This window comes from Thunnus albacares, chromosome 15, assembly GCF_914725855.1.
Source record: "Thunnus albacares chromosome 15, fThuAlb1.1, whole genome shotgun sequence".
NCBI lineage: Eukaryota > Metazoa > Chordata > Actinopteri > Scombriformes > Scombridae > Thunnus > Thunnus albacares.
Window position 1 is genome coordinate 2,281,542 of NC_058120.1, and position 144,179 is coordinate 2,425,720.

Here is a 144,179-nt window from a genome sequence, read left to right on the forward strand (position 1 = left end):
AAGGGTTAGTGGACTGTTAACTGGACGTTCTTATTGTGGCTGTCGGTATCTGTGCAGATATCTACTGTACATAGGTGTGTGTGGGTATGATGCATGTATGAAGTATATATACTATATACTATGTATACAGTTAAAGCAAAAGCAGCACTGATCATCCTAACCGTTATCAACATCACACTTGTATCTGTTGCTATGGGATACAATAGACGATGTGCTCCAAAGATGGGATGTAAATAGCAGTTGAGTAATGCAGATTTGAAATAGCTCTGTCTCTCTCACACACTCTGTTATTATAAATACTGGGATATTCCATTTCATATCCTCCAGGGCTATAACTAATGAATAATCTGTGGATTCTCTTCTCAAATAAAATGTCAGAAAATACTGAGAAAGTTCTCAGAGCCAGAGATGATTTCTTCAAACTGTCAAACAGTGAAAACCCCAAAGATATTTTTTATTTAAAAGGATATAAAACAGAAATAAGCAGAAAATCCTCACATCTGGAACTAGAGAAAGTTTGACATTTTTTGCTTGAGAAATAAATAATTCATCAATTATAAAAAAGGCTGCAACGAATTTCTCTCAATCAGCTAATCAATTCATCATTTAATCAACTAATCAATACCTCATATAATACTATAATGCTGTATTGGTTTCTCCTTCAAAAGGATGCCTTGGAAATGATTTGTTTCAAACTATAATGCCTTTAGGAATAGTTTATACTTCTGGATGTCATTTATGTATAATTAGCTGGCAAACAAAATGACTATATTCATTCTTTTGATCAGTTTTCAAATGTTTTTCAGTTGGTCTTCAAGATTCACAATCTGGGTTTTTACTGTATGTACACATTCTAGAGCTAAAGTTGACTCCACATGTGATGCCCCCTCCCATGAACATCTGGATCCTGCTGGAGGACACACCACAATACATCAGTCTGCAATGGTTTGATTTACAGAAAAAATATATACCAGCTTTTGTATTCAAAGCTGCATTACCAAAATGGGCAAATCAGACAACTGATCCGTTGCCCGGGAACTCCCAATTCCAGGTGGTATGAAAGCTCCGCTTCACTGTGGAACAACTGGTTTGAGGTCATTTCATTAACTGTTGCTTTGTTATCTGGAAGCTGAATATGCAGGACAAAGACACAACATCAATATCCCAATTCATTAAGTGATGTTGGCCTTTAAAAGGGTATCCTTCTAAAAAATCTGGTCCAAAAAACCTTTTTCTTGCCTAATCTTATTTCACTTTTGTGCTTTTATGTTCTGTATTCCTTCAAATGACCAGACAGTAAACATGGGGTGCTGCAGCAGAGGAATTATTACCTCATGTCCATATGTGTCCATAGCAACGAGTATAGAAAACAGCTGCCACTGAATGTCCAGTCAGATTTATGATCTCATACTTTCATCAGTAAGTTTCTGTTTGAATTTTCCCAATTTTAGACTGTACTTTATTTAGGTAAAGTTCTTCATAAATCTATAAATGGATTATCAGAATAGTTGGAACTTGAATACATTGTTAGATTTTTCAAAATAAGATAATAAAAAAGCAGTGTTAGTATTGGAAGGCTATCTACACTCAGGTATTGCATGACCACTGATATGAAATGATTTGAAAGGATGCCAGGCCACACCAAAGTTATACAAAGACGTCTTCTGTCATCTTTAAAATAGATCATTAAACACACAACAGGCTAAACACAAGGCTACTTAAACACACAGCCTCTTCCTTGCTGATTACTGGTGTGTGTGTGTGTGTGTGAGAGAGAGAGAGAGAGATAGAGAGAGAGAGAGAGAGAGAGAGAGAGAGAGAGAGAGAGAGAAAATTGTTGCAGAGTTCTCTCTTATTTGTATCTATTTTTATTTACATTTTTCTATTTTTATTTTAAGTTAAAGTTATCTATCTATCTATCTATCTATCTATCTATCTATCTATCTATCTATCTATCTATCTATCTGTCTGTCTTAGAGGCGAAATCATAATTCTTCTGTTTATGCACATTTTATGTTGTTTTTATTTCACACTTGCTTTGGTTTTGTAAACATACAGTATGTTTCCCACGCCAATAAAGCCCCTTTGAATTAAACTGAATGGGACTGAGAGAGAGAGAGAGAGAGAGAGAGAGAGAGAGAGAGAGAGAGAGAGAGAGAGAGAGAGAGAGAGAGAGGTGGGCGGGGTCTGGATCAGCTCCATCCCACCTCGGAAATACCAACCAGGTGCTGCAGCTCCTTCCTCCCCCTGCTCTCCAGTCATCTCCGCGGGCTCTCCTCACACAGCTCCATCGCTACCAGCGCAGCGCTGTGAAGGAGAGAAGTCCGCAGCAAACACCAGCCATGTCCGGCCACTGAGTCACCGCTCCCCGTCATCTCAGCCTTGTGTGCCCGGCTTGCATGGGTCCCGGTCGGCCGGCAGGACAATAAGACAGCCCGCCTGCCCGCTGCAGCAGCAGCAGCAGCTTCGCCTCCTCCAGCCGGGGAGCTTTCTGAGTGTTCCTGCCCGGGATCCCTGCAGCACTCTCCGCGGGTCCAGATGGCTGGACACGAGTGGGAGGACTGGTTCGAGCGGGAGGAATTTATCGGACAGATCAGCGACATCCGAGTACAGAACCTGCAAGGTAGGAGCATCCTGCTGTTTTGACTGTTTGATAACAGAGCGGAGCTGTGGGAGCGCGGTGAGTGGCCTGGCCACGCATGCACGACCTCAGTGCAAAACTGTGTGCATGCTGCGACTCACGCACAGAATGGGGTTGGTATGTTGGGAACTTTTGAGACTATGATTTTCATCACATCACAGCAGCCCGCAGAGTCCCAAACTTTCCAGATCTGCCTCAAACAGGTCTGCACTGTGTCCCAGTGTGAGCTCTGAGTCCTTTTATAACCGCGCTGTTTGCAGAGGACTTTACACACAACAGTAGAACTGGCCGCTCTGGTCTGGAGGTATTTAATTCATGAAGAGCACAGAGTGAGAAAACAGTTGTAGTGTAAAGTTCATGTAGAAGCATTACTACAAGCAGACACACTTTAAATATGTGCGGAAGATTCATTTTAGAAGGTATTAACCATTTCACTGATTAGTCGACAGTTGAACAGCCTATGAATTGTTCTCCATCATGTAGAAATCAATGGATTCATAGAGATATTCAGGGTTGCAACTAATGATTATTTTCATTATTGATTAATCGATTAGTTGTTTGGTTTATAAAATGAAGCTGTAGATAAAATGTCAGAATAGTGAAAAATGCCAATCACATTTTCTTTAAAGTCCAAGCTGATGTCCTCAAATGTCTTGTTTGTCCTGACCAACAGTCCACAACTACAATATTCAGTTTACGGTCATAGAGGACTAAAGAAATCATTCACTTATGAGAAGGTGGAATCAGAGTATGTGGAGAGATGATTCACAACTTTTCCAATATTGATTTTACTCTATATACCTGGCAGATTATGTAATTGGCATTGTGTGTGTGTCTGTGTGTGGTGTGTTTATGGGTGTCTGTCAAATGTCAGATCAGCAAATGTCTAACAACGTCAAATCAGCAGCAGAATGAGAGTATCATGGTCATTATAAACATGTACAGTCAGAGTAGATGTCATGGTCTTTGCAAAAAGTCAGTTAGCACTGCACTACCATACAGTTGGGGGACTTAATGAATGGTAATAGAAGCTGAGATATCTGAGGATTTTAGTAGATGGATGAAACTCCAAAAACACTGGATTCTACATTTCCCATAATGCAACTGCATCCTTCATTGGACCGTCTCTGCCTGGTAAATTCCCATGTCTGTCAAACTCCACACTCCTAGTTTTAAGGCAAACTTTTTGTTATCTCCACACCCAAAGCTGAGATGATCCTGATGACATCATCAGGGCCGTACAGTCTGAAAATAATGCACCTTATCTGGCCAATCAGAATCCGGCTCTGACCAGTAATTTTAACTTGACTGTTTACAGAGAAACTGTCATCTGAACGAGGTAGGAAGCAGTGCGTGGTTGTGTATTTGATATTTTTCTCCAGAGCCACAGAAAGCGTTATACAACAGTACAACTGACTTTGAGGTTTTAAATTCAGTGGAATACCCCTTAAAGTCTCTTTTAGAGTGGTAAAGCAGAACCTGTTTGAACCTGTATTTGTACTTGGGTGTACCTGGGTGGCAAAGCAGAGATATTGGGTGTGATATTAGGTCTAAAATATCTCCTTCTGTGTTTAATAGTAATCCTACAGATCCCAGAATTCCTCTAAACAACCTCTAGAGATGGGGGGTGGAGGGGGACATTGTTGTATTCAATGAAGAATTGATGTGGGAACAAAATGTGAATCTGGTAATCCAAGCAGCTACTGAGTGATGGAAACCTTCCCTCTCATGTAGCTGCATTGCATTCTGGTCTATTTTCTGCTCCTGTGGGTGTAGAACTTGTTCTCTCTTTTTCTCTCCTCCACTAGATTTATTCCTGTACGACTGTTGGGGATTGCAGCAGGTTGAAAGAAGTTACTTTTGATATTGATGGACGGACAGTGAAACCTGTTGTTCATGGCTGATATTATTTTAGATATCAAATTTCACTGATGCCACAGGAAGTTTGTGGAATGATGTCACACCAGATATTCACACAAATAAGATCCAGCAAGTTACATCACATGAGCACGGAAGTTCATTTTGACCTGGGAAACATTTATTTTAATAACTTAAGTGTTATCATATGACTGTACTCAGGTCATATCATTTTTCAATTTTCTGCTGAACAAGGTTTTTGTCATGAGGGAGTTTTTCCTTTATTGCCATTAGTTTGAAAAGTAAAGTTTATTTATCTATTGGTTCATTTAGCAAGACATTACTATAAATGCACCAGAGATAATATACTATTTTGGTACATGTTGCAGACCACACTGGAACACTAACATACAGGCCAACATGTCTTTGTTCAGCTGTTGAACTGGAGTGATCCTGTAAATCTTGTGGGAATATCTAATATACTGTATGTGTTGCCAGTGTGCCAAACAGGGCTTAACAAGGACTAGAGGAGCAGACTAACAATAATTGCTCTTTAAAGTGGAAGTAATTGATTTAATGAGTGTGGTGAGAATGAAAGCTTTGTTTGGCTCTAACCCAGTTCATCCCAAAGCCTGTAACAAGTAGGCCTCTAAAAACACCAGACTACATTCACACCATCTCTGCATATCATGTGTTGATGCAGAGTAGTGTAACAGTAGGCTGAGATGGAGTATTAAATGATAGGACTGTTAGTGATAGATCATAGATGATGATATCTCATTAACTTGTGTTGTTTGGTGCTGGGCAGGTAGTGTACAGAGCGTTTTCAATGAAAAACAGGTTGTTGAGAACACTGAGACTGAACCAAAAACAGTCAGCTGCATGTATGAAACCAAGACAACGAGCTGAAAGTCACTAATACGCCTCCTGGTACTGACGGGAACTGAAGAGTAAAGACAAGAGCCTTTAAAGAGAGACTATACAACAGCAGCCACTGTGATTACAGTGATAATTATGGGATAATGCTAATGCTAAAACATAAGGCAGTGGTAGGCAAATAGCATCCCGTGAGCCAAATCTGTCCCTCCTGCAAAAATACTTGGCCCGTATATGAAAGCTAGCTTACATCAAAACTTTTGCATCATTTTCCAAAAGTCTTCTGTAGACAACAAAATAAACACAAGGCTCATGTGAATCCCGGTGAATACAGTATCACCTTGTTGCATCTTTTTCTTAAAACTATGACTACCAGGAATTATATTTTAATGTGTCAATTCTAACACTGATTTAATTCCACAACTGTAATCTATTGGAGAACAGGTTTATTTTTCAAAAACAGATAGTTGGCTGTCTAATAGAGTACGTGTATTGATGTCATGTTTTTTTTAAGGCAACAAAAACAGAATTTTCAATCAACCATAAATGAAGCAGGCTTATCATGTGTAGATCATCAATAAGGAAGTGCAACACAAGAACATTCACATATGAGTCATTGTTAGCCAAATGCGTTTTAAATGAGCTGTAACTTACTAATGTGAAACTTGACATCTGATACAATCCAAAACAGTGTTATAAAAAGAAATAAATAAAACATCTAGTCCTGAGTTTCATATGCACAAGACCCCCAGTGAAAAATCCTGGAAAAACTGGCTAACTGGCTAAAAACTAACTGCTGACATAGAGTAACAGTAGCACAAAAAGAGAAGAGTCAGCAAACTGACTCAATAATGTTATACAGTAAAATCTATCTTAAGCTAGCTAACATTTGCTAAAATTAGCCACCATAAGCTACAGGTATACCAGACAAAGTAAAGCTGTAGCAGTAAAACTGCTGACTATAAACTGAGCAAAGACGTGTTTTAATCGTTATAAGTTCAACTTTTCATTTTTAAGATGAAGAATGTATTATTTCTTCTTTCAAAAGTTGCATAGTCTCACTTTAAATATCCAAACCTTATGCAGAAGATTAGCGTGATGCTCCTCACTACCATGACTGTATGTGATGAAGGCTTCCTTCCTCCTAATGGGCTTGAAACATGATAGATGCTGGATGGAGATGGATGGATAAAGTGGTCCGCCCCCACGTGTGCCAGTGACAACACACACACAAGTAGATTAAAGTGAACTGTGTATCTTATTGCACCTGGTGAGCAACTGTTGCCCTGGAAACACACAACCGTGAGTCACAATCTGAAGTCAGGGACGATACAAAGAAGACAGAAATGTATTAGAATGGAATACTGCTGATACTTCTTATATTTGTCATAGGCTTGTGTGTCTATTCAGGGTAAATTCAGTTGGCTGTTCTATGCAAACCCTGGATTTGGTTCAGGCACCGGCGTGAAATTACATAGTTCACACATCGTGAGTCACTTTTCAGGCAGAAGACTTGTTAGTGTCGCATTTTTGGTTACAATGCATTGGATTTGGCATCAGCTACTGAGTGTCAAACCCATAAGAATGTGCTAAACATATTACAACAGCCCACAACCTGTGCTGTCTCTGCTGGATATGCGCACTAATGACTAGGTTGCATATTCACTACATGTCAGTTGCACGAGGGCTTCAGCTCTCTACATTGGTCCTGGCAATAAACGGAGCTGTTTTCCTTTGTGAACTTGGACATTTTCCAGCCTCTTGAAAAGATGCAGAAGTTTTCTACTTTTTGTCCATATTCTCTGCAACGCTGCCATATGAGCCCGAGCCATCTGATGAGAGGCTGGAGTGTGTGTGTGTGTGTGTGATTCTCAGCATGAAAGCTGGAAGAGCAGCTAGCGCTTTAAAACAATGGCCCGGAGGCTCTTACATAACACATGATGAGATGGTGAGAGAGGGAGAGCAGTTCCCTCTGCAGTACAGTGCTGGAGTCCCTGAACTGAACATTCCCACATCACACATCCCACACAGCTCTCTCTCTCTCTCTCTCTCTCCCCCTCACACACACACACACACACACACACACACACACACACACACACACACACACACACACACACACACAAACACTGCCTCCCACCTCATTCGGATGCAGTTTTCTCTCTCTGAGAACAGTTAACATTACTGGTCTGAGCTCTGGCACAAGATTATGCTAGTAGAAAACTGGATTCTGATTGGCTGGAGAACATGCATTATTTTCAGATAACTGTAAAGCTTTGATGATGTCATCAGGGATTATCTCAGCTTGCACTTGGAGACTTCAAATTGTTAATAGAAAGCCTGCATTAAAAAACATGGTGCATGGGGTTTTAAACAGGCAGCGAGGGTCTAATGAAAGATGACATTAAGTTGCATTATGGGAAATGTAGGATCTATAGTTTTTGAGGTTTAACTCTAAATCTAGAGATTAAAAGTCTTGTCTTGTCCTTTTTGAGCGTTCATCTTTTTAAATCCCAACTTTCTGGACGTGTAATTCCAACTCACTTGTGTGGCCCCTTGAAGTTCAGCCTGTGGAAACATGAAATGTGTCAGCAGTAGATAGCGGAGGGAAACAATATGGAGATGGAAAATAGGGTAACAAGGTTTTGATTGGAGAGAAACTGACCAAAATAGAACAGAATAATATGAAGTCTTAGAGGACTCCTCCTATGTGTTGTGGTTGTTACTAGGCTGCAGCTTCTCCCACTTAGTTAGTAAAGTAACGTTTATCCAAAGGTTCACAAAAACAGTGCCAACACAAAGTTTCTATTTAAAGAATGTTCTGACCTGTATTTAGGGGCAGAACACGTTTAATCTTTGGAAAGTATCGTCAGGTGTTTGATAAGAGCATGACTCATGCTGTACTGCCCCCAAATGCCCCAGTAAACATAGTGTGTATTTTCAGGAGAAAAGAAAAAGAAAAGAATAGTAAGAAACAAACATTCCAAAACATGCTGGGTGGTATACTGATTCATCTGCTATACTGGTTTTAATTTCCCTTACAGTATGAATTTTTCAGATACCACCATACTGGTGCATAGCTGAAATCATTGCTGTAACTCTTCAATAGGCGACAGATTATACAATATAATCGCTGCAAAGAGCGCTACAGTCAGGACAAGCTGTGTAGATAATATTGAGAGCCTTCAGCCAGTCGTATTAGAGTATTCTCTACGGTCATGATATAAGGTTAAATTATATACCACTGCTATAAATGAAGCCTCAGAGAAGCAAGTTAATACCAGATATATTAGCAGGGAATTAAAGCAGCTGAGATAATGGGATTTAATAGAAGCTTCTTGTTATTAAAAAGGTTTAAGGCTCAGTTTAAACAGAACATTTAGCTGATGTAGATGTTGTTGAGAGACACATTTGAAGTAAATGATGATACAGATTGAACATGATCATGGTTCATTGCCTTTTCTTCAGTGCATATGCTAATTATTCCAGAAAGACTGGAAATGAAATTGCGTCTCTCTATGGAATTGTGTCTCAATCCTGTGTGTGATGGGAATCATTTTTATCACATAAATAACAATATGATGTGTCTCTCCGGTCTGCTGCTTGAAAAATGGACTCCCGATTGAAATGTGTGTGTGTGTGAGTGAGTGTGTGTGTGTGTGGTGTTTGAGACTGTGCGAAGGTGTGTGCGGTACACCATCTGTCAGCGTGTCCATGTGCAGTCCTGTGCAGCACAGAGGTCAAACCTGTATCTATTGTGAGAGGCAGAAACATGTGTAAAGGATTCCCCCCCGTAAACCAGCGTGCTGAACAACAAACTACAGCGGGTCAAGGAGAGTTCAGACAAGCCAAACACTGAGGGCTTCTCTCACTGTGCTCTGTTGACTCTCCGCGTCTGAGCGAGACGGTCAGACAGCAAACAACAGTGACAGCGCAGCCTCTTGCTGCTCACATTGGGCTGAATGTGTCGGTTCTTGAACGTGCGCCCAGTCCCCCCCCTACATCCAGGAGCAGAGTGGATGGCACGGAGCCTCGGCCTTCACAAACTCTCTGCTATGAGTTATTCGGAGGTTAGAAGGGGGGCGGTGGTGGCAACAAAGGTCCCTTTTCTTCAATTCATCCCCTCATTCTTTTTGAATTTCCTCTTCCATATTGTTCCTGCAGCAAAGCCTCTGTAAACAGTTTCAGATGTCCGCTTTGTTCACAGCAAATAGGCTCTCTCTACCCAAACCCTCAGGCTGATATTTACTGTGTAACAGCAGCGTTTTTCATGAGGCAGCACATGTTAAACACACACATTAAGGCTGCATGATATTTGAAAAAACTGACATGGGGATATTTTTTTTTCCTATTGAAAATTGTGGAGGGGGGGGGGGGGGGACTCAGCAGCCAGACATTTCTCCAGTCTCTGTTTAAAAGTGGCTGATATTGTCACTCGAGTGAGAATTGCTGGTCCACCTTAAAAGGTCAGTCCACCTTAAGTGAGACTGGTCGGGTTAGGCTAACCCGTTGTGGCTAACTTCGGGGCTAATAATCTAGATCTAGAGCTGGATTCATGATGAAGATTAGAAGACAAGCTTGATTATTGAATGGATTTATTTGATTGTGAAAGCTGTTTCAGTTTCTTCTCTATTATTTGGATTTAGAAATGTGTACGCAGCACTCTGGTCCCGGCTTGAATTCATTTAGTAAAACTTCCCCTTCAAATAGTTTTTTGTGATTGGGCAACAGATTTTTGACCCAGCCCTGGAATTTTCTTTTTAATGTCGTGAGATGAAGATAAGATGGAAACTAAAACGTGTGTATTTCCATGGAAGTAAAGCAAAAATACACTGTGAGAAAGCAGGCGTGACACTGTCGAGCAGATGCTAGTGATGATGTATTGGGTGAGTTCTGCTGGCTGACTTAAAGCAAAGTGCATTAAAAGCAGTGATTGAAGCCAAATGTGGCAACTATTTCTGTTCACGAGCCTGCCTAATTTGATTTGGTCGTAGAGAGTACTGTGACCTTAAGGGCACGACTCCTTACAAATAAATGTTAAGAGTAGCAGTCTCAGTGGCTCCAGCCATGAGGTCCAGCTGCCTGCTCTGGAGTATCCATTTTTCTTAGATTTGGGGGAACCTTAAAAACCTCGTCACTCACTCTGACATGCTTGTTTTTGTTTAGTTGTGATCAATTTAGTTAATAGATGACAGCATTTTCTGTGTGCTCTTTCTCCCTACTTAATGACTAGTGATGATGATAGTAATGATGATAGTGATTCCTATCTTACTAGAGTGGATTAAAGCAGTTGTATTGGTATAATGTGTACAGAGGAGCCTGTTCCCACTGAATTCCCCTCTGACAGGACTGAAAGACGTATGACGTAATTCAACCGATGATGTCATGATAACATAAGATGACAGATCATATGATTAAGCTCTATATTCATTACATAATTACTTAGGAATATACTACCCCATTGAAGTTTGTTATGGAAAAGGTGTGTTGTCATTTCTATGTGTTAACAGGTGTTATTATGGGATGAGTTGCAACAAAGCTGTGCAAACAGGATTTCCAAAGAGGAATTCAGAGGATTTTATGCAAATACTACTGCAGCAGCCTGTACAGCATGTCTTCTTTCCAGTTCCAGACTTTGCATGTAATATTCATTTGCTTAGACAAAGTTGCTGTGCTTCTCTCTGTTGATGTTTCAGTACAGAGAATAAGAGCCTCTGCTCCAGCTCTCTTGTTAACAGAGGACTGCCTCCACAGGTTGAGAGGGTGGAAACAACAGCAGAGCTCTATGGACCAATACTGTAGTTGAGCGGTTTTTACCAATATGCCAAATAGTTTTTGATTTATTATGCTTTTGGATTACAAATGTCCCACCCTCTATCCCCATGCAGTGGCTGAAAGCTAATCCAACAGGCTTTGATCAAGAGATTGTTTCTGGGTTTGATCCTTCCAAGGGTCATTCTGTCCCTTGTATCCATTCATCAACTGTTTGGCACACACTTTCAGCCACCCAGCCTTCACAAGCAAAGCTACTGATTCACAATCATTCAGTCACACTCTCTTATTTCCACAGATTAGCTTCAAATTCAGTAAATTCAACAGATGGAGGAGGTTTTTATTATTAGCCATGCAAGCAGTGTAGCTGTAGGGGTGTTGGTCTGTCAGTCTGTCACTTTGCTCCAGACTGAAATGTCAACAGCTATCAGATGGCTTGCCATGAAACTCCTACTGACTTTCTATCTCTATTTGATCTCCTGACTTTTCCTGTGGTGTCACCATGAGGTTCACATTAGTGGTTTTTAGTGAAATGTCTGACAGCTATTGGTTGGATTGCCATGACATTTGGTACAGACATTCATGTTCCCCTCTTGATGAATTATGATGACACTCCCATCAGCCTCTGTTGTATTTTGTCTTTATTGTGCTTATTAGCATGTAATAAAATAACATGCAACTATAGCAATTTAAGCTGGTTTGACTTTGAGCTGATGCTTAAGTAGCAAAGCCACATTCACACACTGTATTCCAATTCTATAACATAACAGCAAGTATGGACTGAAACTCTGAGGGTACTCAGCATGTGTGGGCTGATGGGCCACTTGATGAATAAGCACCTGGTTTCTGTGGAGGAGGTGTTGAGAGATCAGCAGTGTCACCCAACTGGAAGGGCTCCAGAGTTTGTACTGAAGGTATCCTCATTTCATAAAGTCTTTTCTTCACTTACAAGAAACAGGATCTTCCAACAGATATTCACTTCAGCTAAGACTGAGCTATGCTTTTCCCCTTTCTTGTAGTGACTGGATGGTTTAATGACTGATTTTAATATGCAACATAGTCTTTTATTAATTACAAACTGACAAAAATAACATACATAAGCCATTTCTGTACTCTACAGGTATGCTGCCTCTATAATACTGCAAAGCAGGGAGCACATCTGTCAGGTTACATAACTGACAAACAGCTGTGATGTCTTACCTGCTGTCATCTGAGTTACACTTTGACCATATTTGATTTATGTGTTGGTGGATAATTGAAGGCAGAGTTGGGCAGCACGTATATCAAGTATACACATACTGTACTGTACATCACTGAGAACTGAGCAGAGCTGGACATGATCCAAGTCCAAGACTACAATAGTTAACGGTAGCAAATAAACAGCTAGCTATAATAAGGTCAAACAGACTGATCTTAAAACTATTTAAGGCTGTTAAGTAAATATTACGGTTGAACCATTTCACAGATAAATATCATGGTGTAATCTGTATATACTGGTAAAAAGTCTCTAAATATAAAAATGTTTATATTTCCCACCCTCAATTACAATGCCTTATTTGGGAACAGCAACAATATCCCAGCAATACTAGTGACTTCCCTCCTGTTTCATCTGAATTTAAAGAACATGCTTTAAGACAATAAAACTACTCTTAAAAAGACATCTGCTCCTCCTTCCTCACTGAAACATCCACAATCTATGAATATGCAAGTATGCATACTGGACAATGATTGGCTACAAACAAGTAGCCTAGTTGTTTGGATGCATTCTGACATACATTCCTCTTGCCTAGTAGAGCTTAAACTCACTCCCAGTGTCTCCACCAAGCAATTACCTGTAAAGCCACGGCCCGGTAAGTGCCCTGAAAGAGCCGAAAGAAGTCTGGAAAGTGCTTCTATTATAAAGCTACACCCATTTTACCCCCTCTAAAAATACCTCAGCTCTTTTTTAAAAGGTCAGTGGTTATATTGTGAGATAAACCTCCAGCGAGGGGTGATGTAAGCCCGGGTTAGCTCACTCTTTGTGTGCAGTCTGCGATTGGTCCGGAAGGCAGGTTTTTATGAGATGCAGGTGGCTTTTTGCGCGGCCGGGGTAAGAGAAATGGCTCGGCACTAACACACTCTACTGAAGCAGAGCTGCCTTTGAAGGGTTAACAGAGATGCTAACAGAGAGCCTTGTGCCTCACCACGCAGTGTTTCTAAGAGACGACGCTCTCAGGTTGACCTGCGGCCCCCGGGGGTGTTCGCTGAGCAGGTATGAGCGGCACAGAAAAACACCCACCCACCAGGGATTGCTTTTCAATTTTCCACTGATTCAACCTGAGCTGCTATCTCTCTCTCCTGGTCTTTCACTTCGTTTTCCCCTTGCAGTCAGAAAAGGTTTTATGCCATCTTTGTTTATGTGAACTGAAAATGCTCAGTTTATCTTGTAAACCTGCTTTTTTTTTTTTTTACCCAGATCTGTCCTCCTTTTTTTAACTCAATGCTTAGTTTTTTTGTTCTTAGGATTGCAGTTGCTCTTTATTCTCAGGTGTGTGAGCTTATCATTTTAATCTTACCCATGAGCTTCTTTTCAGATGCGGCTGCTTTGTGTAATCTGTTTGGAATGTTGAAGATGGTTGATGCAGGATGACATCAGTCAGTTTGCCGTGTGTTGAGCTCTCAGCAGCATAGTTGAACATTTCAGACAGGAGCTTCCTCAAAGACACTTTCTCTGATTTGATCTAAGAGATCAAAGACTCATTATCACCTTGGCTGTCTTATGTCTGTCTGTCTGCAGTCAGGTAGAAAGTACGGTGGCCCTGAGAGCTCAACGTACTGCAGCTTAAAAAAACACATGCAAATAGATAAAATGCAAATGAAGAAAACACCAATTTTACAACACATGGAGCATTTCTTTTATTGAAATGATTCATATGTGTTGTCAAACTGGTGTAGATGTTCTCTTCATTTGCTTTTGTTTCATCTATTTGCATGTGTTTTCTAAGTTGCAGTGTGTTGAGCTCTCAGGGCCACTGTAATATAGAGCTTAATGGTTCCAGTCTGTTTCTAACATGTCTCTAGCCTTCATATATTTATTTTATTTGCTCTGAACTACAGTCTGCAGAGACAGAGAGCTGAATGTCGGTGGTGTCTGGATACAGCTGAAGAGGAGAGACAAACAAGTAGCCTCCGCCTGGACTGACTCATGTCAGACAAACACACATGCTCCTATACATTTACCTCTTTTTTAAGAATGTGTATATTGTCAGTCAAACTGAATTACCCTCACTTTTTCTGTGAGAAACAGCCTCAAGCTTCTGAGTGGGGGTTTCCCATGTGGTCGGCTGACTGACAGCTGAGAGCCAGCCTTGCTAGAAGACACCCTTACACCCTTATCCTGATGCTCTGCTGACTGCAGAACTTACTGTGGCCTAGAAACGTTGATAGAATATTAGCATTAATCCATAAATCATCTTTTGTGGTGTCATATCCATACTGTTGATTAAATTCTTACCCTTCCTGAGCCCCATCTTTATTGCCTTGCAGTAAGACAGCTGTCTATTTTCAGGTGTCTTTGTGGTTATAAAGTGTCTCTACGTGTTTCTTGAGTCTGACAAGGCATGAAAAGAAACAGAAAACGACTGGTCTTCCTTACGCTGCATTACCTAATATATAAACAGTTCTTTGATGCTGCAGTGGAGATGTCCAATAATGTTCTAAGGCTAAACTAAAGCTTTCTGCTGTATATTCTGATGGAGTTTGAAACCAGTCACTGATGGAATTCAATGAAGTGTAGCGGGGGAGTTAAACCACTGCCTTGTAGGGGTGTAACCATTACTCACTTACCTTGAATGACTGCGAAACAAGATGTAATTCCCCGACCCCAATACAACTGGTCTCATTACCTACATCTGTAAGTATGTTTTTACCTACCCTGGTATGCAGTGTTATTAATGTTAACACTATTAAGTATGTCAAAGTGGGCTCCAGAACCCCCTCCTAACACGGGAGCTACCTGGAGTGTAAGTGTGCACTAGCCTGTTAACTCAAGCTAACTTCAGCACAAACCCTCCCCCCCCTTTCTATATCTGGCAGGGAAGGTGAGACACCTCTACTCCAAAGTAAGTCCTTAACCAACAACATGAACCAGTATACTGAGCAACAATGAAATAATGAATGAATGAATATGAAAGTTGTAATTCAATCTTTTCTTACACCAGAGTTTTTCTAACAAAACCAGTGAATGTTCAACAGTTCACATAGGAAATCAAATATTCCACTTATATTCCTGTATGAAACACAATGTCTCAACTTAAATCTTTGTCTCAGTCTATAAAGTGTCCATGTTTATGAATTTCCATGAGTAATTTCCCATACACAGTAGCAGATAATCATCCACTAACAGATTGGACTGGATTACTTTAACAGTCACACATTCACCATTCAGTTCAAGAAGACAAGTCAATATACGTCGGTCCTTGGTATAATAGTAGAAACAAGAACAATATATCAGTGTGCAGAGACGAGCAGGGATGGATGAGATGAGTCACTGGGGGAGTTTAGTCTAGATGGCAGGGAAACCGTTGGTTCAAATTCCCTTAGAATCCCTCACGACATGCTGTCTACCTGAACAACCACCACCATCTCAATGTACAACTCGATCCCGATCCCAAATGAACTCCATTCAACTCCTGACACAACCAATGTCTGCGCTGTCTGTCCTCAGACGCAACTTTCCTAGGTCTTCTCACTGATGACTCCCTGGCCGGAAACACACCAAACACTTAATTGGCTAATGGCCAATACATGAATCAGTTTGAAACATGTATTTCTTATTCTTCAACCAATTCTGTCTCCCGTCACTCTCAGTTCACGACCACCTCAGAGACACAAACCTGGTCCGTTTCCATGTGGAAATGTCCGAAGCTAAAGCAGTTATCTTTCACTTGTACTCGCCAGTAAAGTGCTACAGCCTGTAAAGCTTCAGCTTAAACTCCCATTTTGACGTCTGGCCCCTTTTTTCCAAGAGTATGCCTCGCTGGAAGCAGCAAATAAATGGCTTCACCATGACACAGGCAAAACATTGCTTCTACTCATTTTGGCATTTTCTCATCTTCTCCCATCTAGATGCACACCTCTCCACACGAACAGAGAACTCTGATAGGTCAACGCAAACATACAATTTATATACCTGACAGGACAAAACATCTTCCATCATCTGACTATGAAGAAATAATGTTCTTGTGTGCAAAGAACCACTTAGTTGCTCTTTAATTGAGCTGCTGTTAAAGGACGTTTTCAAGGTCAAGGGCCCACTGTGGATTTTGGTTTCCATCACTCACATTGAAATCACATTTGAAGGATCTTTTAATATCCAGTATGAACAGGAGGAATGATTACAGTGAGGAAAACCTCTCTCACTGTTCATATGGACACCTGACTGTTGTTTTAAGACAGACTTGAAAATGTGTGAACCTCTCCTTTAATAGACCCCTTGTCACTTTAAATGCTTTCAAAACAGAAAAAGCAGAAAGCAGGGAAAAAAAGGCACGTTCAGTTTCAGTTGTGACAGTGTGCTAAGCAGACAGTGTTTGGTCCAGGGGCAATGACACAAGGGCGAGCGCTTGCCTCCGGCCATTGACCAGTGATCACACAAACATGCTGACTAGATTAGAGGGAAGGATCGTGTTTCTGTTGTGCAACTAAAAAAAGATGGTTCAGAGGAAGAAGCGTTCTGCTGACTCTGTAGTATTCTCTACTGGCTGTAGAAAAATTAGTCTCTGAGACAAAACAGATAGGTGTTCAGACAAAAAACAGCACTGTAGTAACAATAAATCAAACTCAACTTTACTACTTACAGAAGCTCTTATTAATTATTTGTCTTGAAAAATGAACAGAAAATCGTGTCATATTTATTTACCATATTCTGTAGTTAAGAACACTTTAAGGTATTTGTTTTAATTTCCTGGAAATTCAAAGTAAAATGTGGCTCTTTTCACATCTTGCAACTACCAAAATAAGTAATATTATAGATTTGAATAGCACTTTTTTTTTCTTATAACTCCTGTTATCACAGTATGCCACCAGTCAGATCTTTTAGAGAACAGAGACATCATTTTAACAAACAGTTGTCGGTCAACTCAGCTGCTGAGATGTGAGAATGTAACATCACTGAAGAGAAGTCAGACAGGGCAAGAAACAAGATCAGACAGTTTAGTGGGTGCAGTTATTATAACTGACAGAAATGATAATGATGATGATGATGAAGACTACGCAAAAACCTACACAAGACCTGAGTTGAAATAAACCAGAATTTTCCTTCAACCCATTTGAGTTTAAATAAGTGCTCATATCTGGATAAGTTTCATCTTGTCATTGTTTTAGTTCAGGAGAGTGAATATAAACATAGAAGAAGCAGCACAGACTGTCACTGGGACTGTTTGGAAGTTGCATCATACCTGCTTATTATCCAAGTTTGTGATTTAAGCATAAAAATAATCCTCAAAGTAGACTGTTTGGATACGTAAAGCAAACTCAGTCTCATTCTGTTTAAACTGCCTTGCTCCATGACTTATTAACCCTTTCCAACAGATAAGCTTGGTGAGTAACTGAAATGTACAGATGGTGATTGGCCCACGTCTTATCTGTTTTCATTCCATCCAATCATTTATAGATATTAGCTCCTGCAGTGCTTTCTTTTACAGTTTTATTACAGTTTATAGACATCTTTATAAGGTGAACATGATGTTAGTCATGTGTCAGCGTTAACGATTACTCATAAAAAATAACCTCTCTGTTCCAAGTTGAGGTTATTTAAAAATAACTTTATTGATCGTACTATTGTGAGTGAAAAGTGTGGACAGTTACTGTATATGTTTAGTTTATTCCTATAATGAATGAATTGGTGAGTGAGAAAGACATGAGGAGACAGACTGGATGACTCTCCTGTAAATGATTGATTAGCCATTCAGAGCCACTGAAGCTAGCAGTCTCTGTTGTTGGACAGTCTCTTTGTCTGATCACTGCTCTGTGATTCTATAAAGTGCAGAGCTTTTGGAGTCAGGTTATGTAATCTTGCTTTGTCAGACAATGTCCCATCTAACCATCTATTTTTGCAACGTCAGTCGCTTTCTGTCTGTCCGACACGTTGGTGCAGAGAATGGCGATCACTAATCAGATTGCCATGGAAGTTGATATGGATATTCTCACAGCAGACATGTTGACTTGTCTAACAGGTGTGAATGATAACATTAACAATGGCTCAGTAAATAGAAGAGAGTTATCTTTATTGTACTTTTTCCTGCTATGACGAGTCCAAATGATTTGGTAGGGTAAACTCGAAGTTACTACAAGAACTTTCATTTTGTGTTGATTTTGTCAGCCCCTGTAGACAAAAGCAGTAGTGTTTCCCAGAGTGGAGAGTGAAGACTGCATTTCCCATGAGCACCACTGCTTCGTGTCATAGAGATCTGGCTAGCATGTGCATTTATTTTGGAAGCGAGTGAAAGAAGGATGCTACTTATTTTGAATACTATTTTTCTTTTTTAAACACAGCTGTTTGCAGGATGAATAGTGAGGAGGCATCACGAGACGGTTTCATAAGTTAAAAATTCCTTTTAGTAACTTTAACATTTCACTTCATTTCACTTCACTAGCAAAACGTTTTACTTTTTTAGTTAGAAACTTTTAGTTTTTTTTTGATGAACGAGGTCATTTCCACTCTATTAGTGCTGAATAATACCAAATATTACACCCAGATTGTATATAAACTATAAATTAATCAAAACAATTGTATATTAGACATATATGTAATAAATGTAGAAAAATGTGTATAATTCTATGTAATATGTTGTTATAAATAAATATAAATGATTGAGTGTGAACTTATTAATTACTTACCTAATATATTAATTGTATTATTATTACTAGTAGTAGTAATTTACAATTGCCATTTACAATTGAGAAAATATATATATTTGAAACTAGGATGTAGTTACACAAAAGATTATTTGCCTAGATAGGGTTTAACATTTCATAGCCTGTAGTAAAAATGATGATAATTCAGATAATGGTGTGGTAATGGTAACTGACATGCAAACATACATCTTTCTTATAACCTTACACGGATGTGAAATGATGTGGTGTTGATGCCCACCAGGTAAGATGATGATGATTTCTTCCAATAGGCAGGAGTTCAAAGAGCTTCTCTCTGATGGCTGCAGTTATGTAATACTGCTGGATGATGCAGCAGTGCAGTCTAAAGGGAAACCCCTGTCATGCTGCTGATGAATATTTCAAGAAAAAGCCCACATGTTATTCTTCATATTTTAGCGGTTACCATGAGAGGCATTCTGACACAAACTTACATTCATGTTCCCAGTCTGATTATGATGTTGAGAGGCACATGGGGACCTAAAATACAAAACAACTAGAATCATTAAAAGAGAGGAGATACTCAGGGAACATTTATCACTTGGTATCATTCATCTCCTGGGTCTGTGCTCAAAGACTTCCTGCTCTGAATTTGGGTTTTGCGTAGGTGGTTCCAGCACGTCTGCAGGCTTTCCTTTTTACCGTTTTATCAGTGTGGAAGAAGTCGTCTTCATGGCTCTAATTGGCACCCAGTGAGAACGAACGCTCTCAGCTAAACACTGAGGTACAAAAAAGGGGGTCCTCTACTTCCCATGTCATTTTATTCAGACACTCGAATGAAAGCAGGTAGAAAAATGGTTATTGTGGAATTCAGCCTGACATGGTGGCAATGTTACAGGTTTAAGAGACTGTATTCATCTGAGGTATGAAATCAGAACTGTTCATTTCTTTAAGTCAGTTACACCAAAGCATCTTTTCCCAAATGGGGTTGCAAGATAATTGCTAAAAAAATAAATAAATAAAGTAAATACATGGTCCTTGTAAATCAAACTCATTTTCAAGAAGTTTAATTCAAATTGGAAAACATTAAAACATGCTAAAAAACAGATTGCTTTAAGTATGTTGGGTTATCCTTGCTACAGAGTCCCTCTGGAAATAGGTTAGCACAGGTGGTAAAAAAAGTTAGACAGGCACTCTTACACCCTTTTACACCAAAATTAGCATGTATATGCAGGTTTGTTAAACATTGGTAAACGAGCTAAAAATAGGCAATTGAATCCTTTCCTACTGCCAGTAGACGAGTTTGCCTTTCTGCTTTTTTTCTGGTTCAATGTCACGGCTCGCAGCTAGTTAGCATGGCTAGCATCGTTAGCATAGCCGTGCCATGCTGTTTGTACCCCATAGACTGTATAAAAATACGGTGTAGCCGCGGTGTTTCCACTTTAACAGGACCATGCTGGGCAGGTGAAAAGTGTGTTTACAGTGTTTGTGTGCTCTGAAAGACGTCATAGCACAGATATAAAGTCGCAGAGCTGATGGACTGTTAGCCTAGCATGCTGATCATATGTAAACATGGATGAGACCATATGTTTGTTACTGTAATAACAAAGTGGGTATTACGTTGTTATTACACAGAGACCATACAGGAATATATGGATGAGACCCTATGTGACATCTGCAAATAGAAACAGATGAAAGAGCAGCCAGAAAAGGGGCAAAAATTGGCGTTCCCATGTGTCATGTTTCCATGACTACCGATCGGAGCTGGAGCCGATAAATATCCGTGACTACTGCAGAGTCATTTGACCCAGGAATGAATGCTGATTGTACCCTTTCACACTTAAGACAAAAGCCAGATTTTTTGTCCAGTGTGAAAGGGCACTGATCAAGCACTACAAGTAGTTTTAGTTTTACTTATGGTTTCCCCTGCAAGCACACACTTGCGTGAAGCTGTATTAGCAGTAGTGCTCTGGTACGCATGAAATCAAAGTACCAGTCCAAGTTAAACATGACAGATGACCACCTGACTGCAGGCTGCAGGGACTGTTGTAGACATGGTGACTTCAAATGAATATTTGTGTTGACATGTGCTTTAGGACTCTTATGTAGCCTAGTAGTGATTTTAAAAACAGTCCTTTCATAACTCTTGCCTGTTTGTTATTAAAAAGGTATCCACTAGCAAAGATGGTATACTATAAATAGCCAGGGTCTAAAAATGTTCAGATCTTAAATTGGGCTCTTGTGCCAAAACAAGTGGAGAACTCCTGTCTTAAAGTCTTCAACAGTGGATGGAAGCTCTGGCAGGCAGTTGTGGTAATATTTACTTGTTGCGTAGTGGTTACCACAGTTGTGATTGTGTTTGCTCTGCCCTGCTTTACTTTACCAGGCGTACAAGAAGCTCAGGTAGCCCGGCCTTTTACCTGTTCCTTGTCTGCACACAATTATAAGATGGACCAGATCCTACTTTGTTATCTAAAGATAGCTTAAATGAGCCACAGTGTTTAAAATACGTGCTGTGTGTGTGTGTGATCACCACTGTTTCTGTCAGATGCATAATTGTCTTTTATATCCATGAATCCTCCCTCTGAGGGAACACAGGACAATTAATTGACGTGCTTTGGTTAAGCTTCACAGAGCAAAGAGACACTGACGCCAGAAAACCCTACAAAAGTCATTGCCTGTCTAGTTCTTTTAATAGACGTGTGTTCATTTACAGCCTCCATAGAGTTAACTGCCTCTTAGTTATATTTGCTTACTCCTTCTGCACCCTCCCCTCCACCTCTCTGACGCCCAAAAACGTTATAAAAGAGTTATCATGTTAAACACATAGTTCATATAGCTGTCAAGAGGCTGTGGTTGGTATCTCAGCTGAGCCTGCTCTGTTTGCATGACAAGCACTCAAAGTCAGTGAGTGCTTATCTTAGACAAACTGCTCAGAGAGATGGATGGAAAGGAGGTAAAGAATAATATCAAGTTTAGTAAATGACTAAAAATAAATCACTTTTATGCTTCATGTAATGGTGTGATTTCCTGATGGGATGTCTCAAATCACTGACACTTGATTTTTTTACAACAGGAAACGTGTGTGAGTACGTGTGTGCACATGTTAAACATGTTGGCAGTCACTTCAGTAAGCTCACTTGATCCTCACTGTAAGAGGGGAAAAATAATGTTGCTGGTCTGGATGCACCTGTATGTCAGGAAGTGCTACAACTGTGTCATTCTCAGAGCAAATGATTGTGCATCACGAAACAATAATGTTAATTGTGTTCACTCATGCTGCTGTTTGTCAGGCGGTTCAGATCAGACACAGGTTGGGTATCACACAAGCAATATTAACATAGTGGAAAACATGCTGATTATTTTCATATTCAATGTTCAGGACCACCTCTTCTCTGCTAACATGACAAAAAGTCCTTTGTTAGCTCTTTTACACAGACTAATCCTGTTAGTGAAGGCAGCATCCACAGGTGTTGTTGACATCTTGGCACAGCGGAGAGTCAGACTTGTAATATGTGTGATAATTATGGGTGCAGCACCACATTAACTTTTACTACCAGAAGTGATTGTATGAGGAGGAATCCATCAATCCATTTTCTAATCTGTTTATCATGTGCAGGGTATAATAATTGAGTGATTTATTCATTTAGATGTGTTATTTAGCGTTCCACACCAAGCACCATGTTTATCTTCAAATACCAAGTACTGAATGTTTCAAATGAACCGCAAATTACCTGGAAGTTTGCAGCAGCCGTGTGAAAAACATTTATTTGATTGTTAGAATTCCTTGCTACTGAAATGAGACCACATCACCGTCCAGCCTATTCTGTTCCTGAACAGTGCCGGGCCTTGCATTAGCACTGAACTCAGTGTACGTGCAGCATCACAAGCAAGAGGTGTTTTTGGTTGTGGTGGTAAAACCAGTGTTTCTACAAAGTGTGAGATCTTGAAATAAAAACACAAAGTCTGGTCTCAGTCTGCGTTCTTGTCTATACTTGTGTTCTTGATGATCTTATCAATCATGACCCAAGTACTGACCTAACCAAGGTAAGGTTATAAGGTTCATGATTTTATTATTTTATTGTAATTGGATTGGACGTGTGTGTGTGTGTGTGTGTGTGTGTGTGTGTGTGTTTATGTATGAACTTTTAAAAAGAAGATTTTTAGAGTGTTTTATGCCTTTGATGGACAGTGTGAGTAGAGAGATGACAGGAAATCAGGGGATAGAGAGACAGTGAATGACATGCAACATGCAACAAAGGTTCCTGGTTGGACTGAAGCAGGGACTGTTCTCAGGAGCTCCAGAGTTCAACTCACCAAGTTAAAGATTTAACTTTATTTAGCTTTGCAGCTATATTTTCTATTGGTGTGTTGACAAATCAGTGATGTTTGCCTCATTTGCAATTGTGTCGTCTATTGCATATGTGTTTCTAAGTTGCAGTACGTTGAGCTCTCAAGGCCACTGTAGTATACCACCATGAACCAATAGGTTTCAGAATATCAACATGCTTCTGTTAGTTTCTTTCTCGTGACTTAAAACATGTGAAAAACACTATTATTTACAGTATAACTCATCATCACCTGCGGTGCACTCATTTCAGAGCTGATTTGGCTATAAACGTTTGTGTAATTGCTTCCAAAAAACGATACACAGTCGTCTGTAAGAAGAGTGGGCCCTGTTCCCAGAGCCCCAGCTCTCTGCAGGGCCACATGGCTCCAGCTATGCACAGTGGCTGTTGAATGAATTAAAACGGATTGCCAGTTGTCCCGGCGGGGAGTGGAGCACTATTAATAAATTCCACTCAGGACTCACATAAAGACTGGGTTAGCCCTGTACACAGACACAATATCATTATGCAACTTGACTCTGTTGTGTTTGAACTTAGCCAGTCATTGGCTGAAAGCCAGAGCAGACTGTAGAGCTAATCCTAATCCTTAATCCTTAATTGTCACCTGCAGCCTTTACAACTGGGTTAGAATATCCCAGGTAAACTCAACATACTGCTTTCACTATTAGTTCTTACTGTGAAACTCACTCTCACAGCATAATGGGTATGTTTATGGTACCTGTCACTATTGCAGTATATGATTATAGGATTATCATTTGTTTCCACTTTATTACAAGTATATTACTGTAGTTTGGTAAACAAGGAGGGAGATATATTCCTGAGTTTATTCTTGGTAATGTGGACACATTCATGCAGAAAAACAAGTAAACACGAATAAGATTTAATGAAATGTAAAATATTTGGGTAAGTGCCTTCATGTGGCTCATTTCCATAAACAAAAATGGAGGAAATGTGTTTGCCCTGAGTGCAGTGTTTGGTTTCTTCTTCATTTGGTTGCTGTTGGTAACCTGTCACAGCTGTGTGACAGCACATTCATCTCTTCTACTGAAATGACCTTGTTTACTCACCCGAAGAATGTGGGATTTAATAAGATAGTGTTTGGCCTGCCAGCAGCATGGGCTAAGGATGGTGAGGGTCATCTGTCTGTCTGTACTGATCAGTTTCTCTGAGGACAATTCCAAAAGTGGGAAAATTAGCCTTTGACCACTACTCTGAGATACGAGTGAGATCCAACGGCCAGATTTGCTTTGGATTAGAGCTGAAACAATTACATCCATTAATCAGTTCTAGCCTCTCAAATGTGAGGATTTGCAGCTTTTCTTATTTGTTGTTGCTTTGTCTTATTTGATAGCAAGTGGAACACTTTAAGGTTTGGGAGTGTTGGGAGAAAGACATCTGAACTACTCAGACGCTTTGACAAAGTGAAGGAACAGAAACAACCATCATAAACTATAGAATCAAGGAAAAAGTGATGAATTTCCCTGAGCATGCATAATACATCACAGTTACTATCCGATGGAACATACAGTATATGCTTCCACACACACACACACACACACACACACACACACACACACACACACAAAGCAGCAAACTAACAAGGCTGTATATACAGAAACATAATGAGGACTTTTCCTCTGAGGCTTGCTGTGCCTCAGAGTAAATGATCAAACAGTAACAGTAAGGCTAACACGCCCTCTTACAGGCTTTACTTCAGTGTTCCAGTGTCTAGCTAAGAAATGATGTTCACACATCCACTGCAGTGCAGTCAAATGCTTTATTGTGTGTTTTCTTAAAGCTGTCATTTTCCATATTAGACTAACAACGCCCGTTTTGTGAGTAGGCTAATTACTTAATTAGTTATCTTGGGGAAACACACAGAGTCAGACCTGTAAAATAAAACTAGCCATAACTTAAAAAGAAACCTATTATATGCAGTGAAAATGATGTCTTCAGCTGATGTCATTTTTCCAGGTATAATATCCAAAGCGGAGCTCTGGTTTGTGTTAGGAAAGGACTGCCGAGTGGCCTCAGAGTGTTTGACTCTTTTATGAAAGATTAGGTCACAGTATCCGGACCCACTTGGATACTTCAGAGTGTATCCTTATGAATGTGCTACATTGTAAGCTCTGGTGATTTATTTCTTTGCAATTGGCAAAGACAGATGTTATTAAGTTAAGTCACTCCACTGTTGGTTGCTTGGTCTGGTCTCATAGAGGGTATGCTATTCTAGCCAAAGATCCTTCTATTTCTTCCACACTATGTTATTGCTTATTTGTTTTCAAAGAAAATACAAACCCCACAATGCAACATCAGTTGGGAAAAAAAGAAACAGCTAGTGGCCAGGTTTCCATTCAGTTTGGTAGGATATTCATGGTCCCCTTAGGATTAGGTGTGGGTATCAATCATCAGTTATTGGATGGATTGGCACTCGTGGTTCCCAGAGATGAATCCTACTAACTTACTGTAGATTATCCTCTGACGTTATCTCTAGCGCCACCATGAGATTCACATTTGTAATTTCTGAGTGAAATGTCTCAACAGCTATTGGCTGGATTGCCATGAAATTTGGTTTAGATATTCATGGTCCCCTCAGGATGAATTATTAACACTTTGGTGATCCTCTGACTTTTGGTCCAGTGTCATCATCATGTTTGTCCAATATTTTGGTTTATGACCAAATACCTGCAAAATGAATGACATTCCCATCAGCCTCAGCTGTACTTTATGTTTAATGTTAACGTGTTAGTGTGTGTTATCAGCATGTTAAAGTTGTCACTACTGCTGTTTCTGCCACCCATTGATGTCGATGTTTTGTATTAGAGCTGCAACAATCAGTCAGTTATTGATTAGTTGCCAAGTATTAAATGAAAGCTGGAATGTGAATGGATCACAAGAAGGCATAAAAAACAGTCTTATATCATTTTGGGGAAACCAACACCGTTCTTGTGCAGGAACAAATGAATAGGAAATATTTAATGGATACTGAATTTTTGAAGAAGTATATTAAAAGACAAATTGATTTATTTATCCAATCACTTGTAGAAGGGGGGGACCCTCAACACAGGCTAGAAATTGGTATAATTTGTGATGCATTCAAGGCATACGTAAGAGGAATAATGTTAGAGTTTGCAGCAAAAAGGAAAGCAGACCTGGATAATGAAATAAATAAATTGAGGAAACACATAAATAGCAGATAAGATACAAGTGAATAGTAAAACGTTAAGTGAATTACAATTGAAATTAAATCTGGACATCTTATTACTTGAGAAAGCTATTTCAAACATAACTCTAACAAACTTGATTATATTTCTGCTAACAAATTGGGTAAACATTTAACCTCATTAGTCAAAAAGTTATGTTTCCATTTCTCTAAAAAATACAAAATCTAATTTAGTCTATAGAAATAATCAGATCATTAATGAAGAATTTAGAGCATTTTATGAGAACCTATATACATCAGGAATAAAAGAACACAATCCTCTTCCTTTTCTTAAATCACCTCATTTGAAATGCTTATCAGTGCAGCAAAGAGAATTTAATCTGTTATTAATAATTTACCTTTAAAAAAAAGCTCCAGGAACAGATGGCCTGCCTATAGACCTATTAGTTTAATCAACTGTGATAAGATAACTAAATTCATGAATAATGAGACAATAATCAACAAATGAATACATTTAAAATAATAGTTAGTTACAGCTCTAGTGCTCCAGTGCACAGATTTCACATTAAGAGTGGTGAACTCTTCGTCAGGGATGGGTTTATTGGTAGATTCATTGCTTGAAAATCTGATCCTTTGGTGTGTTTCTGATTTCAGCCATGTCATTTATTCAGAATCATTTGGCTTGCTTCCACTGTACATCATTGAATAACTTATGCCAACATTTGGTAGGATGTTTTTTTTAGTCTGGAGCAGTGGTTGTTTCATTAATGTTCTTGATCATGCTCTTCATTTCATCTCATGTCTTGCTCATCTCCCTTCAGGCTCTGTCTCTCACTCCTTCCACATCATGTCCTCTTCTTGTCATCCTCTCTCTGTTTTCTCACCAACCCCCCCCCCCCTCCCCTGCCACCTCCCTGTGTCTGCTCTGAACAAGATTCATGCATTAAAGCCTCAGCGACGCCTCTTGAATACCAACTCTAGCATTCTCTGAGAACAGTGGGGGGAATTCTCTGTGTTGAGGAGTTTCCTTGTGAGGAAACACTGGACAGGACCGACTGCTGTTGGACTGATGGGGAACAGTGACAGAGCAGTGGCTCAGTCCTCCACATGCTACTGTTCTACACCTACGCCAATATGGATACTAACTTTGACCCCTCCGTGATGAAGAGGGAGATTTTCTTCCCTTGTATCTGTGGCTTCTGCTATAATGCAGAGCTGTCTGTACCCATCAGGCCACAGCGAAGCAGCCGTGATTCCAGAAATCAATATTATTACAGCAGCCACAGCACTCATTACCCTTGGTGTGCACAGTGTAGAGTTATCCCCGGTGCCTCCAGTGAGACATACTGGACATAAAGATGAATAACAGCTGACTTTGCTACCATGGTAACCCCTCCAGAGCTCCTCCCACTCTTTCTAGTTGCCATTCCCCCCATACGTCTGCTGTCTTTGCTCTGGTGCAGTCTGGACTGAGCACACTAAAGCTCCTTCAGTGTTACAAAGGAGGGCTGAGACATGAATGGAATTTTCCGATCCAAACAAGTCAACACAAAACATGCTGCAACTCCCGATCCATAACAAATATATGCCATGCTATTTTGACCTGTAATTTTAATATCTCATGAACAATACGTAGATAGAAGCTTTACACTCATCTGTTAGTACATTAGTGTGTCCATCATTACAAATGTTGATGCTATACAATTAAGCATTATTCAGAAACAACAGAACTTAATGCCAGTGAAGAGCCCAAAGTTTTCCAAAAGTAGGAAGTGCTATGTAAAAATGTGTATAAAATGTGTAACTTGCACAAGACATTTGTTTAAGTGGATGAAGCCATAATTGACTTAGTTAAGGGATTTGTGGGGAAATGTGAGTTCAAGGGCTCCATTTAAAAAAACAAACAAAAAACAAATAGATTTTTAAGGCCCTTTCACAGAGGTCATGATTTTCATAGTGGGCATGGGGGGTTCTACCTCATATGTTAGGAGTGTAAGCAGCTCCAGGCTACATTAGCTGCTACTAGCATAACACACCTGAATCTGTATAGTGGAGTGAATCGAGCACTGTGGGTAATGAAGGAGCCAGGTTTTGACCATAGACTGTATATAAAGATGGACATAGCGAGGTGTGACATCACCTGTTGGTTTGCACTAGAGTTAGTTTGAAGCCCAGAGTTGCAGCTTCTGGTCGGAACCATCTTTTCCGTTTGTAGCCAGGACCTTCTAGATAAGGGATGTGGGGTGTTGCCTTTCATGCTCTGCAAACATGCCCCGCTACCTTAGCTAATGCTAGCTTACTGGAAACACCGACTGCTGCACACTTGGGCTAACGTTAGCTACTTTAGCTAAATTGTGCTAATAGGGCAGGTATCATAATCAAATAACATTAAACTTAGTGAAATATTGTGACAATAGTCCAACTCAGTGCGAGTTCCAGAGCTGAGGACTCAATCACAGCTGTCAATCAACACCCACACGGCAGACATCAAAGCTACTTTAAATCTTCAAATCTTATTAACGGAGCAATAATTTCCAAAATGAACACCAGCTCATTATTAGAGGGCCTGGATTTAGAGATTGAGACCAGAATGACTTGTTGAAACAATGATTGACTCAGTATTTCTAGAGAGAACTGGAGGCTTTTTGAATGGGAATCAGTTGGAGCATCTTTAACGAACTTCCACATTAGCTTCAGCCGTGTTAGTGGCCACTTGTTTTTGACAAGGACCAATAAAAAGTCAATATATCAGATTCTGCCGCATTGATTTTGATCCTTTTTTCCGCTGGTCTGACAATGTTATAAGAGTGAAATGCTAAATCTGTGGAGTGCTCCTGTAAATTTGTGTTGCAATTTCACCGGTACATTTATATCATCTCCGTGCTTTTTATTTGTGACATACTTAATGTAAAAAGGTTTTTAGTGCATTACATATAGTCAGGATCACAAAGATGATATGAACATCAAGATCAACTGAAAGTCAGTATGATAATAGTGAATTGTTGCCCAGCCGTAATATGAAGTCAGTTACATCGGCATCGCAATATCTGAAAGTTCAGAAGACCTACACTGGTGTTTTAACTTATTAGCCTGATTAGACCTCTCCTCAGGACCCCCTCACACTGTCAGCTTTGTTGCTCCTGTGAGGGCGGGACAACAAGCACCTTTATTATTCTAATTGGTACATGGAGTTTGGTGACCTCATGTAATTTCCAGCATAACCCCACCCAAATTCAACCAGAGCTGAGGTCTAATCAGCCTGAATAAGTGGAAACACCTGTGTGGGTGTGCAGGGTCTGTAAATGGTTATGCTGTGTTCAGGTCATGTGGGAGGGATTCAGAGATGCCAGAGATTCCCGTGTGTGGAGGTTTAAAATACTGTGCATTAACAAAACTACATTATATTCATTAAATTTGGGTTTAATTACATTGAACGATGGCCTTGAGGTCATGAGGGAGTTCTATATTATTAAGTGGCAAGTCAAATACTGTATAATAGAGCTTTGAGAAAAATTTGTGTCTCAGTTTTAATTACAAATAGGATGTTGATGTGAACATAATTTACAATTCGTAGACTTGTGAAACCAGATATGACATGAACGAGGCATTGCTGTAAATACCAAAATGCAATGTTGAGATGTTTAATTTCTGAATTGTGTTAATCTGATCGTTGCAGTCTTAGATTTGATTCTAATATCAGGATGTTTAATCTGAAATAAGAGCAATAAAGATGGATAGATAATAGTGAAAAAGAGCATGTAGGTGTGTGGGTGTGTGTGTTTCTCATGCTGTTCCTCTGCTACGATGAAATCCCTTTGAGGCTGTGATTCATGCTCAGTGGCGTCTTCTCTCTCTGACAGTACTCTGGCCCTGGTTTCAGTGTCCCAATGACTGATATCTTTTTTTCTTCTGTTTCTGTGTTGCAGTTGAAAGAGAGGTGGTTCAGAAGAGGACCTTCACACGATGGATGAACCTACATTTAGAAAAGGTTTGTTCAGAGCTTCATGAAAACACACAGAGGAGAAAGAGTAATCATGGTTATTACAGAGCTGCTCACTGAGCATTCATTCACTACCTGGGTGGAACAAGACAATTTCTTTTATTGCCACTTCACCCCAAAACCCAGGATAGCTCCATCCTCACCGCAGAGTGTATCGTGATGCTGAGATGACTCCACCGTACTCACTGCACACGCTTAACTCTGCAGCAGAGACACGTGCTGTACATAAACAACAGCTGCAGTCTCTTCATCACTGTCTGAATTATACATGTGGGAGTGTGGAACTGCATGTGTGCAGCATTAAAGTTTCATGAGGCTGTAAAGTGTTACTCTGAGAGAACAGTGGTGATGTTACAGGTCTGGTTAGCCCACGGTGGTCGTTTTCCTCTCCACACCGCCTGGCTAGCTCCTGTATGTGAACAATGGCCCGGTGGAGGAGCAGCCCCCTCCCCTGCTCCTCCAGGCTTTTGGCCAATGAGAGTTCCTCAACAAGTGGCACTAAGAACTAAGGATGTATGGAGGCCCAAAGGGGACACTTAATTAATAAATACATAGATATGCATATTAAATTAGAAATAAACACAATTTTATCAAGAATTATTATATTTTATTTGTGTATTTATTTATTTCCATATTTTTTAAATTTATGTATTGATTTCTACATTTATTTCTGTATTTATTTATTTGCACATATTTAAAGAAAGTTAAATAAATGTGGAAATTAGAGCCCAGCCTATACAAATATAATGGCTGATATTAGTTAACTGTAAATATAGATAGAAAATTAGAAAGGTCCAAGGTAATGTCTTAAAATGACCTTTTTTGTACAACCAACAGTCTAAAAGCCAAAGATGATCAGTTTACAATGATATGAAACAGCAAATCTTCATATTAGAGAAAACAGATGCACAGAATATATGTTGTTGTTGTTTGTTTGAAATCACTCAGACCATCAATCAATTATCAGATTAGTTTACTATTAATTTTGAATTGATTTATTAATCAGTCAGTCAAACTTTATTTGTTACAGCACCTATAAGTGTGTGCAAATATGTGGTAGTGCAGTTCAAAGTTCTCCACAGATGACTGACAAACTGATAATAGGAGAGTACCCAACATTAGAGACTAATGCACACAAGAAATAAAATGTGCTGTCAGGGGTGTAGGTTTGGAATTCTTTTTTCATTTTCACCCAAAATGTGCAGTGAAGGTGATTTTCAGCCCTGAGCAGAGTCTGCAGGTCCTCCTTTTAGGCTGTATAGAACCCCCACAGCCTGCACCAGGTAGGGCAGCCTTTATGTGGCCTGAGAGTTAAAACCCAGGGCAAAAAAAGCATGTAAATCCCTCGCTGCACCACTCACTGCTGCTGTTAAAGCCTGTTGCTCTGAGTGCACGGTAACAACTACAGGCACCCTGAGAATATCAACATTTTCATCAGCTCCTCTCCTTCTCTACCTACATTATGGATGCTAAATATGAAAAGGACAATGTTGAGAGATCTTTTAAAGAGCAAGTCAACCTGAAAATATGAAAGTAGGATTTTAAAAAGCCCCCCCCCCCCATCCTCAGTGGAAATTCTGTCCTTGTGTGCACCTAGTGAAGCTTTCTGTCAAACACACACCTCTGAAAGCAGTGCTCTCTTGTTTTTTTTTTCACTGCCTGCTATAGTCACCTGTGCATTCAGACCCGGCCAGCTCCAGCAGAGCCTTACTTTCACTGTGCTTCTGCTGACACGCTGTGTTTCTGTTTCATTCCTGAGCTTCTGTTTGGCTTCTGTTTTCAGTCCCCAACTAGGGGTGAATCAGAGTGAGCCGAGAGTCTGAGTGTCTGATCAAGCCTTTTGTCTCCTGTCACACAATGAGCCTCTTTTCTCTTACTCACTCTTTGGCCTTGCATCAAATCTCTGACCCACTAATTGACAATCATACATTTGTCTTCAGTCATCTTGGAAAGTTCCAGTCACTTTACCCCACTACTGCCACAGTTCACCATGTTCAGACAAGTTCACAAATGCCCTAGTTAGTAATGATGTGTTGTGATAACAGGGAGAAATGTTAGCTCAGTCTGAGTGTGCTGTTGAGTAGCTGACAGATTTGTATAGATAAATCTGCATAGTTTACACTTTAACTTTAACAGTTTGTGTATTTTATTTCACTCAAATTTCACAAGAACATCTCCATATATATCTTTCTAGTGTCTGAAAATGGTTGTGTGTTGATTTTTCAGTGACAAGTGTTGAAAGGAGAGCTGTTCAGCGCCATCTTAAGTGTTGAATCAATGCTCAAGGGTGTGTTTGACAGAGATGATTTCTAACTTTATTTTTATTTATTCATTTATTTTTATCTAACTTTATTATTATGATGTTGTTGTTCTTTGCAGAAGAGATTACTGGAACTTTGGCCTTGGGAACTCCCATCATCAAATTACCTACTATAATTAGCTAATACAGAGGCTGTAAATGATTAATGAGGTTTTGATTGCAAATCAGCTTTGATCAGACTCATCACTTTTCAGTATTATCTGAAGAAGGACTGCAAGTAATGATTATATTCATAAATCTATCAGTATTTTTTATAATGAATTTAAAATGAATGACTGTCCATCAGAAGCAACGCAAAACCCATTTTTTCCTGACTAGCAAGGACAAGTCTGAGCTGATTTGTTGTTCTGGATTTAAATGTATTGATTTTCATCAGATGAGACCCCCTGTTTGATACTATTTATGGACAGCATTTTTTTCCAGCAACAGCCATTCAGTGCATTTACATTTTGTAATGACCTTATCATTCAAATTGTGTTCCCATGCACATGGGATCTAAAGGAAAGGATGCATTCATAGGGTCCTGAATATGATGAAGACTAAAGTTGGTGCATATGCATATTTCTCATAATATGGAAGACAACATTGCACCATGAGTTCAGCATTATTGTGTCAGAAGACATTTTCTGGCATTCTTCTTTTAATTTTGCTGACCTTTGAGGAGAGAGAGAGAATCCAAAATGAAGAAAGCTACTGTAGCTTATTAGCTGTGTTGCACCATCTACTTATATTTAACCACATCTGTAAGAATATAAACTATAAAAGAGGAATGGTTTGCAAACAGTAGTCAATGGTACAAATAAGTCTTTTGAATACAGGCCCTGCTAACAAGCTCTCTAACTAAGAGTTGTAAAACTTTTTCCTCTTCAGTATCTCTGTATTGAATTAAATGATGTACAGCCCTGGCAACACAATGCTGGGGGGGAGAAAATGGTTCAGTACAGAGAAAATAGAAAGAAGCTTGGAGTGCTATTGTGACTGACTAGTGCTAACATGTTCCCGGCTTGCTAGCTTGTCAGCATTAGCTTAGCCAGCTACAGTAGGTCTAGCCTTGTGAGTAGCTGCAAGCACCACCTATTTTACAGATGATCTTGCTGTGCCACAGTCTGGTGTGACTGTGCCTTTAGTCTTTATTAAAACTACATGACACGATGAATCCTCTCAGCTTACAGTTTGTTTGACTGCACTGTAAACAGATCAACACCAGTAGCTGTTTGCTGCCCCTAGTGGTCATTACATGTATGATTTAGAACAGAACTCCTGAACTATTAAAGCACACTATTAAAACACACGTGTCACCAAATTAACCAGGGCAACTCTTCTTTTGGCATTTTTTATACGCAGTCACTGCATGTAGCCTTTGCAGTAATGTCTGATATTATCTTTCCCTCCATTCTCAGTGTGACCCACCCATTGAGGTCCATGACCTTTTCCGTGACATCCAGGATGGACGCATCCTCATGGCCCTGCTGGAGGAGCTCTCTGGCTGCAAGCTGGTGAGACTCTTTTGTTTTTAGTGGCAGATATTTTCACACAGTGTACAGTGTTATGTATAATAATCACATTAGCAGCTCACAGAGCAGTACTGGTAGTAAGAGTTGTGATCTTGCAGGCAGTTTTTACACTGATTAATAATATTTTTCTCATTCTGAATGATCTTCCAGCTTCATGGGTTCAAGAAGTCCTCCCATCGTATTTTCAGACTCAACAACATTGCCAAGGTCCTGTCTTTCCTTGAGGAGAGAAACGTGAGTACCAGCGTGTATTAGCATGAAGATACTGTATGTTTAATGGCTGAACTGTTTACACATACAGAATGTGTGCGCGCTGGTGTGTCTTCAGGTAAAGCTGGTCAGTATCGATGCTGCTGATGTTGCAGATGGAAACTCTTCCATCATCCTGGGACTCATCTGGAACATCATCCTCTTCTTCCAGGTAATCACACTTTCTTTAATCCGTCCTCTTATTTAAAATCTGTTCATCCACTCTCATCTGTACTTTGAGTTTCCATCCACCCTCCTTTCCTCCGCCTCTCTTTTCACTCAAATGAGGTCAAGTGTAACAATAAAGTGTCTGCTTCACAGCCTGTGCACTTTCCATTCACAAAAGTCCATCAAAGTGCAGCTTGCCTGGTAGTTTATGTAATCCACACTGTGGCTCAATGCCTTTGGACAGACACCATGAGGAAACAATTATCTCCACAGTCCTCTCAGACTGTCCTCTCATTCTAGAGGCATTCCCCTGTGTGAAGCTGCCTACACTGGCAGGTCTGAGCTGGGATAAATGCTAATGATGAACAGGATACACTGAGCTTCTTTGATGGTCTTAGAGCATTGGCCATTTCCCCAGCTGACACTTATTTTAGCATGAAAATTCATTCTTGACCTTGAAATGAATAATTCCACAAAATCTTAACTTATAGTCCACTTATTAGGTTGTATTTCTTTCACACATTTAATTTTTTTAAAACACCAAGACTTTACTGATGTTTAAGTGAAAGCTGGACAAAATGTTTCCATTTTTGCATTTGTTTTTTTGATGTGTATTTTTCATTTTTGTGAAGCTAATTGTATTGCATACAGTATTCCTGTGTGGAATGTGATATGTAAGTAAAGTCTTATTATTGTTATTGATAGTATGTATATTCCTGTTCAAAGTAGGGCTGTAACCAACAATTATTTTCATTATCACTATATCTGCTGATTATTTTCTCCATTAATTGTTTGGTCTATAAAATGTCAGAAAACTGTGAAAAATGTCCATCACTATTTCCTAAAACGCAAGGTCCAAAACACAATGATACTCATTTTACTATCACATAAAACAGATAAATGAGAGTCAGGAACCAGGGAATTATTGGTGTTTTTGCTTGAAAACTGTCTTAAATGATTATTTGATTATCAAAATAGTTTCCAGTTATTTTCATGTTGATGCAATAATCGATAAATTGACTAAATGCTGCAACCTTAGTTCAAAGCCATAATCCACTGGTGAAATGACCTTACTAAAACTAATAAAATAAGTTATCCTGTTTGCATGATTGTATGTTACACAGTCGTTCATCTTTCTCACTTATTATTAATTTACAAAAAAAAAGAAAAGAAAAAATGCATCAAACTTTTAAATAAAATTGTAATAAAGCGGTACTTAATGGTCAAAATCTGTGCTGCAGAGGCTGAGATGTCCTGACTTTTGAGTCTGATGCTACGTTTCACATAATGCAACCAATAGCATCTTTTCATTGGACCCTCACTTTCTGGTTACCGACCAGATGGTGACACCTCCGGTTTATAACACAGGCTTCTGTTTATGAATGTGTCTCTGAGTCTTGATGACATCATCAGTGTTATTTTCTCAGGCTTTAGAAAGCTCCCACAGAAGCCACTGAGGAGATTTCACACCTGTTTTTACAGCCCGAGTAATACTCCCCATGACGAGTTAACTGAAGTTTTTGTGTTAAATAGGTCGAGTGCCCCTTTAATTACATCTCTAAGATCCAACCACAGATTCAGGACTGGACATATCCTCTGATTGTTTGAGGGTTTTGATTACAACATAACTGTGGAGGACAGCTGATGAAATGTTTACATGGTGTGTCATGGTTACCATGATAACCATTATATAATAAATCCCGTTATTGGCTGGGCCTTTCACCTTATTGTTATCCTTACATGGAATTTTAAGCTAGAACAGATCCTATTTTATACCCGGGATACAGTAGTTCCTGTCTAAATATAACCTTATGCACCGGACATGGAGAGGATGAATGGCACCCACTAAGCAGTTTTTGGGATTACAGGTAATGGAACCTGGCTTTTATTAGGGACTGGCCCTCTGGCCCAAACATTATGTGAATACCAGTTTTTTATCCAAGAATTAATGGTATGTTCTCTTCACTTAACATCTAAATTAAGCAGTGGGACAGTGGACTTCAGGCCAGTGTGGGGAATATAATCCTATTCTGTGTCTCTTGCCAGATTAAGGAGTTGACCGGGAACATCAGGAGCCAGTTCCCCTCCTCCTCCAGCCTGTCATCCATCCCCACCAGCTCCGACTCTGACACGTCTTTCAGCAGCACACCATCAGACGAGAGACAGTCAGCGTCAACAGCCATGCGAGAACACAGCAAGGCCATCAAGAAGCTGCTGCAGTGGGTGCAGAAGCGAACACGCAAGTGAGTGTGGTCTGCCATTAAAGATATAAAGATTGTTAAATTAAATCTTAGGAGTCTTGAAAAATAACAATTTTGACATTGTACATGTCTTGTCCTAGGTACAGTGTGGCAGTGCAGGACTTTGGGAAGAGCTGGACAAGTGGTCTTGCCTTCCTGGCTGTCATTAAATCCATTGACACCAGCCTTGTGGACATGAGGAAGGCCCTGCTGAGAAGTGCCAGGGAGAATCTGGAGGATGCCTTCAGGATAGCCCACTTCAGCCTGGGTATCCCACGCCTCCTGGAGCCTGAGGGTAACAAGAAAATATCTTGTTTTTTTATTACACATCATTGTAATCTGAAAATTCTGTAGTTAGGTCCCTTCCAGGTTTTGCTATGTACACAACACTGTGATATCATGAATAATCTAGTTAGTGCAGTAAATACCCCACTAAAATAAAATACTGTAATAAAATAATACTCCAATCATGTGTGAGTCCAAGCATGAACGTGAAAACCAAAAGTGAAAGGTGTTTTCATGGCACGGCAACTTGTTTAAAGATCCCCTCCGGACATGTATTAAGACATAAAAATGCCTCTTTTTGGAGCAATAATGTGTCTGATATGTTTTTTCCACAAAAAAGTATAATTATCACTATAAAATCCCTAAAATGACATCTACTCCTTCTCCCTCATTAAAAATTCCAGAATATATGAATACGCAAATATACTCATTCCAGTTCAACTGACAAGATTTTTTCTACTTCACTGTGAAGTCCAATGTCAGTGTATATACACTGGAGGCTGCATGTTTCCACATCACACTTGTGTAAGTTAAATATTGGACCAGGATTGATTTTGATTTTGAGTTGTGATGTAACACTTCATGCTCATTTGTACATGTGTTAAACTGAGATTTAAGATGAGCACAGAGAAACTTTCAAGTTTCAGCAGATGAATGTGAAAACAGCCTTCTAGTATCAAACTCTGCACAACCATTATTCTACACAGTGAAGCTCAAACATCCAACTGTAGGAATAAGAAGAAAAATATATTTTTGAGCGGGGGGGACTTTAATGTAGCCATAAGATAAACATATTTAACATATCTCTTATAGTTAGATAACGAGAATAAACTGTGTAGATTGCCCTGTAATTTTTTTTTGCTCTCAATTTCATAATTTATTCGGCATGACATATAGAATTCTGCTGCCCAATTTTAGAATGCAACAGTGCCCTAGCATTGTTAAGAAAATGACTATTCATTAGGTTGTGATTCTCATTTAATTCCTGTTTGTTCACATGGATATAAAATGGATGAGCAGGAATAGATGAAAATGCAGGGAGACTGTCTGATGATTAATGTAGTTTCCTGATTATTTTAGTCCTATTGCCCTGATGTGTGAGGTAAAAAAATAAGCAAAACCTATTTATACAGACACCTTTGACATGAGACAGCTGCTCAACAATGTAAAAATCTCTCCCTGTGTCTTTGTGTCAATGTGACAGAATTCAGCTTGGACTTGTGCCATGTTGGAACTGTTACAGAAATGTTAATAGGGCCAACCTAGTAAGATTACCATCATGAGTTTTACAAAAAAGTGGCTCATGGCTTTATTCAGACATGAGACCTACATGTAAAATTGCCATTTTGCCATGACATTTACATAATTAAGTGCAACTCTGAAAGGGGCTTATGACTGTTAGGAGGAAGCCTAATTGACATGGGAGCCTTTATGTAAAATGCTACTGTGGTAATTGTTCTTTATCTGCCCAGATGTGATGATCAACGCACCAGATGAGCAATCCATCATGACGTATGTGTCACAGTTCCTGGAGCACTTCCCTGGCATAGAGGAGGTACAAGTCCTTACTGGCAGTGCATGATTATATGTCTGACATCAGATTTTGACAAAACAGACATTTCTGAAGGTGAGCACTGATAGATTTCTGCCAACTTCTTTGTTTCTCTCTCAGCCAGAGGAGCCCTGCAAGCTTATTGAACGAAGTGTCTCAATGGGTCGACTCAATTTCCGTGACCCTGACTTCAACCACACAAGGAATGGTGCTTACAGAAGTCGAGTGAGGGAGAGGTCTTACATGTTCCAGAAGGACTGTGCCCAACCCCCACCAAAAATCCTAATTTCCTCTGTGTCAGAGGACAGAGGGGCCATGTCACCCCACTTCAGACCGGCTGCATCTCGCTCATGGTCTACTGAAGACTTCTTAATGGATTCCCCCCATATGGATGACAACTCAAGTAGTGTGGTTGAAGACCCCAAGGAACCTGACAGTGAAGTCTTACCCAACTCAATCTCAAACTCCCCACAGCTGTCTTACACTCACTCGCCCACTGGCTCTTCAGTGCCTGAGTCAGTGAACACTGAGTCAGTAATGGGCGATTCAGCTATCAGTTCTCCAGACTCCTGGGTGGAGAGTGAGTTTGGAGTGATGCCAGAGAAGTTTTGTGAGAGTCGAAGTGACAGTTCACTGTGTGACAGCGGAACAGCCTGGGATGTGTACCGTGCCACTCCTGTGGAGGTCACAACTCTTGATGAAGGATTTGTCCCCTCCATAGTGGATAGAGTCTCCGATGACCAGTCGATTACTGAGTCATATATCGATGAAGGGATTTACTCATTGACCTCATTGGAGAGCACCCAGGAGAAGGTCCAAGGGCGTACCGGGAAAAATCAGAAGGACAACCAAGAAGTCAAAGAGAAAGAGGCAAACCTTGAGAATCATAACCAGGACTTGTCACTAGAACAGATGCCTGGTCAGAAAGAAGTAGTCTCTAAGCAGATGGATACAATTCTGTCTCAAAAAGATGAAGTGCCCAGAGAGAGAGAACCATCTTTTGGACTCTGTGATGCAGAACAACTGGCCAATTCTAGTGTTGGAGATCTCCTTGAAACTGATCAAACTAACCAATCCCAACCCAGCCCCAACACTGAACTACCACCTCCTGACCAAATTGAAGAACTCGTAGAGCAGACCAGTGTTGAAGCAAGTACTTACAGAAAACCGGAAGGTTTAAAGGAAGGTGTGGATGTCACTGGGAATGCGCAGGACGGTGAAGGACTATTTAATGGTCAAACTGATGGTCTGAGTGAGAGAAATAATTCTGAAAAGGTTGAAGTGAAAACTGAATGTCAGAAAACAGATTCTTCTTTAGAGGAAAAAAGAGAGGAGTCAAGAGATGAGTCAGAGATTGTGAAGGAAGAGGATGAGGGGGTCAAAGAAACACAAAGTGAAGCAAGTGAAGGAGTTCTAAGAGGCTACCCAGATCCCCAAGAAAAGATTAGCACAGAGACTTGTGATGCTTTAGCAAACACACATCCAACCAACCAAGGCGGAGAATCAATACCAAGTCAGGATCCATGCGTGGACATAAATATTCCTCTCATCTCCATTTCCAGTGAGCCAGAAGAACAGAATGAAGAGGAAACATGTGGCCCAGAAGGACAAGATCATGTTGGGGATGAAGATGTGCCCCAGCCAGAGGCGTCTGAAAGTAAGGGAACTGGCACAGATGTCACCAGCCCTGAAAATCCTGATGAACTGAGTTGTGACTCCAATGAAGAAGATACCAGCAACCTTCCTGAGATTTCTTCTGGCCTGATATCAGAAAATGTTAAAGAAATAGCTCCGGAGCAAATTACAGATGGGCATTTGGATGATACAGATGAACATGACATCAGGAATTCTTCAAATGCAGACATATCTGGGCCAGACACTAAAGATAACATGGAAATAAGTGAAGCTGAACAGGAATCTCCTCACCATAACTCTCAGACAGGTGACACTGACAAGGACTTGATTTGTCAGTCTTCTACGGATGCCGAAACTCATCCTGTGAATACTGAGCAGGACATAAATTCAACTGGTCAACCTGATGGACACCAAGACAAACAAGGAGACACCATTCCAGTCAACTTGACCACCACCACACAGCAGAACACAGATCCAGGTAACGTGCAGCCCAATGGTAAGATGGGGACTTTGTGTTTTGAACCAACTGTTGTGTCCAGAGACATGGATTTGTTTTATACAGACTTTGACAGAAGTTCTCCCACAGAGGATCTAGTTGGTGACCTTATGGAGCCCATGGATCTGTTTTATCCTGACAAAGAGGAGCCCATGTTTACAGAGCCACCTGATAATGAAATGCAGAGCTGGCCCTCTGTTTTGAGTGTATCTGCTCTCGAACCAGCGCCAGCTTCAGAGACCCTGCCAGAAGACAAACCACTAAACCTGCTGGAGGAGGACTTCAGGAATGGAAGGGATTTATTACAAGAACAGGACAAGGTAAATATCTTGACTAGGGCTGCAACTAATCATTATTTTCATTATTGATTAATCTGTTGATTATTTTCTTGATTAATCGATTAGTTATTTGGTCTATAAAATGTCAGAAAACTGAATCCCTATTTTCCAAAGCCCAAGACGCAACCTCAAGTGTCTTGTTTTGTCTCGACCAACAGTCCACAACCTAAAGATATCCGGTTTACTGTCATAGAGAACTAAAGAAAGAACAAAATATTTACATTTAAAAATCTGGATTTTTTTCCTTTATTAAAAAAAATTACTCAAAACGATGAATCAGTTATCAAAATAACTGGGCGATTAACTTTGATCGACTAATCTTGGATGCATTGCATTGGTACAGACTATACTGCTTGTAAAATGATTTGCTGTCAAGTCTAGGGGATAAATTAAGCCTTATGGATATACATCCCCAGCTGTACTTTGTGTTTAGTGCTAAGTAGAACATGTTGGAATGCTAAGATACTAAACACACTAGATCAAAACTAGTCCCAGTTTGTGTCTCTTATGTACTAGCATACATTCGGGTCAAAATATTCCATCCGCTGAATGATAAAAAAGATTTTTAACCTGTTTCCCAGGTTTCCTATCATGGTTGCCAGTGGAAACACAGTGCATATGCAATAGATATCAAAGAAGCAAAGGAACTCGAATTTTAAAGTTAAATCAACGAAAGTCTATTACTCTTGATGGTAGTTTTGCTGTATTTTTTCTGTCAGTGTAAAGTAAGTGGCATCTTGGAGAACACTGCCTTCAGAGTGTGTGTGTGTGTGTGTGTGTGTGTGCGTAATGATCCATCTGCCTGAAGAGGAACATGAAGCACTGTGACATTTCACACTTCCACAATATCACACCTAACGACCGGATGACCTGTTGACATTCATCATCTGATCACACCATTCTGTACCACTGATGCTCTTTGAAAGCTCAGGACCTGTCAGTGTGATGAGTTCATACTAAAGTTATCTGTTATTATGAAATATTTCCTGAAAACGAATTATTTATAAGCAGTGGCAAGAAATCTTGACAATTCACAGAAACAGGGACAATTATCTTCAGTTCTGTTTGAGTCCAATGTTTTTTGAGTGTGTGTGCATGTTCAACTAGAATAAAATCACATCATTTTCAAATAACATATGCTTAATCATTAAAGATGTCACACTGTGATAGATAATGGTAAAAAAATTAACTTACTATTCATTTGAACGTGAACTGTAAAATACAGTATTCTTATATGAATGGTTTGTTGCAATAAGATTATATTTAGGTTGAAACAATAATAATTATCACCCAGTTTTAATTTTAACATCTCAACAACCACTGGATTATATTGGCAGGTCGGCAGGCAGGAGTATGTGCAAAAAAGGCGATGTTTATTAAGAAAAATGTTAATAAACATGAAATGAAATTTAACAAAAATAAGTTAAACTGAAGCAAAACACAAAAAACCCTACAAGTAAATAAATAAAACGTGCAGCCTCACAGCAGGCTACTCTCCCTCACTCCCTCGCTCCTTCTCACGCTGTGTTTGGAAACGCATACTAAGTACTATTTATTCAAAGTATGACGTCAAAGTGAGTATGTAGTGCGTTGCAACTACATAGTATGTGGATTTTATGTGCTCAAGAAATGCCTGCATGTATACTAAACTAGCAAGAATTTCTGAGTATGTGATGTGAGCTTACTGGACATACTCAACCTCTCTCTCTCTTCAGACTGTGCAATGGCAGAGATTTTGAGCCAGGCTAAAAGCTGTTGTAATTTTCACTCTAGGATTATATGTCACTAATATGTGACTTTAATAAGATTTAATATTTTTAACGTGAGAAAGTAACCATTTAGATTCCCAATATGTGGTCAATTTATCCAAATAACACCTGTTTGGAAATTTGCTGCAACATTTTTGGAGATGTTTCGGAGCTGCTGGCCGGGTGACCAGCTGGTCATCTCAGCTACTAGCAGCCCGACTCCTGAGATGATCGACCAGTCAATGTCAGTCGTCATCCCGGGGAGAACATAATCTGATGTACTGATCTGTGCAGCTCTTTATTAATTTACCGCTGGCTCTAATGTCTCTGTAGCATTCCACATTGAGTGGAAGATGTAAGGATGTGTGATAAACAATTTTCATTCAACAGTAGCTCAGACAGGTAATGTTGTGATTGATACAGTCATGTGATGCAGTCACATGACTCTCTTGCTTGAGTATACTGGTAATGGCATGCTTAATCTTTCATTTAGTAGGCAGTATGCGGTACATACTGATTGAGTATGTAGTAGACAGTATCTTAGTATGCGATTTCAAACACAGCCCCTGTCTCACCTAACTGGAACATACCATCTATTCAGGTTACCACAGAGTGAGCTACACTGATACAAAGCTTTCAAAGCATATAGAATAACACTGATGTAGGATTTCTTTGTACTGCTGGCAATCACAATTTTCTGTGATCACACACACACACACACACACACACACACACAGCCATGAGTGCACCAAATTATACAGAATGTCATTTACTACAGAATAGTTTCATCCTTCCTACAGCAACTTGAAAGCTAATGATTCACAACTGTTGTCACTTTCACTGATTAAGCAGACTGAAGCCCTTCAACAATAAAATGACATTGTGAATCACAAACTATTCAACTGAAAGCCATATTCCAGTATTTGTGTAAAATGAAAAATTGGACTGAAATTAATGATTTAACACAAAAAACACTGGTAATGTTGGGAACCAGGGCTTGGTGAAAAGGGAGAGGTGCAACCTTTTTACAGATTGATAATAATTTTGTAGAGACATGCATGGTTCCCAGGCGATGAATCCTACTACTTTAGTGATCTCCTGACTTTTCCTCTAGCTCCACCATGAGGTTGACATTTGTAGTTTTTAGTCAATCTTAACAATTGTTGGATGGATGACTATACACATAAAAGTTCCTTAACTTAAACATCAGGTCAAAATTTCAATTTGTGCAATATTTTGGTTTATGAACAAATACCTGCAATACCAATGACATATCCGTCAACTTCAGTGGTCCTTTGTGTTTTGTGCTGTTGTAAGGCATTTCTGCTCTTGAAACGCAGAAATGTTTGTTACGCCTCAAAATATAAAAGTGCTGGATACAATAACAGTACGATAAAAGATTTCCTCTCTTTGCTTCCTGTTCTTTTTTAGGTGATCCCTAAACTCAACCAGGAGATTGACAAAGCATCTGAACCCCAGGAACAGTGTTTGTTGCCTGAGGAGAAGATGGGAGGACTCTGGGGTGGTGATGTTCCTTTGAATGGCAGTGATCACACTGAGGCTGAGCTACAGAGCCCAGGCTCTGCCAGGGAAAACACAGAGCCCGTGAGGTAGGCATTCTATTCTTAGTCAGTTCCCTGGTAAACTGAAAAACACACTGCACCCAGGGGGAAACCAGTGTTATGGCAATGGATGGGACTTCTCTGACCCGGCCTCTCTCAGTTTGCTCACATATTTCCTTAAATGTACTGAACAAAGTTATCTATGTAGGCTGGTGATGGAAATTAAGGCAGGCCTTATGAGGATAGACAGACTGTGGCATGAAGAGAGGGGATGAGGATTACAGACACCAATATAGTTGAATTAATTTATACAAGGGCATCATTCTGTTCATGTTCAAGAGAGGAATTTAATTATAATATCTAAGATTTTTAGTGTAAAAAAAAATGATACTATATATGGCCGGCATTTTTCAGCAGTAACCACTCATTTATATTAACATTTTGTAACTGTCTCACATAAATACTGTTACACATAGGATTTATATTATGTATTCACACACAAGTGAGTTGCAGGAAATGATGCATGCATCTACTGGACATGATGCAGAAGATAAAAGTTGTTGCATCTGCACATATTACATAATAAAGAAGGAAGAACACGTCCTGTCATGAGTTTAATATTACTGTGTCAGACAATCTGGTCTCCATTTGTCTTTATTTACTTACAGTGTGACAAGATGAATCCTCTCAGCCCATTTTTGACACAGTAGCCACACGTAGTTATGTTTGCTGCCCCCGGTGGTCAGTGGTGAGACCTGTATTATTATCAAGCACATGCTGTTACCACCAGTGACCACAGGTGTCGCCAAATCGACCGGGGCAGAAATCATCAGAATGTAAATCTATGCTCTTTCAAGTCTGTCCTAAAACAACAGTCAGGAGCCCAAATGAACATTGAAACATGTTTTTTTTTTTTTTTTGCTGTAATTATTCCTCCTGTTCATACTGACCATTAGACGATCCCTTCATAACACACTTACATTTTAAGTGATGACACACTGTGGGGGTAGTGCAGCGTAGTTATTACTGCGTCTGCCGCCCGGTGATGTCAGCTTTCTGTATTCTAGTGGGTGGCAGCACTCAAGTGCAATGCAGGTTGCTCCTGCTAATAATCTGCACCATATACTGCAGGCTACTGCTATCTGCTCTACTGTCATCATGTAGTCAAATTAAACCACTGTAATTAAAAATAGAGGAAAGGGGCAGGGACTAATCTGAAATAGGCTTTTATTTGTTTCGGTTCACTTCTATTAATAAATCGTAGTATTCATGACAGCTTTTAGCACGGCATTTCCTGGGTCTGCTCTCTCTCGTAGAGACCTAAACTATCAGATTTCGTTCTTTCAGGTGCGACAGTAAAATCTCCAGCAGACAAGAGGAAAGCCAGATCCCTCCAGTTCTCCGCCACAGGAAGGGGGCTCGCTTCACTGAGGCCATGGTTGGTTTGACACTCCATTTCCTCCTCCGTGGAGATATTGCTATCCTTGGATAAATATTCTCTTTGATACTGTATACTGAGAGTGTGCGTGTCTGGTGTTTTATTCTACTCACAGGACAATCAGACAGCCGTCACTGCATTGACCAGAAAAGCTGATGACGCTGAATCTGATTGTTGGTAAGAACTTTTCCTTCCCTGCTTTAGTTATCTATCCTGCATGGGGCTTTCATGACTTCTATGTTCACTGGTTACAAGCTAGTAGTCAGTGAACAGATAGTGAACATGTCTGTCAAACAGGACTCCACAGCTGTGATCAGACTCCAGGGTGCAGGCACGCTGTCCTCTGTCCACAGGAAGTGTTGCTCATCTTGGTGACATTATATTTTAAGCTTGATGTTTGCCTGAACTGTAGGCAACTTCCTCTACAAACATCTAAATCTTTTTTTTTAAGATAAACCTTAGTGAGTAACAAGTCAAGTGTGTGTTAGCTAACCTCACTAGCATTGTCAACACTTCCTGTGGTTGTTTTTACAGTCACAAATCTGAACAAATCTTAATCTCTGTGGCTAGAAATGTCATAACTGTAGATATGGGCATAATTCTACTGTTTACTGCACCTTGTTTTAGACAAACGATATTATTGCTGTAATGATAACTTTCCAGATTAGTAAAATTCGGTCTCATATTATTAGAGCTGCAGTGATTAGTTAAATTAATTGTCAACTATTTTGGTAATTGATTAATTCTTTTCAGTGAATGTCTACATTCTCTGATTTCAGCTTCGTAAATGTGAATATTTTCTGCTTTCTTTAGTTCTCTATGAGAGTGAACTGAATGTCTTTGGGTTTTGTTGCTGTGCTGCATCCCATATCAAGAATCTTCAATTTACCTGTAATGACCCTCTTAAACCAGACTGACAACAAGATCAAACTGAAATTTATGTCTGGCTTAGTTTACTTACTTCCTCTACTGGCTTTTTATTGGCCCAGATTATGTGATAGATTTATGCTCACTTGAAGGCAAGCAGCTGGTAAATATGTCAAGTTCACATATTTCCAAACTGACGGGGGCTGACCCAGTGCACCCGTCAAACAACATTGTGGGGGGGCTGCAATGGATACGCTGGTGTTGTTGGGCTGCAGAGAGCATTTCTCTCATTTCTAGAGTAAAATAGTTTTGGCGACCTAGTAAGACTTACTGCTGAAATGCAGACTGCCAAGAAAGTGGACCCTAAATTGGGACACAGCACATGAGAACACCCAAAATAAATGTATCATGAATATTTACTTTGTGATAAACATGAGATTTGATTTGACTAATGAATAGATCCTGGTGGCTGCAGTGCTGCTCGCCACTTTGATCTCTTTATGTTTTTTGTCTGCTGACCTTGTTCTGATCTCTTTTCTCTTTTTCTACTTGTGTTTGCCTGTGTGTGTGTGTGTGTGTGTGTGTGTGTGTGTGTGTGTGTGTGTGTGTGTAGGTGGAGTGACAGCTGGGAGCCATATCTGCTGCTGCTGCTGTGGCTGCTGCTCTATTGTTTCTGGCTACTGCCACAGATGGATCTGAAGTCACTGCCCAGCCTGCTGCTTAACCTCAACCACTGAACATACACTGACACACACACACACATTGATATACAGACATACAGGTACACATACACACACTGATACGTACACACGTAAACATAGTCACATGGAAAAAGAGAGGATTTTATCAGTTACAAACATATACACCTTTATGCACCATCACTTAAATGTATAAACAAACAAAAACACACGTACAGCTCAACTGCCACTTCTCTTTCCTCTTCAGTACACTTATTCCAGCTCAAGTGAAGGCGTTTAAAAGATGTATATTTCAGACTACTTATATTTCAGCTTTTTTTTAGTTTTTTGCTTTTTTGCTTTCGATGTGGCTTGAAGTGATCTGTATGACAAAGTAATAGCGCCACTGCTGGGGATAAATAAAATCATAGTGATGTGAAAATAAAGTAATTGTTTCTACACAAAACTCATAATATTATGAGAATGAAATTGTAATTTTACGGGAAAAAAAGTAATGTCAAAAGAAAAAAGTCATAACTTTATGAGGAAAAAGTCATAGTAGTATAAGTTGTAATATTTTGAAATTGTGAAAAAATTGTGATGTTATGAAAATAAAGTAATAATCATGAGAAAAGGGGAAGTCATAAAAAGTCAAATTAAGTCGTAATTTTACAAAGAAAGTAAATAAATGTAGGTCAAGAATAAAGTGATAATGTTTTGAGAAAAAAACAAATGCAAAAATGTAATTATAATTCTGAGGAAAAAGTCGGAATATTTCAAGAATGAAGTTGCAATTGTACAAGAAAAAATCATAATACACGAATGGAATCATGATTTCACAAAAAGATATAGTATAATAATAATAATAATAATAATAATAATAATAATAATAATAATAATAATAATAATAATAATATCTTAAGAATAAAGTTATTATTTCACATGGATTAAGTTGTTAGTAAGAGTTAAGTCATAATTCTATTGAAAGAATAAAGGAAGGAAAATTCATAATATTACAAATTAAGTTGTAATTTTAAATGAAAGTAAAATTGAGGATGTATTCTCTTTATCTTTACATCATATTATTAAGACTTTTTCCTTGTAAAGCTGAGACTTAACTCAGCTCAATATTATGACTTTCCTCCTAAAATTATCTTTATTTGTGTAACATTTTCTCCAAAAATGACAAGTTCATTCTCATGACTTTGCCACATTTTTCACAATATATTACTATTTTCTTCTTGATATCTCCTAACTGTGACTCTAATACTCCGTTGCAGATCTGCTCCTGTTGTTTGTGGTTTATTGCTGTGCAAAGCAGACAGAGGTGTAACGACTGTACAGCACACACTGATTTGTAGATAGAGATATATACTATGGATGTATGGATGCACAGTTGCCTATCTGAAAAGCCATTTTAACCCAGATGAAGATGTTTTAAAGTGAAACTGCTTCGGGCTGAAGCAGGAAAGTGAAAAACAAGAATATAAATGATAAAGCCAGGCTTGTACTTGTACTATTGTAAAGAGAGCGAATCAGTCTGAATGAAGGGTGATTTTGGATTTCTGTTGCACTTTTAAAAGAGTCCACAAACTGCCAAAGAAAGTGTTGGAAGTGTTGATACAGAGAGTGCACAACTCACCACAAGCCCAACAATGAAAATATTGTTTTTAACACATAGGACATCTAGAATAATTCTTGTACTAAACCATCACATCCGCTCTATATTGTATAATAGTTGGGGCAGAATATGTATTTGTAATATTTTATGGCTCATAAGATGTATGAATGGATTTCTAAAAAGTTTTATGATAAAGAAATGTTTTATGTGATTCAGCTACGCTCGTCCAAGCCTGTCAATGGGAAGAGAATGCTTTACATTGTAATATCTTTCTATGTTATTTTTGAACAATGTCTGTAGTGAAACACTATGACAAAGTGAATATATTTCATTTATTTGAACATCATCTTCCTCTCCTCCATCCACCAAGCACAAATGTTGTTCACACAACAAGCCCGTCCAGTGCGGGAAGTCTCTGTTTACTATAGAGTATAAATAAAGCTCCTTCATACACTGAAGGGCAGCAAAAAAGCCATTCATTCCAATTCAGTACAAACTGGGTCGCCCTACAGCACAGTGCATCATAAACAGAGCTCAAGTGTGTGTGTGGATGTGTTTTTGTACTTTTATCCTTGTGAAGACTAGAGCTGTGTCCCCATTCCATGCTATTTACTAACTGCACACAGTACAGATTATAGGATAATTGCCATAGTATACTGTCTGTGCAGTTATACAATACAAGAACTGAATGTATTGTTCTGTTTTGTACTAATGGGAAATGATGCAATGAGTGCATCGACAGATATAAATCAAACTGTTTGGAAAAAGCCACTGCCAATTAAATCTTCCAAAGAGGAAGCAACTTTAATCTTGAAGATTTAATACTTTTTTAAGCATTCCTGATGTTTGAAACAGTTGACAAAATGGTCTCAACGAAAAGTCCACTTCCAAACTTTTTCCAGAGCTTTCATGCTTAAATTTAAGCCAGCACAGACAAGAACATTCTCAAAGAAATGGCAGTTAATTAAATTACCAAAAATCAGCTGACTCGCATTAAAAATGGCTCCTGGTCCCAAGGCAGTTGTCTGCTTTGTCTGCTTGCTGATCCAGCGCTGCTCCGTTTGTGCATTGCGTTTTGGCACAATAGTGTTTCCACACTCAAAAATCAAGCAGATTTAGTTTGCATATTGACATATTTGACCACTTAATTTTGTCACAGATTCCAAACTTGGCTAAGAACGAGTGTGTGGTATAGAACTGGGACACAGCTAAGTTTTACACAAGACGTTTTGCTCAATCCTCCCTTCAATTAATGGCTAGTTTAGGGATAGGATTTGAGTTTAGGGTTGTATGGAAGGTCAATGAGGCCATGGAAGTTATTATGTTTTGTTTTCTTTGGATTGTGGAATAATTATTTTTATTATCTTTTCATGGTGCCAACTTTCTTCTCGTGATCATTAGATAAATATTTGTGGGATCTATAATTAAGGCAAAAATAATAAAATGCATACTTTTTTGCTTCCATGATTTTAGAGTGAATCAAAAATTATCAATGGTTTGTTTTTGTTCCTATTGCTTGAGTTCATTTGGATTTGCGTACCCCTCTCCTGCCTTTTAATATATATACTTAGCAAACATGAAGTAGTTTCTGCAGGGATTTCTTTATGTCAAATCAAAGGTATAATTATAGTGTAAATGTTGACTAGCACAAGTACCCTGTCAATCCCAATTACTTTAAATTTAGTACTGAAGGGGTATTTCAGTGACTTTGTCTTTGGTTGCAGCTGCAGTCACTGTTACCTACCTATCTATTGAAATTTGTGAATTTGAATCTCAGAATTTCATAATTTCAGTAATGTTGAAATTAACATGAAATTATTTGACTGATGACAAAACAAAATTTAGCTCATAAAATAATTTTCTCTGTCATGAGAAAACAAACATGGATCATCTTGAGATCAATACAGAATAATCATCATAATAATCATAATCATTCTGTGATCCAAGTACACAAACCAGAAAAATAGTCTACACTAGAGTTTTTAGAATTAGCATACTGTACATCAGGATAGGCATTAAATTAAGTTTAACATTCTTATAGGTTGAAGATTTAGATAAAAATTGGTTTGGGTTAGTTTTAACTTTAAGTTAGAGTTGAACTTCCTCACATTTAAGATTAGAATAAGGATTAGATGGGGTTAGGTTAGGGTGAAAGTTAGATTTGTAAAAGGACTTTAAGCTTTTAGAACTGAGTTTAGATGTGAGTGAAGTTAAATGGGTCCTACAGGCCTTTGTTTCATTGGTCATCCTAGTGTCTCTAGTAGAAAGCTCTCTCCAATGCTTCTTTTCAAGTGAGGTTCAAGTTAAGTAATTCGAGGCCTTTAGCATTATCCTAAATGTGAATGAAAAGTGAGTTCATGTTCATAGCGTGTCTTAACTTTCCAAGCTTGTTTAAGGGGCTGGAAAACGATTGTATGTACCAGATGAACCTTTAAATGACAAAAATGTCTATCTTCATATAATGTTGACTACTTAACATGCTGTATGCTTAAGTGTTATCGTGGACAGATGATTTTAGTCCTAATTTTCCCAAGATACACTGGGTAAGGTCACCTTTTGGCCAGAGTCCCAAAATACTTTAGCAGTCCTTCAGAATCTGGGACACAAGTTAAAGAGAGAGGGAAGGAAGTTTATTGCACATCTGTCCATCCTGGGAGAAGGATCTCTCCTCTGTTGCTCTTCCATTTTTTTCCCCATTAAGGGTTTTTTTGGGGGAAGTTTTTCCTTATTTGAATCAAGGGTTTAATGACTGAGGCTGTTGTATTGCTGTACAGACTGTAAAGCCCCCTGATGCAAATTTGGGATTTGTGATATTGGGCTATACAAATAAAATTGACTTGACTTGGTCTTTACAAGGATATAGTAAGACTGTGTGTGTGTGTGTGTGTGTCTCAAGTGACCATGGCTACAGGATTATACCAGCCACCCCCCACCGCCAACCACCTCCACCAAGACACTGACCTAGTAAAAGCATATTAGCTTTTGTATGGAAGCCTCAAGTATACAATCATTCCAGTTGTTTCAACAGCACCAGACAAGTGCAATAAATGACATCTTTTAAACTCTTTGTCCCTTGTTGTGTGTGTTTTGCTTTAGCTTTTCATGGTGTTGGTAGATATTATAGATGTCTGGGAATAGTTTAAAGTTGTTTAAATATAAGACTTAAAATGGGTTATTCAGGTTATTTTTATTTAAAGCTGCATTAAAGAACAAACAGCAAATTATGATATGAAAGAGGTGACTCATAATGATGAACCCACAGAGAATTTTCGCTTGACGTTGCAGTTCCCCTCAGAGCTTTTTAGCCTCCTTCAGTTGTTTTTGTTTTTCAACCCCCCCCAAAAAAAGTTTAGTCATTTCCAGCAGCAGCAGACAGCTGTTTTCAATGAAAACACTTTCAAAACTCACAATACACTACCTTCTCAGCACCATACAGCAAACACAGTTAGCTGTTGAGTAGCTGGTGAACATAGTGGAGCATTTAGCAGCTAAAGTGCTGGATATTTATCTCAGCCATTAGTGGAGACCAAAACAGTGCTAAAAGGAGAGTGAATATTGGACTTACATCAGCAGACCCAGTGTCTGCTGAGTGTGCATCTGAGCTACAGCAGTCTAACATGTTAGTCTTATTCACTTTATATTAACATATTAACTCTCAATATAAGACATGTACATACGGTCAGGATTAGTGACATCACAACTAATAAACAATAAACAATCTCACAATGTCATAAGTAGGGGTGGGAATTGATAATTTTTTATTGATACCAATGCCCTCATCGATTCTGCTTATTGGTCTGATTCTTTATCGATTCCCATATTGATTGCTGATCAATTTTTATTATCGCCACTGTTTGAATATATAAACATAACTGGTAGATAAGATAAATGGTTCGCAGCCAAAAGTGAACTGCATTTATTAATGAATTAATTCATTTGAAAGCATTTTACAGTCTCCTGCCTGTATGAGAATAACAACATGAAGGGGAGGTGGAGGGCTCCGTTGTGTTATGAACGTCATGTCTCCAGTAGTGGAGAGCAGCCTCTCTGCTGCACTGTTGGCTCTGGGGAATGTGCATCTCCATCACTGAGGCCGATGCAATATGCATCTTGATGCATTACCAGCCGTAAAGATACATATGAAGCAACTATCACTGCGATACGATACGATTCCTCCCTATTGCAATGCCTTGTCATTCAACACAATTTGATTCAACACAATGCAACTCACTGCAATATGACACAATGCAAAGGAATGATACTCTACAATTCCTTATAGTAGAGAGTTTGATTTTATTTCGTAAGCGTACAGAAAATCATAAATTAACTAAAAAAGTGTCATTTTTACTTTACATATTCCAGTACTGCAACTCAGTAAGCATTTCATTTATACTATTTCTTTTTGACCTCTAAAAAAACACTCGGACCTTTCACAAACAGGCCTTTTCACAAGTCCTCTGTAGTGTAATGTTCACTGTCTCCAGTTTACACGCATATGCTCTGTGAACCAAAATATTACTGTCAAAATAGTTTAATAATCAACTTACTCTGACATGTGGAACAATAATTCTAGAGTTCCACTCGGAATGATTTGGCAGCGCTATTTAGCTGTGGCTTACTAGCACACTTAGAAACAGTTCAGAGAGGGGGAATCAATCTAAATATCAAATTATTGGTCACATTTCTAAATATAAAAGGCATATGGCCTCTACTAATAATTATATATAAATAAGTGGATTTTGCCGATGCAAATATATTAGAAACGATTCATCGAGTTCATCCCAAATTGTATGCGGTGCACACTTTTTTTAATCGGGGTAGTTGCATTGTGAACAAGCGTCAGTGTGGAAGTGACTTAAACCTGCATTCTCTCTAATTGCCAGCAGGGGGCGACTCCACTGACTCCATAAAGAAGTCCAGTTGTATAGAAGTTTGTGAGAAAATGACCCTACTTCTCACTTGATTTATTACCTCAGTAAACATTTTCCTAATGAATTTATGGTCTCAATCAATAGTTTCAAGTTTTCTTCAATATAACATGATGTTCATTTTATATATTATGTTCTTGGGTTCCAGCTGCAACTGCACTGCAAGTCAGTGGAGCAAAAGTTCTATTACTGTTCACCGCCTTAGCCACCTTGTGTTGTTGTGTCACATCTCATAGATATTTGTGGAAGTCCATTTACAACTTTTAATGAACAAAATTACTTGGTGCTCTCTTAAGGTATCTTGGTTTGCCATGATCTTATTGAAAAAACATTTTCTTTTAAAGATACCGGTCTGTCATGGGGTTCATCGTCAATACTGACACCCTGATGTTGATGATACTGAACGGCTACAATTTCAGCGATATATCTGCACTTATTGATTTAGCCAGGAGCTAAACTTGGAGCTCCTCTTCAATTCAATCAGGGCATCAGGTAGAGATTTCAGAAGTGTTCAAATTGACTTTTCAAAAAAGTCTTCTGAAAAGAGCAAATACCTGTATTAAGCGTTGAGTGCATCTGTGTGTGTGTGTGTGTTTGTTTTTTGGGGACTGGAATAACAATTGCAGGCCAGTTCCAGGCCATTTTTCTGCTGTCTCATGGTTCAGTGCGATGTCTCTCCAAGCAACGTGGCTGCACAGGATGAGACTGTGTCCTTATCTGCTGTTGAGATATCCTCTGCTGTAGCAGCAGAAGAAACGGAATAGCTTCCATCCCCTTTTGTTAACATCTCTGCAATTGTGTGTGACCATAGCTACCTACCAACCCGCTTTGGTGGCCTTGTGGACAATGCCCTTGGGTACATATCAGGGTTTGTCATTCGACAGATTTTGAGGAAGCTGTCCTGTGATGTGTGCCCTGCAGGCTTGGTGACAGATGCTGTGCCTGCATCATTTGACCAGAGAGCTACCACTCGCTTACACTGAAAAACAAAGAAGGGTTGATGATTTCTTCTGGAGGTGGTCAGATCAGCTGAGCAGTTTATTCACCAGACATCATCAGGCAAGCCGTCAGTGTCCTTGATCAATCTGTCTGGGCTGAGACTGGTTCAGAGGATGTGTTTTTTCTCAGGGAGCACATTCAGAAAACACAGTTTGGAACTGACAACCATCATTATTTGCTCTTGTCATTAGTTGTGTCTGTCTTCCACAATTTCCAAATTACTCATGAAAAAAGCTGTGCAAAACAGTTCCGTTCCAAGGGTTTTAGTATGTATGTATTATTTTTTTTTTTTAATTTTTTTTTTTTTTTTAACCATATCATGTATATATTTTATACTGCTGTAACACTTGAATTTCCCCTCCAGGGATCAATTAGGGCATATTTTATTTGATCTTATGATTGTCTTTTTATATATCTGTTTGCTTTCACTGCTATAAAAATATAAAAAGTAGACTGGTTGCCAGTCTCTCACTATCTGATTTGTATTTGCCAGTTTTGTTCCATTTTTCTCATTATTAGTACTTAAAGATGCACTATTTCAATTTTTTCCCAGTATTTCAAAGTGAATGAGCTGTATTCTGACCTGGAGCACAAGAAAAGCTAACATTTTGGGGACGTAGACAGAAAAAGCCATTTCCACAATGTCAAAAAACTTTCTGCACATTTCATACACATTAAATTATATTATATAGGGACGTCACCACAAGTATTAACAGAGGAAAATAATTCAGTTCATGTACTGTAAACCTAATGTTGATACACACTCCTCTCTTGAGCATCTAGCAGCAATTATAGCCTAAATATCCAGATTCTAAGTAACTAAGGACAAAACTTTTTTTTGTACTCCACGTAGATCATAAACCTTTGAATATAAGAACAACACATCGAAATTGGATGAGAAATGCAAACATTATAGTGCTTTTTATCCAGAAAAACTGCAGCTCCCCTGTTTACTTGTATTTGTTTACAGACAGTCTTGCTCTGTCCAACATGGCAGACGCGTTTGCATATCGCAGCAACAGGCTGAAGTGACGAAAGCGTATATAATATACATATGTCTATGGGTTGGCTGAAACCTGCAGATTATGTCATAGTTCCTTCTTTTCTGCAGGTCCATGTAGGAGAGGAGAGGTGCGGTGACTGCTTGAGTAAGTTTAATATGAGTTGTTGTGCACATTGTATTTATGGCGTTAACTGAGCAGTAACTCTCCTTCAGGAAATGCCAAACCTTGTATGTGAAGTAACGCTGCCATCTGGAGGACATCACACAGCACAGTCAACAGCTTCTGGATTACTAAACTGCACTCAAAGGCAGAGAGATGTTCCTATACTGCTACACTTTAGTTGTTTATCTGAAGCATGCTGGATTAGGAAAATGTATTGGATATTTATTGTATCATTTTTATAATAACTTGCTGATGATGATATGCCCCTCCCTCACAGAATTTCACAGTGTCGTGTGTTCTACTGTTCATCAAACAATGTATTTGTTGATAATTACCACTTTATAGGGACACAAAGCATTAGATGCATCTAATCTCATGCATCTGCAGTATTTGCTTTTCAGCTCTCACAATCTCATTCAATTGTGCCCTGCCTCCAGTAGTTACATGTCTCATGTCATTGATAAGGATAATTTAGGAATGCTTATTAAAAATACAACCAGGTATCAGTCTGTGGCAGCCAATGCTCTGTCATCAAGCAGACTAAACAAGCCGGTCAGGAGGGTCACATCTAGGGGTCGAGATGGAGCTAGACAGTCTGGAGGCAGTGGCAAAGAGGATGAGGGACAAAATCAGTGCCGTAGATAACCCCTCTCACCCACTCTGTGGTGAATTGTTGCACATGGACAGTTCGTTCAGTCACAGACTGATTCCACCAAAGTACAAGACAGAGTGCAAGTACTCTTACAACTGCTCCAGGTAGGGAACCACTGACTTTATAGTATATGCTGCATGTATACATAATATATAACACTGCTGTATATTTATTTATTCATTTATTTTATAACATAATATATATAACTATGATTATATTCATATATATATATATATATATATATATATATATATATATATATATATATATATATATATATATATATATATATATATATATATATATATATATATACACACACACTATAGATATCCCAACTTCTGTATGATTAACGAGACTCATTACTTCTGTGCATGCAGTCATTTGCACAGTGCACAAATCGTGTATCCAGCTGAAGTATTGCAATGTACTGTATATAATGGGTATATCTTTTGAATGTCATTTTCTTATTTTTTATTTTTGTTTTATTTATTCACCTTCCATAATTATCAATCTGTTCCCTCCCTCTCTAGACTTTCTCATTATTATATTCAATTTCAATCAGACTTTATTAAGGACACAGCTCATGAGAGAACAATACAATACAATGAAAAAGAAATAAATACACGATATACTGAATACTGATATAATATCCAATTGTTATTTAAATCTTTGTTCCTGCGCTTGAAATGATTTTATATTTTTGAAAAATATAAATAAAAAAACTGCGTACTGTTAAGTTAAGCAAGCACAGCTGCTAATTTTGCTTTGCTGCTCCAAAAAACACACGAAGTCAGTGACGCTTAGCGTCTTTCTTCCCTCAGAGGCCAGTGACAGACGCACTGAGACCTCCACACTTCTAGCACATTACGGAGGACAGCGATTCTCGTTCACTTTCCTAGACTAGCGTACCAGAGTACGACCCGAAAGTTACGTAGTTTACGTTAATGTTTTGGCGTAGCAGAGGCCCAGGTGAAAGGAAGTGGTCCCACCGTGGACGAGTAGCCACCAAATCGGGACAGCAAGAGTGAATGGCAGTGAGGATATCAAACGAATTATTTCAAGTCTTTTTAGCCGAGACGATCAATTGAATAACACACATCAGGTGAGATTATTTACTGCATTCTGCGATTCGTCTTGCTGGAATACTTGTTTTTGGATGTGTTGGCCTTGCTAGCTATTAGCTGGTGTCTGTGTGACATGGTGCATGGTCGCTGCAGTCACTGCTCACACGTTGTGTTGCATTACACGCTGGACATTTTGGGTGAAGCCATGTTTCACTTTAGCTCCATAAATCACACAGGCAGATGGTGTCTATGGCTATTGAGACGGTCAATAACTGACTCCAGACAAGCGCGATGCGTCTGATTTCATATTCAAGTGCTAAGTGAAGTTACCCTGATGAGGGCTGCAACAGGGTTTCCATTGCAGTTATGCGAGTGTTTGCTCAGTTGGTAACGTTGTGTAAGATGGTAATAGATTATCAGAGAGATTGTTTAACTTAATTCATTTGTAACGAATTTTTCTCTCCAACATGGTACCAGCTAATGTTAAGCTAACGAAACGTACATAGGCGTATTTGTTATATGTTAGCGTTAGCAGCCAACTGTTTGTTAATGTTAGCTAACGGCACGGTACTTTTTCATCAGCTGTAAGGCCAAGGACGTTGAATTGCTCTCTTTATCTTGTGAATGAAGATAACTGAAAGCTTGCATTCCCAAATTTTTAATCAAATTGCTTTATGATACTGCGTATTAACGTGGCTAGCCAATGTTAGCAAACGCTTGGCAGACATGTAGCTGCTTGGTTGCTAACTAACGTTAGCTAACTAACGTTAGTCAGCATGGTCTCTGCTAGTAACTTTAACGCTAATGGTCAGGTGTCCAGCTTCTCAGCTGAAGGTTTTAATTTGCTATATATTAATTCAAACTTACATTTTGAGAGCGGAAGCTGCTAATATAATATGGTGATACCACGAAGATGGACGTGTGTTAATACCTGGTTTAGTACTGCGGGGTGCAGAAAATCGTAGAAATTAATGTCATATTGACCCGAGGTCATACAGTTTCAGCTTCTGGATATAATGCAGTGCAAATGAATGATTCTGGCTAATGTTGTACTGAACATTGTGTTCTGCATGTGTGACTTGCTTAGCACAGCTGCCAGAGACACTTTCCTGACTTGCTGGCAGCAACTGTTGTCTAAGACTGTGGGACAACATCAGATGTGTCAGTGTGTCAATATGAGCACACAGCTGTGACACATTTAGTCATTTAAGGCTGACTTTGGGATCAAGGTTTTCAGACCAATACTTCTCATTGTAAATATTTAACATGCTGTTATCATGTTTGAAAATGGAAAAACATTGAAGTTGCTCAGACACACGCAGCTCTCCATACATGTCTGAAGACTGTGCACACAACAGTCACATTAACAGTTACTGTACATGTAGTGTTAAACTCCAAATGTCTCAACATACAGAGTGCATCTCGTTATGAAAGCTGCTCAAGACATTATAATGAATTTCACACATAGGCCAAATGATCATCATATGCAAATCTGTTTAATGAATCATCTTAGGAACAAAATACTGTGAATATGCAAATTTTAAGTCAAAGAACAAACGTTCACATCTTGTCAGGGGTTTTTGGAGTGATGCAAAGGTTGATGGTGACTGATGATATGACACTTTTAGAAGCATATGTTGATTCTGAGTGATTTTTTTGCTGTTGAATGTCACTAATAAGCAGTATGTCACTCATCTTCTGCTGCTATATATCATGTCTCACAGGCATATTACTGACATTTGCTACATTGGCATGACATTTGCTGTGTTAACTATGCTTAACCCACAGCACATGCTGTTCCACCAACATATTGAATTTCTTACATTAAAAGACAGGTTCACAATTTTCAAGTGTATCTTCAAACAACAGTCAGTTGTCCATATGAACAGTGAAAGAGCTTTTCCTCACTGTAATCATTCCTCCTGTTCATACTGGATATTAAAAGATCCTTCAAATGTGCTTTCAATGTAAATGATGGAGGCCAAAATCCACAGTGTGTCCACACAGTACAAAAATGTAAATAAATACAAAAATGTATTTAAAAGTTGATCTGGAATAGTGCTGGGCGGTTTAACGATTCATCCGATATACTGGTTTTAATTTGACGCTGCCAAATGGCATGCTGGGTACAGCTTGCTAGCTAGCCAGGTAGCTCCGTTACTGAGATTCGGGCAGAAAAGGCCTCTCATATAATGAGGGTTATCGGGGTAACCTCCCTTCAGCCTCCTACTGCTTTAGAGATAAACACATTTTTTACATGAATCACCTCAAAAGTTTGTGAGTTTGAATGAAAGTAAACACATGACCTAGCCGCCTGTAGCAGAATTATGGCTATCTGCATAGAGAACTACGTCTAGGGCAGTTAGCATGTCGGTTTGTTTACGTCTGAGGCTGCGGAGAGCTCAGCATCTGTTCATGCTACAGAAGTTGAAATAAAGTTGTTCAGTTTCTGTGTGCTGGTCATTCAAGGTGTGCATGAGAGCGTGCTGCATGCTCGTGTCAGGCAATCACAGCCAAGCACCCACCTTTAATCTTACTGCCAGAAGCCTCCACAAGCTACAACATAATGATGATATGATACACTTATGAAATACCTCCCCTCTGTAACAAGCAGCCAATGAGATGTGTTCAATGTTAGCTAAACTGATGTGGGTTTCTAGCGTCATATTGATCTGCATTAACTATTGTCAGCATTGTGTTATTAATGTCAGACATTAAAGTAACACCTAATATAAGATTATATGTACAGTAAGCATACATATTTCCTTCCTTTGTATTTGATGTGTTATGTTTGCTGAACAGGTGAATGTGTATAAAGACAGTGAATGCAACTACATTCACATGAATGTTAACTCTACTAAATGTCATTATATATTTAGGCAAACAGTTAAGCCAAGAATCTGTAACTGCTGGGATAAGAAACCATGAGATGGTAGCAATGAGCCCATCGTATTGCAGATGTTGCTAATAAAAATTGTGAGGAATACAGCATTTTTAATTAACCTTTTTTTCTCTCTTCAACTGTATTTACAGGGATAGAGGCTAATATTTTTAAGCAACGGCACAAATTTGGTAGCCAAAGTAGGTTTTTGGTTGTCAAAATGTAAGCTTACATAAAAAACAATGCAGGAAAGGCAATTTAACACAACTTAACACAGCCTGCCTCAACAATGAATGAAAATAATTGAATATGTCATATAAATAAAAGAAGTTGACAAAGAAAAAGTTTAGAAGAAACCATATTTATTTATATTTTAAAGCCATATTTATAACAGGTGAACACTGACTGCAAGTTGACTTACTAAAACGAGCCTCTGATGAGTAGATCAATGAGCCTCTGATGAGTGTCATCTGAACACATGCTTTAATAGAAGGGATACAACTCAAGGAAATCTGACCTTTTGTACAGAGGAGTTAAGTTGGTCAATGCCACAAATTTGCATTTGATTGCTGACCTAGAAATGGTGCAGTCTTTAATATTTCTTCTTCATGTTGTTAATGTTAAAGTCTGTGTAAAGCAATTTCATACTACAGAAAAATGTGTAATTAATCACCCAGCCAAATTTGAATGATTAAAAAAGTCGCCAAACATATAAAATTAGTTTTCAAAATTGTGGAAAAATAAGCAGTATTCTCTGCTCTGAAAGGCTGGGGGCGTGTCTGCTGAAGGCGCTGAAAGCACGACCCAACTGAACAGAGTTAACAATGCTCATTCCAAACTCCCGTATGGAAATACACTATTTAAAACAGGCCTTGTTTGTAGGTGTAAGGCAGTAGCATGGATGATAATTTAAGAATAAAGTAATGTTAGGAACCACTGTTTAATTCAGCACATATTTTGTAGGCAAATGTGGATTTTTTTCAGTAAAAATGTAACTTAAATGACTAGTTAACAAGTAATCCATCATTAACCATCGTATGGTTAAACCATATGTTAAATTGTTGTTTTTTTGAATGGAGTTTGGTTCACTTAATGTTTCTCACTTCTCTGCTGAAAAGCAGCTTCATTGTGGCCGTCACCCCTTGGAGCAGTTGCCCAGCAAATGCTCTCCCTCTGGGGACCTCCCAGCTGCACAGCCGGTGCTGAAGCTGAAGCCCCTGGCGGCTCCACCCATCAGCAGACACTTCAGCTGGGTTTAAAATAAGTCATTGAGCATAACGTCGACTGAAAATGGCCCCATTCACCAGTAACAGTGGATTATCCGATGTGAATCCCAGGTGGTCATGCTAGTTAATCCTGTATGTCGTAGAGCCACTGTCTCAGGAAAACAGTTTAACACAGTTTAATGCTCTAACTCCACAACTCAGTACTACACAGTTCTACATAGGTCTTTTGTTTTCAGCAGTTATTTTCTAACATGTATAATATGTTTGAAAATAAATCTCTCATTTTCCTTTACACAGACTTAATAATTGATCCTGAATGTGCATATAATATTTGATAATATTATATGCACAAACTGATAATATTTTACTTTTTAGACTGAGACCTGCAGCTTTTGTATGATGACATCTCTGACAGTGCCACATTGCCGCCAGTAGGCAGGAATATTCCTGGCCCAAAATAAGACGGAGGTGGTACCTCATAGTTTTAAAACCATTTATGTGTGTGTGTGCGTACCAGTCTTCCAGTACCAGTAATCGGTCGTTGATACCTGCTTAAACATTTCAAGAAGCACAATTTCAATTAGGCTACATAACCTCCAAGTGATGTAGCTACCACTAGTGCTACATTTAGGCTTAATGGTTTACATTGTTTACAACTCCACAATCAAACTTTTGATTAAACAGCAAAGAGGGGTGATGGTGGATTTGAAATTATCTCCAAAAGATGTTCAGCTAATTAGAAAAGATGATGTCAATGAAGGCCTTGCCCTTGAAATTATGAAAGCCTAACCATAGCCAAAAGAACATCTGTTGGGTCTGGGGGTAATACAACTGTTGTTCTCACTATATGTAAGAGATGACATTAAATGGTATGATGAATAACATAAGACAGATATGGGTAAATATATACATAGCTGCTGAAACAGTGGAAGGGTGCAAACACACTCCTATAGGTCTATATGGTAGTATAAACTTCAGGCAGGACTCCAGACTAACTTTTTTCACTACCGTCCCAGAACTGTCCAGAAGTGAATATAAACTGTCCCAAAATCAGACTGCTGTTTCCTTACTTTGTAAAGCATGGCAGAGTTTGTCTGTGGCCCCCAAATCACTAAATCTGCCCTTGTTGATGTATGAGTGTTGTCTTTAACAATTTCCTTTAAAGATTAGAGATGCTGCTTTCAGTAGGCCCTAATTGTAAACGCTCCCATGGTGAACTGTACCTTTGCAATACAGTTTCATATTTCTATACTATATATGCTGTCTGCTGCAGTCCGTTTCTGCTCCTGATAACCCATGCGGTCTGGAAAGATTGTAGCATGCTGAGTACACCAATTTCTCCAGCACTCTCTCTTTGTATAATTGTAGAAATACTGGTATTTGTTATTAGTGTCTGTATCTTTCTTAGTATTCCCTGTTGTTAGTTAGTTGTGAGTCAATAATTTGTGCCTGACGAAAATGGAACTGAGCAGCAGCTCTGCTCTGCTCTGCTCCCTATGTTCACATTTTAGAGAATATAATTAATATTTTCCTCATTAATGATGTATTATTTCACCACCCGTGACCCATCTGCTATCAATCAGAATGTAATTTTTATGACCTGAAACTGCCCGATAAGTATTTGATAAGTGTTTAAGGCTTAGATTATAACAAAAAAGACCACAGTAATATATTGAAATCAGAACACATTGTCTACCGTTCCTGGAACGATGGGACACCGTTAGTTTCGAGCCCTCATGCAGATATGGCTGATGGATCAAATTCTGATAGTGATTTTGCAGGGGTTGTGACGCCCAAAAAATGTATCCACCCATTCCCATGATTGTGTGTGGAGAAAAATTCTTGGGCACCTGTTGGACCTGGAAGTTGTAATTCCATGGTTTGGCCACTATGTCAAATTGGCTTCAAAGCCCGGCACCGTTCCTGGGGGCTTGGTTTATTTATGTACTGAATGGTCTCAGCAGCAGTCAGATTTAGTATACAGGTTTATATGTACTGAAGTCTCATTGAGCACATACAGCTCCGGTAAACCAAGAGGGGAATACGTGTCAGTCAGTCACCTGTCACATGCACTGCTGAAAACGGTCTCACACAGTGCTCAAGTGAGTTTTTAGCATTATTTGCTTCCATTTTGATCGCTGGCAGTTAGTTTGGTAACATAAAATAAGCAGAATATTCTGGAGAAGGTGAGAGCTTTTGTTAGTGTCGGACTCAGAATGTGATTACATGGCCACTAGTACTTCCTGGATACAGTTGATACCATTACAGGTCCAGTATGTGTCGAACCCGGAAAAGACACGGCACTTTTTTCATACATTTTTGGCCATTTTTGGCTTCATGTTAGCTTCAGATGAACTGTTTTTAAATACAGGAGGACTGAACAGGATTATGAAGGGATCTTTTAATGGCCAATATGAACAGGAATAATTATGGCAAGAAAAATATGTTTCAATGACTGTTGACTTATAAATTTGTGAAGCTATCCTTTAAATAAATAAAAATAACATTTTAACATAATGTCCACTGACATACCTAGCATTTAAAGGCTTGCCCACTGTACAGCCCATAATTCCACTAGATTAGATACCAGAAAAGTACCTTCCCATAATGAGTGGTTATCTTCCAGTGTAAAGTTGTGGTGTAAGCTACTGTGGGTTTTTGTTTTTTTTTTAAAAAACCACCAGTTTTACACGGTACCTGGCAGTGAAAAGTGGCACCTGTCAGTGGAACACAAGTAACATAACATTTTTATATGGCACAAAGCATCTGCATATTGGTAGTCACTAATGCATAAGAATCATCATATGATATGACAATTGCCAGATATGCCAGTAGAACAGCAGCAACATACCCATAATCAGCAGTGAAATACCACTATTTACCAATATCATACCATTAAAAAAAAAGTAGCATACCATCAGACACGGTTCCATCTTGGCACTTGAAAATGTTTTTAATTGAGGATTTTTGTCTCTATGGTATGAGGCTACACAATCCATTTTAGTTTAGTTTTTTAGTTTCCATTGAAGTCTTTTTCTAGTAGTTTCAGCACTGTTGAACTTTTTGAAATAGAGAGCAGGTCTAAAATCAAGAAGATTTCATCAAAGTACAGTAGCTGAGTGTGCTGATCCAAGAAGAAAGTGTTTAAGAAGTGGGGCTTTTCTGGTATATTGATGCTGTCGATGCTGGGGGAAAAGGGCTGTGGTGTATGGTGACACGGTGCTGTGCATCAAGCTGTACTGACATGTATGTCAATGCTGTTTGCTATGTGGGCTGACGTAGAAAACAAAAGGTGCAGGTGATTTGATGTCACCAGTGTCTGTTTATACTACAAGTGTGGTCACTGAAGCAAGGTTGAGCTTCCCCCACTGCTGTACATGTTCAGCAATCAAGCTGCCATCCCAAAATAAATGTATGTATCCCAGCAGTGTCGCCACTGGCTACATACCAGTGGTTAGTGCAGCATTGGTCCAGAGTGGATTGTAGTATATTTTTCACTAGGAGCTGTGTATTTCGTGGAGCACTTTTGGTGGCAGCAACAATATCAGATGACTCTTTCCGGAGTTAAAGATAGGGATGGGTTCTGAAGGCCGGTTCCATTTTGGATCCAGTTCCCAGTCTGTTAAGTGCCTTCATTCATTGAGCTTTGACGCTAACAAAGCTCTTATAAAACCTTTTATCTCTCCTTAATCCTCAGCGGACCATTGCTGTTGCTGGTTAAATTGACAGTTACTGCAGTAGCAGATTAGATAACGTTAATCAATGTTAATTCTTTAACCCTCCTGTTGTCCTTGGGTCAATTTTGACCCGGCAGGACAACAGGTGTCATTATGTGCTGTCATCAAAAATTGTTTTACAACAGTATCCTGACTAAACTTTTACATCCATCAACATATTTTCCTCTGATCTCAACTATAATTAAAATAATTCATAATTTCTTAGTCAGGATACAGTTTTGAAACCATTTTAATTTTTTTGATGACAGCACATAATGACACCTGTTGTCCTCCCGGGTCAAAATTGACCCAAGGACAACAGGAGGGTTAATGGCTAAAATAATAGTTAACCACTGTACGACTGCCAGTGGATTGTATTTTTTGTAGTTTCACACGGTAGACACTCTTGTCTAGAGAAATGATCAGCTCGTTAATTGTCAGCATTTGAATTTGATCATCTGAATAGTTCTCAGTCAGCACCTTCATTATTTAAAGTAAATAGCGGGTGAAGTGCAGTAGGCAACAGCTGTTCATCTCATGTATCACATACAGGACCAGTCAAAAGTTTGGACACACCTTCCCATTCACTTGAATGTTACATTCAAGTAAGTTGGTCACTACGAGATAGCCAGAGACAGCTAGTAAACTGTGGCAAGTGTGCATGTAGTGTAACTAATCACCTCATAGTTTACAGGACTATCATGGCTCAAAACGCTGATGTAGCAGCTATGATCTACATTACTTTTTAACTAAAAATAGCCTTTTTGTGTATATTGTAATAACGTGATTTTATGATTTAGACATTTTATGCTGTACATTGTGCAAAAACAAAAATTTGAATTATTTGATATATCAACCAGCCCTAGTCATAAGTTATAATAAACTTATTTTGCTTGCACCTTTCCGTCCTACTGATTCACTTGTAGTTGCACTACTTCCTATACCTTTTCTTGCCACTGCTCGATCAGCAAATAATGAAATTATATTGCTGCAGCAGATCATCATGTATTTTTACAAACTTTAAATGTGAAGTGTAATAGTGTGGAAAATGCAGCTCTAAAGAGGCAGAATGATCCCTGAGGTGGAGTTCATCACATTACAGACCACATTGACGTCCACAATTCTGCTAAACCACACTGAGCTTTAAACTTCTCTTCTTAATTCCTTACCTGAGTGTTGACAACCTGTACATTTGAAATGTTGAGGCTGCCAGTATTGGAATCCCAAGTGCAGTTCTGTTCTGGTTTGAAACACCTCTTGGCACTGAATATGTCAGAGAACTCACTTCAGAGCTGTTGAACTTCATTCTTGGCACAGGCCTATGAATAATTAGGTTAGATTTGATTTACTGCTTGAAAGTAGCTCCATAGATGAGCATCAGGTTGCATTATGTTTTTGATTATCAGCAAACTTGAGCCGCTCCTTCTAATGTAAAGACTTGTCTTTACTTCACAAAGCTGACTGCTAGGATTGCTTACAGCTGTTGGGCTCAAAAATTTCACAGCAGGGTTGTGTGGTCTGGTGATGATTTTAGGCTGTGTCAAAAATGTGTTGAAAAGCTTGTCTAAGACTAGTGTTGGACCCTTCTTCCCTCCGCTCCATGTACCTTTGTCAGCATCTGGCACCCAGCAAGACTTTAGCATTCTCATTTTGCTTTGTGCTTTTGTTTTTACAGAGCTGGAGGACTCACTCAAAGTCACCGCCACTTCCCGTTTGTGTAGAGGTGAGAAGTGTTACTTTTGAATATAATAGTTACAACAATTCACATTGCCTAGGAATGTGTTGATTCCTATTTATAAGTAAATCAGAAGCATTATTTATGGCAGTGTCTCAAATGCATGATTGCTACAATGCTCTGTGTTTTTGGTTTCTCAGGTCTGTTCCCACTTAAATGTGGGTGAGCATCAGGAGTTGATTAAGAGATATTTTATCATGAAGCCCAGATTAAGTGTCTGCTTATTCAGAAAGTCTCACTTATTACCTGTAAGTATATTTCTGAATAAATCAATTCTGTTTTGCATTGTTCCAGCCAATTCTCATCTTTCCTTAAACACTCTATATGTAGAATTGTGAAGCAATTTATATGTATTAATCGTTTTTTATTGCCAATGAGTGAACAGGTAGTAATGTAACATAAAACATGAGACCTTCCTTGACTTTCTTGGTTGTCTGTAACAGCCTGTGGACTGATTTCTATGTGAAGGACCAGGGCCGTATTTTCCGTTAAAATCCAAAAGAAGTGACATTTTTGTGCGCTCCCGAGAGCCTTGCCTCTCTCCCGCTAACATCAACAAACGACCGGCATAATGGGGCATAACGACACAACAAAAACTTTTGTTTTTCCTGTTGGTTGTCCAAAGGTCGTAATAAGCACACATTTCACAACAAATCGCAGCACCGGGCAGCCACAGCCAGTTACTGCCCGGCCACAGCTCATTGCTGCCCGGCCACAGCGTATTGTTCCCTGACCACAGCCCGTTGCTGCCCGGCCACAGCATGTTGCTCCCTGACCACAGCCCATTGCTGCCCGGCCACAGCATGTTGCTCCCTGACCACAGCCCGTTGCTGCCCGGCCACAGCATGTTGCTCCCTGACCACAGCCCGTTGCTGCCCGGCCACAGTATGTTGCTCCCTGACCACAGCCTGTTGCTGCTCGGCCACAGCATGTTGCTTCCTGACCACAGCCTGTTGCTGCCCGGCCATAGCATGTTGCTCCCTGACCACAGCCTGTTGCTGCCCGGCCACAGCTCACTGAGCCTACCAGTGTCTAGTAAATACGGTTGGTAAAAAAATAAAGTTGGCAGTTTGTGAGTCGGGTCAGATTCGGGTGGTTGATTAACGCATATTTGTGCAAGTTTGGTGGTGCGGCGCAGCAGGAACCTCTGTGTTTGTGTGTGAGTGAGCGAGCGCATGCACATACAGAAGGGGGGGCGGACTGACTGGGAGTGAGAGATGCTTTGCTGAAACACGGTGCAAAACACTATGTAAGAAATGTATATTTCATATGTAATTATGAGAAGTGTAAGTGAGGAAAAAGACATCACCTGCAATAGTCTTGATCAGCGAACATGCAAGCGAGAGCACCAGGATGCAGCTCATTTAACGGCCACAGATGTCACTAATGAGAAGGAATTTCTGATTCCTGCATATAGAACCTTTAAGCACGTTTGTTTTCAAGGTCCAAACAACCTCTAAACAAGCTATTCTCAATCTCTTAACAAGCTGCTCTCAATCTGTTAACAATTTATTCTCAGTCTCTAAAATTGCTGTTCTCAACCTCTAAAAAATATTCTGAACCTCTAGACAAGCTGTCCTCAACCTCTGAGCAAGCTCTTCTCTAAACAGGCCATTAACTCTCTGTCCAATGGTAGACCTACTGCAAGCTGCTGTGCATGGCTGAGGTGTCTCTTCTCAAACCTGACTATGGTGATATGTGGTCTATTGTACATTAACACAGTATCCTCATCTTCCCTGCCAGTGAACTTCTGAGAGGATGATGAAATGAGATAAAGTGGACACCTGGAGGAGCCCAGCCCCCTCACCTCCACCTCTTTGAAGCATGGCAGGCCTGCAGCTTGTCACCCCTGCCACTTCACCCATGGGGCCTTTCTTTGGTCTGCCATGGCAGCAGGAGGCTATCCATGATAACATCTATACACCTAGGAAATATCAGGTCAGGAGGCTGGCATCCAAATGGATGTGTTTACTAGCTGCTGGATGTATTGTATATAATCATGTACAGGATATATTGGTATTAACGTGGCATTAAATATTTAAAAATGTCTGCCTCCTCCATCAACTCACTGTCTGTAAACCTGATCCTTCCCCCACAGGTAGAACTTCTTGAAGCAGCTCTTGAACATAATACTATCGTCTGCTTGAATACTGGCTCAGGGAAGACCTTTATTGCAGTACTCCTAACAAAAGAGCTCTCCCACCAAATCCGTGGACATTACCAAGAAAATGCGAAGAGGACTGTTTTTCTGGTGAACACAGGTACCTGCAAGACACAATGCCTACTAATGTTTAGACATTAACAAAAACAGGAAGGAAATTGTATTGTCCATTCTCAGGTCTCACCCAACTCATTGTTCATTTAAATTCAAATGTATTATCTTTTTTTGTTTGTAGAATAATTCAACTTGCCAAGTTGTTTAATGTGTCTCTTATGTACATTGTCCAGCTTTGTCTGTAGTTCAGCAAGCAGCTGCAGTCAGGACTCACTCTGACCTCCAGGTGGGAGAGTACATAGATTTGGAGGTGACCTCAGCATGGACCGACCAACAGTGGAGTAAAGAGATAATCGAGAATCAGGTGAGGCCATTATTCTCATTGCCTTTGACAGCGTTTGGCCTATTAAGTTGATACTAACTCACACCGCTTTTATGATTCTTTCCATGCTGTGACTGCCTCGTAGGGGTGAGAATCTTTGGGAATGTCACAATTCAATTAAATTCTTAGTCTTTTGTGTTTTCGATTCAGATGTAGATACGAATGGCATGACAAAATAATAAAACAAAGCCTGAGTTATCCTGTGTTCTTTTGACAAAGAATCACAGTACAATGTGTCGACTGACAACGCAAGGTCTGACTAAAGACCGATGGTACAAGTAGTTGACTTTCAGCGGGCAGCTCTAGTCATTTGCACCTTTTATTAACATCTTGTCATTCTCAACTCTATGTCATACAGGTGCTGGTCATGACTTGCCACATATTCCTGTACATATTGAGGAATAAAATCTTACCGTTGTCTAAAATCAACCTGGTGGTTTTTGATGATTGTCACCTGGCCATCACGGACCACCCCTACTGTGAGATAATGAAGGTGAGACTGTCCTCGAAAAATAAAAAAATCTGATCTGTAACAGCAGTATTCTGACCTCTGAGTCCCTTCCTCTTGCAGCAAGACTTGATGATTGTCGTTTGAAATGTGTCTGACTTGGAAATGACCGGCTGTCCTCTCACTTTGTGCAGCTGTTTGAGGGTTGCTCGTGTAGTCCTCGTGTTCTGGGCCTCACAGCCTCCATTCTGAATGGAAAGTGTGACCCATCAGAACTGGAGCACAAGATCCAGAATCTGGAGCGAATCCTGAAGAGCAACGCTGAAACCGCCACTGACCTTGTGGTCCTTGACAGGTACTACATCTATGGCTAAATGTTTGAGGATTTTTGTTAGTTACAACTGAGCACTGCAACTAGAGACTGACATGCCAGTATATCTTCGGTGTGTGAAGTCTTCTGTTTGTCCACTTATTTCAGATATGCCTCTCAGCCAAGGGAAGTGGTGCTGGACTGTGGGCCCTACGTTGATGAGAGTGGCCTCTCCTCCCGTCTGCAGGCGGAGCTGGATGAAGCGCTTCACTTCCTGAATGACTGCAACATATCTGTTGCCAGAGAAGACCGTGACCCCACATTCATTTCCAAACAGGTGAGAGCTAGAGAGCTTTGTACTGGTATTGTTCAGGCAATGGCTTCAACTGGGAACATTGAATAAGTTGTGTTCATTTTAAAGTTAAATTTATAATCTCGAGGATTTTCAATTAAATAAATGTCTGTTAAGTCACTATCTATCGCTTGATGAGGTAACACAATGGTGATTGAGCCTATGGTCTGCTAATGAAAGCTTTTGCATTTGCGGTACTGTATTATAATTATTACGAACCAGTGGCGACTTTCCCGCCATGCATTCAAATCACAAGCAGCGCAGTTAGTGCTGCGTTTTCCATCACCTAGTGGTGGATCTGCCAGAGAGGGTAGGCCGACCTGATGCAACCGACTCACTCTTCAGTTTGCTTGTGCTAGTGTGACGTCACACAGTGACTAAGGGTGGAGCCTGTGCTTTTGTCCTGTGGGAGCACTGGTTTCATTCGAACTGCATACAAACAAAATAGTGCCCAAAGTTTAGGGTTCAAACAGAAATGCTTCTTGGGCAGCTGTGAGTCATTTCAATGTTAGTTCAGCACAAAAGAGCTCACATGTGGCTCAGAGCTGGAGAGGTGGAGTTGTCTGTCAATATGAGGAGTAAAGAGGTGACCATGCAAGTGAGAGAAGATAATAATGAGGCTGAAAAAGCAAAAATCTATTTGAGAGATATAAAGGTAGTTTGCCAAATTCAACAGTTGGGTAAATTCTAAAAAAAGCAGGTGTTATGCAGATATGGGAAAAATGTGAGCAAATGTGTCATAGAAATCAGTCTTTCAAACTGCTGCACACACTGTCCCTGTCCTGTCCAGGTCCTGAGTGACTGCCGGGCCGTGCTGCAGGTTCTGGGGCCCTGGTGTGCAGACAAGGCAGCAGGCATCATGGTGCGTGAACTCCAGAAGTACATCAAGCACGAGCAGGAGGAGCTCAACCGCAAGTTCCTGCTCTTCACCGACACCATCCTGCGTAAAGTGCACGCCCTCTGTGAGGAGCACTTCTCGCCCGCCTCACTGGACCTCAAGTTCGTCACGCCAAAGGTCCTCCGGCTGCTGGAGATCCTGCATGAATACAAGCCCTTCGAGCGGCAGCAGTTTGAGAGCGTGGAGTGGTACAACAACCGCAACCAGGACAACTACGTGTCCTGGAGCGACTCTGAGGATGAAGACGAGGACGAGGAGGTGGAGGCCAAAGAGAGGCCTGAAGCCAACTTCCCCTCACCGTTCACTAACATCCTGTGTGGGATCATCTTTGTGGAGAGGCGTTACACGGCTGTCGTCCTCAACCGGTAGGCTATTAATATATACTAGAAATAATTCTGATTTCTGGTCAATACAGTGCTGCCTTTAATGTGCAGTAAATGACTGGTGGTATACTGGTGGTGTTATCAGTGACACTGTCTCTATGTGTTTTCCTCAGTCTGATCAAAGAGGCGGGGAAACAGGACCCAGAGCTGGCCTACATCAGCAGCAACTTCATTACTGGCCACAGCATCGGCAAGAACCAGCCACGCAACAAGCAGATGGAGGTGGAATTCAGGAAACAAGAGGAGGTATACAGACTGTCATGATATGGAAATGTTACACACTGAACGGCTCTAGACATTTCACTTTTTTATTAATTTTGCACATAATATTATATAAAGTATATTATAAAAATATGAAGTTAAATTTAAAAAAAAAAATCAAACAGAGACTTAAATTTATTACAATAATAGATTATTTATAAAAAAAACTGTCATCAAGTTGGAAAGAGACCACATGAGGGTGGTTTTTCATCAAAAGATACACAAGAGAATCTGTCCACTTATTACTATCCACTGTTCTTTGACCAGTTTGACTGTGAAACAGGTATTCAGTTGCATTCTATGTGGTATTTAACAAGTCTTAAATTAAATTTACTGAACACTGCAAAAACCCTGAAAAATGGCCATAAGAGAAGTGGGAGAAAGGTCAACCCATACAAGGTTCTGGTGGGGTTTTCAGGTCAGTAGGAGGAGGTTGTTCCAATGTGTGCAAACCACCACCCATGCCCGCCACCAGCTCTATATCACCATCGTGTGTCCACACTGTACTAACCAGGACCGCCTCTTTTCTCTCCCAGGTTCTCCGCAAATTCCGGGCTCATGAAACCAACCTGCTGATCGCCACCAGCATCGTGGAGGAAGGTGTGGATATTCCAAAGTGTAACCTGGTGGTGCGCTTCGACCTGCCCACAGAGTACAGGTCCTACGTCCAGTCCAAAGGCAGAGCTCGGGCACCCGTCTCCAACTACATCATGTTGGCTGACAGTGAGAGGACCAAAGCCTTCGAGGAAGATCTGACTACCTACAAGGCCATAGAGAAGGTCAGCTTCTCCTTTTGTGTCTGTCTGATCCTCTCTGGTATAGATCATGTATCAGAATAGTGGAAAGTAAAGCTGAATGAGGTACTTATGATGGTGTCATGATTTCTTTTGAGCAGATCTTGAGGAACAAGTGTTCCAAGTCAGTGGAGGTGAGTGAGTTTGAAGTGGAGCAGGTGCTGGATGACGACAACATCCTCCCACCCTACGTGCTTCGGTCTGAGGATGGAGGTCCCCGGGTCACCATTAACACAGCCATCGGACACATTAACAGGTACTCCAACTGATTCTGGTTGCCATGGTTACATTTTCTGCAAAGTCTTGAAGCCTTATAAACAAAATCATACAGTAATGAGCTTGTATAACATGTTCTTACTCTGGTGCTCAGGTATTGTGCTCGGCTGCCCAGTGACCCTTTTACCCACTTAGCACCCAAGTGTAAAACAGCGGAGACGCAGGACGGACGCCTCCAGTCCACTCTCTACTTACCCATCAACTCCCCTCTAAGAGTTCCTGTTAAGGTGAGGAAGAAAGTCTACATTTTTATACCATACACCAATACAATATATTTTGTCCAGCCTCCTCCCTGGGTTTTATGAAGGTAATGATACATCACTCTCTTCACAGGGTCCTACAATGAATTGTGCCAGACTGGCAGAGAAAGCAGTTGCACTATTATGTTGTGAGAAACTCCACAAAATAGGTAAAAACCAGATTTTGCACATGCATGATTAGGAATATTCACTGTCAGTCTGTCTATATCTTTTCTTTGGCATGTGTGTTTGCTGGTTTTGTTCCTTACTCCTCGCTTCCTTCCTTCCCAGGTGAGCTGGATGATCACCTGATGCCGGTGGGGAAGGAGACAGTGAAGTATGAGGAGGAACTGGACCTTCATGATGAGGAGGAGACCAGCGTCCCAGGCAGACCTGGCTCTACCAAGAGGAGGCAGTGCTACCCTAAAGCCGTAAGAGCCTGGTTCTGCTGTCTGTCATGAATGTTAAAAAGATTAAAAGAAGTGATATAATCCTGAAGTAGTTGAAGTGGTTGTTAGATGTTGCTTTAAGTTTAAGTTATGGAAATCATTTTGAATTATTCCAACTTTGTTTCTGAGAAATCATGTTTTGTCTGTCATTTTGGAATAGCGAATGGATCCAACTCTATTTATATAGTACTTGAGAGACAGTATTGAAATAATATGATGAAAAGTAAGAAAAATATATGATGATATGATTGTAAACTGTAGTTCATTCCACAGTTTAGCGGCCATGACGGCAAATACAGGGTCACCACTGTTTGCAAATGTAGATTTTGGAACTGATGACCTAAGTGTTCATTCTTCTTCTCACGGGCTTTGTAGCTCAGAAATAATCCATTTAACGCCTTATGATGAATTTTAACTGTATTCTGGATACAATTGGAAGCCAGTGAAGGGATACTAAAATTGGGGTAATGTGTTCTTCTCCCTTAGTTCCAAGCAGCTGCATTTCAGACCAATTACAGATGGCTTAGTGCTGACTATAGAGTATGAATTATTTCTCTATAACATGAAATATTTAGGTTTGAATAAGCAACAAAACAAGTTTAAAGTATGCAAAATGACACCCATAGGCATTATTTGTGAGTAGTATAATTCTGAAAACCTCCAAAATGCTAACACGCTTCATCAGGACCTTGTGGTCTGATCACACGTGATTGACCACGGTGTCCCACTGACAACAACCTCATGTTATCAGAGTCTGATTCAAATATTTCTGTTAGCTTCATGTGTTTGTATATGTTGGGTTTCTCGACCCAACTGGTCAGAGCAGATGGCCGCCCACCTAGAGTCTGGTTCTGCTTGAGGTTTCTTCCTGTTAAAGGGGAGTTTTTCCTTGCTGCTGTCGCCAAGTGCTGCTCATGGGGGAATGTTGGGTTTCTGTAAATTAAAGAGTACAGTCTAGACCTGCTCTATTTCTAAATAAAATTGAATTGAATTGAATGTTTACCATTTGTAGCACACTGAAATCCTATAAATGCCAAAAAAAAAAAAATCCAGAAGATCAATCTCCAGCTGATTGTGGACATCTGTATCTGTATCTAGTGTGTGTTGTGTGAGATATGCTCCTGTAGCGTATAGTAAATAGTCTTCTCTCCTCTGTGATCTGCAGATACCAGAGTGTCTGCGGGACAGTTATGCTGTGCCGGAGCAGACTTACTACCTATATGTGATTGGGATGGTCCTCACCACCCCTCTCCCTGATGAACTCAACTTCCGCAGGAGGAAGCTCTACCCACCGGAGGACACCACCAGGTGCTTCGGCATCCTGACTGCCAAACCCATACCTCGAGTATGTCAGATTGACTACCTCAGTGCTTCAAATAACTCTTTATTTTATTAGCAGTTCCTTGATTGACAGTAGTCATCACTAGCTTTATTTAGAGTTTCCACAAGAGGAATGTCGTTTATGAAAACAAAGAAATGGCTCCAGCACTTTCCTCTCATCATTGGTCATGGATGGTAAGCACTGCTCCCCCCTTCTCTCCAGATCCCACATTTCCCGGTGTACACTCGCTCGGGGGAGGTGACCATCTCCATCGAGCTGCAGAAGTCCGGCTTCACGCTCACGGCTGCCCAGCTCGACCTCATCACTCGCCTGCACCAGTACATCTTCTCCCACATCCTCCGCCTGGAGAAACCTGCACTGGAGTTCAAGCCCATGCTGGCTGACTCGGCTTACTGCGTTCTACCTCTGAATGTTGGTGAGTAGAGCCACACTCTGGCTTTGAAAGTGCACGCTAACGTTTCCCTCGCTGTTTTCATGGTCTCATGTAAGAGAAAAGTGTTTTCAGCTTCTTGCACTTTTACTGCTTTTTTGTATATATACATAAATACAAGTGTCCTTATCTAAATTACAAACATGAACACACGTCTTGTCCTGCACCTTAGCTCACTGAACAAGCCACCAAACAAACATTCACTGGGGAAAAGTGCAGCTGCAACACATGAAACGGCATTAGTAGAGGAACTAAGGCCCCTGAAATTTGAGATATCCTTACCTGAGGTAGAACAAAGCACAACCATTTTTTCATACCTTTTAATATGTCAAGTTTTTGAAATGGATGGTTGTATAAAATATTTTACTGCAAAATTAGTTTATTTGGTTGATGTTAGGTGATGTTTAGGTTTCTCCAAAAGGGACAGTGTCTACCTCATCACATGAATCTCTGGAAATAATGATCAGAATGTCACCAAATTTGGACTGGATGTTCACAAAAAATGTTATTGCATACAATAAAGCAAATACTTCATCAAAACCTTTGTCCATCTTTGAAATGTATACACTTAAACACACATGAATTATAGGCAGAAATTGAATAGGAAATTAAAAATCCAAAAGGTATGTATGTATATGTCTGTCATTAAAGTAAGGAAACACCAAAAAAGGTGATTTATATGCACCAAAGACTGTTACCTTATGATAAAAGTAGGTTATATTACTATTCACTTCACCCTCTGATGTCACCAGCCCCCAACAGGTAACCATTGCAGCCAGCACTTCAAACAGACAAATACAATGAGGGCCTATTGGTATAAATGTGTGATGAGAAGGAGAGAGTAAGACCAATGACATGTGACAAAGCTCGTTAGCCAGAGTCTAACTAGAGACATAATTCATGGTGTATGTTTTGGACCACCAGGCCACCATGATGGTTTTTCACGATTTTAACAGCAGTTATTATTCTGTTCTCTCTGGTATAACAATTGAATGCTGCATTTCATAACTTCGTATGCATATTCTGAAAGCCTAATTTACATGCAGTTATTAATCTGTTCACTCAGCTCATCAATCTTTTTCACCTTATGACCCCTCAGTTTAGTTCTTAAATATATATATTTTTGGATTGTCGGTCTGATAAAACAAGCAATTTGAAGATATTCTAAACATAATCTTTCCCTTAGTGATTAATCCACAGATTAATCACTAAGGGAAATGATTAATTGCACCAGTGGATGATCTGTTCAAGCATCTTAAGAGATCTGGCCCAAAGTTCATCGAGGGGCAATTATGTTAATTGCAAATTTGTGTGATAAAACTTAATCACCAAAGCATTTCCTGCATTATTACCTTATCTTGAGGCCTGATATTGCAGATGACCCCTCCAAGTTCAAATTTAGTGGTAAGGCCTTTCTTATCCAAGTTTGTAGTGTTCTAGCATAGTGCATATTCCTTCAGAATTAAAAAAAAATCTAATCAGCACAAACAAATGATTCATTAATACATAAGTAATGAACAAAGAGTAATTTGTTTGTTTTGTTTAGTTGGGGATTCCAACACACTAGATATGGACTTTAAGTTCATGGAGGACATAGAGAAGTCTGAGGCCCGCACTGGCATTCCTACCACTCAGTACACCAAGCAGAACCCCTTCACCTTCAAGCTGGAGGACTACCAGGATGCTGTCATCATTCCAAGGTACCACCGCACCGCATGACAACGCTGATGTTACATTTACTGAGATAGCGTGAGAAGTGTGTGGCTGTGTATACAATGAGCTACATAATGACATAACACTGTTCCTCTCCCAGGTATCGTAACTTCGACCAGCCTCATCGCTTCTACGTTGCTGATGTGTACACGGACCTGACACCGCTCAGCAAGTTTCCTTCACCAGAGTACGAGACGTTTGCTGAGTACTACAAAACAAAGTACAACCTGGACCTGTCCAACCTGAACCAGCCGCTCTTGGACGTAGACCACACCTCCTCCAGGTCAGTGGCACACAGATTATGACACTTTCCTAAGTTAGTGTTAGACAACAGATTTTGCACATGGTTAAACAGAAACATTTGAGTCAGTCCTTTAACCTTAAGCATCAACCAAACTTCAAAGCTCAGTGTCATGAAGACTCAGTGAATCAGTTCTTTGTAAGCATGCCTCTTAGTTTTGTGTCGAGATAAAGTTGGGTTTAGCTTTTGTTTTCCTGTGCTCACAGACTGAACCTGTTAACTCCTCGCCACCTGAACCAGAAGGGCAAAGCCCTGCCACTCAGCAGTGCAGAGAAGAGGAAGGCTAAGTGGGAGAGTCTGCAGAACAAACAGGTAATGACCGCACAGCATTAAAAAACACTGTCAACAGGGGAAACTGGTTAAACCTTTGCAGCAACGCAATGTGATGTCATTCAGCAACAAGTAGCATTGACCAGTTAAAGGTCACATCATTATGTTATGTTCACAGCTCGGAATCTCAGAGGTTCTGATTCAGAGCTTTTAAGGTGACAAGATTAAAACAACACGGTGTATTCACAAGTTTACCCGTGAGGTTCCTACAGCTTTGTCCACCAGCTGTCTGCTACTCCACAATTACCAGGATACCTGTCTGAAATTGATGTGAGGCGATCACTAAGAAAACCACCAGTCTTGTGGTGTTTTTGAATAGCAGAAAGAAACTGCCCATGGACTGTTGTTGTTGTTGTTTTTTCTACAAGCAATTTTGATAAAAATGATGAATTTGCTCAGCTGTACCTGTATTTGAAACTGTCCCACACCAGTGTAGACTCTTGCATTTTTGGACACATGGCTGAAACAACTTCTGGGTTTTCCCTGTAAAAGCACTGTGGTATAAACTTACATAAAATGTGAGTGTGAGTTACATTACGTTTATTTCTGTACTTCAGCAGTTCCTCTCTAACAAGCGTGTTGTGTTTCTAAGATCCTGGTTCCAGAGCTGTGTGCCATCCACCCCATCCCTGCCTCCCTGTGGAGAAAAGCAGTATGTCTGCCCAGCATCCTCTACCGCCTCCACTGCCTCCTGACCGCTGAGGAGCTCAGAGCCCAGACAGCCAGTGAAGCTGGAGTGGGAGCCCAGACCCTCCCTCCTGACTTCAGGTCTCTATAACATACTCTGTACAACCTGTCACTTCTTAGGTTCAGTCAGCATGAGCTGGAGTGCAGGGTTTAGGCCAAACAGGGGGACTGATATTTAAGTCTGTACCAAAGTAGTGGACCAACTGACTGACAGACATTGCCATTTCTAGAGCCATGCTGCTAGCATATTTGCCGTCTCTCCAGCCTGTTACAATTTGTGTGTGAGCTCATCCTCAACTCTACATCACTACACCCTAATGTAAAGCTGGTCTCTCTGTATGTGACAGGTATCCCAACCTGGACTTTGGCTGGAAGAGATCAATTGACAGCAAAACCTTCATCTCCTGTCCTGAGTCCTGCAGCGAGGACGGCGAGGGTCACTGTAAGCACCAAGAAACTGTATCGCCTGATTCCAATTCCCTAACACATCCCAGTAGTCACCACTCTTCCCAGCCCGGAGACGCCACCTGCACCAGGAACCTAACTAATGGCACTGCCCAAGTCGCCCACTGTGGTGACAACGGCCACCAAGAAGAGCACCTTCACCAACATGACAATTGCCAATGCTCCCAGCCCAGCTCCCCTGGGCTGCAGAGCCCTGAATCAATACAAACCACTACCTCAGTTCCTGTGCAGCCCTCTCACAGCTTGAAGAAGCCCAGCTCGAGTCCTCCACAGCCTAGTGATGAATGTACACCAGGGAGGACCTCAGACCACAACAATAAAGCTACCTCAGTCTGCAGCCGGGCAGCCACGGGTCCCAACGCTCCCACAGCACCTTCTCCCAACCTCGCTGTTGTCCCCCAGCCCAGAGCCGAGGCAGGAGACTCCCCTAAAAGCCTGGGGCCCAACCCAGGCCTCATCCTGCAGGCCCTGACCCTGTCCAACGCCAGCGATGGCTTCAACCTGGAGCGCCTGGAGATGCTCGGTGACTCTTTCCTCAAGCATGCCATCACCACATACCTGTTCTGCACCTACCCCGACGCCCACGAGGGCAGACTCAGCTACATGCGCAGCAAGAAGGTGAGACACTTCATGACTCAATAAAAGGAAGATGGGGCATCATGGGAGTAAAGATCCGTGTGCTTGGAATAGTCAGTTTTAGGACATTCCATATTACCCTTAAAAAAACTGAATAAACAGTGGATAAATATCATACACACCATTCCCTGACTGAGTATCCAGAGGTCAATAACAGTGTTAAATGTTAGTGTGTTACTGATGATGACCTGTCCTCTATGGTCTGCCCGTTGTCCAGGTGAGCAACTGTAACCTGTACCGTCTGGGGAAGAAGAAGGGACTCCCCAGCAGGATGGTGGTGTCCATCTTCGACCCCCCTGTTAACTGGCTGCCTCCTGGCTACGTGGTCAACCAGGACAAGAGCAGCACTGACAAACTGGATTCAGAGGAGGTCAGTAGACTTCCTTCATACTACACTGCATTATACACTCTGCTCATCACCTCTTTTTGTGTCTCTGCTGTGTGATTGTGTATTAATGTGCACAGTGAGGACACTTTTCTTATTCCTACCCTTCTTCAAAGAGCTGGATTAGGGTTAGCGATTAAAATGAGCATTAGCAGTAGGTGTGTGTGTTAGGGTTGAGAATTACTGAATGATTGAACTTAGAGAAAGGCCATTCTCACACATGTAGTAAAAATGTTCATTCATTCATTTCTGTCATTAATGTTGTCAGGCCACTAGAGGGCAGGGTTCACCTTGTCTGACAACAATGTGTTTTGGTTGTAATTCCCACAACTTGACTCTACAGTCTACTCTCACATATAATATGATCAGTATATGGTTATAATGGTTTTATGTAGTAATTTGTAAAAGAAAAGCAACTCAAAGTGTATTAATAATAAAACACAATTAGAAGTTTATGGGTAGCATTTTACTTCAAGTCCACCGAGTTATAATTTTATAATCAATATATAAACATTTAATGAATGGTTTATAACACACTATGATGTAGTTATCAGCAGCCATAAGAACATTTTTATTTTATATCATTTTATTTTTATTTTATTTTATTATCTATGAAAGGTGTATTATCTGTTTATACAGCAGCCTCCATTCATGGGTGCCCACATAAGGAGTTATAGTTGTTGACAAGTACATTCAACATTTACATCTGCTGACAACTGCATTATAGTGTGTTATTAAATGTTTATATATTGATTATACACCGATCAGCCACAACATTAAAACCACCTGCCTCCACAAGACCTCTGAAGGTGCCCTCTGGTGTCTGGCACCAAGATGTTAGCAGCAGATCCTTTAAGTCCTGTAAGTTGCGAGGTGGGGACTCCATGGATCAGACTTGTTTTTCCAGCACATCTCACAGATGCTCAATCGGATTGAGATCTGGGGGAATCTGGAGGCCAAGGCAACACCTTGAGCTCTTTATCATGTTCCTAAAACCATTCCTAAACAATTTTTGCAGTGTGGCAGGGTGTATTATCCTGCTGAAAGAGGCCGCTGCCATCAGGGAATACTGTTGCCATAAAGGGGTATACTTAGTCTGCAACGTTTAGGTATAAGTGGTTCATGTCAAAGTAACATCCACATAAATGCCAGGACCCAAAGTTTCTCAGCAGAACATTGCTCAGAGCATCACACTACCAGACTTCCCATAGTGCATCCTGGTGCCATCTCTTCCCCAGGTAAATGACGTACAGGCACCTGGTCATCCACGTGATGTAAAAGAAAACGTGATTCATCAGACCAGGCCACCTTCTTCCATTGCTCCATGGTCCAGTTCTGATGCTCACATGCCTATTGTACGTGCTTTTGGCAGTGAAAAGGGGTCAACACTGGCCTTCTGACCAGTCTGTGGCTACGCAGCCGCATACGCAGCAAGCTGTGATGCACTGTGTTTTCTGACACCTGTCTATCATTGCCAGCATCGACATTTTCAGTAATTTGTAGCTCTTCTGTGAGATCAGACCTCTGCACGCGCCTCAGTGAGCCTTAGCGCACATGACCCCGTCGCCAGTTCTCTGGTTGTCCTTCCTTTGACCACTTTAGTAGGTACTGACCACTGCATACTGAGAACGCCCCACAAGACCTGCTGTTTTGGAGATGATCTGACCCAGTTGTCTAGTCATCACAGTGTGGTCCTTGTCAAAGTCACTCAGATCCTTACGCTTGTCCATTTGTCCTGCTTCCAACACATCAACTTCAAGAACTGACTGTTCACTTGCTGCTTAATATATCCAACCCCTCTTAACTTCAGCTGTCAGTGGTTTTAATGTCGTGGCTGATCGGTGTAAATGCTACAGAGGGGACGGACCTTATGATTTTATCCCCATCACCCACTCCTACTCAGTACATCCTCTAATATCCTGGTTTTTACACAAAAACATGAAAAAAGTTTCCAAAATGTTATTGTGTTATACATAATGATTGTATGGGATGCAGCTAACAAATTTAATCATTAATACTGATCTGATTTGATCTTTTTGATTAATCAATTCATTGTTTGGTCTATAAAATGTCAGTTAAATAATTCCATCCAGGATGTCCCAATCAAGTCTCCCCTCTGATCCCTATCAGAGTCTTTTTGATATTGATTACTGATACTGAGTCCGATCCAACACTTAAATTTACCTTATTGTTGAATAAATGTGAATCAGCTGTAGCCTAATAAATCTGACCTTTTTTCATGAGCTACTTGATCCAAATAATCAGAACTATTAAGTTGATCAGGTTACATTAATAATATAATATGAATGAACGTTAAGCTGCAGAATGCAATTCCTGATATTGACATGACAATCATTTAACTAGACAGGACGCATCACTCTGTTGGCATTGTGGGGTCCACTCTGATTGTACAGTGGTGTTAGAAAGCGGATTGTTTTTCCTCACAAACAATCTTCGACTGTACTGAACCAGCTGCTGAGTGCACTTGAACCTGACAAGTTTTATATCGGCCTGTCAACAAGTTGCTCACAGAATTAACACTAATTAAAGACCACTGATATAAGCTGCTGCCAGCATCATTAGTCATTGTAATGGGTGAACATGACAGTCAGTGCCGGCTAACAAGCTTCTACCTAAATGTTTTGTACACTGCTTTTTGCTAATAAGACAGAGAGAGGAGAGACAGTTTTGATAACAGTTTTGTTAGTGTTGGAGTTGAACAGATCTGTGTTTTTTGCAAAGTTAATCACATATGGAGTCACTGTGGACTGTTGTAAAGGAGAGCAGCGCTGCAACACTAGCAGGCAGAGGTAGACAAAACACTGAGCAATGAAAGGATCGGCTTTATTTTAAATATGCATGAATCATCCCTCATACTGATCCTTTGGGTTCAGGACGTCTCTAGTGACTGTTGTGCTAATTTCTGTGTTTCTACAAACAAATAAGTATTTTACTAACAGGTTTTTTATTATAGGTTTATTGTTATAAAGGCCATTTCCCACCACAATCAAAGAGTAACTTGTGTCTGAGTCATGGGTTTGGTTTGGCAGCATCTCCCACACACTGCGCTGCAGGATGTTTCACTCAGCATGTCAACCTCATGAAAGACTAGTCATGTTGGAACCTCTGCTACAGGAACATGGAGACACTTCAAGACCTAAAAATCGTTTCTCATTACTTAACCATAATTAGTTTTTTTATTTACTTTTTTCTTGACCTTCACCTTTGTGTCCATCATTCAGGCCAAAGAGGAGCTTCTGGCTAACGGGCGATCTGGGAATGACTATGATGAGGACGATGAGGAGGTTGAGGAGGCGGATGAGGACAGCGATATGATGTTGAAGGACGAGCCAAAGGACGAAGTCAACATGGAGGACGACCTTGAGTACTACAAGGAACACATCAAGTTCATCGACAACATGCTGTTGGGATCTGGCGCTTTTGGTAAGAAGATCTCTCTGAGCGGCTTCCCTCCCCCTCTCACCCCAGCCTCTAGCTCGTCCCCCGCTATGGAGTCTCCATATGAATGGAAGGCCCCCAAGAAGCCCCTTCATCCAACCACAACCCACTACCCCTCGGAGCCGGTGCACAGCGGGCCCTCAGCTGACGAGTTCGACTACAGCTCATGGGACGCCATGTGCTACCTGGACCCCAGCAAGGCCGGCGAGGAGGACGACTTCGTGGTGGGTTTTTGGAATCCGTCGGAGGAGAACTGCGGCGCTGAGCTCGGCAAGCAGTCCATCTCCTACGACCTGCACACTGAGCAGTGCATCGCCGACAAGAGCATCGCTGACTGTGTGGAGGCTCTGCTGGGCTGCTACCTGACCAGCTGTGGAGAAAGAGCCGCCCAGATGTTCCTCTGCTCATTGGGCCTCAAGGTGAGCTCGGACCTCCCATTTCTTTATACAGTTAATGTGCGGGGGTCCTGTTATGATACATTACAGTGTGCAAGTACATAGTTGTAGCCATGCTGCTCATCAGCCCTAAATTTATATACAGTATATCAGTCATCAGAGGGCTCATGTGTTGTGTGTACTGCCACAGAAGAGAAACTGTGTCTGTGAAAGGAGTCTTGCTGAATAAGCTTAAAACTAGAGGTCTCCCAAACACATTTCCCAGCCACAGGTGTTTGAAGGTAACCGTGCAGAAGCCACTCGAAACTGATAAATAATAAATGGAAAATACTGATTATAAATTCTATAAGCTATAACTCACAGATCTACTCTCCTGGTCAAAATGTGATAAAGAATAGAGAGCAGATCATGATCTTGTAACGTCATTGGCCACATCTTCTTCAATCTGCTTTTACACTTTTTTTCCTCTCTAATGACATATAGTGAAGCTGTTCTTGCACACACAAACATCTTAAAGAATTCCCGTTGGTTTCACTCACTGTGTGGTGTAAGGCTGCAACTAACGATTATTTTCATTATCGATTAATCACTTAGTTGTTTGGTGCATAAAATGGTGAAAAATGTCGGTTATGGTTACCCAGAGCCCAAGACGACGTCTTCATTGTCTTCTCTAGTGTGGAAAACTGAGTCTGGTTTTGAGGGGAAAACTTCTACCAGCACATCATGTGCTGTTGACAGAATGGCCAATATGGTTTTATTCAATGTGACAAGTAATAGAATAATAGAAGATTACTACTGAAGAGGAATGTTTTATGGGGTGTAGTTACTTTTTAATATCACACAAAAGTGACATCTATTGAGCCTTGTCAGACCTCAGAGAGTAAAGCAAAATGTGCACTCCAGGAGGCCTGAGGATGACCTTCTCCATGTCTAAGTACATGTTAAAATGTGTTCCTGTGAAATAATGTGTGTTCGTATTGATGACAACAGGTGTTACCATTGGAGAGAGGGAGCCTGACAGAAGCAGTGGTTCACAGCCGTCAGACCACAGCCCTCGACCTGTGCTACGGCTGGCTGAAGATCCCGCCCCGCTGCATGCTGGACCATCCAGACGCAGAGCGAACCCTCAACCACCTCATCTCTGGCTTCGAAAACTTTGAAACAAAGATCAACTACACTTTTCAGAACAAGGCTTACCTCCTGCAAGCCTTCACCCACGCTTCCTACCATTACAACACCATCACAGGTCAGACTGCACCTCACAACATCAGGACATTTTATGTTGTTCTTTCAGCTTTTTCAGCTTGTTTTTTAGTATAATTTACAGAACAGTTCAGAATAAGATGTTTGGGAAGTACATGTGTCATCTGAGGAAAAAAATATTGGCAGTGGATGTCGAACATATGTCTTTAATATGCTTGTTGGTTGATAATGTTGACTGTTTATTTAGATTAAATGCAATATGACAGAATTTAGATGTTGGCAGTTGCCAAAATTGATAAAGGGATAAGTTGGTTATCCATCCATCTTTTTTCTTTTGGAATTGGTCAGTGCATGTCGATTGATCCTCTTCCCAACCTTGAATGCTGCCCGGCTTTGGTGCACAGGCCTTTCCATAGCAATGAGAATTCAATTTAAAAGAAGAACTCCTTGCACCCCTATAACATTGGACAGTTACTAAATACACAGTATTAAAATCAATGCAGCAGCACCAGATATATTCTATTCTTCTTGTCAAAACCTAGCACCTACATTTCCCACAATGCAATTCAACTAGGTTCACTTGAGGAGTGGGTTACAGAGGTCTGGAAACCTCACTTCTTTCTAAATCCACAACACCAGATTTTTTCTTTTTCAAACTTCAGCCTTAACTAAAATCACTGGAGTTCCGCTTCAGTGTTATTGATATTTAAAGCTGGAGTGTGGGACTTTTGTCTCCCCCTTCTGGCATTGAGAGTAATTATAAAAACACTGTTGACACAACACACACAACCCCTGCCAGATGACTCATTTCACTATCAGAATTTGATTGACCACAATGGACCATTTGGTCCAATAACATTTGGAATGTATAGAAGAGCCGCACGATTAAATGATTTTATCCCCATTCAAGTCAGCTGAGAGCTAACTGGAAATTAGCCGCTCGGCCAGTGGAAGTCTCTAGTACACATGCTCTGCCCATAGAGCATGCTCAGTATCCATTCATCTGGCCAACAAGGGAATGTCAAACCCGACAGACAAATTAAAAACTTTGATGTACTGCAAAATACAGAGAGATTGATTTGGCAGAGGCTTAATCAGCATCGTCTGACAAGGGTTTCGCACTGCAGGTTTAAACATTTAAAGAAGCAGCAATACACATTTTTTGGCCACTTTTAGGGCTGCATAACAAGCTGTAACCACAACACTGACATATCATCACCTTCTAAAATAACTAAGGTGAACATGTTGGCAAGCAGCTGACTATTTCACATCCAGCAGACACAGAACATCATTAGCATTCAATTGGAGTTGTGTTTGTAAGTTTAAACCGATTGTAGTTAAGATAACATACTGTAAGTGTTTATTAAGTGGAGATATACAGTATTTTGTAGCTGCCTGAACCAGCTGAAATAGTTTTGCTAATGTATGATCTGTTTAGATTGAAGAGTAAAAAGGTATCCGATGCGTTGACACATCTGACCTGACACTTGATTAAAATTCTGTTTTAATAATTATCTAAACTGGGGAGATTTTCAATAACATTTCACAAAAAATCAAAACTACACTATTGGGCCAATAACATTAGACTAAATGAAGAAATAATGTTTATGTTAGCATGAATACCACACATTTCTCCATGTATGTAGATATAAATAAAGCCATACCTACAATTATGAAGGATTGGAAATTAAGTTTGACCTCCCATGTTATGTTGCAGTTTGTGATACTGCAGTGACTTGCTGTTTATATCGTGTATTGCTTTCAATTGGATGGAGCTACATACAGTATGTTTCCTAGCAACCAATTTACAGATTACTGAAGTCTTACCTAACAAAGACCCACCTGCATTTTTAATACTCCAACCCATTTTAGTAAATCACCAGTTTGAAACTATCTAGAAGTTACTAAGAACGTGACTACCTGATGAATGAACTTTTTCACTAGAAACCGCTGCAGCCGGAATCCAGGTTGATGAGAATAGAATCGGCTGGCAAGACAACAAGCTAGAAAAGGCTAAAACTCACTCTGCAGAGCTGAGGGGAACTGCAGAGTGGGTGATAATTTGTGGGTTGGTCACTACAAGCGATACCTTTCATATTTTACTTAGTCATGTGGTCCATTTTGAGTTGGTGCATGAATCCATCCATGCAGATATGTGACTGTCTGTTTCCTCTTCTCTTCAGATTGTTACCAGCGGCTGGAGTTCCTCGGTGATGCAATTCTAGACTACCTCATAACGAAGCACCTTTATGAAGACCCGCGGCAGCATTCTCCCGGCGTTCTGACCGACCTGCGCTCAGCACTCGTCAACAACACCATCTTTGCCTCTCTGGCTGTCAAGTACGACTACCACAAGTACTTCAAGGCCATCTCGCCCGAGCTTTTCCATGTCATCGACGACTTCGTGCAGTTTCAGCTGGAGAAGAATGAGATGCAAGGCATGGACTCAGAGGTGAGTCCCGTTTCTATCAAGAACACGGCCTTGTAGGAATAAGCCTAATCTTTGCTGTTTTAGTCTGTTTTTTTTTTTTTCTTAAATAATAGTCAGCATTCAAAAAAAAAATCTGCTTCTATGAATCTGTTTCATATTCAATGATTTCAGTACTGAAGAGAAAATGCAGTTGGATTTAATTTGCCTGGAAATGGCTATCTTGGCAGCAGATCTCCCTCATTCTGCTTGAGAGGTACTTGTATGCCTTAGGGACAGCAGGCACATGCACAAACATGCTGAAAAAACAGCTGAAAGGAATAAAGAAATGTGCTGCAGTAACATGGTACCACTTTACTGTTCACTGTTCATCAAATAACACGATGAAGCTGCTAATGTAGCATGCTTTAAACCGTTATATGCCGTGTTAGTACATTAACAGTCTGGATGGTGTCAGCAGAGAATTTTATAAGCGAGGAGTAAAGTACAGGGAACTGCATGCGTGTTTGGGTTGCATTCATTCAGTCACAGCTGTTCTGTGCTCTGTTCATTTTCAGCAGTAAGCTAATGCTGATGCTAACTCAACACTTGCATGTGCTTCACAACACATGTTGTTGTAAGTTTATCTATAAGTGGTTTAACAAAATATTCTTATCACAAGGCCCTTCTAGAGCTTTCAGCCACATCGTCTAGAGCTTTCAGCCACATCGTCTAGAGCTTTCAGCCACATCGTCTAGAGCTTTCAGCCTTTATCAGTGGATGGAGTTATGTCAGTTGTCTTGACAGCTCAGTCGTCATCATGTGACCTCAGTATGGGATGTCAGTCACATGATAACGGGTAGTTGTAGAGGGCTGGAGATGGTCGATGGCCTGTGACCTCTTCTCGGTGGATGCTGGGAGTGCTTTTGGTCTGGTTGTGTGTTTCTGTCCTTGCTATGGTGTCCTACACCTGTCACATGTGAGGCCACAGTGATGTCTTTGGGGGTTAAATGGTTTGTGGAAAGTGTTGCCTCTTCGTGACTTGAAGACTAGTTACGTGTTCTGACAGCGTAGTCCTGATGAGATGTTGTGCTCTGTGTAGGAGGCTCTTCACCACTGATATTTTATGATGTGGCCATCTCTATGCTTGTTAAGAGTTCAGATATTGGTCTTTGCTGGTATTGAGACATTTTTCAGCATAAGCAAAAGTGCCAAAAATTCACTTAAATGAATATTTGGTTTTCTTTTTCTTCTAAGATAGTACACAAAATATGTTTTTGGTTTTGCTTCTGCTGGTTGGACAAAACAAGAACTTTGAAATGTCAACTTGGAGCCTCTGAAATTGTTTTTGGCATTAATCTGTATTTTGTGGCATTTTGCTAAAATGTAAAACACTTCATCCATAAAATAATTTGCAGATTAATCAATAAAGAGAATAATTGCAGTCCTAGTCCCAGCATTGTTCTTTAACTACTCATAGTTGTATTTCACTTTGTTCAGATGCTATGTTATTGCTATATCCAACTACCTCTAGGTTGATATTGTGTGTCAGTGTATGTGGCGGTGCTGTGCTGTTCTTCAGCTAGGACCTGATTATTCAGTCGTTATTGTTCAATGATAGAATGTTTGTTCCAGTCTGTGGAGATCTAAAAGCTGGTTGTACTGATTGTTCTAAAGCCTTTTCATCAGTGCTGATGATTAAATGTTTGTTGGCCACATCGCTCCACATCTACAGCATTAATATACATTTTTTCCCATATCACCAAGCCCAAAGTGTGTGCTGCGATGTCATCACCTGACAGCTTTGTGTGTTTTCGTTTGCAGCTGCGACGCTCTGAAGAAGACGAAGAGAAGGAGGAGGACATCGAGGTCCCTAAGGCCATGGGGGATATCTTTGAGTCGCTAGCTGGGGCAATTTACATGGACAGCAGGATGTCATTGGAGACAGTGTGGCAGGTGTATTATCCAATGATGAGGCCACTTATAGGTGAGGAAGAGTGAGAGCACATGTATTATTGTGTTTTTTTTTTAAATTTTTTGGTCATGATTGTTTAGCAGTTCATGTAGGGAGCTTCGGTGATTCAGGATTTTTTGCCAGTTGTGTTGACATGTTGAAGAAGGTCTGAGGATGTTTATGATGTCATTGTCTTTTTAACCTCATAACACTCCATCCCCTCTCCACTTACAGAGAAGTTCTCTGCCAATGTGCCACGCTCTCCTGTGAGGGAGCTGCTCGAGATGGAACCAGAAACTGCCAAGTTCAGGTAAGGGAGCAGGTCTCAAACTGCAGTCATCATATGGAATAGGTGACATTATACAGACAGGATGCACTACTATCATGTCGATTAGTTTTGGTGAAATAATTAGCATGTGAAGGTAGTGAATTTATCTAGCTAGCAGGTAAACAGAGGACGTATGAAGGCCTGGTTCTGTCTAGCTGAGGTGAATAAGGAAGAATCTATGGTATCTGAAGTGATGTTAACTTAACTGTCATCTGTGTTCAGCCCTGCAGAGAGGACGTACGATGGGAAGGTCCGGGTAACGGTGGAGGTCGTCGGGAAGGGCAAGTTTAAAGGAGTTGGTCGCAGCTACCGGATCGCCAAGTCGGCGGCGGCGCGGCGAGCTCTGCGCAGCCTCAAAGCCAATCAACCTCAGGTCCAAAACAACTGAGCTCCCCCTCCGAGCTCGCAGCATTAGCACCTAAGCTATTGACGCTAACGGAGAAAAAAAAAAAAAGCGACGTCGGCTTCCCAACACAGTGTGATGCTAGCCCTGTATCTTCAGCCTGCGACGGCACAACTAAGGCAGCCAGGGAACACTGTGTGGAGATGCAACAGAAGAAGCAGACTGATCACACAACAGATTTCACATCGGATTTTTCTTTTTTTTTTTTTTTCTTTTTTTTTTTTTTTTGGTTGTTATTGTTGGGTTTTTTTTTTTTGTTTTGTTTTGTTTTTGTTATGCGCAAACACAATCTTTACTTTCCCTCTCTGCTTTGTGTAATCACATGAGTGCTTTATTAACGTTTAGCAAAGTGTTTAAAAAAAAAAAGGTCAGGTCGCAGTGTCTATTCCTCACTGTTTTAGTTTTTTTTTTTTTCTTTGTTAACCTCTGTGTCAGTGAGATGAGGCTTATGCTTATTGTGTAGTATTAGATTGTACATAGTTCAATCAAAAGGTGTAAATCAAAGTATGTAGGAAGACGAAAAAAAAAACAAAAAACGCTAAACTCCTCAGCCTGTGCACTAGTGCCAGTCAGTTTTAAAGCGGTTTTTAAAACGCTAACGGCAGACATGGCTAACAGATACCACTGGAGCAAAAACCTGGTGGCACTTCTGTCTGAAATCTGTCTTGAAATGGTATTCTTAATCATTTTTGCACTTAGTCCATTAGGGTCTGTTATTTTGAGAATTGTGTGGTCACATTGACACCAAAATCATATACGTAGCAAAGTATATAAATATATATAAAAATATAAAAGACATGAATGATATTCTTGGCCTTAGATGCTAAGGCTCACCCTCATATCCTGCAAAACGGATAGGAATTTCAACATTCCCAATTACTGTAATTTAAACTAGTTTTTAACCGCACTTGAGGTTGCATGTTCTTGTAGCTTATGTATAAACCATGACAACTGGATGGCTTCTATAAATGTTCTAAATCAATGGATATATCTAGAGTGTGTGAGAGCGAGATTCGATGTTTATGGCATTATCTTGGTGATTTGGTTTAATATGTTTTGATACCAAGAATGGATGGGAGTTGAATTTAGTCATTCTTGCGCACTTAAAATGTCTTTCCACAGAGTGAATCATCCAGTTTTGATATAAGAAGAGAAAGACATATCACACGTACAATATGCTGCAGACTTTTCTACAAATTGGATACTTGTGTAAGACACACAGAATCTTTTCAGATACAGTCTTTATGAAAAAAAAGGCCAATTCATTTCAACATGCTAGTGTTCCTCACATCCCATACCTACCAAAGCTATAGCAGATGTGACACTATGAGGTTGAAGTCAATTCCTAGGGATAAGGATACCAGCCTTCTTTATTTTTGTGGTTTCTGTTCTGACAAATTTTGCTTCTCGCTAAATGTCTTTTTTTTTTTTTTTCCTCATCAATAAGCCCTTTTTTTCACTTGAATACCTCAGTTAATTGCATGCATTTCTTGTCTTTTTTTTCTTTTTTGTTTGGTGCTATGTTTTTGTATTAAGCTTGAATTTCTCATCTTTTTTGCACTGTAACTGTAATACCTCTTTATTTGACCTTTTTTTTTTTTTTTTTCTTTTTTTTTTTTCTTTTTTTGAAATCTGTTTGATTTGGTTGTCCTGTCGGTCAGCCATCAAGCTGTAGAGGAGAGCTGCGTTGTTGTCTCTTCCCCCTCCCATACTTGAGGTTGATGATTTTTCATGGGGGGGATAGGAAGTGTATTCTCTGCACATAAGCCTAACTGTTTTTTCCTCCTCGTTCATTAGCTAGTAGTTAAATTAATTTCATCACTTGAATTCTGGGTAAAAGCGACAGAGGGTTGATTGATCAGATGGGTATTGATCAGATGGGTATAAATGCTTGTAGAGATAATCAGATTGCACTCTTAAAATCTCTCACTTTACTCCAAAACATAGGCTGACAGGAAAAATACTTGACTTATTTCTTCACATCTATCCTCATGAATAAGGGTTGGAAGAGATATTTACCTGTGTGGTTCCTCAACTGTGTTAGTATAGCTATCTGAAATCTAATTCACAGTCAAGTAATCCCACCTGCAGGTGCTTCTACCTCAAAGGACGGTGCACTCGGTGTTTGTTTCTGGACAAAACTACATGTCAATTCAGTAACCTTGTCTGACAGTGACACACATTCTAGTCTCTCTACTGTGATATATGTACTGTCTCACATATACAGAATACAACACACATATATCTGTTTCACTGAGTCGACATTCCCTCACAGTAACTTGTGTCTCATGTTTTGAATATAATCTAAACTCAGTGCCTTTTCTGTGGGAGGGCGTTAGTTTCAGCACAGAGTGGATTATTTAAATTATTAGAATCATATTGAACATGAATAACAAAGGAGGAACTTGTTGAATGAATCAGCATTTAAGTTCGGAGATGCAGTCGAAAATAAACGTGAATGTACCTTTTTTATTTTGAACACACACAAAAATGACCTATTTTCAACTAAATATTTTAACCAGAGATGGCAGCAGTAGATTTATCACAGGAAATCTTAACCTACCCAGTCCTGAGGTGGACACATTCGCTTAAAAAAAACTTCAAATGAACTGACCCCACAGCAGCTCAGCTCCTAAAACCGGGTCCTTTCAATGCGCTGCGCAAGACGTGCTAACCAGTTAGACAAAATGAGCTAAATGGATAACAGCTAACAGTGATGGGGACCTTAAAGCTGTAACTGTTGTTTTTTGCCACCTGTGGGCAGTGCAACAAGCTTTAAACAGAACACTGACATATTATCACCTCGTAATGTGATTATGGTGAATATGTTGGACAAAAGTTCACTATTTACTCATCCAACAGACACTATGCCATTTTAAAGCTGCATTAAAATGCAGCTTTAATTTTGCATAGAAATGCAACTTTAAAGCTGGAGACACAGGAACATTATCATTCATAAGAGGTCATGTTTCTGTCCACTTGGTGAACCCAAGTCCAATATTAACTCTCCTTTAAGCTCTGTCAGTGGGTTTATCAGAACTTTTTGACTGAAAACAGCTGCCTGCTGCTGCTGGAAAACAAGTTTGATGAAAAACAAAACAATGAGCTAAAAGCTCTGTAGAGCTGTGCTTATTGCAGAGTTGGTAATCATTCTGTGTTCCCTTTCACATTACAAATAGTCATTTGCTCCATTGTTTAGATTAAAAAATATTAGTGCAGCTTTAAGGCACATTACTCAAGGGTTCCATATTCCTAAATAAATTTGTTCTTAGTCATGTTAGTAGTTTGCTACACTTTGACTGGCTGACTGAAAATACAACATTTTTTAAATTCAGTTGTCAAAAACAAGCATAATAAGTTCATTAAATCCACTCTTTGCTGGGACTGATCTCTTCTTCATCTCTGTGGTCTGCCAGCAGCTGAATTCTTCTCAGATCTGTCTTCGGGCACCATACTTGTCATATTTTGGTCCCCACAGATAACCATGTGAATGCTTAAATGTACATTTTTGAAATCCTCCATGTGAAAACGAAATGTAAACTTTAGCAGTTACACCATGAAACTTCAGTATATCTAGCTATGATCTGTCACTATCAAACAGAGTGCAATCTGTCATTATTTCTCAAGCAGGTGTCTGACTGAAGTCCCCCTATAAAGACCTGAAAATCTGTCCTTTGGCTTTTAGATTTCCCCGGTAGAGAAAAACCTTGTCAGACTTTAGATTAGGAGTGTATTTGGCCCTCTTTTTCTTCTGGCTCAACACACTAATTTTCCGAGACTCTGAGATGGACAGGGGGAGGGATTACTAAAAAAGAATGTGAAATCACTCATACGGTGCCACGCCCCACTCTATTTTTGTCTGTGACTGATGAAAATAAGGATCACAAATAATCTTGTCAGCCAGAAGTGGCATCAGCATCCAACAACCTCGTCTCTTTTTCTTTGTTTTTTTTTTTTTTGTTTGTTTGTTTTGTTTTGTTTTGTTGTTTTTTTTTTAATGGAGGAAGGAGGACTGTTTTGTGGGAGTGCTGAAGTTGAGGTAGACACGTGTTAATTCAGAGCCGAATACGTATATTTCTTGTACTGGCAGATTTTTTCTTTGTTTTGTTTTTATTCTTTTCTTTTTGTACATGTAGCACAATTGAGCATTGCACTTGGGCGCCATACTTTACCTCATGTCAGAGTGTGAAAGGGAGTGAAAGATGGAGGGGGAAAAAAGAAGTGTATATATGATGCCGTAATGTTAAGAGGACTAACTTGTGGTTCAGGCTTTGCTGCTGTTTCAATTGCTGGTATTACACAAACCTATTTAAAAGAGAATAATGGGCTATGGGAGGGCAGACAAAATATGCCTGCGAGTTATCATTGAAATAATACACTGTAAAAAGATTCTCTGTAATTTGGGGCTAAAATGTCTGGATGTCCCGCCTTAAACAGTTGTTCAGAAAAAAAAAATTGTAAGTCAAACTACCACGTCCAATCATGACTTGAATGGTGAACTGACACTTGGTTTCATTTAGTTGGGACTACTTTCATACGGACATGTTTCGATGCTCCCGGTCTCTTTTCTACTCCTGTGGTGTGTTAGTTTGGAATACAAAACAAACCTCCCCCAGCCCTTTTATTGGGAACTTAAAGGAAAAATCCACTCCAGCTTGCTCCTGTACTTTTGGACAAATGATAGACCATAATGTGTGTGTGTGTTATGATTTTTTACAGTAGTGTTCACACTTGTCTCTAACATCACTAGTCTGTTTCTAGACCAGTCAGTGAATTTCTGTGAACTGGGGCCATCACTTTTTTGAAATTTGAAATACCGTTCCTATGTTGGAACAAAATAAATATTCGATCTGTAATGATTTACTCAAATTTAGAAGTTGAAATGCTGTGCCTTGTACTCCAGTAGGTGGCACTCCTAAAATGCACAGTCCATTTGATCCAGTGCATGCCCAGTTAGTCAGTGAACTAGATTATTTTTGTTTTTGCTAACACAAAATAGAGTAAACTAGCCAAATCACATCAAACAAATAGTCTTAAGAAGTCATTTGTGGAAGCATTTTGGATTTGACAGCATTGATTTAAAAAAAATAAAATAAAAACACAAAAAAAAAAAAACAATAGTGGATAAAGTTAAGGCTTTTTGGTGCCTCTTGAAAAAGCAACCGCCTTAAATTAACGTTAGCTTAGGCTACAGGGGTTATGTTTGAATAATTTCAAACAAATTAAGTGTCATTTTGCATATTCACGTATAGATCTGCATCATCTGCGAACATATATATCAACTGCTTTAGTATCTACTCTAGCTCTGGAAAATTTCATGGGGACTTCACTGTTTTTGGCTTAACCAAACAGCATTTAGTATGATGGCCAAAAGGGAATACTTTGGTCCATCAGACCATCTCAGTCCTGAAGACCTGTAGCTCCTTCTGAGTGACCACAGGACTCCTCGACTAGTGGTTATCTCACAAGGGGACTCTGTAGATTTTCACCTGTGCCGTAGTCTTAACAGTTTTTATCACTGACCTAACTGCTCTGAGGGATATTGAGTGCCTTGGACGTTTTCTTGTATCATTCCCCTGATTGGTTCTTCTCAATAACCTTTTCACTGATTAGTTTAGAATGTTTCCTAACGTATCACAGCCTTGCATCAATACCTCCTGGAACTCTCACATTACAGTCACTGAGCAAACTCACAGGATGGTAGGTAGTCCTCTTAGCCTGTTGGAAGGTGGGGAAAAAATGACATTGGGCAAAGGTTGACTTACCCAGACCAAGAAATGTCTCTTTTATTAAAATCAATACAAATCATGTCCAATCAAAGATGGAGCAGGGTTTCTTTCTCATGCAGTGCTGCAACAAGTGGCCAGAAGCTATATTAAGAAGGCTACTGGTATAACACTGTTATACACTGTAATATATCTTCTGGTTTGTATTGAATGTACTGAAAGGCAGTCACGTTTTTTTGTTACTCTGCACTTGCCTATGTTCCAGAAGAACATTTCCTACCATCTGACGAATTTGTATTTTTAGCGTTCTTGTAACAAACTGTATATGAGCGGATCAGGGATTGAAATGTATGAGTTCCACCAGATAGCAATGTAGGAATGCGATACGTATTAGTATGATGATATTAGTATGACGTCCTGGATCAGGGATAGCAACCTCTAAAACCAGTAGGCTGCACCAGTGATGCTGTATGTTAAGATGCCAACAGCATCTGTTTTTATATTTATTCTTAATTTAAATCTATTTGACTTGTGTTTACCTTGATATTTGACATATAGAATTTTCTGTTGACCACTGTCAAAAAATCCTAACTACATCTGCTGTGATTCAGAGATCCTTGGAGTGCTTTTTTCAATGTTACATTGTCTACATGTAGCCAGATATTCACAGGAACTGGAAAAAGAACTATACCAACAAACAAGAAAATTAACCCAGATAGCCAGTATGTTTTCCAACAGTATTAGTGTTTTACGGTGGATTTTTCCATTAAGGACCATGGGAAAGTGGTAACTATGTTAAAAAGAGAACTTAAATTGCCTTTGATAAATGCTGATGGGGTGGGGAGCAGCAAGATATTGGTCTCATAAAGCCAGCATGGAGCACCGGCGGTGACTGTTGAGGTATACGTTGTCACCGAGCAGCAGAACACCAGCAGAGTGGAGCTAAACTGAACGATTGATGAACTGTTATCAGTATGGGGAATTATGGGCCATCACAACCTGCAGCAAATGTTTAAGGGACATTGGAATAGAAACTCCTCACTCATACTGTAATACCGTGCTGCAGTGGTTTGCGGTCTGCACCTTATGGATCACAAATACCTTTAATTTTTTTGTTTGGATTTTTTTTCTTTTTTATAATTGTAGCCCAGTATATCTACAATAAAAAGTAATGGTATGGTCATTCAACTGTGGTCCTGTGGGCTTAATTGAGTGTTTGCAAAACAGTCTGAGTAGGTATGATGAAAAACTGCAGGGTGCGTGGAATTAATGTGGATGTTCACGGTCCTCAGAGGATGAATCTTAATCCTAAAGGCCAATTAATCTGGCAATAACTGAGCACAATCATGTTCTTCAGAGGGTAAACCCTTTCCAATTGGACATTTTGCAGTTCTGTTAACTTTATCAGACCACAACCTCCAGCCACACTGGGACAGTTTGCAGACAAGTGTGAAGCATCCAGGATTAGGATAAAGTCATCCAAGTCTAAGGCCAGAAGTCTCTGCAGGAAAATGGTGGGTTATCCCTCTCAGGTTCAGAGAAAGTTGCTGCCCCAAGTGAAGGAGTTTTACTATCTCAGTCTCGTTCACACTTGAGCATAAGATGAACCATGAGACTATCAGACGGGTTAATGCTGCCTCATCAGTGACGCAGGTGTTGTCCCGGACTGCCTTAGTGAAGAGGGAGGTGTACCTGAAGGCTAAGGTCTCAATTAACTAGTCGATTGAGCAAAAGGTCAAGGATACAAGTGGTCGAAATGAGTTTCCGTCTCAGAGTGGCTGGACTCATCCTTAGAGATTGGGTGAGAAAGCAGCTCAGAATAGAACTGCTGTTCCATCACATTGAAATGAGACAGTTGAGGTGGTTTGGGCATCAGATCAGGATGCCTCCATGCACATCCTACAGTAAGAATGGTATAAGCCTACATATCCCATCTGGCTTGGGAATGTCTTGGGATCACCCAGTAGGAGCTGGAGGATGTGGAGGTCCTGGAGGGGTGTCTTAGCTACCTTAGTTTGCCTCTTGCCACTGCAGCCCAGACACTGATGATGAGCTGCAGAAAAGGGATGGAAGGGAGGGAAATTAAATGAGCTTTCTTTTAGCAAAACCCTCAGGACAAAATGTCAACCTCTGCACATGAGGTTGGTCCTGAAGACATCTATGATCTCCAGATGATAGATATGAAAACATATCCATGAACATTTTACAGGAACCTTCAGATAGTGAATATAGTTTAATGGTGGTACGTGTCTAAAAAGAGATGGGATTGATTCTTTTATTCAGAATTCACTTTTTCTCCCATGCCATTAAAGGAGAATGTAATTTTATTATAATTTATTTTCATACTTTTGGCCATCAGTTCCATCAGTCATGATAATATTGTACAGATCAAAGTAATTGCTGAGATCTCAGTACAACATCAAAGTAGCAGCAGGGAAGTTTAAAAATTGGATTTGGGATCCAGCAACTGTTTGAAAACAGAACTGGAAACTGAGATCTTCTGATGAAGGTTAAATGTCCCCTTCATGTGGAGAAGGGGAGATTTAAGCTTTAAACCACACTGAAAAAGTAACGTTTACAGTGTGGCCTCCTCTTCACCTCATTTTGGTTTGCCAGTATGGGCTCCTTACTGCCTCCTGTGGCTTGAGGGCATAAAAGAGCCTCTGCAAGTACAGCTGGTGAGAAGTGCCGTTGTACTGGGTGTTTTATTTTCCATCACACACTCAAAAATGAAACTTGGACAAGCTGTGTAAAGATGAGATTTATGCTTTATTGGAAGTGTTTGCAGGCACGTTTTTGGTTTTTCAAGGATGAGAACTAAGTACAGTAGGTCAAAGTTGTAGCAGGAGGTGGGTCTGTAAACTTTCAGGTATGTTTCCAACCGACAGCTTTCGCTTCCAAATAAATTTGACTAATCTGGAGGTTTGTTAACAACCTGCTGATCATCTGACCGCTCGTCTGTCTTAGTGATGTCACCATGTTCCCAGATCTTAGCGATTAACTTGGTGAGTACAATGTAATAACTGATAGAATAGATGGACAAAAGTACAAAAATTAGACCCAAGTTGTAGTTAACTGGATGTATCCTTTAACATAAAACCTTGTAAGACAACACGCAAAACAACACAAGGGAACTGTACTTGCCAAGTGAACTTAAATAAGTTCGAGTATGCTGATTGAGGTCTAGCAAACGTATACTCTATTCTTCATGACAGTCAAATCCGTCTTCTGCTGACATGCAGAGTGCTCAGAGAGAGAGCTGTTTTCACTCCTTCAGCCCTGTACGAGCCCATCATCTGCTCAGCTCCTGCATTGCGTCTGGCTCTGAGGCTCGTCAGCAGCACCCACTATATTGGCTCTGTCTGAAGTGCCTGCTGACTATACACCACAGCAGTATAAGCAGGACAGCAGCTTTAGTGGGCCCCGGGGACCGGAGAGCAGGTTCACCAAGAGGATCGGGTTTCAGTCTGGACTTAAAGCTTACAGTCAACTCATTTTTCAGTCAAACCAAAATGTCATCAAACTATAGACGATAACGCTCATTTGAAATTCATCCACAATAATTCATTAATATTCATATGTTTGCATATTCAGCTAATTTAACTAACATTATATTCATAGTGATTTGTAAACTGAGCTGAGACCTGACTCTGAGGTCACCAGCTGTGTGCTAATCTACTCATACTGTTACATGAAATAAGCCTGTGTGCTTGAGGTTTTAAGGACTCTGGCGAAATGAATGAAGCGTGTACCTGGTTTGATGAGGTGAACAAGGACAGTTTGCAGGTAGAAGGGGAAACAGGAAGGCAGCCTGTTAATCTGTGAAGTATAACTACAGTATAAGAACAGGGCCGTATGTATTTAAAAAAATTATATCTTATGTAAAAAAAATATAAGAATCTGCTTGTAACTGTAGAATTTAAACTTCTTAGGTTGTTAAAAAAAGAATACTGAAGACATGAGCTGGGTGTGCTCAGTGGCAGCTCTTCCTGGGTGTAATCTGCTCAGTGACTCTGGATGTAACTGCGTGTGTCTTTGGCATCGTGAGTTCATAGCAGCGTAGTATGTTCACAGAGTTAATAGCATATCTTGTGACTGGAAAGTGAGTTGAATATTCTACAATCATCAGTAATGTTCTCTGTGTTCTGTGTGTCAAACCTGTAAACTGTAACTGCTGCTGTGGGACAAATGTAGATGAATTATCTGCACAAGATTTCTTTATTGTGAAAAGTAAAAGCATCAAATTTCAAGTAAACAGAAATACTAAAAATACTAAAACCTTCATAACTGCATCCTGACTTCACATATTCACATCATTACTACTCAGGCGACTTTTAAAGAAACATGTTTTGAACTCATTTTAACTTTAAAAAGGTAGATTACAGTGGTGGGTTATACATTTGTAGACACAAATTAACACAGTTGAAGGAAAGCAAAACAATAAGGATGGTGTGAAATCAATTTATTAGTATCATGTATGACTGGTGTAACTATTCTGGTTTTGTCCTTTTCTATGTGATTATTGACTAAAAGTATTTTGATGTTTTTTAAGGTACTTCTTTGTTTCTAGAAACAGAAAAATAGGTTGACTTTTGGCAATCTTTGGCCATTTTGACATGGCAAGAACCTTTCCATATATTGTATGTAGTTACCATCAGACAGTGTTGGTTGTGGTCGAAGCCAAAAAAAAAAAACCCCAAAGAAAACACCAATATACAGTACTGTGCAAAAGTTTTAGGCAGCCTAGATGTTTAGATTCTTATCCATTATGCAACACCATCAGGTTGATGTCTGATCGGTCTTAAATTTATTCATGACATGACAATGACCCCAAGCATACAGCTAGAGTCATAAAAAACTATTTTCAGCAACAAGAAGAATGATGAGTCCTGCAACAGATGGTATGGTTTGGCCCCCACAGAGCCCTGATCTCAACATCACGGAGTCAATCTGGGATTACATGAAGAAGCACCTGAGATGGCCTAAATAATAAATCCACAGAAGAACATTCTTTCTCCAGGATGGTTACAACAACCTACCTGCAAGTTACCATGAAAAACTGTGTTCAAGTGTACCGAGGAGAACTGCTGCTGTTTTAAAGGCAAACTTAAGTTAAGTTAATTGATAAATTAGAACAATTTATAGCAATATTTTTGTAAGCATTCTCACTTTACTTTAAGTGCCTAAAACTTTTGCACAGAACTGTATATTTTCAGGGGGTTGCAGAGCCCACTGCCTCTATTCATTCTTTAAGTGTGTATGTGTTTATTTCTATAAGTTGATTTTAAAGTGTATGTATTTTTAATTGATTTATTACATTTGAAAAGAGAAAATAAAATAGGGAGGACAGTTCTGCTGTAGGCTGAATTCAGTAAGGTCCAGTGTGTGGTGAGCAGTGGATGGAGGGTCAGAGGTTTGCTGTGTGGGAAAGAGCAGACTTAATGGTGACTTATTGCCTGTGTTGACAATGTGCAGGCTAGTGCTGTGTCACTTGAGCCATTTATCCTGCGCTGTAAAAACAAAAGAGGGCATGAATAAATATGTAAGTGGAAGGATGGAGGGGGGCGGGGGGGCTGTCTGCATTGTTTCCCTCTAAAACAAAAAAAACCTGTGTGTGCTGTGGCCTGCAGAGCTGATGTCCCCAGCTAGCGCTAAAGTGTCCGTCACTCAGCACGCACAGCTCAGCTCTCAACCTCACCACTTCTTGTTATTCTCCAACTTTTAAAGCCCTGTGGCATTCTGGGCTAAAATGTCATTGAGGGGTTTGTCCCTCACCCTCACCTCACAGGCACAGATGAACATGTGGACCAAAATGAATGTTGATTTTTTTCATTCTACAGTACATGTATCTGCTGCTCCACTGTGATGGACAACGATGGACTGTTAATACTGAGAGTTACTGACAGGCCTGGTCTTCCTCACCCCTAACCACATCCAGGTGTGTGTGTGTGTGTGTGTGTGTGTGTGTGTGTGTGTGTGTGTGTGTGTGTGTGTGTTGGGGGTGGGGGTGGTGGTGGTGGGGGGGGTTAGAGTTACACTTGATCCTCATCATCATTTTTCAAATGCAAAATGCTTTTTGCTCTCTTCTTTGTGTGTCATTTAGCTGCCTGACACTGCAACATGAATCTAACTGATCTCTGTCCTCTGGGATGGGGAATGGATGATGGTTTGATGGTTTGATAAAGTGTTGCAATTCTTACAAAAGTTTAGGAATAAAGTTTGTTTATGTACAAATATCAGTTGTTCTGTCTGTCCTAACACACACACTTGCAGTCTTGAGCATTTAAAGGTGCAGTGTGTAGAACTTAGTGGCATTTAGCGGAACTGATTTGACAGAAACGGAGTATAATTTTTATAAGTATGTTTTAATTAGTGCATACTCACCTGATAATAAGAATCATTGTGTTGTCATTACCTTAGAATGAGTCCTTCATATCTACATAGGGAGCAGGTCTTCTTCTACGGAGCCTGCCATGTTGCACCACCATGTTTCTACAGTAGCCCACAACGGACAAACCAAACAGTGGCTCTAGAGAGGGCCTTTCATGTTTTTCATGAGTTTCGCGGCTGCTGTAGGTTCTCCTACACGCTTGGAAGGAGAGGGGAAGGGGAGGGGTATTCAGTTTGTTGCAATCTGCAACCTCACTGCTAGATGACACTAAATCCTGCACTCTGGTCCTTTAAATTTGTGCCACCACATAGAAAGGCAAGTGTGTCCCACATCTGATAATAAGGACCATAAAGACAGATCATTTGGACATGTATAATAATCTTTATTTGGCAACAGAGAAAGACGTCTACAACTACAAGCTGGTTTTAGGAGTGATAATCAGCAAACTCAAAGATGGTGAATTCAGCACAAATATTCTCATCCAAAAACCTGCCCTGCACTTTATTTAGACACATGCTTTGCTTATTTGTACTGTATTGATGACACATCTGCTTCCTTATTCATGTGTTTTTATTGATTTTTTGGTGTGTGTGTCAGAGCAGATGGTGCAGAGGGAACAGACAGGGCGGACAATGAGTGTGTGCAAATGTGTGAATTTAACAAAGTCAAATGGAGCTGCTTCTTTAAACTTCAACAGGCTACTTTGTGTTAGTTTCAGTTGTAGTTGAACTTTGTTTTAAATACAAGAATACATCACTTCATGTAAGAATCTCTCCATTCATCCAGCCGCTCTGGTGTTACTTTCTCTATGTCAAGTCTTTTGTCCTGCACATGCATACAAAAGCTTTCATTTTTTTTCAACTTGTCACAGGACAGAAAGGTTGGAACCACTGCACAGACAGTGTGTCCTGTATCCTGCATTAACACATATCTGCTTGTATTCAGGGCCCACTGCAGTCAACATGGATGTATTGGAAACTGGTGCACAGATTCATACACATTCACTTGATGGTGTGTGCTGGATTTACATGTACAATAGTTTGCATTTACAATCATTCCGGGGTCTTTCTACAAGTATTTGGTGTCGGGGCCCTCTCAACACTGATCTCACATACAGTCACTTGAATGCAGCATACTAGAAAGTACAGTGTCCTTTTCTCTCTATTGTTTTAATGTCTTCAGAATTCAAACTGTCACCTCTAACTGCCATCTGGGACTCCCAGTGTTTCCCAGTACGACTGTCATTTTAAAGGACAGGTTCACAATTTATCAAGTGTGTCTTCAAACAACAATCAGGTGTCCATATGAACAGTGAAAGAGGTTTTCCTCGCTGTAATCATTCCTCCTGTTCATACTGGATATTAAAAGATCCTTCAAATGTGCTTTCAATGGAAGTGATGGAGGCCAAAATCCACAGTGTGTCCACAAAGTCATTTAAAAGTTGATGTGAAGCTTATATGAGGCTTCATCAGTCTGAGTTAGTCATATCAAGTGGATATCTGACACATTTACAGTCTTTTTAGCATCAAATTCCCTCTTTGTGTTTCCTCAGACAGTGTTCCCGGGTTCTGCTTGAGATTTCTTCTCGTTAAAGGGGAGTTTTTCCTTATTGCTGTCGCCAAGTGCTTGTTCATGGGGGAATTGTTGGGTCTCTCTCTGTGTAAATTAAAGAGTACGGTCTAGACCTGCTCCATGTGAAAAGTGCCCTGAGATGACTTTTGTTGTGATTTGGTGCTATCTAAATAAAATTGAATTGAATTGAATCGAATTAAATTATAGTAACAAAAAGAGGGACTTTGGCACTAAAAAGACTGTAACATTGAAAGATATTCTATCGCTTCATATTAGCTTCAGATAAACTTTTAAATACATTTTTGTACAGAAGGAGGACTGTGGATTTTATCCCCCATCACTTCCATTGTAAGGTCATTATGAAGGGATCTTCTAATGGTCAGTATGAACAGGAGGAATGATTACAGCAAGAGAAACATGTTTCACTGTTAATATGGGCTCCTGACCGTTGTTGTAAGACACACTTGAAAAATTCTGAACCTGTCCTTTAAAGATATCAGAGGACTTCATTTGGAAAAGTTCAATGTAGCTAATTCTACAGTAAGTTCTCTGATTCTTTCTGTAGCAGTTGTTTTCAGCTTCAGTTGCCTTTGTCAGTAGCACCTGATATTATACAGCAGCTCTGGCCTCTGTAATGAAAACCAGAGTAAACCAGAAGTAAATGAGAATCAAGCTGTTGATTGAAGCCTTAGAGAGTGTTAGCGAATAGGAAAATGAGCTGATGGCGCCCGCTTAGGCAGATAATCAACGCAATGTCAACTTTCCACAATGCTGCGACTGCAGCTGTTTTGATTTGTTTGTGCTGTGGCCGCTGCGTGGGGACGGTCACCACCCTCCGCCCCAAACAGGTCTTCCTTCGCCCTTCAAATACTCTTCCCCTTCTCCTCTGTCTGATGAGACGCAAATATTGAAATGAGGTTTGGGCGTTGGAGGCTTGGGTAACAGCATGGGAACGATGGGAGAGGTGCTACATAATTAAAAATATCATTTCAGCTCCTGCTCGGCCTATTTCCATTCAGCATTACCATGTCTCCACAGGTAAATTGCTCCCCGTACTCCTGCGATGATGGTAATGAGCGGTGGTTAGGTCTGACACCACGTCTCTTTGATTTAACCTAAATGAGAAATATGCCATCAACAGGGGGGACTCAATCATAGCGACTTTAAATATGATATGAGCCCAGCTGAACTAGAGGGGGTGAATCACAGTGTAAAAGTATGATATTAGGTTGGCTGATGGAAAGGGATACTCACACCATCAGAGGTGTGTGTGTGTTATCACTCAAGTCATGTCAACTCTCCTGGAAAGAAAAAAAAACCTTATACAGATAATAATATATCAAAAACATATCAGCTTTGGCGTTGGCTCCGTCCTCTATTCCACAGAGCGCTGGCTGTCACTACATTTCACTCTCACTGCATTTCAACTAATTGTGCACTTCATTCAAACACCAGCAAAAATAAGATTTGATCTCCTCCCACAGGAAGTGTATTCATTTGAGAACACATTTTATGGACTCAGACTCGCTGATTTCAAACCTCCATTAAGAAGAAATCCACCAATAACATCAAAAGAATCGAAAGTTTTTCTTACAAGAGCACTTGTTGCTTTTTGATAAAGAGCTCAAACCACCAATCCTTCAATAGCAAGCACACAAATTTAATAAAATGATCGACAGAGTAAATGAGACCATGTTAGCGCACTTCTCATCCTGAATGGAGATCACCAGGACTCCAGGCAGGAGAGGAAGAGGACAACACAGCTGACAAAATGATTTTACAAGTAGGTCTCCGTTTTGTTTGTATCATGCACACGAGCATGAGAGTGACACGATACACATTCTTGCTAATGGCTTCACACTATTCGATCATCTACAGTAATCCAGCAAGAATATGTTTGATGTGTTTGTTAGAGCTCAATAATACACAGAATGTGTTTAGGTTACAAATACTGAATGTAACCAGACAAACAAACTTTGCTTTTCAAGAAAACTCAGTTGGAGTCAGAACTTGGTTGGCCCCAGACCATGGATGTATAATAAGAGCTGGATACGGCACCACCGCTCAGCCTTGCAGCCAATTTTTCCCACAGGCCACTTGCGGTATTACAGCAAAAAAAAAATCCCCCTGCGGCCCAAAAAGGATTTTCCCCATAGACCACCATTATAAAAGAGACGTCTGTAAAACTGTTGACAGGACACCTCGAACTGCAAACAACGTCAATTATGACTCTTTCTATTATGGACTTTTGATCCATGTAGGTTTTATGTTTGTAAAACTTTCCTCGAGCCGAGAAAAGCAAAATCCGTACTGTCATCACAACGTAAAGTCTATGGACCGAGCGGGCGCTCATGGGCGGGGCCAGCGGGAGAAACACTACTGCGCATATTCAGTGGGCCGCACAATGCGGAAGCAAACCCGGAAGCTAGAAACTTTTTTGGCATATGCGCCAGGCGAGCAATTCCTATAGGACTGAATGGGCGCCTTTTTAGCCCGGTATCCAGCTCTTATAATACATCCATGCCCCGGACCCAAATCCGGGGGCAAGAAGGAAGTGAAGTGTGTGTCATGGAGAGGCCGTGAGTAATGGAGTACTTGACAGAAAAACAAATACTACCTGGTCCATCGGCAATGAAGGCGATCGTCTGGACATATTTGGGATTTTCTTATCTCGAAGGGAAGAAGGAGCTTGACAAGACTAATGCCAGGCGCTGCAACGCATTTCAGCAGGTTTGTGCCATTGTGGGCTTATTTATTTGTGACCGCTGTGAAACAGTCAGAAAATAACATTTTATTGATCTGATTCACCAGCTTCCTCACTAACGTCACCAGCGCTGCCTCTCCTCATTTACTCTTTAGCTCGCTCGACCAATGCTTCTCTCTGTCGTCTCTTTGAAATGAGTCAGGAAGCCGTCAGCAAAGCCTAACTTTACTTTTAACGTTATCAAACGAAGAGAAATGTCCTCCCCTCTTCCTAGTAATGTTTTTGTCATATGGCAGGGTTGTACAGCATTACAGGTTGCGTTTCTCAAAAAGTTGATTCTGGTTCAACTTTCTCGCTGCGGCCCCTGCAGCCTGAACGCACAACGCACAACAGGTCTGCTGCCAGCTGGTTATCTGAGGATGGGAATGAGAAATTAATTTTCTCTCAATGAAAAACGTCTCCTTGAAGCTTATGACAAACTGCCAAAAACGAGCCAACAAGATGCAGCAGTGAAACAAGCGTTTAAACAGCTGTTCTGTATTTTGAAACAGTCAGTAAAATTCAGTAAATAGCGAAGCTGCCCGCTTCATTACTTTATATTCATGTAGTAAATATACAAATATCAATTAGATGGTAATCTGCATGAGAAATTAAGAAAAAGAAACAAAATTGGTTAGCCTATAATAATCACTCGCTAATAGTGATCAATTTTCTTGTTTGCACTTTGCAGCTAAATGTAGCAGGCAGCTATTGTTTGTTTGATTTTGTGAATTGAAGGAGGAATTTAAGTTATTTGAGGTTTTACACTTAGCAGTTTATCTTTGCAATCATTTTTATTTTTGTATTAAGTATTCATTTGATCCTTTGTCTCAGGGCCGCTATTGACTAAGTGGACTAAAGGAACATAAATTTTACTCAGGTTGACATTGAGTAGCAAATGTTTACATTTGATTCAGTGTGATCTTTTTTATTTGAGACCTATAAAAGTGTCTACTGCAGTCAAATGGAAAGAGTAACTCAAAACATCAGTCTCGAATCAAATCTATGAATGTATTGAATTGAGAACTGATTTTGAATCGCGAATCGATTGTGAATCGAATCGTGACCCCAAGAAATCGAATCGAATCGTGAGATTTCCTGAGTCGTGCACCCCTAATAATCATTGCTTTAAAAAGTTATAGTGAAAATGTTTGCAAACAATTAGACATTTACTCATCCAGCAGCCACAGAGGAACATTAGCATTTATGCATTCATTTGGAGTTGAGTTACTGGCAACCTGATGAATGCCTCGTTTTGGTCTCCACCAACTCCTGAGAAAAATATCTGGCTCTTTATCTGCTTAATGCTCCACTATGTTCACCAGCTAGTCACTAACTGTGTCTGTCTGTTGTTTTGTGCTGATCAGGTAGTGTACAGTGGGGTTTTAGTGCTTTTTAAGTTAAAAACAGCTGCCTGACAACATTGTTGATAGAGTGCAGTTTGTGGGTTGTAAAACCAAAACAATGAGCCAAAGAGGCTAAAAAGCATCATAGAGCTGATGGGAACTGCAGAGTTTGTGATAATGTTCTATGGGTTTACCACCATGACTGACACATTTCACATTACACATACTCATTTCATCCATTGTTAAAACAAGAAAATATCAGTTAAAACCTCTCCACTCAAATACATGTTTTTTTTTCTTGTTCCTTTCAGTTGGATGTTGTTCTCTCCTCTGTGCAGAATGATGTAAGTGCAGAGTTTGTTTTCACATCTATCTGTGCTCACCTTAAATCTCAGTTGTGACATCACAACTTGGAGCCAATCATGAGCCAATATTCATATGGAAACTTGAAGCCTCCAGTGCACATACACTGAGAATGGACTTTACAGTGAGATAGTAGACATCTTGTGTCCAGCAGTTAAACTTCTGAAATGATAAATATTTGTATATTCACAGACTTAATGATGGAGAAGGAGGAGATGTCAATTTTGAATTTCTGAGAAGGTAATTTAACTTTTTTGTGGAAAGAACTTGTCAGACACAAATAATTATTCTAAGCAGAGTATTTTTATGCATCTTAAAACATGTCTGGAGGGGATCTTTAATGGAGCTTTAATTGGTGCTTTTAAAGATAAATAAAGCTTAAAATGAATTTATTGAATTTCCATTTTTGTGATGGGCCAGAGTTAAACTAGCAGTTGTATTCTGTTTGATGTGCTCCATGACTGACAGTTTCTAGTCTCACAAACACTAAAAAGCACGTACTGTACTTTATTACATGAACCATCTTATGCCAAAATGGCATCCTGCCTCTTTAGAGGAGCACAGCCCAGCCCAGCTGAGTGGAGCTGAGCTTAATATTTCCACTATGTTAGCCTATGATTATTAGTCATTAGTAACTCAAGACGAAAATATTAGCTTGATTGTGCGTGGTACTCTGAAGGCATAGCACGCTACCAGCAGACATGCATTATTAGAAGAGAAACTAAGTCGAGTGATTGTTGTGTGCTTTGAGCGTCGGACCACAGCAATTGGTGTGTCGGTTTCAATTAGAAACTGATCACTACAAGCTCCTCTGTCTGAGTATCATGTTTACACTGCAAATCATGAAGTACCACAGGAGAGAGGGATTGGCAGTGTGTGTGTGTGTGTGTGTGTGAGACTGCCTTTACACATTGTGTATATTGTGTTTGACACAATCTCCTCAGACTTTGAGGAAATGTATATATATATGTATATTTTAATCTAATTTTTTTTTAAAACTTTATTTTATTTGATTTTTCCAAAATTCATTCATTCATTCTTACTCCTGCTGTTCTCTGAGAGTTGCCACACAAAATTTAGTGTCCTATGTCTTATGACTTATGAATGTTTATATGACAATAATATGAACTGAACACACAATAGTTTAATGTCTTGGTGTTATTATTTGTTTCATTCTGTATTTCAAATGTACACACACCATGTCACCTGCATTAGTTCATGCTAATTTTACATCAGCGTTCAGCTCAGGCCGGGACTGACGTGCTGCTCTGTGGAGTGTGCGTGGTGGGGGGGATCTAGTTGCATACTGCTGTGGTCTGCAGCTGCAAAGTTTTGATCAGGCACATCAAGCTTTGACACAGAAACACAAGATAAGAATTTATCCCATTTAAAATGTTGCTGTGTTGGCACTGTTTTTATTATAACAAAGAATAACTGACGTCAAAGCTGACCATTGACCTTAGATAAAACTAATTGATAAATTAAGTTTGGGGAGCTATGATCCAACAAGATATCTCTTGCTGAGATTATCATGAAAATCAATGGATATTCACTGTGTCTAAACCCAGCTCTTCATGAGGACAAAATCTCTGCTTTTAAAGAGGAAACATCAAAGTCTAATGAACAGATTGTCATGAAACTGACCGAGCACATTTATCACATTCATTTGGAAGACTAAAGAAACTCTAAAGGAAGAGCTAGATGTCATCGACATCATAAGAGCAACCCTCCAGAATAAACATTTTTTAAATAAATGAAATCAAAGTGAGTGCTAGCATGTGGTGTGGAGATGCGGTCTGAAAAGGTGGTTTGGTTACAGTGGCGTAACTCTGCTGTCCTGACTTCAGTCAAGAGTTGATTCTACCACTGCAGGGCCACAACAGAGAGGAGCCTTGACCGAGACGAGCGATCACAGGGTTGTCAGAGTACCATGGTGGCCGATCGTCAACGTTCACGCAGGAGCGTTGGGTTTGACCATGGCTTTAAGGTAGAAGCGCTTCTTTTCACTGCAGGCCAAGAACTAGAGTCTTTAGCTGCAGCAGGGAGTCAGTGAAGTGGAGCCAGACAAGAAGCGGTGTGTTGGTGGAAGCAGCAGGGCAGGCAGCAGCATTCTGGACTAGCTGCAGAGGTCTGGTGGCAGACACAGGGGCTCCAGAAAAGAAGGGGTTTGGGTTGCAGTAGTTCAGGCGATGACAAGCTCTTGGATGAGCACCTGAGCCGCCTCCCTGCTGAGGAAGAGACTGATCCTCCTGATGTTGTACAGGAGGAATCAGTAGCGGGTAACATTCATGTTCTTCAGAGGAGGACTGCTTTCTATTTTTCTCCTCTAGCATAACCCTCAGGCTGAAATGTCGACTTTGCAAAAAAAAAAACATCTCAACCCAGTATCCTTAAGAATTATGTTCATATTCAACAATTCTGCAGAACTTAGTTTAAATTAGTGTAAATGCTCACTGTCAACGCAAGAAGTTCATGTTTGTTCTTTTAAACCATAACCACCATCTTCCCCTTACCTTAACTATACTGTGGTTGCTATGCACATGGAAAGAAATGATTTTTAAATGTTGGCTGTGGATGTTAAAAAACATTGTCTCTGAACATAATCTGGGGTTTTGCAGAATTGTCCAATATCAATGTTCTTTCTGACAATAAAGTTAGACATCTAATATTCTAGTGTAACATTCAGACATGTTTTTCAGTCGCTCGTCTCATGAGCATCCGACCCAACGGATACACTTTGTATTGCACAGTGCATAGTGTCAGGAAATGTTGAGCACATTCATACTTACAGAGAGCTTCATTTGCCCTAGCACATATTAGCACAGTATATTTTGTGTTTATTTTAGTTCATATTGTATTGTGTTACGCTGCGGTTTCTAGGGAACACTAGAGTAACTTTGCACTTTATCAAGTCTTTTCAAGACCTCTTACAACTTGTGTTCTTGCTCTACCTACCAGGCACAAGTGTTGTTCATAAAAAAAAAAAATCACACAAGCAAGCACAGAAATCTGAATCTGAACTGAAAAAAGAACTGTGGACATCTTTTCTTTGGCTGAGTTCCCATGATTCACTGAGCTCTATAGGAAATAACAAAATGTGACATGTTGCTTATGTGAGTGTGAGTCAGTCATGAAATGAACTGTGAAGGGAAAAAGATGGAGGGAAGACTCAGTAAACTTCTACCTCAAAGATTAAAACTGAAGGTAAACCCCTTGGACTTTGGATCTTGCCTGTGGTGACTGTTGGGCTGATGAAGATGAGATGGAGTTATCAGTCCAGATGGTTCTGCTGAGCGTCTCAGTGACATCGATACCAGCAGAGATAAGCCGCAGCATCTCCTCGTGCAGGGAAACCGCAGCAGTCTACGTCGATCTGTTGTGATTGGTAATACGGTACAGCTGTGACCATGAAATCAGGACTTAGCGTAATTAGCCACTTTGAAGCGGAGATTTAATACCAAAATCTTCGACAAAATACCAGGAGATCTGGTGCTACTTGATGATAATCTGATATCCAAGCCTCTCGTCTCATGTATTTTCCTTCTTAACAACCGTGCCATTTTGGGGCAGAGAGATGAGTACTGGGTTCCATTTGGATCGTCTGTTCCTGAGCCAGACAGAAATGCCGCGGTGCAATACCCTCAATTCCTATTTGTAGAAGGGAGCCCAATGTGACACATGCGCTTTTTGAAAGAAAAATAAGGAGCGTAAGTATAATATTACAGTGTTATTAGGGTGGCTTTTTCCCTGCTGTAAATTCCTCTGTTTTGGCCCCATACAGCTTTAGCATTGAGTTGATTTGCAGTGGTAGATAGATTTCCGTGAGGCCTTTGACAGATGGCATGCAGGTTCTAAGAGTATTCAGGGTGGTAACATGGTCCTTTTACTGTGTTCCTAAGTGTATTTCTAAATCCTTTTATATCAGGGCAGCGGCAAATTTAATGTGGACGTTTGTAAATTTGACCAATTAATGAATATTGAAATAATTCAATAAGGAAAACCGTTTATTGCAATTTGGGTTTGATTTGTGTAGTTCTGGCCATTGGTTCTATTGGCAACAAGAACACTGTATATACTAAAGTAACTGATGAGATGTTACCAGACGAGAAACACAGACAGTCAGATGATCGGAAAGGTTAACCAAATGTATTTGGATGAACAGTAAAATTATTACCAAAACTGTCTGTTGTAAAGCTTACAGCCCTACTTACTGGTTCAACTTTGAGCTACTGTACTTGCTGTAGTACAGATTCACGCAACTTTTCCTGGGAATTGGGATTATTAGTGACATTCCAGGTATGATTCGAACAATTCAGTGAGATTATCAGGCTGCCTCTTAGTCAGAACTGAAAAGCACAGACAGAGAAAGATTGGGATTAGCTGGTGAATGTAGCGGCTAAAGTGAAAGATATTTTTCTCAAGAGTTGGTCTAGACCAGAGCTGTAAGAGTGAATACTGGACTTACATTGGACACAAACACCACTCCAAATGAATGCTAATGTTGCTCTGTAACTGCTGGATGTAACTTTTTAAGGTGATGCTAATATGTCTCTCGTTCTGTTATTCAGCTTGTATTGGAGTTTTTCTGCCTCCTAGTGCCCAAAAAGTATCAGTTAATATAGATTTGAATGCTTTAAATGAATACTTGAATACTTGCTCTGTGTCTGCTGGTAATGTAGGCAACTGTTTGCTAACTTGTTTAACAAAAGAGAATTTTATGTGTATAAAAGTGGTGAAAAAAATCCTACAGTTTTTATATACATTTGACAATAGACAGAAGCTTGAATGTATGCAGATCACACAAGAATTTATGGACTAAATGTACTATTTGTCTTATTCCTGACAACACAACCCACTCTTTAAATTTCAGAAACAGATGGCCTTATTTGGCCTTTCTGTTTTTTTTGCACTTTTCTCTTTTTGGAGGCTATCAAGCTGAATTGTTTCAGACAAAGTAATCCCTCTAAACTCACAACTGGTTGTTTGTGCAATATCCCTAAACTGCATCAAAGCTAATTTGGCCGACGGTGACTCTCCACCAATGATGTAAACTGAGATCCCGCCGGCCGATGATGAGGCATAAACGGACCAAATCAAGGCTCCACTTTGGACTGAATTGGCTCAGGCCTCTCAGCTTTCGCCCTCAGCTGTTTAATGCCTTCCCCGGAGCAGCCAGGGCAAAGCTGCAGCGCGGGGAGGCCCTTAATGAAGTGCTTTCAGATGGAAAGGCTTTTCAGGCCTCGCAACGCTCCTATCAACCCCCCTTCAAGTCCAGAATAAGAGAATTAGCTAAGCCTTGTCCAGACCCCCACCCACGCCACCCCATCCTAAACACCAAACCTACAGGCCCCCCCCCCCCACACCACCCTTCTCAAATCCCCCTTCCCATTCATTTTTCCCCCTCCAGTGCTGTCTATGTTTAATGAAGCTGTGATATATTTATGGCCAGCCAAATCCCGCTCTAATCCTACCCCTGATAATAATGGCTGGGTAACTGTTTGCCTTAAACATGCTTCATGAGCACTGGCTGGAGACCCACAGGCCCCAGCTCTGTGGATATTACTCAGTAACCTAATTTGCACTTGCTGTATGTAATGCACACCGATGTAAAGAGGGAGGGGAGGTAGCTGCACAGGTCAGTGGCAGGCTGCTGCACTTGGAGGGGTGGTGGTGGGGGGGCTTTGTGAAAAAAAAAAGGGGGTCCTGTTTGCGTCACGAAATGGGCACCTCGAGGGGTTGAGGGGGCAAAGGCAACAGCAGGGCTACCTCAGCGAGTAACGAGGTGTTGCTGGACCTGTTTTTTAGAGTCGAATTACATCAGAGCTCATGAGAGCCATTGTAAACACGAATAAAACGCACTGGCCTCCAAAACGATATTTGAGAGAAAACAATAATACGCCTGTACAAAAATGACGTAAAGGCATTAATACTGTGTTTTAAAAACATTCTGAAATTTCTGTTGGCAGAGATAGAGGTGATTTAACATTTTATTCTGCACTATAAACAAAAGTGTAATGGACATAAACATGTCGCTACTCAGCCAGCGCTCACACTGCTGATATGATGCAGAGGAGATTTTAGACTGTCGACTTTTAGAGTAAGAGGTTAGTTGTAAAGGCTCGGGTTTTAGGACACTAACTGAAATTAAAGACACTACATTAAAGAAACAGGCCTAATTTGAGAGTTGGGGGTAAAGAATCACCAACCATGACATCTTCACTATCACATATGACACTACAAAGCATTGCTAAGACCCACAGAACAACATTTTAAATCCTAGTCAAGATCCCAGTGTGCAAGAAAGAGTGTATACAATGACTTCATTCTATTTTATGAAATAAACAACATGGTAGTTTGGCCTTGAATATGACAGAAGTGTCATTTAGCAGATATTCTATACTGGAGTCATGTCACGACAGCTGAGCCAATTTCATTTACTGATGAAGACGGTGAGATGTGGTAGAAAGCTGCAGAGAAATCTATCAAGTGAACCTTATTTTATCAAACAAGGTGGAGAATGAACGCTGAAATGATGTGTATTTCAAACTGGTTTCAAAGCGATGTCATGTGAAGCTAAATAGATTTAAGATGCGTAACTTCTTTGAAAGGTAAAAGTGTAAAACGCAGTAAGAGCTGAGATTAAAGGGAAAGCACTAAAACAAACTGACAGATTTAAAGATTTGTTTCACCCACATTACAGAACATACAGTATTTTTCTCTCTCACATCTTGAGCACTGAAGCCTTTCAGATGGCTTTGGTTGGTGGTGAATGGAATTAAGTTTGTCAAATGTGCCTGATGTGGAGGAAAATGTGCATTTCTTTCTTTCTTTTTCTCTTATTTTTATAGTTTTAGTTCTCATTCCTTTTAATCAGTATTGTATAAATAATATCTGAAGTACATTATATATTTACTAGAGAGAGAGAGAGAGAGAGAATAAAGGACTTAAAGGAATATATGTTGAAAGAAATGAAAGGTCAACAACAGTGGTGAATTTATGGAACAATGATGAGGATGGTTTAAAAATGTGTAGTGCAGTTCAGAAAGAATGCTCAGAATTATATAATAAACAAATATAAAATGTTGGTACAATATAATAATATGTGTGTGTGTGTGTGTGTGTGTGTGAAGTATACATTTCAGAGTACACTTTTAGATTGTTATTAGACAGAAATATAGCTAGATAACATTATACTCACAAACTCAGTTGTAGACATGATGGATTCATAGTTACTAAGCTTTTTAAATCGTTTCCCAAACTCAGTAGTTGTTGTTGTTGTTAGATTTTGCAGAAGTATATTATGATACTGTAAGTGCAGGCTTAGGGTTAGGGTTAGGGCGTCAGGGCATTAGGGTTAGGGTTAGGGTTATGGTTAGGGTTAGGGTTAGTAATAAGTAATGCATGGCAATAATGGGTGAGTTCACCTTCAATTTTACTTCCACAGAGTTTAACCAAACAAGTTTAACTGGACTATTTTAAATCTTTCTGGTTCCTCATGTTTGTGATTTTGTGACGTAGTGTCCAGCAGATCAGTATGTCCCCAGTCCTTAGTAATTAAGCTGGTGATGTAAAATATTATCATAACCCTAAAATGGCCAAATTTAAATAGAAAAAAAGAGAATTTCCCTTAAGGGTATAAAAACATCTTGATTAAAGTAAAATCTTGATTGGGCCTGGTTTATAGTAACAGGACTGATTTGAGGTCAAAGGGAGGGAAGCTCTTTGATTCCGTGAGGGTGAAACTTTCACACCTAAGCTGTCAGTGAAGCGAGAGAGAGAGAGAGAGAGGGCGGGCGAGAGAGCACGAGCTTCCACACGACGTCAGCGCTGGTAGTTCGGACGCCTGAGAAATCACAGAGTCACTCTCTGTGGACTGTTGGTGCCATTTCAGGCACGCTGTTTATTTTCACCGTTTCACACAAGAATTTTAATTTATTTCATCGTCCTTTCATTTTTCTCGGCGACTCTTGACTGTTGTTTAAGGATACCTCGGCTCCCCGGCCAATTACTGTGTCAGGAAGAGTGAGCTTAAACATCTGCAGCCACTGAGGGGAGATTTAGCTGCATCTTGAAAGCTCCTCCGTCTGAACCAGTGTTATGTACAGAGCTTTATGCAAACCACTCATCTCTGTCATCACATGTGGAGAGATGTGACCTGCTCTGACAGACTGATGGTTATTTAACCTGGAGAAACATATAAAATAGTTTAAGAGAGGACAATAATCTTATGTGTTCTTGGAAAAAAACAAAATCCTCTTACCTCCAAATGATGCTGTTTTGGCTTTTATCTGCAGAACAACACCTCCCAGTAAAAAATTTTCCGCTGGCCTTTTATTTGCCAAGCCGTGCCCGGAGAACTGAGTGTGGATTAGCATTCTTAGCTGAGAAATACCTCCCTATTACCCTTTTACACTGTGACAATTTCTGGGGCGATGCCTTCGGAGTATATTTCTTTGTTTAAGCTCTGTGCCTCTCCTATAAGAGCGACTCAGCTGAACGCACATGGGCAGTGTCAGCCGTAATTAGCTTTGACAGGGGCATTTAGCGGTTGTAATTCAAATCTAATTCAGAACATCTTAACCCTGAAGTCTGTCAAGACGTTTGAAATGCACTGGAACACTCATGGTCCCAATCAGGTCTGCGTTTGTGTGGCAGCACGCTGATGTGTCAACAAGGCCAGTTTAAAAAAACAGGCACAGAAAACTCATTTACAGTACAGAGCCGGATGGGTTCAGCGCGGCAGAATGTGAACTGTTTAAATCTTCCCCCGCAGAAAAAAAAAGGAACATAAATACTGATAAATCTGCTTCAGATTTTGGCCCTGCAACAGTCATTACCTTTAACGCAGGAACCTCTCTCAGCTTCATACTGCATGCCACCTTTTGAACTCGTCTACTATACAACAAGACATCATCTTTGGTCGTGGAAAAGAAAACACACACAGAGGTCTGGTTAGGAGGGAGGAGCGGGGAGGGGGTGGTGGGGGGGGGGGGCACACCACTGACCTTCAGCTGAAGAGGCTCCTGGACCTTGAACAGCATGAAGCTTTGTAATCCTCTTGAACTGCACAGGCAGCACTTAGCCTTCTGCAAGAAACACTTTGCTGTACAGTCATGGTTTGCAAAATAATTCTTTTTTCTCATGTTCTGTAATCCTCAGTGTCAGCCTCAAAGGAGATATGCAACTACACATAAAAAATCAGCCATTGTTTACATTGACCACTAGATACAGTAGACACAGTAGTGTTGTCTATGAATTTTTGCCTTGGCCGAGGCTATATCAACTTACATTTGTATGGAAGCTCAAACAGGTCATGGTTGCAAGTCATTTTTCAACTTTACAGAGAGGTGCAGAGTGCAAACACATTGAGTTGTTACACAGGCTTCAGTCATTTAAAGAGGAAAAATACACAAATATAAATAAAAAATACAATATAGATACTATTATAGACAATATATATGAATATAATTTTATCATATCAAGATAACAATAGCACTCATATTGAAGGAATATGTATTTCTTTATCATTTTTATTCAAGCAATGGATTTTTGTCATCAGACATATTGTACTGTAGGTGTTCATTACGTTATTGTTCGTTTCAGCTCCAGCTATGATAGGACCTTTACAGAAAGGATGCATTAATGATGGAAAACTTATTTAGTTGTTAAATCCGTAATTGTCCGTCATGAGGGAAGCTTGCCAGTTTCCTCACAGTGAATCCAATAATATATTTCTTGTCAATTTAATAATTTATTAGATTAAAAATTCCGCTGTCGATTTTGATGATGTCCGACAGTGACCAAACATGGAATAATGGGATGTTAAATTGTGACATGTTGTTGTGCATGTTGCATATAATGCATTTTGCAGGATATTCATAAGTTCATACATTTCATGCAGTTAACATGAATGAATATTTGAAATATAAGGAGGAAGTGCTGGTATGATTATTATTGTGATTTTTTTTCTTCTATTGTAGAATTTGCCCCACACTGAAAGAGGAAAATACACATTTTTATTGCTTTATCCGACATTATATGAATGTATTACAACTTAAAATGAGATCATTTACAGTATTTAGTAGTTTACTGCACTAATTATATTTTGTTAATGAACATATAATAACAGATAATTCAGTTCAGTCTTGTGCTGAGTGGGACATGTTACAGAAATGTTACTATGTACGAGGCAAGATCACTGTCATATCTTTTATAAAAAAAAAAAGTGGCTCATTCAGACATGAGAACAACTTGTAAAATTGCCATGACATTAACGTAAAGAGGTATATGTATATACCTATATATGTATATATATATGTATTTTAGCTCATTATCCAGAAGGACTTAATGGTAAAAATGATCTCAAGATACTTCATTTTTTCTCAGAAATCAGGACTTAAATATGTGATTATTTTGGGATGAAAAGGATAACAAGTCAGTTTCATCATGAAGTCGTCCCTCTTGGCCTTCAGGCAAAGACGCAGAGCAAAAACAACAGAAGTTAAGTAGACTTAAACAGATTGGAGTTAAATAAATATATATATATATTATCTAAATATGTGATCACAATATACTGGTTCAGTATTTCCACACAGATAAGTTAATTTAATCTTTTGGCCTTTAAAAATAAATAATCTTTGTAACCTCCTGTCTCGACCTCCATCTAATAAATGTCTCTACTTAATGTCAGTATTTAATAAAAAGGCAAAGACATATTGCAAGAAAAGTAAATAGGCCACAAAAGCATATTTTTTTAAACAGAGGATTAAAAAAATAAGTCAATATCAACATAATGGATCGTAAAAATTATTCACACTCATCAGCTTTTGGCCTCCGTACACTATAGTAAATTTATGAGACTTATTAATATTTTTGCCAAAGTCTTCCTGCCAACCTATAACGTCCATAAATCTTTAGATCATCAGATATCTGATTTCTAGAGCAGAACACATGCCCTTCAAAGTGTCTGTCCTTTTTAATTACACCCTGCCTGCCTGAAAGCAGCGTTGTGCCTGCTGCCAATCCCATCCTTCATTCAGCGAGGACAAATCCTCTGCCAGATGACTACTTGTAATTTTCTTTACAGTGAAAACAGTAAGCAGAGATTCAAAGAGCTGGGAAAAGCCAGCTGTCGGACAGCATGTATTTAAGCCGGCATATTTGCATTTCTTCCATAATATAACACTTCTATTAAGTGACACATGATTGATGATGGGGAGCGAGGTGGCTTTTCTAACCCCTGTAAGTGCTCTAAAAACAAATTAAAGCTTTCATCATTGTAACATGTCTATTACAAGATGTGGTAATAGCCCCTCATTGTATCAAATTATTTGTGTGTCTAAATAATTTTGAAAAATTAAACTATTAATCATCCCAGAGAGCATCTGACAAAAGATCACCATGAGGGCCCAGTGGAACGTGCTGGGCCTATTCACAATACACTTAGAGGTGTTTATGGCTTACTTTGTGAAATGGGTGTAATTGCTTAATTGCTCATCTGTTGGTGGCTGCGGTGTTTTCAGGGTAAAAGTTACCGTCTGACTTGAGTTTCAGCGGAATTATCCAAAGTAAAACCAAATGTTCGCTTTGAGGTTTTCATTGCTAATTTGAAAATGTGATTGTGTTTGTAGGATTTTTTTTTTTTTACAGTGCACACAGGGCACTGTCAAATAAATTGTCAAACAAACAGGAACAATACATCAAAGAAATGAAAAGAAGTTCACAATTAAATTTTCCTGCTTCGTAGCAACAGGGCTGTTACACCTTTCTTGATCAGTAACGTAACTCCTAAGATCCGTTTCCTGAACATGTCTTATCCCAGCAACAGTCTGTTATGGTACAGTAACTAATAGTTCCAATCCAGCCTGGCTTGAAGAAAAGAGAAAAAAAGGAGAGAAAGTTCACACATGGAGGTAAGTGGAGGTGTCGGCTCTTCATGCTCCAGCAGCTCTCGGAGACGTTCATGGGCAGAACGATCCACCGGCCGGCCGTCCGATACTCTTTGTTATTAAGCAGGTCCAAGCAAAACACAAAGGGATACTGTGTTTTTTATATGAGTAATGCATTAACCTGCTCAGGAAAAGTTCATGTTAAACGTATGGGCTCGGACAGCACAAGATTTATGGCGATGGCTACAGAAATTATGCTTTTCTTCCCCCCAAAGGCACTTTAATTATGTAATTATTGCCAGCTGCTTTTCATTTGCGGTCGCCGTTAATTAGGGCCTGGGGTCCACAGTTCAAGTGCTGGGTCTCTCTCTCTCCCTCTCTCTCTCTCCCTTTCTCTGATAAGTCCAGTTGTCCCAGGGCGGCGTCGGCGGCCTGAGATGATTAGCCAAATCCTCAGCAAAACTCATTTGTTATTCAAGCTTTACCCGGCAGCCTCCTGCCAGGCCGGAGAAAGAACCCCGGAGCCCAATTTCCTCCACATCCTCCAATCCTTATCCCCCCAACTCATCAGCAACAATTGTCCTCAAATAAGAAGCAGCGATATCTGTGTTTGCTTTCCTTATTAGGCCCTCAAATGCTTGGAAAACATATCAGGAGCGGGGAGCCGAGGGGCCCCGGCACCTGATAATCTGAATTAATCTCTTCCATCACATTTTACAGTGGATTCCTTCAAGTAAACAGCAGGGGGGGGAATGAAGTGAGGGAAGGAAGGGTAGAGTTGGATGGATGGACAGAGGGGTGGAGGGAAGGAAGGGGGATCTAGCAGAGGCCCAGAAAGCAGGTCTGTGCTGTCCCCAGACTAATTGCTGGATTGATATTCAAGTCAAACTCATCTGAAGCAGACAAATGAAGTGCAAGCATCGAGGTTTGATCACTGTCCTGCTGCCATTTTTTTTCCCTAAATCACAACAATAGAGCATTTTAGAAAAGAGGGTTGAAAACGCAGGATCAGTCACAGTGTCTTCCATAACAAAAACCTTGTGAGACTTCACATCTCTAGTGTCAGATTTTCACAAGATGGTATTTTGTCTTGTAGTTTGGGTTGAAGCAGTCAGAAATGTCAAGAACAAACCAAACTTTTAAAATTATTGTGTGTAATGAATGTTTATGATAAACAGTGGGCAAAAATGTAGATTTGGGATTGTTTATCTTAAAATGAATGACATAATTTTAAAGGAAATGTAAATGTTGATGATGTATGTATGATTATACTGTAAATTTATTTCACCTGCTATAGTGTACAGTAGGGATGTGCAGAGAACCCAGTATTTGTATTTGTATCTGTATTTGTTGAGGCAGCAAAATTATTTGTATTTGTTTTTGTATTAAGAGGCTTAAAAATCCTGTTTTTGTTTTTATTACGCTTTTAATTTTAGAAAATTAAAGTGTTACAATAAGTGTTAATGAATGAACTACCTTATGAAGGAGGTCCCCACACCGGGTCTTGAACTGGAGTCTCCCAGATCATAGACGACTGCGCTGACTACTGAGTTAAAACTTTACTCATCACCTCATTGCTGACAGACCTCTAACTAACAAATATTTTTTAAAATATTTGTATGAAACAAATATTTGTAAAAAAAACCCTATTATTTGTGCTTTGCCGAATGATGTATTTGTATTCGGGCACACCCCTAGTTTACAGGTACATGTAGCTGTGTGCACCCATGTACATGTACTGTATATGAGTACACATATATTTCTCTCAATTAATAAATATAATTGGATTTATATGTCATTGATAATGACAGACATGACAAACAACAGGCACATCATGTGAGAAGGATAGTTCATAAATGGTTAAGTGGTTATAATAATATGTTTGCCTTGCTGGTAGTAAAAATGAATAATGAGGGTAAATGTGGAGTCCCGCAAGGGTTCATTTTGGGTCCTAAATCGTTTTACTGATAAATGAAAATTGTGAAAAATGTGCATGTAATAAAAATTTTATTTGTTCTGTAGGTTACGTAAAATACTTTGGGGTAACATTATCATTAAAAAGTGTCATACATTTTCAACAAGACAAAATTTATTTATTGATTTCAGGAATCAATAAATTTGGTTTTGTAAACAAGGGATAATGAAGTTACAGTTAAGATGAGTTCATGTTAAAAGGGAAATCAAAGTTTGGAGTGTGGTCTTTAAATGTGATCTCTCTTGGAAATCTCACAGCTCACATGAGAACAAACCAATCCAAAAGTTGCAAGTGTTGCAATTCTGAAGTGCATGTTTGATTATCAGGCACTTCAAATGTCATACTGTTTGTTTATTTTACCATATTTATGTTTCTGTGTAAACGTATTGAGCATATTCAACCAATATAAATCAATTTTGTACACTATAGACAAGAGCAATAAGAATTATAAATCAGGTGGGTCCAGGGGAACAAAAAGACAAGCTGTTAAGTCCAATGTAATAAAGCACACAAGTTTATTTAAATATATATGACTTTGTTACTGTTTACATCTTATACTTTGTTGACATTTTTGTAATGAATTTTGTATTGAAAGGATACACTTTTTTTGTATCTTTTCCCTTTCACTACTCTTGCTTTATTTTAAAACATTTTATTATTATTGCACTATTACACCTGCAACTGAAAAGATGTGATGAGTTAGAAGTTATGAAACCAGCAATGATATCATTAATGTAGATACAGTATAATGAATGTAAACTGATGACAGAGTATTTTTAAAACATAGGTCTACTGAGAAAGCATCAAAGCCCAATGTTTCCATTCATTTCTTAATATCTGATATGAAATTGGTTTCCATTTTATTCATTAGCACCAATAAGTAATCAGATACATCAAAGAATAGAATAAAAAAATCAAACATAAGAGTGGACATAAACATATAAAGATAAAAACAGCATTGAATACATACGATCAGGTTTTTATCCATCATTGATGACCTTTTTTTTTCTGGGAATTCAGGGGTTTTAACATTTTACAGCTTAAAATGCAAACATTTGTTAGACTGGTTCCAGTATTTTTAGACTGATTTTTAAAAAAAATTTGACTACCTTTTAGGCCAACAAAATGGATTGATAAATAAAGCATTCAGTATTTCTCCACCTGAATTGTATTCAGCATGGAGACAGCTTTGAAACAGCAACTAGAAATTCATGTTGGGCCAAGCTTTTTCTATCGGTCCATAACTTCCTGATCATTTTCAAAGAAGTTTCCTGAAAATAAATAATTTGGGACTAAGTATAGCAAAAATAGAGACAAAGTTCTGGGACAGCTGTTGGAACAGAGATTAGTTAGTTGTGATGACTATATATATATATATACGTTTATTTATTTATTTTATTTACTTGCTTTTTGTTGACTTCCATTTTTGGGATATGCACAAATGCTCCATTCAAATAAAATTTGCAGAAAATAAGAAAATACAAGTGAACAACCACTGTAACCAAATAAAAAAAATATGAAATCTATATCAAAGGATCATATGAAATATGTCTATCAAAGGTTTCAAGTATATGACCCTCTGTCTATACTTAACACACGCAATCATAGAATCTATGATAATTTATTCAATTCCTGGCAGCCGCTGCAGTAAGAAGTGGACTGTGAATTGAGGTCATTAAGATACATATAAATCATGAGACATGTTCTGCACCTCGAGGGTCTTTATAAACTTCTTCACATCTGAATAATCACATGCCATATATCCATGAAAAAACAAACAATTCCAAGAAAAAAAAGTCTGAGAGTCAACAAGAAAAAAGGAAAACAAAACAGACGAGACAGATGACTTTTCTTCCACAAACCTCTTTAACCTGCGGAGTGTGTAAATGGTGCCAACTGAAAACAAAATGACTCGTACTAGGGCTAAGTGCTGCCATTTCTCTGCAACCGCTCTGGGCCTTGGCTGGCCAAACGGTAAACCACTTGACACTGAGCGAAGAGGAGTGTCCCGCAAGCCCTCATGTGTCACACTTGTGAATACGAATGCTTTCTTTCTCTCATGAGCCCGTCTGCATCCATTTGGCACTCAAAAGGAAAACTCAAGAATGAAAAAAATACATATTTGGAGACATGGGCGTCGCACAAGCTTCCCAGCATGCTTTGAGTGTGTGTGTGTGTGTTTGTGTGTGTGTATGTGTTTGTGTGTCTAAGAGATGACAGGTCTGACAGGGGCTTGATATTTTACTCATGGAAATGATGCCCTCACCCAGCCATCAGTGTCACACAGTCTCCCTAGGTGTCCATCACAGGCTTTGGAGGAATAAAAAAAAAAACAAAATGGGGGGAAAAAAAACATGTTGTAAAAAGGATGTTTTTCATGTTTGGAGTGGCCGGCCGATTGGCCTGTCAGTGGGGGAAGTGGGGAGAACTGACACACATGTGATTACCTATGCATTAGGGGAGATGATAAGGGCCTTACAACTCAGGAAAGCTTCAAAAGAGCTGTGGAACATTAAGGCAACCTAGTATCGAATGCATTACAGTATAGGACTGTTTATCTGAAGCTTATGTATTCCCGCCTTTATAATGCTGGCTGAGATGTCTGTGGTTGCAATTGTTGAATAATGCACCAACACAAGTGGTGCATTTTGAGGCTTTCTGCTCAGCCTGGTCTCCTGAAATACAAAGAAATGAGCATGATTTCTTAACAGTCTGCAAAGTTTTATTGTGGTTATTGTGACTCAAAAAGGCTGCAGCTTTTTTTTTTTTGAAAAATTACAATTTAATTTCAATTTAAAGGTGCAATAATAAATGTGTTTTTATATTAACAGGCGATCAAATGATTCACAGAGAATTATCACCAACTCTGCAGTTCCCCTCAGCTCTACTGACATTTCATTACAATCTCAACACTTATCAATCCCATTAACAGCTTCAGCAGGTAAACCTCTGATGATGTATGCTAGCTAGCTGCCAAGAGTTAAACAGCAGACAGACCAAGCTAGCGAATACCTGGATAACATAACATATTTAGTGGCCAATGTGTCAGATATTTTTCTCAGGAGTTGGTGGAGACCAAAATAAAGCTAAAAGAGGAATGAATATTGGACTTCACTCATCAGGTGGACACAAACATGTGAACTCCAAATGAATGCTCTTAGTGTGCTGGATGTATAAATAGACAGCTTTTTGCTAACACATTCACCATAACCACTTTTTAAGGTGACAGTATATCAGCTTGTTACACTGCCCCCAAGTGAAAAAAAAAATCAATTAGTGCAGCTTTAAGATCTCAGTAAACCCTGTTAATGTTTCACAGGATAGATCTAACACAAGATCACAATTAGAAGATAGCAACTGTGACTGTTTGGAGAACACACTCATACTTATAATATGATTTTTATTTTAATGTCTGGCTCGTTTCACCAGATACCTTTTAGCAAGAATTCAGCCTAGTTACTGATACTCATACACTGTCTGCAAATAGTTCTTGAGAAGATGACTTCAGTGCAAAAAAAGCCTTTTGAGTATGAATTAGACATCTTCTGTCTTGCAAGGTAGCTGTAAAGTTTATAGCGAACTTGAATTCATGTGTTAAAATGAATTTCATTGATAAGATGAAGGAAAAATCAAATCCAAAAGAAAAATAATTACAGGAATGTCTCAAAGTAGTCGAGGTGTATAATGTACCTCATCCATAAACTATATGCTAATTTTGCTAAATAGCTTCTGTGAAGCTTCTGAGCTTTGAGGACAGTGATTTGGTTAAATGTGTAGTGGATCTAATTCAAATTCCAGGAATGACCGTTTTAAAGTACTAAAAACATATTCTACATTTCTGCAAAAAGACAGGGAAATCTGTTTGATCACCAGTAAAGGCGAGATGGAGTGACTCAGTAGTAGCAGTAGTTTAACCTTGAAATGGAGAGGAGAAAGGTGTGGAGGTCTCGGGAGCGGGTGGACAGGCAGATACACCTTCAGATCAAGTCCAGTGTTTGACAACAATTTGTCACCACCTAACATCAGACAGAATGTTGATTGTGGACAATTCTGCGAAACCCAGGATTACATTCAATAACAACATTTTGTAATGTTCAACACCAGTGTAATATTATGTTTTCATACAGTAGTTTGCATGTCAGCTACAGTAGTAGCTGTAGCTGACAAGTTATGGTGAGGGAAAGATTGTGGTTATTGCAGATGGACTACAGTTGAGATATGGTTAACGTGAAATGCTTGGTTATGACTAGCGTTTGATAATGGTAACAATAAAAAAAGCATTCATGGTCTCAGGCAAACTCTGTTCTTATACATTAAAGTCAGATACACAACACACCCATCTAACATCCTGACTCAATCCTAACTTATGCTCAACAAATAAACTTGTCCTTGAACACTGGAACTGCAGAAGCGTCAATATGAACGCAATTCCAGGAATTGGAACTGGGCTGGTTTCTGAAGGTGTCAAGTTTGTCACAGTTGTGTTTCTTGCCAAAATGTAATTGTTAGCTAATGTTGTTACAAAGGTGTAAAAATGGCATTTGCAACTAAAGGCCAATTCATGGTTGCTGCAACCATGTGTCTTGCCCATGTCCACACAGGGGTCCACACAGCCCAGAATAACGCTTAATGTGCCTTCCACACAGGCCATGAAGAGGAGAGAGTAGAGGAATGTAATGGGTATTATTTTTGTCCACAATAAATAATCTGGATTTGGGAGTATGTGCTTTTTACACAAAGGTTCTGTGTTGTTTCTGGCATCAGTATGGGCTAAATTAACACTAAATGTGAAAATAAACCCTGTAAAAATAGAAAAATACACCATTAAACAATATGCTATTTTCATAAATTCCCTTATGCAGTTTAATTTCTTTGGTCACAAATCACAGACATTCTTATGGCAAGGTATTGCTTGAGAATAAAAAAAAGTTATGCATTAACTTCACAATGGAAAAAAGGATTAAGTGTTGTATGAAAAAACTAAGGTCTGGTTTCCAACAGATATACAATAGCTCTCACTGGGATTTTTCTATCCACTTAACCAAAGCTTTTCAACAAGCAGAGTTATCAGTAATAGTCTACATATCATACTCATACACAGTTGGATTGTGAACATGGTGGGAGAGGGTCATTTAAAGGGAGCATTAATCAAATGAAAGTTGACTTGTGCCTGATGGCCATTTCCAAATACCTCATTAAGATACCTCAGTCTTTAGGACATTTTGACTTGCTCACATATGTTTTAGGAATTAGCTTCAGTGCAACTTGTGAGGTTCACTTTCCCTTCAAACCGCAGTTTTAAAAGCTGATTGTCTCAAAATGAGCAAACAGGCAGCGAGTGTTAATGCAATACACCTCTGTGAAAAAGGAAACAACGCTTTCAGGCTTAATGCCCTCATGTTGCAGCCCAGGACTCAACAAGCCAAGCCTGGGATATTTTTTGACACTTACATAACTGAGTCAAGAGAGAAAACGCCTCGGGCTGTAGCATTATGGGCAAAGATATTTCCCAACCAATGAATGTCCATTAGTCAGGTCATCTTTGGATCCCGCTCAGAAAAAATACTTAAGTTTGAGTCGCTCTCAATGCTTCGGCCCCTCACTCTTCACCATATGCTGAGAGAGTCTTTCCTTGCTCTGCTCTCACTCAAATGAAAAGTACCATTGTTGGGAATTAATGTTCAAAAAAGACAGGGGGGTGGAAAAAAAACTATATACAGAGAAGAAGGAGGGGGAGATCTTGATTTTTACAAAATCCAGGCCTCCAGAGCTAAAAGTTGGGAGAAATACCCTTGATAGTTCATTTTATGAGGGGTTTGAAGTCCTCGTCTTGTAATAATATATAATGCCTGCCTGGGTCATCTGCAGTGAAGCGGCGGCCGTGACCTGGGGCAATTACAGACAGGCATCAGCGAAGCCTCCCTTTAAGTCCCGTCGCGTCTGAATTCTCCTGACAGTGCATATTACTCCGCTGTCAGGGCACAGCCACTACATGTGTGTCTTGGGGCCAAAAGCCTGCAACTTGCTAATGTTTGGCTCTTGTGGAAACTGCAGAACATTATAAATCTAATAGGCAGAAACACCTCGGCTTTCTTAAAAAAAAAAAAAAAAAAAAAAAAAAAAGAAGGGGGGGCAGGGGGGCATATGTCACTAACCGCCCTCCCAATACTTGACTTTCAGAGTCAGGGCTAAACTTCCAGGGAGATGGAAGGGGTGGAGGGGTCTTGGTGGAAATCTGACAGACATATCGGGTTGTTTTTACTTGCAGGCATGTTTCTCGTTTGCGTTGCAATTTGTTAATTCAGCTAAACACTCTCATAAAGCATGGCTCTTTCACTGTGAAGGTGTTTGCCAAGTAGATGGTGGGTATTTGGATTGGAACGCTCAAATGAATGCTGGTAAGTTCTTTTTTTCTTTCTTTCTTGCCATTACATCTACTTCTTTTCTGGTGGGAGCACTTTTAGCCTCCGATAAAGGTTAAAAGGGCTTTTCTGAAAATCCACATGCAGCTGTCTATGTCTGTGTGGCCAGCCTGTACAATTTACACCATCCCTGTCCAGCCACCCAGCAAGTATGACAGAAGACACGGCCGACTCATACTGACAGTAAACGTATGATCCCTGTTTTCAATCCTAATCCTCGCAGATTTATTGGTGCCTTCCCCTGTGTTCATCCTGTTTTTTTTATTCCCCATTCTCCCGTTCACCCTTGCTCAGGAACTTATAAAGGTTTTACGGGGTTCAGCAGCCGTTTATTAGCTCCAGGTGCCTGACTCCATATACTTTTATGGGATAGTAAGGATCTTCATCCTCAGGTCGCCATGTTACAGCAGCAATGGTGAGCCTTCGGGCTTGGTTATGTAACAAATAATACCTGTTCTAATCCTCTTGTCTGAGGTAGAATCCAATTCAGGGTGATCAAATAAAATCGGACAACCAGTCAATTACGACTGGTAGGAACAATGTAGCATTTATGGCAGTATACACTGACAGAAATCCAATTTCTCCATTTTAGTATCCCTTTCCCATTCCTTTTGGACAAATACACACCTCATGATTTACATCTTATGCCAATGTTCAATGACAAGACAGGAAGTAGTGTGCCCTATATGTAGTGAGGTGGAAAGTAGGGGTGTGAAAGGTTGGGGGTGGGATGTGTTGAATGTCTGATTTTCAGGCAGGAGACTGGAGTTTACGTTGTGACACAGACCTGCAATTAATGCTCACCTTTTGAATAACCATAACCACAGTCTTTCCCTAACTTTAACTAAATGATTTAGCTGCCTAACCCAAACCATACAGTTGACCACAATCTTTCCCTATTCGTACCGTAGTTACCTTTTGCAGAAATTGTAGAACATGACAATTTTAAAATAGTTGGCATTGGCGTAAAAACAACAAAAAACAAGAAACAAAGATTGATGACATTGTCACTGGATATATTCTGGGGCTTTGCAAAATTGTCTAGTATGTCTTGGCTGGCGATAGGGCTGATTTTCTGTTACTCCTAGTGATGTCTGGTCATGCAGATTGCTTTGGTTTTATGTGTAAGGGTTTTGATATATCTGTCTCTTAAATCTTAACTGCTGCCCGAGCATAAAACTCAACAGCATTGTATCTTCCAAAAACAATGTCCTGGTCACACAGTATAATCCACAGACCTCACTGTCAACAGTTGTCATAGGGACTATTTCTTTGGCGGAAAGTAGTTCCAACAAAAACTTTTCATAGCAAGATCTGTGGATTGTCCAAACAGACATGTTTCTTTTGAGTTTTTCTAATGTATTTTCCTGTTGTTTGAGCACCTCAAACACAATTTCATATACCTCTGCTGTTTGTGGGTGGAAGCAAAAATTGAAACAGTCCACATGGCTGGAAAATGGCACTTTAAGATTTGGCAAAGGGTGCCTCAAACAGCTAACAAGACAACAAGTAATTTCATATTCTTACAAACTTGTCTGGCAGTTTAGCTCCCACCTGCCTCTTGTCTAAGAAAAATGTATCATACCAATACATACCGATACTTTTACCCACCGACATGACAACAGTTCTGTAGACTCTGCAAAATGTGAGTATCGTCAAAACCCTTTAAAAAATTATGCATGGTAGCGTTTGGATTACCCAGTAAAAAAACAAGTCTAAGAGTCTGCAGCCATGCTAGCAGTTTTGTGAAGCTGTACTGGTGCTTTGAGTTAAATACCAATGCTAACATGCTGAAGCTAAAAAGGTATCATAATGTTTACTGTGTTCACCATTTAGCATGTTAGCATGTTAACATTGCACTAAAATTACATTAAACATGAATGTGTATCAAATTACATGGCAATCCATCTAATAGTTGAGATAATTATGTAAACCTCATGGTGGCGCTAGAGGAAAAGTCAGATGATCAGGAAAGTCAGTAAGCTTTATCTTCTGAAAGATGTCGACCGTTATTGTTCGGCAGATGCGTTCAGCATGAACATTTTGCTACGTTGCGGATACATTCCTTAAAAACATCCCATTCCTCGTTATGTTGATAAAAAACATAATATGTGTGGCGTTATGTTTCTTTTAAAACATATTTGCTGTTGAAATTAGTATCATATGAACATAATTTTTTGGAGATGAGGTTGGCACAGGATGAAGTGGCCTGTCCAAGCTTGAAAGAAGAAAAGAAAAGAGAGAGTGTTAAAAAAAAGGAAAAGAAAAAGTCATGCATGGAATCTAGTTCTTTTTACTAGATGCTTTGCAAGCTATAAATGTGTTGATGTGCATGATCAAAGTTGGGAACTAGAGTCCAAAGTGCCCCCAGACTGGCATTCACAAACACAGTGAAGGCAGTGTGAATACACCGTAAGAACTGATACGGTCAAGAGTTGAAAGTAACCAAGCCATTCCTAATGCCACAAAGGAATGACTGCAAAATTTGGGCAACTAAAACACTGCTCCTGAAAAAAAGGAATATTTATTGCAGATCAGTGACAGAATGTGAACTCTGGTCTCCTGTATGAAAGTCGGACATGCTCCATCCATCGCCTCCACAACCTTACTTTTCGGCTTACTTACTTTACTTTTGGCACTGGACGCAATTTATGAACTGCAGAATCATCAAATGTGAACTCCCAGTGCTGCTGCACAGAACATGCAGCTATGAATACAATGATATGATTTCAGAACAATATTTAAGACCTTTTTCTATAGAAGTCGATATCATCTGAACTTTTTGTTAATATATGTGCATGAGTTTTTGAAAATCTAACAGTGGTTTTGCACAGGAAGCAATCACGGAAAAAAATAATTATTTAGCTGTAAACAGTGGTCATAGTGGTTGATGTTATGCATGTGAAATGGAGATCTTCCAAAGCTGAGTTCTTTATCAACTACACTTTGGTCAGCAACATTATTAACTCAAGACCTTTTTATGAAACTAGTTGCCCACAAGTTCACTATGTTCATGATTATATGTTTATCGGTTTGTCCTGGTCCTTGTACTGTGATGATTGTATATTTATGTGTGTACTTGTCTGTAATCTGGCGGTGGATTACATCCCACCCCTGTGGTTTTCCAATTACCCCAGTGACAGGCCAGGCAGTGGTAATGACCTGTGAGAGCTCGGTTCTGCTTTTCAGCTACGTCAGCCCTCCGTAAACCAGTTTGACTTTGGGTGTCTGTCAGAGCCGACCTGTATTTACACATAACTCAAACAAGTGGGGGTCTGCTCCCTGTGTGAGGTATTCTGGCTCTTGCTGACAAGACCAAGGTTGCCTATTCACTTGCTTGTGCAGCCTAGACATGCTAATACCAAGAGGCTACACTGATGGAAAAGGATAATAAAGCAATTTTTTTGTCAACAGCCAGACGCGGATGATGTTGAGCTGTTGCATTTGGAAAAGAATGCAGATTTCTTAAGAACCATCTTTCTTTTTCCTCAGGCCTCATCAATGCTAATGCCCCAACCCCGGTGCCCTCCAAAATAATTCAGATGAAGTGGTCCCATTTTGAGCCTATCCATCCCCTCCCATCCCCATCCTACTGATTTGTAGGTAAATCATGGCTGTCAGTATAGTAGCAACCCTGATTAAAGTTCAGGGGTTTAATAGATCATTTTAAATAACCCCCAAATTACTCCCCTCTCCCCAGCCGATCCACCTGGACCCCTGCCCTGGGTGCATGGCAGTTTTCAGCCGTCGCGGGGCGAGCCAAGTCCAGCCTCGTGGTTCCTGCCTATTCCCCCAGGATGGTGCGCTGCAGGCCTAGACCAACATTCTCAGCTGTGTTCAATCTGCTCTGAGACAAGCTGGCTATGAGAAAATGCAAAGGGAAAAGTCACTTGTGCGCACATGCACACACACCCACACAACACACACAGGAGGAGAGACATGGAAAATCCTGGACAGTTAGCGCGCTTTGTTCACTTGGTTCAGCTGGAATCTGTCCAGAAACACCCTGACACACACACACACACACACACACTCCACCACCACCACCACCACCTCCCAGCTCCCCGGGCGACTGGAGTCCGTTCCAATTAATCGTGTTTAACCATTCTAATCACACTTTAGCACATTAATCCTATTTTCAATCCAAAACACATCTGAGACGACCGGCATGTGGCCCGCTCATTTTTTTTTTTTTTATTGCCACTGCAAATCAGAAGAAACCCAGAGCCTGCTGCAGGCCCCTGCTTCAGCCTGCACTCTCACTGAACTTGGACTTTCACTCTCTTTTTTTCCCCCCCTCAACTCATAGGTAGAATTTATAGCATGATGCTGATGCCTTCACTCAAAATATGTCCCTGCAGAATTTAACAATTACCCCGGGTGAGGTAATGAGTAAAAGGCTCGGTATGAGGAAGTGCAGTTTTTTCCCCTCGTTTGCTTGATTATGTTGTATTATTGTGTATCGTGTGGATACAGTCACAGTATCTTATCAGTTTGACATTCTAAGTCACCAAGACAGCCAGATAATTTGAGCCCAATCCATCTGCTATTGGAGTACCCCGGGAGGCAGGTCATGATACTGTATCTAGGCTCTCGTTTAATGCTCTTGGAATACATCTGAGCTGCATAATTTCTCTATGGATCATCTGGAGGCTAACAGTTATCAAGAAGAGGGAGGTCGTTGTTCTGCGAAATTACGTCTTTAGGGTCCTAAAAGAGAAAAAAAGAGGGGTTTTCTGCTTCTTTTTTGTGTGTTTGGAGACTTTCACATTGGCAGCAGCGGAGGTGTTTAGCGCCCCCAAGGTTCCTCCTGGAAAGCCCTCGAAAAATCACAGATCTAACCTCTCCTGGAGCTCTTAAAACCTTACAGCCAAGGGTCCTGTAAAAGGTGCTGGTGCATTGATAATTGAGCCCTGCAAAGCAAACAAAGCGTCAGAAATGGCGTTTTAATGGGCACTTTTCGGGGGCTCACAGCAGCGCTGGTAGAATGCAAGAGACATTAAGCTAATTGAGTTTTAGAGTCGATGTAAAACTGGCAAAGAGTGATATTCAAAATTATGAAAATAAACAAAAGGGCTACTCATAGGAAAACAAATGGCTTGGAAGCTAAGTAAACTGAGTGACATCACTGACTCCCAGCTCAGCATGTGGGTAGAATGATGTAATGGGAGCTGGAGCAGCTCGCCTGACATTGACTTCTCTAACCTTGAAGCCATTCTAACCCCCCCACCCCCCCACACTTCATAACCCAGTTATGTACCAGCCACAGTGGTGCTCAGGGACACATGTTTTAATTAATCAAAGGTTCATTAGTGCAGAGAGGTGAGCCTTTAACTGCGACAACTATTAGACACAGGAAAAAACAGTAGTGATGGCGTGACAAGTTCTCCTCTTAATATGGCTGCTTAACATAATGGTGAGACAACAGACATTAATCCATGAGGAAGTGGGAGGGCAGAAAGCTGCGTGTGCTCTGCATAATCTCTTGTTAGTTGCAAACACACAGGAGTTGAACTTGCAGTCAACAGCGTCTGTCCTCTGTCTGTCTGAGGTCAAACTGAACTCTTGACAGAAGCAGTTTGTTGGATTGTAAGGAGTCAAAGTAATAAAATGAATGTTGGACTTAATCTTCTATGTAATAAAAGGTATATTTGATGCCAGCACATGATTAATTACTATACTACTCAGTATTTTATATCATATATCTTAACCATAGCTATGACTTTAATAAAAAAAAAACTACAAAATTACAACAAAATGTTCTGTTTGTAGCTGCCCTCCAGAATGATACATATGAGTGTTTTCTGATCTGACGCCACTATCAGCAAGATGACATCATTACTCTGTGCCTTCCAACTGTTACAACTCAACACTGCAGAAACAAAAAAAAAAGGTTAGGTTTATGCAGAGATCATGGTTTGGGTTAAAATAATCCATAAAGATTGTCATCAATTGCTACTTGCTTTGTACTGTTTGTCATTGTGCTCTTATATGTATTAATTGTGACCTGCATAAGGGACTGCAGATGAAAATGAGCTATAAGCTAACTCTGGTACAGTACATCAAATGGTAAAATTTATGTTTAACACTGTACATGGTCCCAATAAATACATAAATAAATAAATAAAAGAGTATCCACTGATTTAGCTTTGCACTCCTATAACATTGTCAGACTCATGATTTACAGTGGGTTTTTTTTTTAAAAAAAAAGGGATAAAAATTGATGCAGCAGAACCATAAATATCATCTTTTTGTTCCACGCATTCTTCTTCCTTGTCAAAACCTGGAGGCTACATCACCCACAATGCAACTCAGCTGCCTACAGTTCGATTCAGGTGTGTTATGCTAGTAGCTGGTAATTGCTAATGTAGCCTGGAGCTGCTAGACTCAAGCAGAGATGACAACCCTGTCTCCAAGAAATTATGTTCATATATGACTAAATTGCAACAGCAAATACATTTTGAAACATAATGCTGTTGAACCATGTTTTCCCTCAACATAATGAGAAAATGTTGTTAATTAACGTATTTGGCAAGTTGCAAAAATGTTAATACTGAACGTATGAGTGAAATGTTCAGAGACAATGTACCTAAATATCTGATCTTACAGTACAATATCTGCTGTAATAACTTTACTTCTTACTTATTTTTACTTCTTTTTTTTTTTTTTTTAACTTTTTATGGTTATGTTTCGACAGCAAGGTTAGGGAAAGATTGTGGTCTTGGTTTGATACAGAAAAAAGTCTGCAATGACTTGAAGCTTAAAGAATCAGTGTGTAGGATTTAGTGGCATCTACTGGTGAGGTTGCAGATTGCAACCACTTAAATACCCCTGCACCCCCCCTCCAAGCATGTAGGCTGCGAAACTCGTGAAACTCTTGAAAAATGCGAAAGGCCCTCTCTATAACCAGTGTTTGGTTTGTCCAGAGTCCTGCATCTTATACGTTTTCCATCCACTCTTCCTTACATCCTAGCTTCCTTCACTTGGAAAAACATAAACATAATGCAGGCAGAGATTACATTTGCCAATGCAATGTAATTGGGAAAACAGTTTAGTTGTATATGAACATAATTGCTAAGAGATAGAGTTGGAGATGAGGAGCTACAGAGGTCTAGTAACCTCACTTCTTACTAACTCCACACTCCCAGATTTTTTACAGTTTCAAACTTCAACCCCAACTGACACTGACTCAAGTGACATCACTTAAGGTAATTTATCAGATTTCACACAGCTACCTCTGGACCCACAAAAGGTTTTATAGGTTCCCCTAGGAACTAATACTTGCTGTTGGTAGGAAATGGGAATCCAACAGTGGTTTCCTTTGTCATAATGCAAAGATATCTACTGAAAAAACTACTTCAGTAGTGAATAACTTAAAAAAAAAGTGGTATACTACCATTTTATTCTTAGCTCTTTAACTTCATTTGGACACTGACATTATTTCAGCCATGAATGGTCTTCCCCAGGTAAAGATACACAAGTGAACATACGCATATGTGCAATAGAGATGATGTGAGCCCATCACATTCAGGTCTCCTGTCATAAGAGTACAAGAGTACATCAGTCAATGGGTTCACAGAAGTGGCCATATACATGAAGCCAAGAGGGAACCTCACATTTTTATATTTGAAATGACTGATTAGGTTGATAAGAGTGTGGCAAATTATAATTTGTGCTGATATAATGACAAATAATAAAGAGAAAGGTACGGACATTTTTTGTAATAAATAGTATTTGTAATAAATAAGCAATTAATCAGTTCTCGTTAGGAATGTATTTATGTAACTTAATTCTCAAGCATTTTAAAAGTGTGTTATGTCACTTTATTTTTATTCTAGAAGAATAGAAGATCTGGAAGATTATTAGACATGGTTAATTTTTGCTTTATTATTTTCAAAATTGAATGTATTTTTTAAAATCAGATTTTTAGTGTTATCTATTTATTAAGATTTGAAAATATCCATGATATTCAAGATTCAAGATATCTATTGTCACTCCGGTTATACAAGTACAATCATGTGAAATATTTTGGCTGGGAGGCTCGATTACAGTAAAAACAGTAAATAAATACATATAAAAAGACATATAAAATATAATGACAAAATATAAAAAGCGACAATATATATATATACATATATATATATATATATATATATATATATATATATATATATATACATATACTTATATATATATATATATATATATATATATATATATATATATATATATATATATATATATAGATATCTCACTTACCAATTGTTCACTGTTTTATCCCAGTGAAAATTGTTCTTTTTCCGTTCTTTTCAACATATCTACGCCAAACCAAACTTTCTGATTAATCCGAATGTTTCTTAGCTTCTATCCAGAGGCTGCAAATGAGAATTAATTCCTTTTCCAAATCTGGAGGAGTTGATGAAGCTGCCAAATCTCTCTGTTAAATGATTTAACACGCAAATACAATGGCAAGAAACATCAGTCAGCAAAAGTTTCATTGCACTCTGGCCAGTGCTCAGAGAGATCACACCTACGCATTGATATACCCTGTAAACACTGGTTGTTATGGACGATTGTAGCTGCACACATTTTCTCATGCTCTTTGTTCCTGGGTCTTTGTCTTGGGAATCTCCCAGGCCTTGTGGTCAGGTACAGCTGGTGAAACCTCTTCACTCTCCACTTGAGCTTTGACTCATGTCATAATGCCCGCTGGAGTGGTGCTGGTGCTTATGCTCAAACACACAGAAGCTCTGTGGTAATGGAACTGGGCCTCTTGGAACGGACTTCCTCTCAAATGTATTCTAAATTGCAGACTGCACTGAGAGACATCCAAATAGAAACATATCTAGTTACCTTTGTTTGGTCACTGAACGGTCAGCAGGAGTCACAGTGAGAAAGAAAAGCAAGTACTCAGTACTTGTGGTTTATTTGACCAAGACTATAGAAACAGCCAGGGCCAGCACAAAATCTTTCGGGGCCTTAAGCAGACACCCACAACCCTCCACCCTTGCTGGACAGTCTAAAGCCTCTTTCACACATAGTTCCCCGTAAATTACTGGGATAACCTTTCAGGCACCGCTAGTGATTTTCACTCTTCACACATGCAGCTACATTCAGGAACATTTCCGTCTTGCGCCTTGTCACACATGCCATGGTAATGCCAAAATAGAAGGAGGGAGATGTTCCGGTGTCTGCCCGCTGAGCCCTGTTAATGAGCAGGAGTGACGAGTGAATTTTAAATCCCTAATTATAAACCAGTTTGCCGTCTCTTTTCCATGAATCTGACACCCTGCATCTCTGTTCTCCGTATGCCTGCTAACCAAAACTTTGCTCTGTGAAGAGATGTGACAATGCTAATTTTAGTGTTGCGTTTAAATATTTTAAATGAAATGTTAACACTCTTTTATAAATGTTTATTCAAGTAAGTAACTGTAGTGCTTTCATAAAGCCATATTGATTATTCAAAGCTCTGTCAGATTAAAGATTTTGAATAATCAGCTTGAGCATGGCTCAGCATCTGATGGAGCTTTGAATAATTGAGATGGCTTTATGAAAGCAATACCGGTAAAGTTTGTGTGAATAAACATTTACAAAAGAGTGTGAACATTTTATTTAAAACATGTAAACATTCAAAAACTAGCAATGTCTCCTCTATTCAGCGGAGTCTTGTGATTGGTTCACTCACTCCACATGAAAGAGTCTTTTGTCGGATGGACGTAACCCTTTACGTGCTTGACCCTGTAATGTTACTGCTTTCATTCACAGCATAGCCGTACCGGCACTTTCCCTGAAACGTTACTAGGTCTTGAGGTGGGAATTTAGTGGTACAGATTTCCCTGAATATCCATCCCTGCTCCCATTCACACATGACCCCATGCAGGAAAGGTTCCGGAACATTTCAGGGATAGAATACATGTGTGAAAGGGGCTTATGTTTACTTTTCCTTAAGATGATCATTAATGATACTGAAAGATAGGGTTATGCTGCATGAGGAATATCGAATAGGAATGCACAATATACTTCAAGGAGAGACTATGCAACTTTTGAAAGAAGAAACAATACAATCTTCCCTTACAAAGGAAAAGTTTACTTTACACACCATCAATTAATTCAATACACTAAATAGTTTTGCTGCTACAGCCTTGCTTGGTGTGATATGACCAGCAGCTTGTGCTGGATAAAGTTAGCCAGTGTTTGCAAACTTTAAGATTGTGTTTTCCTTTTATTTAAAAAAAAACAAAAAAAACTTTGCAGACCAACAATCAGCCACAATGAAACCCATAAAAATAAAATAAAATAAAATACTTTAAGTTGCTCATTTTGGGCTCCCTGATGGCCAAAAGCCCTCATTTAATTAGTGTATGACAGTGTATGAAATTCAAAATTCATCTTTTTGAGTTTCACCTGTAATGTTTCTAACCATATATATTACAGGTGTACACGTGTATAATTGTAAAAAGAGTGTGTTAAATACTGCTGATGTTAAACTGAAAACAGCATCTGAAAATATAAACTTTATCCAAATCTAAATACTCAACAGTCATGTTGAAGAGTTTGATCTCCACTGAAAAGAATACATTTCTACAATATGTTGAAATTTCTTGACATTTTATATCTCAAAGGTTTTCTTTTACTTTTGTTTTCTTCAGTCCTCCTCTTAAAAGTTATAAAAATACATTTCAAAGTAAAAGTAAAAAAGTGAATGAAACAAAAATGATCTTTAATAATATCTGTGATTAATAAACAGGATGAGTTTGAGTTTTTAAATTTAGGTTATGGTTATATATTTTGTGATTATTCATTTTGTAATTTGTTATTCTTTTTTTTTTTTGGAACACTTTGGGCCTCTGTAACCTCCAGTCCAATACATGAGTATTTACTGCATACTAAATCTCAACTAAATCTCAAGAATACACAGTGCAGTCACTGATAGGGTCTTAGAGGAATACAGTCTCGCTCAGTCTTACAGGCTCATAGAGAATCATCCAAAACACAACTGACAGCTTTGATGCTGCTTCGTCATTTGAATGGATGATGTAAAATGCTCTGCAGTTTCTCAACTCTGACTCTGAAATACTGCGAGCTGAAAAAGGCTTAAAGCGGGCTAGATTTTGCCACTCAGCAGCGGAACAGCGTGAAAAAAAAAAAGTTCTATATTAACTTTACACATGGTCTGAGAATGACTCTTTGTTTCCTCCCTTTTCCACAGCCACCACTTAAGGCTGTGCAGAATAAATAAGCTGGCAGCACAAGGAAACACTAGAGAGACAGAGTGTGTTCTCTGGAGTCATGCCACCGCTTGGTTGTCAATGTGAATGTAAGTAGGCCGCAAGTGTGAGCAATCACTGGAAATTATACGCTTTTAGAGGGATTTGATATAAAGGTATTAAGCTGGTCTGAGATGTTTGGCAGCCCAAATCGATGGGAATTATATTCATGGACATGATATGCACCACAACTGCGGCTTCCTGTCAATTCCATCGTGTTGCATATTTTCCGAGTGTTTGTGAGTGTATGAAGTGGATCCCAGCAGATTGGTGTAATAGGATAAATGCGGCTATGGAGTGGGCTCAGGCCCGGTGAGGGCACCACGTGGTAGGTGGGATGGAAACTCTACTCTTCAGCCCGTATCCCTTTCCCAGTGCCTCTTCTCAGCTTGTAGCGTCACTGGAAACTTAAGAAAGCCTCTAACAGGCTGCTGAAGGGAGGATGGTTACGATGAGCCAGCCCCACATTCATTTAGACTCCACTTTTCTTCTTTGTTTTCACCAAACTTTCTTTAGACTTCAAATGCAGAAGGCCTCTACGATAGGGGCGGACAACGAGTTAAAAATGATGTCTGCTGCATTTAGCATGTGGGACGCTATGGTTCAGTCTACCATCAACTCTCAGTGTGGCCAATTGCAGTCGGCACGCAGCCATGCAATCAGGTCCAAATTTCAAGCTCGGTTTAGTCCAGCGTCCGACGCGGTTTCTCCGAGCACGTGATACAAGGGTGTTATGACTGGTTATCAGGTCGTAAAAATGGCCGAGAGGGAACTGATGAGATCAACCAGGGTGTCCGTGGGTGAGATCACCGCACAGCTGGAGAGGTGATCTGCTCCCACTGCTTCGGGTTTGATTGTAAACGGTTGAACCTGACACTGACACTCATTAGGACTTCATACTGCAGTGTTTCCACCAAGCTGCTAACAAACTCACATCAGGAATTCAAGATCTCTGCAGTCTGTTCAGCTCAAATATCAAAATCCCTCTTAAGTGTATGTATCTTCAACTTTTCCTCTTATTTCTAAATAGTAAGATGAGCATTACCGAATAAGCTAAAAAGCATGACTATTACCTCTGAAAATCTTAACTCTAAAATCTCAAATTTTCATATCATGTCTCATGAAACGTGATGTTTTTTGCTTCAAATCTACAAATTTCTGTTTTTCCCATTAAACAGAACAGGTTTATTCCAGGTTTTGACTTGTTTTTTATGGGTTAAGGATCGGCTCAGATATTTTCATTCAAGTTGGTTACATTACTTTGGTTAAAGTCAGGTGAGAGATTTTGTCATATTGCCCTATCAAGGCCCACATCATGAAAACTTTAGGGATCTGGGGTTCTGTGGAATGCTAAAACTAAATCAGTGTATTGATGACATATTTTGTAACTTCTTACCAACCATGGGTCATCTTGCCTTCTAGCACCATGTAATATTTAAATAGACTGCTGGACAGATCCCTTTACTGCAGTAAAAGTTGCAATACCATATTCTAAAACCTGTATTCAAAATTCTAGTTAAAGTAAAAGTTAAAAAGTACTATCATGAAAATTTACCTAAAGCTGCATTTATTGATATTTTCTTTGGCCACCGGGGGCAGCAGAACAAGCTGAAAACACAACACTGACATGTGATCACCTCATAAAGTTGTGAAGTCAAACATGTTAGTTGCTTTTTTTACACATCCAGCAGACACAGAGCAACATCAGCAGTCGTTTGAAGTCAATTTGTGGCCACCTGATGAATGCAAGTCTAATATTCCCTCTCTTATCTCTAGTTTGTTCTCCACTAACTCTTGAGACAAATATCTGGCTATTTAGCCATAAATGAGTTCCCTTATGTTCATCAGCTACTCTCTGACTGTGTCTGTCTTTAGGGCAGGTTATGTTCAGTAGATTATTACAGAACTTTAGGGCCAGAAAACCAGAAAAATGAGCTGAAAGACCCCAAAAAGCTCTGCAGAGCTGAGAGACACTGTAATCGTGTGATAATTCTCTGTGGGTTTGAATAGTGCAGCTTTGAAGCATCAAACGCAGAAATACTCGTAGAATATTCTCTCCTAGAGTTTTTATATATTATTGGATTGTTATCATTAATGTGTTGATATATTGTATAAACAGCATTTTTGATGTTGTAGGTGAAGGTGTGGATATTTTTAATATATCATATACTGTTGGGTACTTTATGACAATATGAGATATGTTTATATGTAAACTCTTATTAATTAACTGTAGCTGTCAGATAAAAGTAGTGGAGCAAAAAGTACATTTCCCTTTGAAATTTAGTGGAGTAGAAGAAGAAAGTAGCAACAACAAGTTCCTCAAAGTTGTACATACATACAGACAGTACTTTAATATATGAAGAAATGTATTTTCCACCACTGCTGCTACTGTCATTACATGAATATGATCATGTAATGTATGTTTAAATGGTCAGATGTTTAATATCAATGAGGCCTGTTTTTTTCAAGACATTATTAAATAGAATCCCATGACAAAAAAAAAATCAGGCACAAGGCATCTTCAAAACAGTCTGACAGTCTGGTAATGTAATAAATCCTTGAATACTTCATGGCCAGACTTATCATAATCAAATATAATCTGTTTGCTTTCATTTAGGCAGAGCATTAGCAGAGGGAGGACGGGTGCTAAAAGGTAAAAAAGAGCACAAATAAAGACAAATAACAAGGATATTTGTGTCTAAATAAGTGAAAGAAAGTCTCAAAAGCTATACAGCTGCCCACTGTTTTCACTTCAAATTATAGGGGACCTCTGCATCTTGCTGTTTTTCTTGGCACTCTGTGTCATCATTTCTGCAGAATGCTACTTTATAAGATGACAATCAAGTATTGAATTCCACAGTATCTACAATTGCTATGATCACATTTCCTCTCTCTTAAAATGGAAGATCTCTTGATTTAAAAAACATTTCTTACAACAAAATAAAAGGAAAGGAAAAATAACTGCAAATGGAGTAACTTGGACCACATGTAATGAATATGAAACAAATTAAGCATTATGGCAGAAAGTATGCCCCTTTAATTCTCTATCCCCAATACATTTCCTCTATCAATACAATCTAATCCAGCTGAGGCTGAGGCCAAGAGCAATATTCACTAAACGGAGAGGTGCATGTTTGTGCTGATGGTGTATTCATAAGGCACAGAGGACAAATGAATAGATTTTTTTTATTCATCACTGACATGCTATTATTAAATTCTTATGTTTGCAATGTGAAGCTGACATGATGCGAAAGCTAAAATGCATTTGTGGAATTACAGTGGACGGGCTGAGCCATTACTCTGTATAACAGATAGCTGTGCCTGATATGCACCTCCAACTCTCATTTCTCGCTCAGAGACTTGAGATTTCCCAAGCCTCATGTAGGGATAAGAAACTTTTATATTGCTTGTTTTGACATATGGGTGTGTTAAAATTGCCTGCCAATGCAAAG

The 144,179-nt window shown here is 39.7% G+C and overlaps 2 protein-coding genes across 5 annotated transcripts; both read left to right on the forward strand.

Moving 5' to 3' along the window:
* The first annotated feature begins 2,200 nt into the window (after window positions 1–2,200).
* On the forward strand, window positions 2,201–52,286 carry clmna (calmin a). 2 transcript variants are annotated; one of them, XM_044375220.1, is made up of 14 exons: window positions 2,201–2,623; window positions 30,436–30,497; window positions 34,230–34,325; window positions 34,494–34,577; window positions 34,672–34,764; window positions 36,807–37,003; window positions 37,102–37,295; window positions 38,758–38,840; window positions 38,958–40,950; window positions 41,059–41,288; window positions 44,486–44,664; window positions 45,964–46,054; window positions 46,170–46,231; window positions 47,535–52,286. In XM_044375220.1, exons 1-14 carry the CDS (start codon window positions 2,539–2,541, stop codon window positions 47,656–47,658), a joined length of 3,573 nt encoding a protein of 1,190 aa, XP_044231155.1. In that variant the 5' UTR covers window positions 2,201–2,538; the 3' UTR covers window positions 47,659–52,286. The 2 variants fall into 2 exon arrangements, with proteins under 2 accessions (XP_044231155.1, XP_044231154.1); XM_044375219.1 differs by having other exon boundaries at window positions 38,958–41,288.
* A 5,503-nt stretch (window positions 52,287–57,789) lies between these two features.
* Window positions 57,790–97,948, forward strand: dicer1 (dicer 1, ribonuclease type III). Of its 3 annotated transcripts, XM_044375071.1 has the most exons (30): window positions 57,790–58,069; window positions 67,530–67,577; window positions 67,730–67,837; window positions 69,333–69,527; window positions 69,688–69,850; window positions 70,038–70,168; window positions 70,545–70,679; window positions 70,829–70,989; window positions 71,113–71,281; window positions 72,087–72,559; window positions 72,691–72,823; window positions 73,375–73,617; window positions 73,734–73,888; window positions 74,003–74,135; window positions 74,242–74,317; window positions 74,439–74,578; window positions 75,762–75,941; window positions 76,140–76,353; window positions 77,915–78,068; window positions 78,182–78,364; window positions 78,589–78,694; window positions 79,305–79,480; window positions 79,747–80,482; window positions 80,718–80,870; window positions 84,128–84,763; window positions 85,730–85,985; window positions 88,126–88,394; window positions 90,174–90,336; window positions 90,538–90,613; window positions 90,854–97,948. In XM_044375071.1, exons 4-30 carry the CDS (start codon window positions 69,414–69,416, stop codon window positions 91,017–91,019), a joined length of 5,694 nt encoding a protein of 1,897 aa, XP_044231006.1. In that variant the 5' UTR covers window positions 57,790–58,069; window positions 67,530–67,577; window positions 67,730–67,837; window positions 69,333–69,413; the 3' UTR covers window positions 91,020–97,948. The 3 variants fall into 3 exon arrangements, with proteins under 3 accessions (XP_044231006.1, XP_044231008.1, XP_044231007.1); XM_044375072.1 differs by lacking the exons at window positions 57,790–58,069; window positions 67,530–67,577; window positions 67,730–67,837 and having other exon boundaries at window positions 68,613–69,527; XM_044375073.1 differs by lacking the exons at window positions 77,915–78,068; window positions 78,182–78,364; window positions 78,589–78,694; ... (7 more) ...; window positions 90,538–90,613; window positions 90,854–97,948 and having other exon boundaries at window positions 76,140–77,070.
* The last annotated feature ends 46,231 nt before the right edge of the window (window positions 97,949–144,179 follow it).

Coding starts and splice junctions, on each gene's coding strand:
- dicer1 (XM_044375071.1), top strand. CDS start 69,414: ATGGCAGGCCTGCAGCTTGTCACCCCTGCCACTTCACCCATGGGGCCT. Junction 74,318..74,438: donor TGAGAAACTCCACAAAATAG/GTAAAAACCAGA, acceptor CTTCCTTCCCAG/GTGAGCTGGATGATCACCTG. Junction 78,695..79,304: donor AGAGTCTGCAGAACAAACAG/GTAATGACCGCA, acceptor TGTGTTTCTAAG/ATCCTGGTTCCAGAGCTGTG.
- clmna (XM_044375219.1), top strand. CDS start 2,539: ATGGCTGGACACGAGTGGGAGGACTGGTTCGAGCGGGAGGAATTTATC. Junction 37,004..37,101: donor GTGCAGAAGCGAACACGCAA/GTGAGTGTGGTC, acceptor GTCTTGTCCTAG/GTACAGTGTGGCAGTGCAGG. Junction 46,232..47,534: donor GACGCTGAATCTGATTGTTG/GTAAGAACTTTT, acceptor GTGTGTGTGTAG/GTGGAGTGACAGCTGGGAGC.